This window comes from Salvelinus fontinalis, chromosome 24 (genome assembly GCF_029448725.1).
Source record: "Salvelinus fontinalis isolate EN_2023a chromosome 24, ASM2944872v1, whole genome shotgun sequence".
NCBI lineage: Eukaryota > Metazoa > Chordata > Actinopteri > Salmoniformes > Salmonidae > Salvelinus > Salvelinus fontinalis.
In genome coordinates this window covers 20,819,665-20,958,225 of record NC_074688.1, presented here as the reverse complement: position 1 = coordinate 20,958,225, position 138,561 = coordinate 20,819,665, and the positions used below count along the sequence as shown (strand labels likewise).

General features: G+C 43.5%; 1 protein-coding gene across 1 annotated transcript; it reads right to left on the bottom strand.

Moving 5' to 3' along the window:
• Positions 1–17,266: 17,266 nt before the first annotated feature.
• LOC129822121 (CXADR-like membrane protein) lies at positions 17,267–110,861 on the bottom strand. The gene is made up of 7 exons (XM_055880084.1): positions 110,318–110,861; positions 41,309–41,466; positions 37,523–37,724; positions 33,610–33,777; positions 25,241–25,363; positions 24,552–24,693; positions 17,267–23,713 (listed from the first exon to the last, which is right to left on the bottom strand). Exons 1-7 carry the CDS (start codon positions 110,421–110,423, stop codon positions 23,365–23,367), a joined length of 1,248 nt encoding a protein of 415 aa, XP_055736059.1. The 5' UTR covers positions 110,424–110,861; the 3' UTR covers positions 17,267–23,364.
• Positions 110,862–138,561: the final 27,700 nt, after the last annotated feature.

Sequence of the window (138,561 nt, the reverse complement as noted above, 5' to 3'; positions counted from 1 at the left end):
ATCCAATTACCAACACAGTGAATATTGCCTTCCTTCCATGCTGCAGTTTGTCAACTGGGCTGAGGTCAGCGATAACATTCTCACTAACACCAGGATGCTGTATATATCAGAGGGATTAGGGCTTTGTGATGAGGACCATTTGGATCTAATTACCTAGACCTAGCTTAACAGCAGCGTATGGGCCTGATTGCTCTGCTGCTGAACACATAGGATGCACTATGCAGAAATTCCACTGCAATTTCCTGTTTGCTAAAATTCTAATAGTTTGCACAATTTCAGTTCATGTGACAAAACAAGCATGTATAAAGTAGAGAATCTTTGTACCATCTAAAACTGTAACGTCTGGAGAGTGATGGGTGTGGAATCAGACGCAGAGAGCAGAAGGTTGACGGGGAAAAACGCTTTAATGTCCTTTAGCACAGTAACCAGTTACAAACATGGGTGAAGCCCAAAACACAGGTGCAACAAACCCAAAACCATAGTCACCAAAATACCGGACAGCGAAAACCCAAAAGAACACAAACACCACTAACGTCAAATAACAACAAGCCCGCACAAACACCAGCGGGCTAAACAAACTTAAATAACACCCATCCCAAAACCCCAACAAGGAACAGGTGAAAACAATTAGACAAAAACAAACAAAAAGGAAAAAGGGATCGGTGGCAGCTAGTAGACCGGCGACGACGACCGCCACCCGAACAGGAAGGGGAGCCACCTTCGGTGGTATTCGTGACAAAAACGCTGTAAAATATATTTTCCATAACCCAAAATATTGTATTTTCAACTGTTTGAAGCTGGTGTACAAAACTGAAAGTAAAAGCTTAAAACTAAGCTTAAGCATGCAAAGAATAGAAATAGCACACATAGGACATATCTACAGATTCTTAGACTTGCTTTCAATGAGTGACAGATCTATAACTCACATTTCTATGTGAATTTGGTCAGGTCGCCCAAAATGTTACATATTGCTGCTTCAAGACTCAATGGAGGGGTAGAACATCAGACGAGCTAAGCAGATCCATTATCATCAATATCATATTTTCTGGTGATTACATCAAATCAACTAGTTATAGAGTATAGGCTTAGCTACAACTGAATAAGTGTATCCATTGTGGGCAGACTGAAAATGCCTTAGGTGACAACGCTGTAAAAATGTGAAACTACTGATTTGGAAGAGCGTAGGGCTATCACAGTAAGCCTCAGGCCAGTAAGAAAGCACCATATCTAAGCACATTCCCGCTGAAGGCACTTCACTGGTGCTGTACAAGTGGGAGTTACATCCCCAAAGAACAAGACGAGAGCTGTGTGTGTGTGTCAATCTGTTGGTCTGTGGACCTGTATGGAGTAATGGAAACAGTCTGTGTTTCAGAGAGACTATCCTGTTACTTTGTATTGGCCCTTTGGGAGGACTCAGGGCCTGAGGGCCTGGGGATAAAACAGCAGGAGTGTGGCAGCCCTAGCCCCGAACAATGTCTGATAAGGAGCACTACACTACACCCTGCCTGGCCTGGTCTGCCCTGCCTGTGAAACCTTAACCGCAGTGTTCCAGGCAGGTGCTGTGGTTAAGGTTTCACAGGCAAGGGTGTAGTGATGTGATGTGTTCCAAGCACCTGGCTGGAACACTGCTTATGGCCCAGACATGGGAAGCTCAACGTGATGTTTAACCCAGTTGTGAAGACAAGGATGCACACAGGACACCCAAGTACGGGGTTGGGAGCTTGGTGATTTGTAATCTGGAAGATGTGCATGTCACGTTCCTGACCTGTTTTCTGTTAGTTTGTGTATGTGTTAGCTGGTCAGGACGTGAGTTTGGGTGGGCAGTCTATGTTTTCTGTTTCTATGTTGGTTTAAGGGTGACCTGATATGGCTCTCAATTAGAGGCAGGTGGTTTTCATTTCCTCTGATTGAGAGCCATATTAAGGTAGGTGTTTTCACACTGTTTGTTTGTGGGTGATTGTCTCCTGTGTCTGTGTGATGTTACGCCACATGGGACTGTTTCGGTTTTGTTTGTTCGGTTTATGTAGTTTGTTCCTGTTTTCATGCGTTCTTCGTTATACGTAAGTTCTTATGTTCAGGTGCGTCTACGTCGTTTGTTGTTTTGTAGTTATTCAAGTATAGTTCGTTTTCTGTCTATGTAAGAACGTTAGTAGCCTGTATGTTTGTGCACAACGTTTGTAGCTTCACGGTCGTTTTGTTATTTTGTTGTTTTGTTTGTTTGTAATAGTGTCTTTTCGTTTCATGTTCATCTTCGTTCGTTTAATTAAAAAAGAAGATGTATTCATATCCAGCTGCGCCTTGGTCCTCATTCTCTCCAGTACACGATCGTGACAGTGCAAGATGTGCCAGATCTTTGACTGAAATTACAGTGAGCACAGCACATGAGCAAAACTCTATATCTAAGTATAAGACTCAACCTTTTCCATTTGGTACAAAAAATTAAATGAAAAGCATCCAAAAAGCCCGCTCCGTCTCATCTCACTTCACTCTCACATAATGAAACATTTACATGAAAATATAGGCTAGGTCATTTTTCCCAGTAAGGAAAAATCCCCGTGCTCACTTGCCATGAGGGACTATGTGTCCGCTTGCTTTTGAAAATAGATGTAAAATATGCCAGGCTGCTTTGATCTAGGCGGTGGCTTGAGATAATCAGAGAGAACTGGTGCACTAGATCTCACAGGGATTTTTTAAAAATGTATCATTTTACCAAGGCTCCAATTTGCCTCATCTACTAGCACAGCTTTGATTGTCCTCATTAGGAGGCATGTCAACAGAGAGAAACTAGAGGTGGGAACTGTTCCTTGGGAGAAAGAAAGGCCATTGGCCTAGTCCTTAGCCAACTAAAGAAGACGTTGGGAAAACTTGCACTTTGCTGACCTTTTCATTGACGTACCACATTACGGTTGTTTGATAAGCGTGTGGTGTTTAAATCAAAAGCACCATACAGCTAAAATACAATGGAGGTCATCGCTGCCGGCTCACCTGACACGTACACGCCACCCGGTGCCTCCTGTGAGCCGGATGGCACTGCAATCGCTACTCCTTCAATGCACTCAGAATCACCTTAATTCACCAAATATATTTGCATGTACAGGAATTTGACACGGTAAAAAATGGTGCTGCCACAATAAACAGAATATACAGACATCCAATAAACAAGCAGAATATATAGACACATCCAGTAAACAAGCAGAATATATAGACACAGAGTACACGATCCACATGCAGTATGTACAAAATGAACATCAGGCTAACAAACTACAGACTACACAATAAATAACAGGCTAACAAACTACAGACTACGATATAAACACCAGTCTAACAAACAACAGACTGCGATATAAACACCAGGCTAATAAACTACCGGCTATGATATACATATCAGGCTAACAAACTACAGACTACGATATAAACACCAGGCTAACAAACTACAATACAAATATCAGTCTAACAAACTACGATATAAACATCAGGCTAACAAACTACAGACTACACTATAAACATAAGGCTAACAAACTACAGACTACACAAAAAAAATAACAGGCTAACAAACTACAGACTGCGATATATACACCAGGGTAACAAACTACAGACTACGATATAAACATCAGGCTAACAAACTACGATATAAACACCAGGCTAACAAACTACAGACTACGACAAACATTAGGCTAACAAACTACAGACTACGATTTAAACACCAGATGAACAAACTACAGACTACGATACAAATATCAGGCTAACAAACTACGATATAAACATCAGGCTAACAAACTACAGACTATGATACAAATATCAGGCTAACAAACTACACTATAAACATCAGGCTAACAAACTACAGACTACGATATAAACACCAGGCTAACAAACTACAGACTACACTATAAACATCAGGCTAACAAACTACAGACTACACTATAAACATCAGTCTAACAAACTACAGACTACACTATAAACATCAGTCTAACAAACTACAGACTACACTATAAACTGGGACAGAGCTGAGGACCATACAGTATATGCTAGAAATGATTGTTGGCATCCAGCATAATGAACAAGGGGCCTGAATGAGGGACGGAGAGTGAGGATGGATGGTCAAAGGGGAGATGGTGGGTATTTGTGAGAGATGATCATTTCTATCATTTCCGTTATTGTGTGCGCTTTGGGAACAAGATTTCATCTTTCCAATCAGCCTCCTGCTGTTTCAGAGGGAACTGAGCTGTCTGGAAACATATCAAACTGCCATGAATATAAATTGCTCTAGTCTAAATACAGTCATACCTTACACATCAGTCCACATCAGCAAGCTTGTTGGTAAATGTAAATAATGCACACAGTGTACTATCATTATATCTTCCATGACTATCTACAATAAGACAAAGCAGTAACAAATAGTAGAGGATAAGGCGAGAATAATATTAGCTAAAACTTATGAAGGCCTAAAACTTAATGGATCACAGCTCCAAAACGCTTTTAATTATACTGTACATCTTCAGCATCCATACCAGTCATTACATCAGCCTTGGCTGCAGTAACTCTTGATTCCACCCATTCTAAATGAGTGGCTGGAATAAAGAATGGATACATATTTGTCCATCTGGATGGGAGCCAGGAGTAGAGTAGTGTTAGATGGCAGAGCCATATGAGTTCTTTATTACTGCTTCCCTATAGCATATAAAATCAGCGAGCTGGAAAAGGCCAGTGAAAATGAAACTGCAAGACCAAGCAGAGCAGTGGAGAGATGGACACACCCACTGGATGGCCACAGTAATGGTGTATCAATGAGTGTATCAATCACACGGTTACATAATAAATTAATATATTAGTTTGATTAAAACTATTACATGCTTGCAAGAAGAACGATTTCCCTAACACATCTGAAATCAGACTACCTGATGGGACTTTGATAAATGCAGAAAATCGCAAATCAAAATAAACTTTCTACCACAGCGACCATGTTATTTTTTGGAAGCCTATTTGATTCTGGTTTCAAACATATAATGTTTGTATGTGAAAATGATTTCTAAGATGCATACTTTCAGTTGTCCTGAACTAACTTCACTCACGCTAAAGAGGGAGGCTCTCGGCTGGTGCTAGCACATGTGCAAATCAAATACTCCGCTGGAACGCCGATTAAGGTGTTTACATGTCCTAATAATTTGAAGGATTGCTCAGAAAACCAGGTGTTTTAATCGGCGAATGCTTACTTCGATTACGACCTTATGCCGATTAGATAAGCAGAGTAAGGTGTTTATTTGACTAATGCCATACTTGGCCTACTTCCATAATCAGTTTAATATCAAATTATTAGTGTGCTTATAAACATAGTCAATGTATGGGAAAGGATGATCCATTCTCTCACTGTTGTTATCACGTACTCCTTCTACCCCAACCTGCCTTCTTCTACCCCAACCTGCCTCGCATTTAACTAATCTCATCCAGTTATTTACATTTATTTGAACACTCTGTCTTATGGTCAACAGGTCTGTTAAACAAATAAAATAGAAGAAAAAAAACGTCAAAACTTGGAATGCCAAAAAAGCAGGCAGAAATCCGCTAGAACTGTAAGCCAAAAGGAGGGCAGGAGGACCACACCCTTTTCATTGAATTTTATAGCCAGAATAACTGCAGAAAGGTTTGCCATTTTTTGTCTGTGGCTACAGTTTAAATTGACATGAAACTCAAATCTTTCCTGTTAATACAGAGAGGAGAACAGAAGCCTGAAAACTGACAAGCACTTTCCTACTGTAGCTCTAGCAGTTGTGATGTCCGTCACTCTGCCATGACATGCACAGTCTTCTGTAGTAAAACAACCATCTCATCCTGGCAAGGCAGGTTCAACCTGGTGTTACGGGGACAATTAAACATCCATCTAGTAAATGGGTTATAGTGACAACAGAACTATAGCTCAAGAAGGTCCCCCATGAAACATCACACATCTGGTTACTCATACACTCTGTATCTGTGCAACACGAATGTCTACGCATGTCTGAGTGAGTATGAATGACAGCAGAAGCTTTTTCTTTAGTATTCCTATTAGGCTGATGCCTTTTAGCACAGTAACACAGGGCTGTGCAATTGGGCTGTGACACAGTTGTCATACATCATTTTTGCTCTGAGAGTCAGCAGACAGCCAGACAGACTGGTTGCAGTAGGCCTAGAGGTGTGATACGTGGCCACAGAGAGGGAGGGATTCTTAATAGCCAGGTTATCCAGAGACCACCACCTCTGCTAACCACCACTGCCACTCATTAGACACCATTTAGCAAGCACCCCGACTGCAATTCCAGAGACATACTGTATTACTTCTGATAAAGAAATCTTGCTATACCATGGTGTTATATTTTTTTAAAGTTAATTGTTCATCAAGTGCTAAATACGCTATAGTCTGGTACTTGGTGCAACTGGATAAGGAGAGGGACCTGAGCCAGTATGGAAATCCCATCCATCTCTGGCCTATCAATGACTCAACTGCACCTTGGCTTTAGCATGATTAATGTTTTAAAACATCTCCATCGTCTTTGCAACCCCTGTTTATGGCCGGCATTTACTTTGCAGTGTTATCAAACGTGTATCTAAAGCAGCAACTACATCATAGGTTCTGTGGTGTTTTATGCATATGAAAACATCTGCAAATAAATCCAGACTTAAAACCCCTCTCCCCACATAAAGTTTACTACGATAACATCCTACATTACAGACAGTGAGGAAGTAATCACAATCTGTATGAAGTAACTAGGGTTGCAAAGCTACTGGTAATTTACCAAAGTTACCAGAATCTTCAGTAATTTTGGTAATTAACAGAAAATCTATGGCAATCTATCGTAACTTTGGTAATTTATACTTGAATAACTTCTTTTTTTTTTATTCATATACAGTATTAATTTGTTATAATCTGTGTCAATATTGTCCATGAGTTTCTAATAGATAGACCATATGGTTCAAGAAAATAGCCTAAATAAATGAAGAAAAGAAAAAAGAAAATATCTAATCAACAATGGCATTATTTTCAATTATCTTTGCAACTTGTCCAACTATTGCCACCAGTTTGACAGCAAAACCCTGACAGCAAATACATATTGACATAGTAAAATAAATAAAAGTCTGTATAAAATATATAAAGGCTATTCATTCTGAAACTCTTATATTAAACACAGATGGTATTCACTAAGTTGATGATTTATGATAATGTTTTAGAGCTTTGTCAATTGTCACGGTTGTCTTGTGGTGAATGAGTGGACCAAGGCGCAGCGTGAGAGAAATACATCTTCCTTTTATTAGACGAAGACGTAACACGAAAACGAAACACTCTTACAAAACAATAAACGACGTGAAGCTATAAACAAAAGTGCACACACAAGCTACTAACGTTCAACATACACAATTACCCACGAAAGCCTACTGTCTATGGCTGCCTAAAATATGGCTCCCAATCAGAGACAATGAATGACAGCTGTCTCTGATTGAGAACCATTCAGGCAACCATAGACTTGCATGGACAACTATACTAAGCCCAACCCCATACACTCAACAAAACCCCTTATACAATACAAACACCCTAAACTAGACAAAACACACAAACATCCCCCATGTCACACCCTGACCTAACTATAATAATAAAGAAAATCAATATAACAGAGGCCAGGGTGTGACAGTCAATACACCTTTTGTCATCAGCTTATTTAATTATTTCATATATTTTACATGTGATAGGGCCAGAGAGAGGGCCAAAGAAAATTACACAAACCTGTGATAATCTGAAGTACCCAAAAGGTCACTAGATGTCTTGTGATTGATTACATAAAATCCTTGAAAGATACAAACATTCTGGTAGTTTACTGGTATACTTGAATGTTTCCAGTAATATACCCTCCCTTTGCAAACCTAGAAGTAAGTGGCCTGTTAAGCTTTATAGATGCACAGGTAGTCAAGCTGTAAGGTACCATTGGAATAACCTCTGCTACAGTACATATATGGTAATTTATTCTAGGAAAGAAGAGCATAGAGCAGGACATTTTAGAATGTTTTAGATAATTCTGTTTATTCCATGGATTTTAGAGACAGGAAGCGAGGGCTGTATAGTCAACTTCTGTCAAGATAACAACTTCTGTCAATGTAACGTCCTGACCAGAGTTCTTATGTGTTTTGCTTGTTTAGTGTTGGTCAGGACGTGAGCTGGGTGGGAATTCTATGTTGTGTGTCTAGTTCGTCTGTTTCTGTGTTCAGCCTAATATGGTTCTCAATCAGAGACAGCTGTAAATCGTTGTCCCTGATTGAGAATCATATATAGGTGGCTTGTTTTGTGTTGGGGATTGTTGGGTGGTTGTTTCCTGTCTCTGTGTTTGTGTTCTGCACCAGATAGGACTGTCTCGGTTTTCACGTTTGTTATTTTGTAGTTTGTATAGTGTTCACGTTATTGTCATTCTTTATTAAACATGTTGAACACTAACTGCGCTGCATTTTGGTCCTCTCCTTCATCCCAGGAAGAAAGCCATTACAGAACCACCCACCTAACCCGGACCAAGCAGCAGCAGCAGCAGCAGGAGAGGCTGCACTATTTGGAGAAATGGACATGGGAGGACGACCTAGACGGCAAAGGACCCTGGGCAGAGCCAGGGGAATATCTCCGCCCCAAAGAAGAGCTGGAGGCAGCGAAGGCGGAGAGGCGCTATTATGAGGCGCTAGCACGGCAGAGCGGCTGGAGGCCCGAGAGGCAGCCCCAAAAATTTCATGGGGGGGGGCACACTGGGGGTCAGGAGTCAGACCTGAGCCAACTCCCCCTGCTTACCGAAAGGAGCCGGTCAGGGCGGAATTGGAGGTGAGCGACGCAGAGACAGTGAAGGAGTTAATGGGGAAATTGGAGGAGAGAGTTATGAGGGAGGTGCTGGTTTGGTGCATAAGGCACGACATCCGCCCGACTGAACGTGTCGGGGAGTTGATGTCACCGGGAACAGCTCTCCATACTCGTCCTGAGGTGCGTGCTAGCCGTCTGGTTAAGACTGTGCCAGCCTCACGCACCAGGCCTCCTGTGCGCCTTCCTAGCCCTGCACGTCCTCTGCCAGCTCGCCGCTACAGCTCTCCCAGCCGTGCTTCCAGTGGAGAGAGAGGGCGTCGTCCCGGGCAGGCACCGTGTTATGCGGTGGAGCGCACGGTGTCCCCGGTGCGTGTGCTTAGCCCGGTGCGCAACATCTCAGCTCCCCACATCTGCCGGGCTAGGGTGAAGATCCAGCCAGGGCGGATGGTGCCAGCCCTGCTCTCAAGACCTCCAGTGCGTCTTCACGGTCCGGTCTGTCCAGTACCACCAGTGCCTACACCACGCACCATGTTTCCAGTGCGTCTCCAGAGCCCAGTTCCTCCTCCACACACTCTCCCTATGGCGCGTGTCTCCAGCCCAGTGCCTCCAGTTCCGGCACCAAGCACCAAGCCTCCTGTGCGTCTCCAGAGCCCTGTACGCACTGTTCCTTCTCTCCGCACTCGCCCTGAGGTGCGTGCCCTCAGTCCGGTACCACCAGTTCCGGCACCACGCACCAGGCCTATAGTGCGCTTGAGAAACCAGTGTGCCCTGTTCCTGCTCCCCGCACTAGCCTTGAGGTGCATGTCTCCAGTCCGGTACCACCAGTTCCGGCACCACGCACCAGGCCTACTGTGCGCCTCAGCAGGTCAGAGTCGGCCGTCTGCCCAACGCAGCCTGCACTGCTCATCTGCCCAACGCCGCCTGCACTGCTCATCTGCCCAGCGCCATCTGAGCCGTCCGTCTGCCCAGCGCCATCTGAGCCGTCCGTCTGCCCAGCGCCATCTGAGCCGTCCGTCTGCCCAGCGCCATCTGAGCCGTCCGTCTGCCCAGCGCCATCTGAGCCGTCCGTCTGCCCAGCGCCATCTGAGCCGTCCGTCTGCCCAGCGCCATCTGAGCCGTCCGTCTGCCCAGCGCCAGCCGCCAGCCAGTCAGGAGCCGCCAGCCAGTCAGGAGCCGCCAGCCAGTCAGGAGCCGCCAGAGCCGCCAGCCAGTCAGGAGCCGCCAGAGCCGCCAGCCAGTCAGGAGCCGCCAGAGCCGCCAGCCAGTCAGGAGCCGCCAGAGCCGCCAGCCAGTCAGGAGCCGCCAGAGCCGCCAGCCAGTCAGGAGCCGCCAGAGCCGCCAGCCAGTCAGGAGCCGCCAGAGCCGCCAGCCAGTCAGGAGCCGCCAGAGCCGCCAGCCAGTCAGGAGCCGCCTGAGCCGCCAGCCAGTCAGGAGCCGCCAGAGCCGCCAGCCAGTCAGGAGCTGCCAGAGCCGCCCTCCAGTCATGAGCCGCCCTCCAGTCATGAGCCGCCCTCCAGTCATGAGCCGCCCTCCAGTCATGAGCCGCCCTCCAGTCATGAGCCGCCCTCCAGTCATGAGCCGCCCTCCAGTCATGAGCCGCCCTCCAGTCATGAGCCGCCCTCCAGTCATGAGCCGCCCTCCAGTCATGAGCCGCCCTCCAGTCCGGAGCTGTCTCTCTGTCCGGAGCTGCCTCTCTGTCCGGAGTTGCCCCTCTGTCTTTATCCTCACATTGGATAAAAGTAGAGACTCAGCGCAAAAAAAAAATGGTGCATCATACACTGCAGTTGAGGAACAATGGGAAAGTAATTCTGCTTTGAAAGTTGATAAACTTGTAACCCCACTTTTGAGAAAATGGCCCTTGAATAATTTGGTACACCTACTGGGGAGCTTTTCTTTGTCTACACCCATTCAGCATCGTTCACACTATCTTAAGCCTTAGCCCCACTCATATTTTTAAGGATTCACATGTGAGGCAATGTGGTAAACACAAGCTATATCAAATAAAATCGATGTTTATTTGTCACATGCACATCATACAGAAGGTGTAAACGGTACAGTGAAGTGGTTACTTGCATAGTAGCAATATCAAAAACAGTGTCAAGATGAAAATATTTTATAAATATTTAATCATTATTAGATGATTCTTACCTGACACTCATGTCTAAATTCATGGGTCATGTGAAGGAAATAGTATAACCAACCCCCCAGCCACATCTAGCTAAGTGGATGGGCCACTATTGTGTACACATGTTCATGAAATACAATAGATGGCCGTAATCACATCCAGACACATCTGGCAAATTTGATGGGTCACGTAATAATCCGTCTGAAGTGGAGTCTTTTGCTTAGACATGTAGCTAGCTAGATATCTAGCTAGCTAAACAATGAACTGGCATAATCTCAACTCATACTACTACCAATACAAACATTTTCATAGCTGTAGAATGAATCTGCAGGTAGCTAAAGCAAACAAATCCGGTTCAATGTTAGCTAGCTAATATTAGGCAATAACTAGCAATGCAAATGGCTTTCTGATTAAACCAATATTACTACACAGATCATTCACGTAACGTTAGCTAGCGAAACAGCAAGCTAACGTTTGCTAACTAACTAACAGTACACTTTAACTTGCAATATAAACGACTTTCTGACAAAATTTGAAACTTATCTGAAAATGTAGCTAGACTCTTACCCATTTACATGGATGAACCCTTAACGGCAGACTGGAACTATTTAACTCTGTTTTGTCTGTAGCTACCTCTTGATTGGCCAGCGTTGTGTTAAGTCACTCCGGTTCACACTGACCGTGGTGTGTGCAGAAAGTAGCCCATCACTTTTTCCAACTGATCTGTTGATAACACCTGCTAAATTCAGGGCATCAATGTTGTCGAGAAAAGTAGCAAATCTTTGGTAGTTCTCGATGGCTAAAGTTTTATCTTTCAAAAATGGTGCGGTACTAAGCACTGTCAACACATACTTAACAGCTCACGTTATAGACAGAAGCACGCTACATGGCAGACCAATCCAAACTCATCTCCCGGCAAGTCCAGCCCATCGATTATCTTAGCAAATCATGGCTTGCGGGAAGGTTCCTTACTTTTTCCGTGGCTAAACCAACTAGGCTCGTAATTTAACAATTTTACTCATATTTATGTATGGAATAGAAGTTTGTTATCACGGCATATGAAAGTTAACATGCTCCAGAAGGCATTTCTGCCAAAAAACGCATTTTGATGTAAAGAAATGTTTACGTTCAAATGCTGCTCTTGTGAAGTAGCCCTCAAACATCATGGTCACCTAATAATCCCCAGTTTACAATTGGCCCATTCATTCCCCTCCTCTCCCCTGTAACTATTCCCCAGGTCGTTGCTGCAATGGAGAACGTGTTCTCAGTCAACTTACCTGGTAAAATAACGGTAAAAAAAAGAAAAAAAAGTAGTGTGTATGGTTTCCTACAAACAAGGGGTGGCTTAACCTTTACTTTGGCTATACTTACCCCACTCTTCCCTATATCCACAGTTTATCACCTAGTGCAATGTAGGCCAAATGCAGCACAATTATGCAACTCTTTCCAATAACTTAAACCACAAAGCCAACCTCAATCTAATATTTAGTTGGAGTGTATCACATGTTCGGCTCTTCACTCACAATACCATGCATGTTTGGAAACCTCAGGTTTTCAGTGTTCTACAGAATCAAAACTAGACTACCTGTGTTGTTTTCTGTCACTAGAGGGGGAGGTTGTTTTCCCACGTTGGTTTTGTCCCTGCTGAAAGAGAGGGAAGGAAGGAGATGCTCTTGAACAAACCCTCCTCAGCCGACTCCTCCAGCCTCAGTTGCGGGATGAGGTGTCCTAAGGCCATGATGTTTATCGCAACACATGCGCACTGTGTTTACGAACAGCCGACTGATGACGAGGGCGCAATTCGAGAGACAAGCCTACCGCACTATAAAGGACTAATAAAAACGTGTGTTGGTACTCCTGTCGCTTTTATATTGTGGTGTCCCTCCATCCAAGCTCCTTGTCACAGCATCCTATACGCTCTACTCCCCGCCGAAAAGTATAATTGGGACGCTGAGGCGCAGTTGGTGCCACGCGTCACACAACGCTTCACTGGAGTCGCGCAACCACTTATTCCAAATGATGAGACAGAATCATTATAGAGGACCGCGCGCCACTGTAGAGTGAGAATTCTTTGTTTGTTAATGGATCTGATGAGTCCCTGTTTACAAGTCAGTGAACAGTTTCAAATATGTTGATTTCGTTAGAACCTTTAAAATGTAAATGGATGTTTATTTAAACAATTCTTATTTGCTTGACCTGATGCTGTCTTTCACCCCAAACTTGACATAAGGTAGGCTACCACAGACTTTCCTTTATGTTTCGACCTGAGGTTCAGCCAATGACTCTAAATACATCTGAATCCCTTCAGGTCTAAATGATTCTCACCCATTATGTTTGCACCATGTTTATGAACGCGGGATTTGGCTAGAAAACGTACCTCAATCCAGGGATGGAAGATGTCCCTGTACTCCTAATTATCCCATTATCTGAAATGCAAAATCGAGAAGATTGAAACATTGCTAGTTTTTAATTAAACTTGCGTTTTCGTCCTCATGCTAGGCTAGCTAATTCTAAAGCAACCTATTGGATTTCACAACACTTCTGGTACTCACCCCAATCCTACTGTAGGTGTTGAATTTTCGTGGAATCCAATTGGCTGCTTTAGGAAATTTTTTCCAGTGTGTGCATTGATTGTTTGTCTAGCTCTCACCCATCCTCACCCCTTCTCCCCCTCAAGTAAGAGATTGCTATCACCTCCAACTCCTGGCCTTAGCCAATCTGACAGTCCCCATTCACCTCACCCCTGTATATGAGCTAGCCATGCTGTCTCTTCAGGCCCTGATTGGCTAGCCAGCATGACCCACAATCTCCAAGGGGTAGCTTTGTCCAGTTTGTGAGCATGGGTGGACCAACAGATGTAGGATTTTAATTTGAGACAGTTTGCAACAGCAGGAAAATAATCCTGCAACAACAGGAGATGTGAATTATTTTGTGGATTATAATAAATGGACTGAAATTTCAAAGTGGAAATTACAAACTTCAGAAGCCGTTTTAAACTTCAAATATACTACAAGTTTGCAGGAAAGCTCTCCTGCAACAGCGTGATCAAATAAAGATCATACATCTGTACATACACCCAGAATCAACCCATGCGGTACCCCACATGACAAACTGTATGTTGTCTGTCCATATGTCATAGACTAGCCTATGGTTAGAAAATAGAAGACTTCTCATACAGAATTCTGTAATCTGTCACTAATAGCGTAATCCTCACAGCTCTGCTGATTTTTGTAGTTTTCCTGAGGAGTCTCAGATCAATTACTTTACTGTGGGTGGATAGCCTGGTCATCACTTGTATTCAATTAGCTCTCCTCCATTGAACTGCATGGAGTCAGCTCAGCATCTGCCAAATACACGTTTTAAGGGCCCAGAATAATTTGATATGAATCCGCATGGCATGTCAATTTGGCCTAGGCCTACTCTTACGTTTCTGCACTCTGCCACATTAGGATATTTTATTAACTGCTTTAATGTATAATTAGGCCACACAAACAATGTTTTTTTAATGTAACAAGTGCTCTACTTTTTTGTTTAGCATCAATAAGGTTTTGTGAATAATTAGAATCTCACAGATGAAGCCTAACGCCAATGGCTTAATTAAAGCACATTTATGTTTGACCAATGGCTCCTAAAAGTCCATGGGCAATTCTTTCGCCCAAAAGAACATCTTGGGAAACACAACTTTTGTAGCTGGAAAAGATTCCCCAATATTGTGCCGTTCACACACAGGTCAAAATTAATGTTGGCCACCCAAAGAAGCCAAGAAGAAGGACGAATGAGGAAGAGATAAGGCAGGAACCACCTGGAATAACGTCATGAAAACTACCCAGAAGAAAGTTAGCTGGAGATGCACCATTGATGCCCATTGCTCCACTAAGAGCAAAAGGAAAAAGTAAAGTAATTATCTTCCTTTTAGCACTATGAGCAGGGCAGAATCAAGAAGAATAGTATTAAGGAGTAAATTGTGAGCAATTGAGTGTCTTCAGACTGGAATGTTGTCTGCACAGTTCATCTGGATGAAGGGGGAGTCGGGGACTCTTGATTTAAAAAGGGAATTATAATGCCAAGTGGATGTTAAAAATAGCATCCTATTAACCTCTCCATTTGACTTTATGGCAGCGCTGTAATTAGTGTAGTCGTCAGACAGTGAAATGTGCTTGAGATGCGGGTCACAGTACAATACCCATTATCCACTGAGAATCACTGAGAGAACTGAGAGGCAGACAGACATCGTTAAAAGTCTACGATGTGTGTGTTAAGTTTGACACAACCTTCAGACAAATGTATCAATTGCTCAATAGTCTTCTTTCACCACCTTTTTGGCTTTTATACAGAGCTATAACCCTGGTGAGCGAGGCTTTGGTTCCTATACAGCAGCAGTTACCATTTTAGATGGAAATCAATGGGCAGATGGCAGATGGTTACCAATTGTCCTTTAGGAAGAAGATATTCTGGTCCAGATAGATACATGACCGTGATAGTTGCATGTGGGTTGTCAAAGTATATGTGTGTGCCCAGTGGGTACATACTACATTACTGTAGGCCTATATCATCATGCTCTTATCAATGCCATTCTATTATAAAATTGTACAGGCATTTCATGTTTCGATAAGCCCGGTTGTGACTTTTTTCATGTGGCAGGTAATTAATCTGCATGAAATGGTTGGATGGAAACGTGGTTGGTGATAACCATGATACCTCTGGAGGTGGCCATATTATGGACTACTAGAGGGAGCCTCAACCAAAGCTATTCATGCCTTCACTGTTTCCATCCCAATTCCCACCACCACCGTACTGTAGTCTAGATAGTAATATGTGGTCACTAATCACCTTGAGGATTTGTGATAAACTGATCAAGTGGCTCATTTATTTTATTGGCTGATTTCTTGGTTTAAAATGTGCATGGCTGTTATCACATTAGGGTCCAGCAGCATCATCACAGATGGAGTAGTTTTCACTGAGATCTTCAATCAACACCAGGGGGCACAATTCTATAACTGATGAACAGAAACATATTTTCGTTGCTCCAATTATGCACTATGGCAATCTACATACATTAACTTTCAAGATTACCACAGGAATAGAAAACACAATGTTACTTTAATGGATTCTAACATAAATATGATAAGTATGAGTCATTGTGTCCTTATCTCGATGATGAATATCTTAATCAGATTTTTTTGCCATGAGAAAATGTAATCAAATCTTATTCAACAGCCAAATAAGGTTTGATAACATTTTCCCATGGCAAAATCGAGATAAGGACACAAGGACTCATCTTCTTCATAGTTATGTTAGAACCCATTAGAGTAATATTGTCTTTTCTATTCCCGTGGTAATCCATTACGGTACATTACAGTATCCATTACAGTACAGTACGACTAGAATCGCCTTTTTCATTTTCAATTACATTTTTATAAAATGATAGACATACATTGGCCAGTGCTTGTGTTATTGATTTTCACGCAAGATAATTTGATTTTGATGCTGAAGTGTGTATGTGTATGTATGTGTGCATGTGTTTACATAATGTGAACATATGTTTTTCTGTGTCTGATGGGGTGTGTGAGTGTCATCACACACTGTTAATCCTGTGGAATCAAAGAGCACAGATGCATGGAGCAGAGTAGAGAAATGTGATGTTGGCTTGAAAATCTGAATCAATGTTGTTGGATATGCATGAGGGGCTCTGGAATTATGCTAATGCTTAAACAAATAGGATCAGCAACAAGCAGATGTCAGTTAACACAGTGTAATATGTGGTATGTAGCCAAATCAATACCCATTTTATTGCTCTCATATCTACAGTACATTCACTTTTATATCTCTTACCATTTACTTGAGGAATATATTCCATAATCACTGTTTGTCGTGATTTGTTAACAGACATATTTTTGTATGATACCTGTGTTCCTTGAAAATTATAGAAAAGTCACCCTTTATCTATGGATCCGTTAGACATGTATACTTTATTTTGGCAGTTCAATAAATTATCAACATAGGAAGACATTTTCTGAGGGAAAATGATAAATGTCAGTCAATAAAAGGCTGACAGGTCAATATATATCTCTGATCTTCCTGCAATAGGCATAACTGTCACATCCATGGGCCTGGAGAGTAGCACTTAGGCTGAAGCCTCTGCTACTGCCGTCGATGACCATTCTGTCACTGGGAAACTGGAGATCATGAGCCCTATTAGCAACACAGAGAAAGGTGGTCCCTAGCTCTCTCACCTTGAGTCACCAGTATAATACCATTACAATGTCACACACATGAGAGGCAGCTGCTATCAAATGTCAGTTTCACTGCTAGCGTTTGCCTTGATTGAAGCAAAAAAAGCCATATAACTTGTCATTGTATATTTTATTTGCAAAGGAAATAGTAATAACTCAGAAGTCGTAAAAATATACATTTTTTACTTGTGATATTTACATGGATTGTTTTTGTCAAACAAACTGTACCGCTTTAAAAAAAACAAAGAGAAGCGACTGTGAAGAAGATGACAGATGAGTGAAAAGTAAAGAGAGGTTTATACTTCCTTTTATCATGCCGTGCTGAGCTGTCTGTCTGACATCCAGACAAGGTCGTTACAGACAAAGCCAAACCCCCCCAACCCCCAACCCTCACCCACGATGAGCACAGCACACAAAAGTGCAAAGTACATGGATTCAGAAGAACCAAAACAGAAAACAAAATAAAGCTTCATAAAACCTTCTGTGATATATATTTACAATAACATGATTTTAGCCAAATACAGGTATACGTTTACATCAAAGCAAAGCATTCCCCTCATCTGCTCGATGGCCTTTGACATGCAGCACCCTTAGCGTTCCTCCTTTCTGAGATGGACTTCCACCCCTCCACTTTCAGAATGTCACAACGCATCATGTTCCTGTACCAGAGGCTGGCCAAACACAGTCTGAGCTTCAATCTGTCATGCTGGACTGCTTATCCCAAAAACTGTTAAAGAACACAAACATGGTGGCTACATGAGATTCATATTCATATAATATAATGCAGGATAATCAGAATCATGAATCATTTCACTTACATTTGAATGCTGATAACATTAGTGGTGCCACTTTAAGAACCATTTTTGAGTGTGTTGCAAATCTGGGGTGGAGAGAAAGCCTAGTTTAAATTCCCGACTGCTCAGACAAAAGCCTATCAGGATTCATTTGGAGAAGTAGGTTTGACAGTCCACAAAGCTGGCACAGATGAAGAGAAGCAACGCGAGGGCTCGTAAACTGGGGAATTTGCCACCTGAGACCTCCAGTTGCTGGAAATCAAATCAAAAAGCCGGAGGAATTTAAGACAAAGTATCCTATCCTCCACCGGGCTGCTCCTATAGGCAGTGGAGGGAATTTAAATGGAGGAGCCTAGAGCTCTGGCTCGATTTTAATCTTGTTATACGTCCCCTCCTCTCCCACTACTCTCTCAAGTTCCCTTGAAAACTGTGTTAAGAGCATCTGTTTTTGAGAATGCTAAGACACATAGCACGGTTTGTGTGTGTGTGCTTGTGTGTGTGTGTATTGTCTCCTGGGCTATGCAATAGTTATTTTTGTGCTCCCTTTGATGGGCAGGACCATCAGTCAGTCATAATGCCCCCCGACATTCCCTCCATCAAACTTATTCTAAAGGAACAGAAATAACAAGTCTGACTATTTCGGCTTTCGGTTCACTGTGTACTATGTGGTGTGTGTGTGTATGATGGGAAGCTGTCAATACATAAATAGACCAGTGCATGCCTATATTAAAAGACAGCATTACCAGACAGATAGCATGCGAGCGGCTTCGAGAGGATTAGATGAGTATGAATTATGGACAGGCATTGTCTCGAGACACCACTAGCACTAGCGAAAACAAGATTGCTGCCTGTGAAACTGAATTTAATTCAATAATAGGCATATACTATACTGTCACAGAAACTAAAATAAACACTGTGTCTGCACTGATGCCTTAACCATTCAGATAGGATATGCCTGGCTGGTCCCCCTCTCCTTCTCCTTTGAATGAGTGGCTAACATGAGAATGTGTGGGTGTGGCCTTGAAGGCCTGTATCGAACTAAAACACTTCAGCTTCCCTGGCCCAATACAAACCATCTTGTTCTCTTTGAAAAGGCATTTCTTTCCTCATTGGACGTTTTAACACCACCAGCAACACCACCACCATCTTGTCTATTAAATTAAATGACATCATGTGCGTATATCTATTTGTATGTATAATATAAAACAACACTATGACTACATAATGTACATTACTCCATTGGCATAGATCGTTGTCTCGTTAAGGAGATGTACACTCTCTGCATTGTGATTGGGTTACATATAATCACACGTTTGGCTTACGCCCCTCTAGTTTGGCTGTAGATTCCCAAAGCTGGATCAACACAGATAACTCAAACCACTTGTGCATTCACGATAAGGACAGAGAAAGAAACCGTCAAAGGGGATAGGGATTGCAAAGGCACACTAAATTGCCTACTTGTTCTTTTTTTCTAAACTTTCATTCAAACTACACTGGGTCTGACAGCTGTACAACAAAGGGGATGGCTGATGCCAAAGCCTGGCCAACGTACTGAGCAGCCATAAACAAAATGAGACAGTAATTGAGTGCCACTCTGTTGTTGTGGATCCCAAGGAGAGTACCTACCATGGGTGGAACCATGCACACTGTACAATACAAGTCACTAAAGTCATACTCCTTCCTCCATTCCCTCATCCACAGTATTTGGGGGATTAACTTCAAGGTAATGTGTGCCTCTGTACCGATCTTTGACTTCCTTCCATTCAGTACCTTACAAAGCAAAGCAAATAATCGTAGTGACCATCTTTGTTCAACACACATTCATGGCATTTTTGACAGGCTTTGGTTTCAGTAACATTGCTAAACAGTGGAGGTAAATAAAATAGTAAAAAAAAGCAACGATGACCCATCCTGGGGATTGGTGGTGGTGGGGGGGGGGGGGGTGCATCACTTGAGTGGGTTGAGTCACTAACGTGATCAAGATGGTACGTTGGTGGTTGAAGATATCTCTCTAGTGGTGTGGGGGCTGTGCTTTGGCAAAGTGGGTGGGGTTATATCCTGCCAGTTTGGCCCTGTCCGGGGGTATCGTCGGATGGGACCACAGTGTCTCCCGACTCCTCCTGTCTCAGCCTCCAGTATTTATGCTGCAGTAGTTTATGTGTCGGGGGCTAGCTGTTATATCTGGAGTATTGCTCCTGTCTTATCCGGTGTCCTGTGTGAATTTAAGTATGCTCTCTCTAATTCTCTCTCTCTTTTTCTCTCTTTCTTTTTCTCTTTCTTTCTCTTCTCGGAGGACCTGGGCCCTAGGACCATGCCCCAGGACTACCTGGCCTGATGACTCATTGCTCCTGTCCCCAGTCCAACTGGTCGTGCTGCTGCTCCAGTTTCAACTGTTCTGCCTGCGGCTATGGAACCCTGACCTGTTCACCGGACGTGCTACCTGCCCCAGACCTGCTGTTCTCAACTCTCTAGAGACAGCAGGAGCGGTAGAGATGCTCTGAATGATCGGCTATGAAAAGCCAACTGACAATTACTCCTAAGGTGCTGACCTGTTGCACTCTCAACAACCACTGTGATTATTATTATTTGACCCTGCTGGTCATCTATGAACATTTGAACATCTTGGCCATGTTCTGTTATAATCTCCACCCGGCACAGCCAGAAGAGGATTGGCCACTCCTCATAGCCTGGTTCCTCTCTAGGTTTCTTCCTAGGTTCTGGCCTTTCTAGGGAGATTTTCCTAGCCACCGTGCTTCTACACCTGCATTGCTTGCTGTTTGGGGTTTTAGGCTGGGTTTCTGTACAACACTTTGTGACATCAGCTGATGTATGCAGGGCTTTATGAATCAATTTGATTGATTTATTTGAAACTGTGGGTCAGCCTTCACAACCTGTCCAGACATGCCCGGGTGGGGGGAGTAAAATAGAAATAGAAGAGATACTATACCCCCCTTGTCTTAAAGTTATTCTTATCCAGTATATTCAGTCATGTATCTCTATGTACTGTACTTTAACACCTAATTTACCCATATGTTAATTTGGGGAGGAGTTTACATACTATATGGGATGATAACTCCAGTCCTCACACTTTTGCCCCAGCCCCAGCCAACACACCTGTCTCCAATAATCAACTAATCATGATCTTCAGTTTAGAACGCAATTAGTTTAATCAGCTGTGTTTGCTAGGGATGGGGGGGAAAGTGTGACATAACTACAGACTCGGGAGGCCAGAATTGCCCATCCCTGATGTAGAATGTCCACAGAGCTAAGAGAGGGGATGTGGGGAGAAAAATACAAGTTTCAGCAGAACTCAGGCTACCATGTCAGTGATACATCCTATGAATGTGGCTAAAGTTTCTCCTGTTGAGAAAAGCAGATGAGCTGTTCTCTGAATGGGGTCAGGACCATGGAACATGTGTGTCTGCAGCACAGGAGGTGTGTCTTAGATGACGTCATAGATTCCGTAAAGCATCACTGAGTGTCTGCAGCACAGGAGGCTGCTGAGGGGAAGACGACTCCTAATAATTGCTGGAATGGAGTGAATTGAATAGTATCAAACACATGGAAAGCATTGGTGTTTCTCAAAATACATACTACCATGCTCCGAGCACGCAAATTGGAGAAGGGGAGGGTCAGAGTCCAAATCAAAGTATGCGAAATGGAGCACAGAGGGCACTTCTCGAATGAGTTTGTACATATTTGGAAGCATGCATCGATGCAAGCTTCAACAGAAATGATGTAAAGAAATATGACGCAACCACGTAAAAAATGACACAACATTTCTTGAAATCCATTATTTGAGCTGAATCGAGAGAAAATACACTCCGACTTCAGAATGAAATGTTGCCTATTCTCATCTCATATGTTGCATGACTACAATATTGTATTTTGACAGGTTAATAAATACATGCTGTGTTATTTTTGGCATGTTTACCAGCCTACGTATCGTAGAATGCAAGCCCATAATAAGTCAATAGGGCAAACTGGTTAGCTGCAACTGTTAGCTAGCCAGATAGCCACAAAGAATTGTTAGCTAGCGACCCACAAAGAATTGCCATCTACCTTGCATAACATTAGCTTTAGGTAATTTTTGCCTGTTAAACTATGTGGTTAGCTACATTATTACGATTCACATATAGCTAGCTGATAGTTATGAAGTAAAACGTTTGCTTTGTGTATATCTTGTTTAATCTCTATTGCCATTGTCTTGGCTGGAAGAAGGTTCAGTGAATGGGTAAATCCATTGTAATTTAATAGGGCTAGCTAGCCACGAAGAATAGGTAGCTAGCTACCCATGACAAATGAACATCTACCTTGCATAACATTAGTTTTACGTCATTTTTGCCTGTTAAACTATGTGGCTAACTAGAGTACTACGATTCACATATATCTAGTTGATAATTATTAGGTAAAACGTTTGTTTTATGTATATCTTGTTGCGTCTATTGTTGCCATTGTCCTGGCTGGAAAAGGTTCAGTGAATGGGGAGATGCAGTGTGAGGTAATACAGTAGGGGGAGTGCGAGTGCTTCTCAAATTAAATGTTTTATGAGTTCTGCACACTCTCGTCCTCACAAGAACGTACTCGAGAGAACATCACTCGGAGCATGAGAGTGTAGAGTACGGTTGTATGCAAATTGAGAAATACCCCATGTGTTCGATGTGTTCGATACCATTCCATTTATTCCATTCCAGCTATTTCTATGAGCCCGTCCTCCTCAAATAAGGTGCCACCAGCCGCCTGTGGTTTGGAGGGGTGATCTAACGGTTTCTCTCCTCACAGGGAAAACAGTCTGCTATCTGTCAGTGGGCCAGTGGTGTTTTTGGGTGTGTGGTTGGTAGCGGGAAGCTCCAATGTGTCTGCCTGCTTGGATCGGTGTGGTTGGATGAGTCAGAGACACCACAAGGCCAAAATAAAGAGGCTTGTTCTTTCTCAGTATTTCATGCCCTCATCCCTCCGTCGGCACCTGGCTCTGACTTTGGATCTCTCTTTTCTCATCCCATTCCTTCTTTCTTCCTTTTTCTCTGCACTCCTCCCGTCCTTTTGATTTGATAAATAAATAAAAGCTCCACTCTGGGTTTCCTTCCACCTCATCGCACACAGCGCTGTGCCCGCTCACTGCTTTCCATGCCTTCAAAGTTGAAAGACAAGTGTAAAAATAAGTTCTTTAGCCGAGAGACATAAACAGAAATGTTCTGTCTCGGGTTTTTAGTTTAGTTTAGTTGTTTTTTATTCAGTAGGGGGCAAGCATTTCTTATTTTCCCTTTTTAATTATGCAATCATTAAAAGTTTTGGGATTACTATTATTTATTATTTTAATTGTTGTTTAACGGAAGAGTTTGTGTCTTTGAAGGGGTGGGGGGAGGGGGTGGGTCTTATACTTCAACACAGCCAGGATGGACTCTCTTCTACTTCCTACACAGTTTGAAAGGCCTTGGTCTGGGCAGGGACCATGAGAGTTGGGGGAGTGGGCCCAGAGATCTGGTTCCTGGAGTTGATGTTGTATTTGGGGGTGCCGGGGGGCTCAGGGGTCTTGTTGGGTGGTACCACCGTGGTGTAGGCTGGGGGGGACTGTGGGAAGTCAGGGGGCTGTCCGTTCTCCTTAAGGGCAGCAATGGCTGGGAGGCGAGGGCGGTGCCCGCGGGGGGCGGTGTTGTGCACCATGGACTGTGTTGAGGAGGCCCCGGAGCGGGAGCTGCCAGAGCGGGATGAGGACAGGGAGTTGGGCTTCACCAGCTTGGCCTTGGGAGCCTCTGCATCCTCCCTGTATGGAGACACACAGCAAAAACAAACAAGAGCTACTTAGATTCGGCCAGTCGTCACTTCAAGCATGCACACAAAGACAAAGACAAACATAAACTTAGACAAACTCTACAGCCTTTCTGAGGAGAGCCAGTGGAGAAAACTGTCTTATACAATCAGGGAAAAGGGTTTGGTGATGCTCCACTGCACTTGCTGCATTATCATCTGGGTCTGACACAGTGTCTAAATAAATATAGTCTAATTCGTCTGGGTCTAAATCCACCACATTACATTGGCACCACCGTCACCGAACCCACTCCAGAAAACTACATCACCTAGCCTGCGAGCTCCATCCATTCCCGCCCGCTCAGTGGCTAAACATGGCATGTAAACAGGAAACACCTCCCCGTAGTCTGCATTATTTACTACACAGTCATCCCCAACCAAGCTGCATTATTCATCTGAACACCGGCAAATAAGCAGCTACACAGCCTCCAAGCTGTGACATTTGTTTTTTGCTGCTGTAACTAGCCATGCCATTAGCAGCCCGGGAGGCCCTAGTTTACTGTAGATCAACACAGACTCAATTCACACCTAGGCCCTGCCGCCTTCTAAGGCCTGCTCTGGAAAGGAGAGAAGCTCTGGGCACAGGAGCAGAGAGGTGTGAAAAGAAGTCTCTCAGAAACCAATCAATACTACGCTTGACAATGAGGGATTTATTACAGACACACACACACGCATGTGTACATACACATGCACATAAGTGGGTGCTTTTCTTTAGTACTTTAGTTAGACAGAAAAAGAGCAAAAGAAGAACAGAAGAAGAAGAAGAGAGAGGAACAAGAAGAAAAATAAATGACCTGATCTCGTTGGGAGTCTCCTCCTCCTCATACTTCTTCTTCTCCTTCTTGCGGAAGACGAGCCAGATGATTAGGATGATGAGGAGAACACCAAAGGAGACGCCCACCACGGCACCTGCCAGCACGCCCATCCCTCGAACATCTGTGGAACATCACACATCTGTGACATCAGAAGGGCAGAGAAAAACCACCACAAATGCACCTGCATACCGTACTGTGCACACATGCAAATATTGATGCTTTTCACACAAACAATCCCTTTGAGAATAATGGTTTAGTCCCGATAGGTAAATCCTGTAAATTTGTAGATCATAGATTTTGCTGGTGTTATGTGTATTATGTGTTCAGTCCCCTACAAAGCTATGAATCTAACAAAATGGTATCAAAACCATTTCTGTTGCTGTGTTAACTTATGAATCATGTCCCCAACAGCAATGACCTGTTGTGACCCTAAAATTCCTGTGCCTTTCTAGAAATCTATTACCATGACATTGAAACATGGCTGTTTGGGTGAAGCTGATGACCAATGGCCAATGTTTAAACGGTACCGTCCCCAGTGTTGGTTTACTGAGGCAGAGGGGAGTGGAGGGAGGGGAAACCAATTTTCAGGTGCTGTTGGAAACTACAGTCATTCATCACCATCGTAGCACGGTGTGGTGCGGAGCCGGAGAGCAGCTTTCGCTACTCACACTGCATGGTGACCTCGATGATGCAGTTCTCCTCGCCCACGTCATTGCTGGCGGTGCACTTGTAGAAACCTGTACTGTCCTTCGTCAGGTTCCGCAGGGTGACGATCTCTGGATTCTTCAGATCTGTAGGAGAGATAGATAGACTGTGATTTAACAACCTGCTCAACCAGGGAAATCTGAGAGGACCGGATAGCCTCAGACAACAACATTTATGTATATGCTGATTCAGTGAGCGAGTTTATTAGCAAGTGCATCGGTGATGTTGTACCCACGGTGACAATTAAAACCTTCCCCAATCAGAAACCGTGGATTGATGGCAGCACTCGCGCAAAACTGAAAGCGTGGACCACTGCTTTCAATCATGGCAAGGCGACCGGAAACATGACCAAATACAAACAGTGTAGCTATTCCCTCCACAATGCAATCAAACAAGCTAAGCGTCAGTATAGAGACAAAGTAGAGTCACAATTCAACAGTTCAGACATGAGACGTATGTGGCAGGGTCTACAGTCAATCACGGATTACAAAAAGAAAACCAGCCCCGTCGCGGACACCGACGACTTTCTCCCAGACAAATTAAACAACTTCTTTGCTTGCTTTGGAGACAATACAGTGCCACTTCCACGGCCCGCTACCAAAACCTGCAGGCTCTCCTTCAACGCGGCCAACGTGAGTAAAACATTTAAACGTGTTAACCCTCGCAAGGCTGCCGGCCCAGACGGCAACCCTAGCCGCGTCCTCAGAGCATGCGCAGACCAGCTGGCTGGTGTGTTTACTGACATATTCAATCAATTCCTATCCCAGTCTGCTGTCCCCACATGCTTCAAGAGGGCCACCATTGTTCCAGTTCCCAAGAAAGCTAAGGTAACTAACCTAAACGACTATCGCCCCGTAGCACTCACTTCCATCATCATGAAGTGCTTTGAGAGACTAGTCAAGGATCATATCACCTCCACCCTACTTGACACCCTAGACCCACTCCAATTTGCTTACCGCCCCAATAGGTCCACAGACGACGCAATCGCAATCACACTGCACACTGCCCTAACACATATGGACAAGAGGAATACCTATGTAAGAATGCTGTTCATCGATGACAGCTCAGCATTTAACACCATAGTACCTCCAAACTCGTCATTAAGCTCGAGACCCTGGGTCTTGACCCCGCCCTGTGCAACTGGGTCCTGGACTTTCCGACGGGCCGCCCCCAGGTGGTGAGGGCAGGAAACAACATTTCAAGGGTGCGTTCTCAGCCCTCTCCTATACACCCTGCTCACCCATGACTGCGTGGCCATGCACGCCTCCAACTCAATCATCAAGTTTGGTAGGCTTGATTACCAACAACGACAAGACGGCCTACAGGGAGGAGGTGATGGCCCTCGGAGTGTGGTGTCAGGAAAATAACCTTACACTCAACGTCAACAAAACAAAGGAGATGATCGTGGACTTCAGGAAACAGCAGAGGGAGCACACCCCTATCCACATCGACGGGACAGTAGTGGCGTACACATCACGGACAAACTGAAATGGTCCACCCACACAGACAGCGTGGTGAAGAAGGCGCAACAGCGCCTCTTCAACCTCAGGAGGCTGAAGAAATTTGGCTTGTCACCAAAAACACTCTCAAACTTTTACAGATGCACAATCGAGAGCATCCTGTCGGGCTATATCACGCCTGGTACGGCAACTGCTCCGCCCACAACCGTAAGGCTCTCCAGAGGGTAGTGAGGTCTGCACAACGCATCACCGGAGGCAAACTACCTGCCCTCCAGAACACCTACACCATCCGGTGTCACAGGATGGCCAAAAAGATCATCAAGGACAACAACCACCCGAGCCACTGCCTGTTCACCCCGCTATCATCCAGAAGGTGAGGTCAGTACAGGTGCATCAAAGCTGGGACCGAGAGACTGAAAAACAGTTTCTATCTCAAGGCCATCAGACTGTTAAACAGCCATCTCTAACAAGTGGCTGCTGCCAACATACTGACTCAATCTCTAGCCACTTTAATAATAAAAAATTGGATGTAATAAATGTATTAGTCACTTTAAACAATGCAATTTTATATAATGTTTACATACCCTACATTACTCATCTAATATGTATATACTGTACTCTATACCATCTACTGTATCTTGCCTATGCCGCACGGCCATCACTCATCCATATAATTTATATGTACATATTCTTATTCATTCCTTTACACTTGTGTATATAAGGTAGTTGTTGTGAAATTGTTAGATTACTTGTTAGATATTACTGCGCGGTCGGAACTGAAGTACAAGTATTTCGCTACACTCACATTAACATCTGCTAACCATGTGTATGTGACCAATACAATTTCATTTGATTTGTCTGTGGTGCAGGTGGTACATGTATTTACATTACAATGGTTTCATGCACTTCTACAGTTTGCATGACCTTGAAGAGTAATTTGATTAACAGCATGTAGTAAATCCTTGCAGTGATGTACTGCACTTCATGTCAAAGTCTACTTAGCTCTGATCCACTCCATTCTATGATAATCTAGTACAGACCAGCAGCAAGAAAATGATTGTGAGGCTGTATTGAGGTGAAATTGTATTGATCAGTGTTGAGCCTAGTTAGATCTGACCCAGGTCTGTTTTGGGCTAACCATTCCTGTCTGTAATAGTGTGTCAGCTCTGATGTATCACATTTTGTGGGACAGAGCAGGAGATGAACTCGCAAATGTTGATCTTGGCCTCTGAGAGAATGAGTAATCTCAGACTCAGAGTGGCTCTGGTGATTGAAGAGCGGGCCTGTAGACACTGAGGGAATTTAGGGGGAGTTGAAATAGTTTGTCTGAGAGAACGATTGAGCTTTACTGGGTTAAGAGTCGTTTAGTCATCCCCCTCACAACAGCCACGTAATATTACCGTTCACCACTACCAATAAAAAATGGCCCATGCCGATTTGTTTTATTGCCCACTGAAAACGAATTAGACTGTACAGGTGTTGTTTCATGGAGATCATTAACTTCTAGGCTTTTGGCATTGGCACATGCCATGGCTAATGCGAGTTGAGTGGGGAAAATAGGTGGGAAAAATGAAATGTAATGAAGGAGTGTTGTTGTTTTTTTTTTGTTTTTTTTTTATTTAACCTTTATTTAACCAGGTAGGCAAATTGAGAACACGTTCTCATTTACAATTGCGACCTGGCCAAGATAAAGCAAAGCAGTTCGACACATACAACAACACATAGTTACACATGGAGTAAAAACAAACATATAGTCAATAATACAGTGGGAAAAAAAATAAGTCTATATACAATGTGAGCAAGTGAGGTGAGATAAGGGAGGTGAAGGCAAACAGATATATGTATAAATAAATAAAAATATAAAAAGGCCATGGAGGCGAAGTGAGTACAACACAGCAAGTAAAATAAAAACTAAAAAAACACTGGAATGGTTGGTTTGCATTGGAAGAAAGTGCAAAGTATAGACAGAAATAATGGGGTGCAAAGGAGCAAAATAAATTAATAAATAAATACAGTAGGTAAAGAGGTAGTTGTTTGGGCTAAATTGTAGATGGGTTATGTACAGGTGCAGTAATCTATGAGCTGCTCTGACAGCTGGTGCTTGAAGCTAGTGAGGGAGATAGGTGTTTCCAGTTTCAGAGATTTTTGTAGTTCGTTCCAGTCATTGGCAGCAGAGAACTGTAAGGAGAGGCGTCCAAAGGAAGAATTGGTTTTGGGGGTGACTAGAGAGATATACCTGCTGGAGCGCGTGCTACAGGTAGGTGCTGCTATGGTGACCAGCGAGCTGAGATAAGGGGGGACTTTACCTAGCAGGGTCTTGTAGATGACCTGGAACCAGTGGGTTTGGCGACGAGTATGAAGCGAGGGCCAGCCAACGAGAGTGTACAGGTCGCAGTGGTGGGTAGTATATGGGGCTTTGGTGACAAAACGGATGGCACTGTGATAGACTGCATCCAATTTATTGAGTAGGGTTTTGGAGGCTATTTTGTAAATGACATCACCGAAGTCGAGGATTGGTAGGATGGTCAGTTTTACAAGGGTATCTTTGGCAGCATGAGTAAAGGATGCTTTGTTGCGGAATAGGAAGCCAATTCTAGATTTGACTTTGGATTGGAGATGTTTGATGTGGGTCTGGAAGGAGAGTTTACAGTCTAACCAGACACCTAGGTATTTGTAGTTGTCCACATATTCTAAGTCAGAGCCGTCCAAAGTAGTGATGTTGGACAGGCGGGCAGGAGCAGGCAGCGATCGGTTGAAGAGCATGCATTTGGTTTTACTTGTATTTAAGAGCAGTTGGAGGCCACGGAAGGAGAGTTGTATAGCATTGAAGCTCGCCTGGAGGGTTGTTAACAGTGTCAAAAGAAGGGCCAGAAGTATACAGAATAGTGTCGTCTGCGTAGAGGTGGATCAGAGAATCACCAGCAGCAAGAGCGACATCATTGATGTAAACAGAGAAGAGAGTCGGTCCAAGAATTGAACCCTGTGGCACCCCCATAGAGACTGCCAGAGGCCCGGACAACAGACCCTCCGATTTGACACACTGAACTCTATCAGAGAAGTAGTTGGTGAACCAGGCGAGGCAATCATTAGAGAAACCAAGGCTGTCGAGTCTGCCAATGAGGATGTGGTGATTGACAGAGTCAAAAGCCTTGGCCAGGTCAATGAATACGGCTGCACAGTATTGTTTCCTATCGATGGCGGTTACGATATCGTTTATGACCTTGAGCGTGGCTGAGGTGCACCCATGACCAGCTCTGAAACCACATTGCATAGCGGAGAAGGTGTGGTGTGATTCGAAATGGTCGGTAGTCTGTTTGTTGACTTGGCTTTCGAAGACCTTAGAAAGGCAGGGTAGGATAGATATAGGTCTGTAGCAGTTAGGGTCAAGGGTGTGTCCCCCTTTGAAGAGGGGGATAACCGCAGCTGCTTTCCAATCTTTGGGGATCTCAGACGACACGAAAGAGAGGTTGAAGAGGCTAGTAATAGGGGTGGCAACAATTTCAGCAGATAGTTTTAGAAAGAAAGGGTCCAGATTATCTAGCCCGGCTGATTTGTAAGGGTCCAGATTTTGCAGCTCATTAAGAACATCAGCTGACTGTATTTGGGAGAAAGAGAAATGGGGAAGGCTTGGGCGAGTAGCAGAGGGGAGGGCAGTGCTGTTGTCCGGGGTAGAGGTAGCCAGGTGGAAAGCATGGCCAGCCGTAGAAAAATGCTTATTGAAATTCTCAATTATAGTGGATTTGTCGGTGGTGACAGTGTTTCCTATCTTCAGAGCGGTTGGAAGCTGGGAGGAGGTGTTCTTATTCTCCATGGACTTTACGGTGTCCCAGAACTTTTTTGAATTTGTGTTGCAGGAAGCAAATTTCTGCTTGAAAAAGCTAGCCTTGGCTGTTCTAACTGCCTGTGTATATTGGTTTCTGGCTTCCCTGAAAAGTTGCATATCACGGGGGCTGTTCGATGCTAATGCAGAACGCCATAGGATGTTTTTCTGTTGGTTAAGGGCAGTCAGGTCAGGAGAGAACCAAGGGCTATATCTGTTCCTGGTTCTAAATTTCTTGAATGGGGCATGCTTATTCAAGATGGTGAGGAAGGCATTTTTAAAAAATGACCAGGCATCCTCTACTGACGGGATGAGATCAATATCCTTCCAGGATACCCCGGCCAGGTCGATTAGGAAGGCCTGCTCGCTGAAGTGTTTCAGGGAGCGTTTGACAGTGATGAGTGGAGGTCGTTTGACCGCTGACCCATTACGGAGGCTGGCAATGAGGCAGTGATCGCTGAGATCTTGGTTGAAAACAGCAGAGGTGTATTTGGAGGGCAAGTTTGTTAGGATGATATCTATGAGGGTACCCGTGTTTACGGAATTGGGGTGGTACCTGGTAGGTTCATTGATAATTTGTGTGAGATTGAGGGCATCAAGCTTAGATTGTAGGGTGGCTGGGGTGTTGAGCATGTTCAAATTTAGGTCGCCTAGCAGCACGAGCTCTGAAGATAGATGGGGGGCAATCAGTTCACATATAGTGTCCAGAGCACAGCTGGGGGCAGAGGGTGGTCTATAGCAAGCGGCAACGGTGAGAGACTTGTTTTTAGAGAGGTGGATTTTTAAAAGTAGAAGTTCAAATTGTTTGGGAACAGACCTGGATAGTATAACAGAACTCTGCAGGCAGTCTTTGCAGTAGATTGCAACACCGCCCCCTTTGGCCGTTCTATCTTGTCTGAAAATATTGTAATTGGGGATAAAAATGTCTGAATTTTTGGTGGTCTTTCTAAGCCAGGATTCAGACACGGCTAAAACATCCGGGTTGGTAGAGTGTGCTAAAGCAGTGAACAAAACAAACTTAGGGAGGAGGCTTCTAATGTTAACATGCATGAAGCCAAGGCTATTACGGTTACAGAAGTCATCAAAAGAGAGCGCCTGGGGAATAGGAGTGGAGCCAGGTACTGCAGGGCCTGGATTCACCTCTACATCACCAGAGGAACAGAGGAGAAGTAGGATAAGGGTACGGCTAAAAGCTATGAGAATTGGTCGCCTAGAGCTACTAGAGCAGAGAGTAAAAGGAAGTTTCTGGGGGCGATAAAATAGTTTAAAGGAATAATGTACAGACAAAGGTATGGTAGGATGTGAATACAGTGGAGGTAAACCTAGGTATTGAGTGATGATGAGAGAGATCTTGTCTCTAGAAACATCATTGAAACCAGGTGATGTCATCGCATATGTGGGTGGTGGAACTGAGAGGTTGGATATGGTATAGGGAGCAGGGCTAGAATCTCTACAGTGAAATAAGCCAATAAACACTAACCAGAACAGCAATGGACAAGGCATATTTACATTAAGGAGAGGCATGCTTAATCGAGTGATCAGTAAGGGTCCAGTGAGTAGAGGTTGGTTGGGGTCGTGGCGATCCAGACAGCTGGCCGGGTATATGGCTATCGGTAGCAGCATAGGATAGGATAGCATAGGTCAGTTTGTAGATACCTCGTGCGTTTCCGTCGGTAGGTTCCGTGTAGTGGGGTTTTGTTCAGATAGCAGCCGATAAGACAGCTAACGATTAGCGGGCCTCAGATGAGCGTTCAGGTAACGTCGGGACGGAGGTGCCGGTTGGATAAATCCCTCGGGCAGATAACGTCGGCAGTCAGTCGTGAAGGCCCGGTGGGGTTCCGTATCTGCAGCAGCAACAAAAGAAACGGGTCCGGATGGTGATGGAACTCCTCAGCTGGCTAGCTCCAGCATGATTTGAGTTTGCTCCGGGGTCGACGTAAGCCAATAGTCACACGGTATGCAGCTAGCTAGCTGCGAAATCAAGGTGCAAGTGTCCAGAGCCTGCGGTTGGAATCCGGGGAAACTGAGAGAAAAAAAAAGTCCCGGAATGCTCCGGTCCGAGTCGCGTTGCACAAAAGTGCCGGTAGATTATCGAGCTAAAGGAATAGCTGATGACCGCAAAACGTGGGCAGCTGAAACACCAACGCTAGCCAGCAAACCGGCTAATTTCGGGGCAGCTACAGATTAGCTTCTGGCTAGCTATCGGAGTAGCTTCTGGTTAGCTTTCAGGCTAGCTTCTGAATTAGCCCCTGGCTATCTTCCACGATGGATTTTCAGATTGAGGTAAATAATACTTAATGTAATTGGTGAAGCGGGTTGCAGGAAAGCTTTTGCAGGAAAGCTTTTGTAGTTGAGTTCTTGGATAATAAAATAAATAAAAGATATGTGAAGAAAAGGTGTAAATATATATATATACAGGACACGACACGACAATACGGAAAAAGACGTCTGAACTGCTAAGCCACCTTGGATGTTGTGTGCCTTGGGGATAGATGCATCAACTAGATTCAGCAGCTGGACAATTTTTGTTGTTGAACAAATGGTCACGGGTTTGGAACATAATTACTAATCATTTTTAGAATGCAAATTGACCGCAAGAAGCCCAAACAGATATAAAACCTTGCTTACATTTGTATACGATCACATATCTCCCTCTATTTTGTGTGGGAATACTTTTGGACAAATGTTCTAAATAAATATCACTTGGAGCTGATTTGCTGGTGTTTTTACAGTCTTTTATGTCCCTATTTTTGTATATATGTTTATTTTTAAAAATTTAACTTGGGGGGCCAAATAAAATCGCCTGCTGGCCAAATTCGGCCACCAGTTCCGGAACCCTGGTCTGGAAGTGGATGAAGAATGGAGAAAGTTTTCGTGCTGTATTGAATCTCCATTACATTTTGGTGTTTCGGAGGCAGACTGGAATTTAGGTGTTTGGGGATCAAATTTCTTCTGGGAAATACTAGCATCAAAATAACATATACTATGTAATATCCTCTTTAGGGGACCCGTGTTACACATACACATGTGTACTTGTGCACAATCTACTTACCTCTCAGTGCCAGTAGGGGGAGTTTCCCAACACTCTTTCCCTTATCCAGCACCCTCCCCCAATTGTATTTGATAGGATCTGAGCCGTCACTGGATTTGCAGCTCAGTTTAACGTCACTGCCCTCTAACAGCCTGCCGTCCATCCAGCATCGTGGCTTAGAGGGCTTCACTGTAGAAACAACAGAACAGTAGTTACATAACACTACAAATAACACTATTATACAAAAAAGAACACAGGATGGTACCTAATACGGATAATGATTCATTCATATAATATGCTGTTTAGCCCAGAGTATGACATACTGTAGCAGTATGTGTAAATGTGAATTAATACTAAAAGATTCTTGAGTGTAACAATAGCTTGTTCATTTCTCATGGAAGTCAATGCTGGGATTAAGAGTAGTATTAAAGGCCCAGGCCAAGATCAATAAGTGACTGTGAGTTGGTTTTGAAAGCCTGCAAACAGAGTCAGGAGAGAGTGCTGTGCTCCTGAGTTCCTGTGGCCTGGAGGTCACTAGATGGCCAGCCCTGCTCTAAGCTCTATGGCTGCTTCACAGCAGCTGCTCCAGTCCTCCCTATATCTCTCCCTCCATCCCTCAACCCATCCCTCTATCCCTCAACCCATTCCTCAATCTCTTCCTCCTTCCATCCGTCCATCCTTTCCCTCCATCCCTTCCCTTCTAGTCTAACCGGCCTGGTGAACATGCTGCTCACACACTCAGTAAGGGATATAATAAGGGGGCTGAGGAGAGTGCCGGGGATTCTGCAGTTCATCTCACAGCTCTGTCAGGGCCAGTTAGGCCGCTCTCTCTGCAACAGGAGCAGCCAGAGCGAGGACACACACTGACACAGAGGCCCAGGCCCAGACCCAGCCAGCAGCCAGCTCCTCTGCCAACCCATTATCTTAACATCGGGACTGCGAAAGAAAAATGCAAACGTTCGTCTCTCAAAATCGAAAGTGTCACTGCAAAGCTGATGGCAATTTGTAAAAATCTAAGCGTTAACTCAATGAAATGTCTTTATGGAAGAGAGAGAAAAGAGAGAAAGGATTAAGAGACTGTTCCATTAATAAAGAACCAATAACTGCCGGTTGAACTAATCTCCCATGATGTTTTAATAAATTACATAGTTTCTGACATTGAGAATGATCTCACTTCTCCCATTGGACTACTAGGCGGCTTTGTGGTATTGCTGCTCTCCATTTGCCTGTCTGTCCTTCAAAGCTGTTTGTCTATTCAATGATATGCAGAGACATGATTACCACAGAGACAGTTAAAACTAAACCATTTAAAACAGATCCGCCAAGCCTCTGTGTATTGGGGCAAAGAAGAAACTAAACCGAACAGAGAATAAAACAACAATGGCGTCTTTGCCTCTGCTAAAGCAGCCCAACTGGCTTTGCCATCATACCTATGAGAGCTGAATTTAGGCTCAGAACTCTGTCTGGTGTTTAATAATTAAAAACAGATATAACACATATTAAATAATCTTAAAGAGCTTGTCTGCCGTATAATGACAGAAAACGTATTTTCTTATCATGGTAGCAACATTTTCTCCTAATGTTTAAAGGGGAAGTTCACACATTTTCACTCTTTCTGTGCTTGTAGCTGACCCCCCCCAAACAGTTTTTAAAAGTGTGTGTTTTGTTACAGAGAAAATTGTTTGTCACAGTCATCACTTGCCATAGACTAGAATGCATTATGAAAATGTGTTTAAAACATGTTATAAAATGCTCGAAAACACTCCAAACCACTTCATATTACATCAGAATCTCATTCTGGATAATGTCTCTGCACTCAATATGGGATTGTCTTTCCACCATACAATAAATCCATGTTTGAATGATGCTGTTTACAACAACAAAAATATGCAAATATGGATTTATGAGACAGTTCAAAACGTTTTCTAAAATTGAGTACAGAGGTGTTATCCAGAATGAGATTCTGATGTAATATAAGGGGGTTTGGAGCATTTTATAACATGCTCAAACACATTTTCATAATGCATTGTAGTCTAAGGCAAATAATGACTCAGCAAAATGTGACAATCAATGTTTTCTGTAACGAAACAAAATATGAAAAATGGTTTGGGGTATCAACTACAAGCACAGAAAAAGTGAAAATAAGGCCACCTGTAAAAATGGGTGAACTTCCGCTTTAACATCTAAATTCTGCATCATCTGTTTCAAGCTGACCAGGTCAATCCCCAATGTCAGCCATTTCTAGACATAAACTGCCTCTCACTGTTAACTGCGTTTATTTTCAGCAAACTTAACGTGTAAATATTTGTATGAACATAACAAGATTCAACAACATATATAAACTGAACAAGTTCCATGTCACCAACAGAAATGTAATAATGTGTCCCTGAACAAAGGGGGGGGGGGGTCAAAATCAAAAGTAACAGTCAGTATCTGGTGTGGCCACCAGCTGAATTAAGTACTGCAGTGCATCTCCTCCTCATTGGACTGCACCAGATTTGCCAGTTCTTGCTGTGAGATGTTACCCCACTCTTCCACCAAGGCACCTGCAAGTTCCCAGACATTTCTGAGGGAATGGCCCTAGCCCTCACCCTCCGATCCAACAGGTCCCAGACGTGCTCAATGGGATTGAGATCCGGGCTCTTCGCTGGCCATGGCAGAACACTGACATTCCTGTCTTGCAGGAAATCACACACAGAACGAGGAGTATGGCTGGTGGCATTGTCATGCTGGAGGGTCATGTCAGGATGAGCCTGCAGGAAGGGTACCACATGAGGGAGGAGGATGTCTTCCCTGTAACGCACAGCGTTGAGATTGCCTGCAATGACAACAAGCTCAGTCCAATGATGCTGTGACACACCGCCCCAGAACATGACGGACCCTCCACCTCCAAATCGATCCTGCTCCAGAGTACAGGCTTCGGTGTAACGCTCATTCCTTCGACGATAAACGCGAACCATCGCCCCTGGTGAGACAAAACCGCAACTCGTCTGTGAAGAGCACTTTTTACCAGTCCTGTCTGGTCCAGCGACGGTGGGTTTGTGCCCATAGGCGACGTAGTTGTCTGGTGGGGACCTGCCTTACAACAGGCCTACAAGCCCTCAGTCCAGCCTCTCTCAGCCTATTGCGGACAGCCTGAGCACTGATGGAGGGATGGTGCATTCCTTGTGTAACTCGGGCAGTTGTTGTTGCCATCCTGTACCTGTCCCGCAGGTGTGATGTTCGAATGTACCGATCCTGTGCAGGTGTTGTTATACATCGTCTGCCGCTGCGAGGAAGATCAGCTGTCCGCTCTGTCTACCTGTAGCGCTGTCTTAGGCATCTCACAGTACGGACATTGCAATTTATTGCCCTGGCCACATCTGCAGTCCTCATGCCTCCTTACAGCATGCCTAAGGCACGTTCATGCAGATGAGCAGGGACCCTGGGCATCTTTCTTTTAGTGTGTTTCAGAGTCAGTAGAAAGGCCTCTTTAGTGTTCTAAGTTTTCATAACTGTGACCTTAATTGCCTACTGTCTGTAAGCTATTAGTGTCTTAAAGACCGTTCCGCAGGTGCATGTTCATTAATTATTTATGGTTCATTGCACAAGCATGGGAAACAGTGTTTAAACCCTTTACAATGAAGATCTGTGAAGTTATTTGGATTTTAATGAATTATCTTTGAAAGACAAGGTCCTGAAAAAGGGACGTTTCTTTTTTTTCTGAGTTTAGTATATTATATATGATATGTTACTTCTACTGTATATGCCTTAACAACCACACATCTCAGAGACCCTCGCAACAGAGAAACAAGGCCAAACAAAAAATCTAAATCGAATCACTCCGTCTAAATCAAATTGAATCATTAGATCAGTTAGCATGAGAGAGGAAATATGCCTGCTAATTCCCTATTGATTAGTGTGTGTGAGAGACAGAGCTGGAGAGCAGACTCACCCAGCACTATGAGGTTAACCTGGCTCCAGTGGTACTTTCCCCCCGTCTTGACCTTACAGTAGTACTCTCCAGAGTCCGTCAGCTGTAGGTCACTGAGGAGCAGGGAGGCGTCTCCCTTTAGGTAGTCGCCTGCGAAAGACAGACGACTGGCCTCGCTGGTCACCTCATTGGTGTACACCTGGCCCCCGAAAAACGTGATGATCTGGGTTGGGGAGAGAGACAATGAGACACACTGAGAGAGCTGTATGCAGAGACATATGTAAAGACATCAGATCTGTATCTGGATTTAAACATGCATTGGACACTGCTTGCTCATAAAGACACATACACATACAGTACAGACATGTACCCTCTCTTTGTCTTTTTTTCTCTCTCCCTTGTAAACACACACACACTACAACAACACCATCAAACACAGCTGTCACAGCAGCCTATTACTCAGGGCAACTGAGAGCCTGCAGATGGTGACTGCTAAATGCTGGTGCCACAGCACATCAGTGCCACAGGAGCTGGGTTTACCTGCTGTGTTTGCAGGTGACAACTGGCCATTTACAGTACACAAACACACACACACACAGTCTTGTACAAGTAAACTTGTGGGGACACAAAATTCTGTCCTATTCAAAATGATTTCCTCTAACCCTAACTCTAACCCTTACCCCAACCCTAACCCCAAAACCTAACCTTAACCCTAACCCTAAATCTAACCCTGAATCTAAACCTAATTCTAACTCTAACCTTAACCCTAAACCCCCTAGAAATAGCATTTGACCTTTTAGGGATCAAGGTTGGGTAGGTTACTTTCTAAATATAATTCGCTACAGTTACTAGATACCTGTCCACAATTTTTTATTTTATTTTTTTTCACAATTGTAATCAGTAATGTAACTTTTTGATTACCCAAACTCAGTAACATTATCTGATTACATTCTGTTACTTTCAGATTACTTTCCCTTTAAGAGGCATTAGAAAAAGACAAATATATATGTTTCCAATTGAACGACATCTATTGCAGGATAAATCAATGTTAAAGTTTACATAGCTGGCCCTATAAGATGTTACATTTTACTTTATGGGTTAGTTATGTTGGTTTCTTCTAACCCATCCCTTTCCACTACATGAAATGATATCTTTACATTAATAGACAGTACCAGTCAAAAGTTTGGACACACCTACTCATTCAAGGGTTTTTCCTTATTTTTTTTACTATTTTCTACACTGTAGAATAATAGTGAAGACATCAAAACTATGACATAACACATATGGTAACCAAAAAAGTGTGAAACAAATCAAAATATATTTTAGATTTGAGATTCTTCAACGTAGCCACCGTTTGCCTTGACGACAGCTTTGCACACTCTTGGCATTCCTTCAACGAGCTTCACCTGAAATGATTTTGCAAGGAGTTCCTGCATATGCTGTGCACCCGTTGGCTGTTTTTCTTTCACTCTGAACTGTGAACAGCCATCCATAACAACCACAATCTGTAAAGCTCAAATAGCTAAATCAGAGAGTAGCAGTGTGATTTACATCAATGCGCTATGTAGATATCAATAATAAGTGATAGCCGTATCGCCGTAGACTATACCACTGCTGTCATCCTTATCTCCATGTGTTTATTCAAGTTGGATAATCTTTGGATGCCGACAGCAGTTGCACCATTGGAAGACATAGCTTGGCTGTAGCCTACAAAAGCCTATCCCTGCTCTTTTCCCACAATCCATCAAACACATTTGGTGTGTCATCAGACTTGCTCAGGTGAACAAACATAAACTTGCACCTTTTTTCAATGCTGATTTGAATGTCATTGAGAAAACAGAATAGTGTCAAATATTTTTTCCGCAAATTTCTGAATTTAAAACTAATCCTCGAAGTAATCATCTAGTTTTTCAAAAGTATCTGTAATCCGATTACTATATTATTGCTGGTATTTTTGCGAGATTTTTGTAATCCGTTACTCCCCAATCCTGGTGGGGAGTAACAAAATGTCCAGTTGGTCAAATTTTTGTTTGTTTCCGTGTCTGTGGAAGACCTCAGTTTATGGGCCTATGGGTGGTTACCACCATTATCATTAGCATACGCATCCCCAGGTTAGCACAAGTGAACTCTGCCCTTGCTCAGGCTTTCTCTCCCCTCTGTGCTCCTGACACATTTAGCCTGTACGCTCGGCAACAGAGGATAAATGTTGACAAGTTGCTCTTTTCCATTTCAACACGGCCTTTCAGCGGAAATAAAATAATTAGTTATTCATTCCGCCACAGGCACAGTCTCATTCCTAATCAAATTATCAGACATTTGATTTTAATTAATGGTGCCTTCAATGTTATCTCCCCGTTAAATAGTCCCTCCTCCCTTCTCTCTCTCCTCCCTTCTCTCTCTCCTCCCTTCTCTCCCTCCTCCCTTCTCTCCCTTCTCCTCCCTTCTCTCCCTTCTCCTCCCTTCTCCTCCCTTCTCTCCTCCCTTCTCCCTTCTCTCTCTCCTCCCTTCTCTCCCTCCTCCCTTCTCCCCTTCTCTCCCTCCCCCTTCTTCCCTTCTCCCTTCTCTCCCTCCTCCCTTCCCTCCATACTCCCTTCTTCCCTTCTCTCCCACCTCCCTTCTCTCACTTCTCCCTTCTCTCTCTCATCCCTTCTCTCTTGCTTCCCTTCTCTCTCTCCTCCCTTCTCCCCTTCTCTCCCTCCCCCCTTCTTCCCCTTCTTCCCTTCTCCCTTCTCTCCCACCTCCCTTCTCTCCTTACTCCCTTCTTCCCTTCCCTCCATACTCCCTTCTTCCCTTCTCTCCCACCTCCCTTCTCTCACTCCTCCCTTCTCTCACTCCTCCCTTCTCTCTTGCCTCCCTTCTCTCTTGCCTCCCTTCTCTCTTGCCTCCCTTCTCTCTTGCCTCCCTTCTCTCTTGCCTCCCTTCTCTCTTGCCTCCCTTCTCTCTTGCCTCCCTTCTCTCTTGCCTCCCTTCTCTCTTGCCTCCCTTCTCTCCCTCGTCCCTTCTCTCCCTCCTCCCTTCTCTCCCTCCTCCCCTTTGTCCTGTCTCCATTTTCTTGTGGAACCAAATCTCTCACTGCTAATCAACAGATCAGTGTGTTAACGAATGACTTCCAAAGAGAGAAGAAATCTCTTTGTTCTGATGAGGCCTGTTGAGATTCCATGGTCTTACTGTTATCAGATACTGCATCCCATTAAAAAAAACAGGAACAAATCAAAACAGAAACTGATACTCTAACATCTTCTGAGAGCTACAACACAAGTAATTAGATTAGGGCTGTTTTTAGACTCGGGTAAATGATTCAAGGTAGGTGATAGGATGGATCCATTTTTATCCTATTAAGAGCTGGCAGTATTGATGTGGTCTAATTCAATTGTCAGGGACTGGAAGGTCTAGGTATTCTATTTTCACAGCTGGTAGGATGTATAGGCTTTATTTATTAACTGTGTCTCTGGTGGACTTTCAGCCACAGTCATTTGTTTACTACTGTATCTCTGTCGATATTGTAACACTTCAGGGAATCTGAAAAAGCCTATGACCAATACCGTGAGCAGATTAAATAAATAGAGGAATGAGGAATTGGGATAGAGTAAGAGTAAACTGTAGGAAGTAGAAAAGGGTTGAGATGGGAAGGAAACAAATAGGAGGAACATTGTGTTGTGTAAGTGTGCCTTTGAAAAAGCTATTCAAATTATATCATATTGGCTGCAACAAAGAGATTGGGGGTATAGAGAAAAGGAGAGAGAAGAAAGAGAGCAAGAAGGAAAGAGAGACAATGACAAAGAGAGAGAGCGAGAGAGGCTTCCTCACCACTCTCTGCTTGGAGTTGGGCTTCTGCAGTAGCCACTCGATGTCGAGCAACTGCGCGTTGGACTGCCAGAACTGATGGTGGCACGGCAGGGTGGCGTTGTCTCCGACAACTCTCTTCATTTCTGTCTGGGCGCCAGCCATCAGCAGGCTCAGCAGCACTGGAGAGAGAGAGAACAGAGGAACTGTCAGACAACTAGAACCAGATACACCACCAGACAGCAGCCACAGGCAGAATATAGCTGGAGTAAAAAACCTAGTGAGATAGGAAACAGAATCAGAATTACTAGGACATAATACGTAATTAACAGAATCAAACAATAAAAGCCATCCAAGCCACAATGAGACAAAGACTATAACTAGTCAATATCTCCCAAGCCGACCTAGCTGTCAGGTTCTTTGCTGTAGGACAGGGTATGGGTTACACTAGGCTCAGTCAGTAGCATACATGGAGCTTGTGACTCGGCCCCTGGCCAGAAGCCAGACTGTTAGGGCCTATTACGCAGCGGGGGCCGCTGGGCTAACTTATTGGAGGATGCTGGACAGCCCCACTGGCTGGAGGGGAATTAGGGAGAGGCGTCGGGGGGGGATTTACAGAGGGATGAAGCTTGGGGGGGGCGTAGGGGGGCCAAGGGGACATACGACTCCCTCCACCTGGTAGACCCGGCACAGGGAAAACAATGCACAGGCTCCACATCCCCCCTGGGCTTTCTCGCTCAAATGCGAGAGATATTTTTGGTGCCTCTGCATTAACCTAACTAGCACATTTAATTTAGTCACTGCAGAGAGCGGGCTAAGAGCCTGGCTTCAAAGAGCTTTAAATAAAGTTATCCAAACGCTTTTTCAGATGCATTATGTCCTGGTCATGTAAATATTATATTATCTCCTTTTCATTACTCAGTGGTATGTTGCTGATTAGGTGCTGAGTGTTTCAATAAATCACTAAATATACAGTGTGGTATACATACAGTACTTACACAAACACTGTATGGCCTGTTGCCTAGCCCTGAGTGTGTTATGTCTGGGCTTGAATGATTCAACAGACCCTCGATGACGTTGTCAATGTTCCATGGATCACCTAATGTGGTCAATGCATCAGTCATAGGCACCTTTCTTCTTATTTTGTGGCCACCCTCTCAGGAACAGCACACGTAAGAGCTGTCAGAGCCAATGAGAATGGTCGCTGGTCTGCCCTATAAAACATGTGACTTTGTGTAAGTTTGTGTTAAAGATGGTGATGGTTGGAGATGGGTGACATCTTACGAGTCTTAAGCTAGCATTTCATGGTAAAGTCTACACCAGTTGTATTCGGCACATGTGACAAATCAAATTTGATTTGATTTGGTACGGGGAGGAAGGTATCATAACTGTAAACCGCTTATTCAGAATTGGTTGACTGACTCACAGTGATGACATCATTACTCTGTGAACTTTGTGTGCAGCTCTTTAAGTTTCCTTCACTTCACATTTCCCTGCTGCAATACCCTGGGCTCCACGCCAATCACTCACATCCATCTGAGTCACCACTTAGACACAACCCCAGATGCGCTCACTGACTGGCACCCAGCAACACAGGAGAGGAAGCCATATTACAGTACAGCAGGGCCCTCAGTCCGCTCAATACAGCCCCGGTGACAGGACACATTACTGTCCTCCTACTGCTCTTGCGCTCCCCTGCTCTGCTCAGATCACTACTCAGCAGAAAAAAGGGCCACCTCTTCCCAGCACCCCTGAATGTGTCCCTGTTCATTACTTTTTAATGCAGCATTTGCAGAGCCATTCATCTTGTGGACTCCCCGCAGATATTACTTTGGATGGAAGTCATGGAGGGAAGCCTAGGAGAGAAGGATCCAGATCCAGCCAGCACAGAGGACACTGGGTATCCTCTCAGCATAGCTCCTAATCACTTTAAGGAGGAGGAGGAAGGAGGAGGTTGGCTGGAGTGTGTGTGTGCGAGAGAGTGTGAGTGTTGGGTCCCGGTGATGGTCCGTTGGGAGCCCAGTGCCCGCTGATAGACAAGGCCTGTTTAAGCCGTGCTGTCTAATCAGTGCCCCCACACTCGTCACCCCAGGGCTGAACTCTCTGCTCTGTGTGCTGGGCCTGATAACAGCTAGTAGGCTCACCTCTCCACCGCCAGCCCGCCCACGCCTCCCTGCTCCCTCTCTTTGACAGAGGACTCACAGGCAGGGGAGAGTATTGCATTTGAGCGATACAAGTAGGGCTAGTTATCAAAGGGGGTATATGGAAGTTTGTGTGTTGTATGTGCAATTAACTGTGCTGTATATCGCTCACTCCTTTTGCCAACTCTCAACGACCTTCCAACAAGCACAATGAGCCAATAAAGACTGTTTGGAAGTAGGCTTCACTTCATCACCTGTCAATAGATTTACCACATATGAAATTATCTAACTTTCAGTCATCAACATGACAAACATTTCAATGTCTTTATCGTGACTCCTCCTTCCTCCTCCTCCTTAAAGTGATTAGTCAGCTTTTACATCCACAGTTTATGGTCTTGGAGAGGGGATTTTGTGCTGTGGAATGGATAACATAGTGGTCCAAAATAAGCCTGCCTTGAAATCTATTTGCACTCAAATTTGGATTGGCCTCATTCACAGTGTGCACAGCTGTGGCAGTTTGGACCGATGGGAACCAGCATTTGTGAGATGCCCAGTATGCGGCATACCGGGGTGTCACAGCAGACTATGGTGACTCTGTATAGGAACATCAGGTAGTCTGTAGTTTTATGACATTGGCTTTCAATGGTTTTAATATAGTGGGATATTTCAGCATACTTTAATTTAGTTAATTATTCAACCATTTAAAAAAACAAGCACACATAAAACTTGAAGTCATACATGCACATCAGTAAAATCATCGAGGATAACACACAATACCGGAAGGAACTTATTTCCACTGTGGTCCTCTTGAAACAAGAGAGAGTATGGCAGCGAGATAATAAAGCTAATGAAGAACAACATCTATCTCATCATTGCAGTTACATCGTAGGGTACATTCATATGGGCACAGAAGACATCAAACTGTTTTTTACTTTATTTTTAAGGCATTCCACCCTGAGGCTCCAGGATACAAGAGAGCACCTTTCCCAGCATTACTCCTGAACTTGTATAAGCACAAATTAGCAACACCTGATCTGGTGCTGTGGTTTTATACATCCCTAACATGGGGAAAGTAATCAGTCAGATATCTGGGTGCAGAACCATAAATATACCTGGAAACCATACTCAGTCTAATCTGGGACACCCTAGCATCAATAGGCAGCCAGTTGAGTTCCTGAAAGCAGCTCCTGCCTATGTGAGTACGTGGACTCACCTTCAATACTACCCTGATCAGCTCATTCTGGGGAATCTGGAGCTTCCCCTTCAGAAGATTAGACAAGACCCCAAACCAGGAAGTATTTGCGTAGTCAAAATGGAATTGAATTAGGTCCGTGGCTAGCACTCTCATGGAGTCCTTATCAAGCTGCTTGGACTTTCTAGGCAAAAACTTGGTCCTGGAATAAACCTTCCCAAGCACTTTATTGGCCATGCTCCCCCCCAGGAGGAAGGAGTACCATTCCACAAAGATTTCTCTCATCAATCTCTTTCCTGATGAAGTCAGTCAAGTAAAGTATCAGTGGAGTATGTTTTTCTAAATCCCGACTGAAAATCATACATTAGACTTAGTTTGACATGTTCATACATTTGTTAGTGTACAACTCTCTCCGGGATCTTTGATGTAATAATGAGGATAGATACAGGCCTACAATTCCCAGGGTCAGACTTTATCCCCTTCTTATACAGAGGTATAACTTTAGCTTTTTTCATGTCCTTGGTAAAGATGCCTTGTAGAAGAGAGAGATTAACGATATGCGTGTTGCAAGGGGCAATTTGCTCAGCAGAATCTCTAAGAAACCTTGCTGGAATATTATCCATGCCTGTGGCTTTGGCGCATTTAAGCTCTGCTAGCATAATTGCTACTTTGGCAGTTGCTACCTTTGCATAATACTGTTTGACTTGGTCGTTTCCATACAAACTAGAACTAGTGGGCAGCTTGCTAACCAGCTTTCTGGCAACAGAAGCAAAGAAATTGTTGAATTACTATGCATACTTGTGACATAGTAAATAGTCTAAGACATTACCTACAGTCAGGCATGACAAAACTCGAAACATGTTCCATCACGAGCAGACCTTGGTTCAAATACTATTTCAAATATCTCAAATACTTTCACATACATTCAAAGTAAGTATTCAAATATATTTAAAAAGACAAGTCACACTGGGCACACACTGGTTGAATCAACGTTATTTCCACATATTCACAATGAAATTACGTTGAACCAATGTGGAATAGATGTTGAATTGATGTCTTTGCCCAGTGGGGTGGTTGAATATTTTAATGTATTTGAAAATCCACTTGGAAAGTATGTTACAGTATTTTCAAATGCTTATTTCAAATACTATATTCAAATTCCTGGGTTAATTGCATGGGAGTATATTTGAGTCAATGTATTTGAAATACAATACTATTTGGTTTTTACAAATAACCATTCAAGTACTCAAATACAAGTACTTGTTTTGGGCTGTGTATTTGAAAATAGTAAAATACACAAAAAAGTATTTTAAATACCAGATACTCTAATACACATGTACTTGAACCCATGTCAGATCACGAGGCCTCTATTCATTCACGTCTTCTTGACATTCCATAGGGCCCTGGGAAATGCCATGTTAAGGAGGCCATCTAAACTGAGAGCTGTAAGTCAAAGGGGTATTTCGCGATAAGGTAACTATGTTAATAACTTCTGGCTCCGACTAGACACCCCCCCCCCTCATTTCCTCTACTCTCTGGACTGTGATCAACGCGGCTGCACATTGTCATTTTTGATGGAGCTCGGTTTTAACCGAAGCAAAGAAAAGAGCTAAAGAAAGACAGAGAGAGAGACAGAGAGACAAAGCGACAGAAACAGAGAGAGAGACAGAGAAACAGAGAGCGACAGAGAGAGACAGAGAAACAGAGAGAGAGAGATAGAGAGTGAGAGAGAGAGACAGAAACAGAGAGAGACAGAGAAACAGAGAGACAGAGAGAAAGAGGGAGACAGAGAGAGTGAGAGACAGAGAGAGAAACAGTGAGACACAGAGACAGAGAAACAGAGAGAGACAGAGAGACAGAGAAACAGAGAGAGTGAGAGACAGAGCGAATGAGGGAGAGCTGGGGCGACTGTAGTGGAGGATCCAATTTCTATAAAAATGCCCTAGGGGGAGTTGTGCTCCAGTAAATCCACCTCCCCACAGAACGGTACAATCTTATTATAGAGCAGCCAGTGGGATGCAGGCAGGCAGCGGCCCCAGATCTTTCACATTTACCAAAGTCAAGCTCCACATCCCATCAGCACATTGGCTTGGTTGGGGCTAAAGCTCCTGACCTCTGGCTCTAAAGACTGAAGAGATCAGTGGAGGAAAAAGAAGAGGGAAAAGAGAGGAAAAGGCCACAATGAGCTTTAATCTCACCTTAGCTATAGGAACGAGCAGTGGGGAAAAGTGGAGGATGCAGAACTAACTCCTTTAGAGTCCTTTAGAGAATCTGTATTTGTCTTTGGAATAAGAGTGCATCTGTGTGTGCTGCATGCTTTATGTGAACATATGCTGTCTCAGAAATGCCCTTCCATACTCCTCTATCTGCATAATGGAAAAACAAGGCTATCTCATGTTGACGGTAAATCAATGCAGACATGTGAATTAGAGTATAGCAGTCGTGGGGCATATGGAGTTTCAAATTGCATAGGAGTTACCAGCTGCTCCACACAAGGTATGGCTCCAGACAGGGAGAGAGGTCTGCAGCATTCATCTCTCAGCACTGCCACTCTATACTAAACGTTTTAGCTTGCACCACTGACAGGCTCCTCTGGCAGGAGGAGAGAACAGAGGGAGCGGACGGGGAGAACTACTCAGAGAACACTGGGCTGGGACATAGAGAAAAGCCTCCTAGGTTACCAGGTGCACTGTATTTGGCTTTTCTCTTTGTTCTGACCAATATGTATGAAATGCATCAGAAGTGACTGCTGACATACAGCAGGTTTTAGTTGAGCTGGAGAAACATTCAGGTGATGGAAAACATTGAAATATTCAGAGGTCACAGCCAGAGGTGCAGCTTGGTGTTTTAGAAAGATCAATGAAAAGAACACTGCATCACAGTGGGTTTGTTGACCTCCTGTTGCTGTGGCTATACAAATGGTAAATACAGTATATCGGTGCTTTCTTCACAGGGAAACAGAGTTATCACAGAGATGGGCACAGAGGGAGGTAAAGCATATGCTCTCTTTTACTGCCATCTCTGAGGCTTTCCAGAGAGACGGAAGGCATGAAACACTGAAATCCTCTCACATCTCTGATGGCTCCCCAGACAAAAGCCATGCTCTGAGACGGTAGTACAAACTGACAGGCTACAAAAACAACCCCCGTCAGAGCTCTCAAAGAGACTCCTTTATTTATACTGCCTCTTATACAGGCTCTTTTTAATTAGTTCTTCTGAAGGGGGAAAATCTTTTTAAACGCTCCCAGAGATCACGCCCAAACATTAAATCGCACGTGTCGCGGGCACTCCCTAAATCTTGGCCCATGTCATGAATATTTTCCTCCTGTGGAATCAAAGAGGGCTGTGTTTTCTCTGACTGGATGCTGCTTTTTGGAGGGATAAAGTACCCATAATCCTTCCCTGCATTGCGCCCGGTGACCAACACCCCTTCTGCTGACATGGGACTTTTCTCCATGGCACTTGCAGCACTATTAAAGATCAGGGCCACTTCAAGCATGGAGAGAGAGAGCCGGGGCTTGAAGGGAAAAACGTTTAAAAAGAGGGCCCTGTCGTGTCCGCACTCGTCTGCAATGATGGATTCCTAAGAGCCTGGCTAGAGCAGGCGAGTGCAAAGAAGGAATGGAATCACATCCAGGATAATCCGTTGGACCTGGAAGAGAGAAACAGGTAAAGGGAGAGGGCCTATGGGAAATACGGAATGAATACGGAATGAAATTCCACTAAGGTCTGAAGAATGTGGTACGTTTTCACCTCAATCTCGCTTGTTGCCTTCATTAGCATCTATTTCAGGGGCTCGTCATCTATGTCACATCAAGCGAAAAACGGACGCCATCCCACTGACAGAATCCCAAAATAGATGCTAAATTGGTTTCATGCCGAGGGCTTTTAATTCCCCAAAAGTTTTCGATAAACTCTCTCAGCAAAAAAAAAGCTAATTACAACTGTTCCCAAAGGATCGGCAAGTCACTAAAACCTGCTTACATCTTCCAAACCCTACATCTGTTGGAATCATACTGTATGCACGGGTGTTATCCAAGATCCTATGGATGTTCCATCAGCCGCTTAGCCGTTAGCGTTAGCTTAAACGACCAGGGCTCCAGAGTGTACCACATGTGGTACTCGAGACGTTCCAGTAAGCAGCCACCGCTGCCCCACTTCCTCCTTCCTCCCTTTATCTTTATGTGGCTCAGTAAAACCACAGCTCCAACATATGATAGAGTGGAAAGAGAGGCACAGGACTTAAAAGGGCCCAAACACAAAGACACCACTGAAAGTCATTGGTAGAGTTTTAATTCAAACCCAATTCATCATTTGGAATGGATGTTCTCCATTTACATTTTAATTATGCCAATGCATTTTAAGAGACTCCAGGCTCCCTCGCAGGATAATCGCTGGAGTCTGTATGGTGTTAAACCATTTAAGGGGTTATTTTCAGGTTGAAATAACACCATGTAAAGGACCTCCCATTTCCATGAGGTGTTCTAAACAAACAAGCCTCCCAAACATGAAATGGTCTGGCTTGCGCAAGATAACATGCGTCAGCTGCATTGTGGGGCTTGGAGAAAGACCCTCTGCTCTGCTGTGGCAATATATCCTCCCCACATCTGGCCGCTCCAAAATGAACCAGCATGTGTGTGCATTTGCTTTGCTACACATGACCAGAGTGTCTACACATGACCAGAGTGTCTACACAGTATATGCTTAGCTCTCTCTTCCCAGTACAGAGAATGATAGAAAGAGAGAGAGGTGTAAACTTACTCCTCAAAAAATGTTGACTAATGTGCTGGTTTTCTCTCTCTCTCTTCAATGTTCTCTCTCTCTCTCTCTCTCTCTCTCTCTCTCTCTCTCTCTCTCTCTCTCTCTCTCTCTCTCTCTCTCTCTCTCTCTCTCTCTCTCTCTCTCTCTCTCTCTCTCTCTCTCTCTCTCTCTCTCTCTCTCTCTCTCTCTCTCTCTCTCTCTCTCTCTCTCTCTCTCTCTCTCTCTCTCTCTCTCTCTCTCTCTCTCTCTCTCTCTCTCTCTCTCTCTCTCTCTCTCTCTCTCTCTCTCTCTCTCTCTCTCTCTCTCTCTCTCTCTCTCTCTCTCTCTCTCTCTCTCTGCTTCACATGTGGTTGTGGTGTGGGCCTTTTACACATGTGGTTGTGGTGTGGGCCATCCCCCCGGAACACACACACACACACACACACACACACACACACACACACACACACACACACACACACACACACACACACACAGACACACAGAGATAGATAGATCAACACACATAGAGACACACACTAAGACAGCGAGACATGCACACACACACGCCCCTGCACAAACTTTACTAGCCTCCAATGCCCCACCCCCACCGAGTACAGTGCAGTATCCATATTTCATGGACAGGGGACTGAAATCCCTTGACACGGTAAGACATTTCCAGACAGGCTAGAATAGACCGCTTTTTGACGTTTCCATTGAAACATTAGAAAAATCTGTGTGTGTAAACAATATGTGAGGATGAAAAACAATGGCAATAATTGAAAGACTCAGCAATTCGTGATATTCAAAGAAAACAATTCTATATCCTGTTAAGAAATTACATTTATGTTCATTTACCTCTATTAGGAAAACATTTATTTTTATCAAGCACTTGGAAAGTTTCTCCAAGAATTCAGCAAAACTATTGTTTTCTGAGCCTGGCCTATGTTTCGTTTTGAGTGGCATTAAGTTATTTTTGTTGGCAAACAGAAAGGTTATTTTCCAGGATTGTGTAAAGAGAAAGGAAATATTAATATCAGAGGACTTATACTGTAACAGTTAGCTGGAGAAGAAACGATACCTAGAAAAAGAAAAACAGTCATACATTTGCCTCCATGGGGTTCAGGCTCGGCTTGACCCTGCCATCAAAACAGATGGTGCAGTCAACTTGGAAGCTGGCCTTATGAATTAAAGCACTGTTTAAGAATGCCTCGACAGCTCCTGTTTATCAGCAGCAGGCATGTTGGGTATTGGTGTGAGAGAAACTAAATTATGCTATGGACAGACAGATAGAGAAGCACTGAGACCAAACATAATTGCCACAGTACCCATATCAATAACCTTTTTGTATACTACTTCACCTGGCACAACAGGCACCTGTGTGCAAGTCTCTCCATTATCCAGAACACAAAATGGACAATGTTTATTTCCCTGTTATTTATGAATCTAATCTCCATTTGTGGCTGGCTGCTGGTGAACTCCGCTCACATTGTCGGTGCTGCCTGGACTTGTGCATTGACCTCCAAAGATCAATAATACGCTACGGTGCTGCCAAGTCCATTCAGCTGCAATCTGCAATTGTTTATGTCAATTAGGTGGAAAATAGAGCTGACTAGGTGGATGACCAAGAAGTGGAATGCATGGTGATTGCCTAGTCTCTGTGGTGATGGATGCTCTATATCAGCGTACTGTACGACCAATAAAAAACATCAAATGCTGTCTGCCTTAAGTATTGTGCCATTAACTTTTATTAAATGCAATGCAATACTTCGATGATGATGTTTTAAAGGAGTCTCTCGAACTCCTTTTACAAGTAAGACAATAAAACACATGAGTGTATACAAAGGATAGTGGTGGTACGTGAAAACGGCTGTTTGAAAACAACCTCAAAGCCTGGACTATATTTAGAGCTGTACTAAATTATGGCTTTAGATGGTCTAAACCGGCCTGGGTTTGGACATGCTAACGCTAAAACATGGCTTTAGATGGTGTAAAACGGCCTGGGTTTGGACATGCTAACGCTAAAGCATGGCTTTAGATGGTGTAAAACGGCCTGGGTTTGGACATGCTAACGCTAAAGCATGGCTTTAGATGGTGTAAAACGGCCTGGGTTTGGACATGCTAACGCTAAAGCATGGCTTTAGATGGTGTAAAACGGCCTGGGTTTGGACATGCTAACGCTAAAGCATGGCTTTAGATGGTGTAAAACGGCCTGGGTTTGGACATGCTAACGCTAAAGCATGGCTTTAGATGGTGTAAAACGGCCTGGGTTTGGATATGCTAACGCTAAAACATGGCTTTAGATGGTGTAAAACGGCCTGGGTTTGGACATGCTACATTTTGTGGCCTGAGCATGCTGCTGGGCCTCTGGATACTTTCCTGGTCCCTCTCCTCTCAACACACATTTAATTCCATTAGTTTGTCCACTGCCACTGTTTGTCACTGTCGAAGCCCTTGAGTTCACCCAGGGTTAGACGGTGCGTATCTGAGCAAAGGCACTGAAGAGCTGGGCTGTTGTCCATGGAAGAATAGGATCTGAACAACAACAGAGCAGAGTGAGTTCCATGTTGTACATTTAACAAGCTAATTGAAAACAGACGGGACACTAACTCCCTCCCCTTCATCCGAGTCTGCTAGCTCGCCAGCATCAGTAACATATTCGCGCTGTCTCCAGAATTATGGTATGCATCTGATTCATCCTTTTACTTGATCGACTAAGCAGAACATAACAAATACAGGACACATGAAACCAGGAGTGGATACAGGATGCTGCTCTTGCTGCATGGGAGTGGAGTCACCCTATCCATCCTGTCTGATGACTGGGAAGGGCACGTCGAGGAACCCATCTCCATTTTTCTAACTTGATGACTAATAATCAGAATAATTTTAGAGTGCTCTTCTCGACCATTGATGGCCTGATAAATCCTACCATGGCAAATCTATACGAGCTTTCCTCCACGTGATGAGTTTGCTACACAACTTGATATATTATTAGATTGTATTAGTGATTTAAATACTTGGATGGCTCACAACTTTCTCCAGCTAAATCAAGACAAGATCGAGGTACTTATTGTTTTAGCCAAAGCACAGAGAAATAATCTGCCCGCATATTTTACCTTCTTTTTAATTCATGGGCAATAAAGATAAAAGATATTTTAGATTTTGAACTCAATTTCGAATCACACATGTAACCAAAATAGCTTTTTACCGCCTTGAAGAACATTGCCAAGGTGCGGCCGTTTCTCTCTCAGGCTGATACAGAGAGACTCATTCAGGCTTTTATTACAAGCAGGCTTGAGTCACGCTTGACTACTGTAATGTTCTCCTGTCTGGTCTACCCAAGAAAGCCATTGGTCAACTGCAAAACATACAGAATACTGCAGCACGGCAGTGGAGGCTGGTGGGAGGAGCTATAGGAGGACGGGCTTATTGTAATGGCTGGAATGGTATTTGGAACAGAGTCAAATGTGGTTTCCATATCTTTGATGTGTATGATACCGTTCCATTTATTCCATTCCAGCCATTACAATGAGCCCATCCTCCTATAGCTCCTCCCACCAGTCTCCACTGTATCACGGGTACTGACCAAGACAGAGAGCACACATTACACTAGTTTTAAGGTCTCTGCGCTGGCTGCCTGTAAGTTTAAAATTAATTTTAAGAGTCTTCTATTGTTTTTTTAATTAATCCATGATTGTGCACCCCAATACATGTCAGACATGCTTTTAAGTTATGTACCCAGTAGGACCCTCAGGTCCTCTGGATGTCACGTTTGTCATCTGGAGAAGGAGAGGAGGACCAAGGTGCAGTGTGGTAAGTGTTCATTATTTGAATTAAAATATGAAACACTTGACAAAACAACAAAAACGATAAACGAACAGTCCTGTAAGGTGAACACACAAAACAGAAAACAACCACTCACCAACACAGGTGAGAAAAAGGCTACCTAAGTATGATTCTCAATCAGAGACAACGATAGACAAAGCCTCTGATTGAGAACCATACCAGGCCAAACACACAGAAATACAAAACAAGGACAACATAGAACACCAGACATAGAATGCCCACCCAAACTCACACCCTGACCAACCAAAATAGAGACATTAAAAGGATCTCTACAGTCAGGGCGTGACACTGGAACTTGCCTTTTAACTATCCCAAAGCCTAGGACCAAGAGGCATAGGGATGCAGATTTTAGTTACTATGCCCACAGCCTTTGGAATAGCCTGTCAGAGAACCTGAGGGGGGCCGAAACTGTGGACATATTTGAAAGAGATCTTAAAACACACCTTTTTAGCTTTGCTTTTCCTTAAGGTGCTTTTTAATCTTTTAGTTTTTATTGTTATTCTTAAATGTTTTATCTTCTTATGTTGGTTGTGTAGTAAATATACAAGTTTTTATTTTCATTGTTTTTTCCTGTGAAGCACATTGTGCTGCATTTCATGTCTGAAATATGCTGTAGAAATAAAGTTTGATTTGATTTGATCTCCCCTGAGGTTAAGAGGTGCCATGGCAGCTTTCACGGCTTGTGAAATGTGTTGATTTGTGAGGTATCTGACAAAGACAAAGTGCTCCTGTTGCTGTGGAGGGCAAACAGGAGCCAGAGCTTCCAGGAAAGGTCCGATTTATGCTCAGAGGATCACTAATGGCCCAGGTTACCATCTGTGCTGCTGGCTACTCAGGTCCAATGGAGCAGACTGACAGTGAGTGCCTGCTAGACACACATACACACACTCTGTCTCATGAGTACACAGAGCACACAATCACTCACATATAAAGTACAGGCATCTCTTTACTTACTAAATGCTGGCATAAGAAAACAATGCAGCATTTCAGTAGGCCTAATATAGCAGCCTATCAATAGTAAACTATTTAGAATCATTACTGTACTTTGTTCACTTGTAATGTGCCATATACTAGATATCCATTAAAATAATGCATGTGATGCAACCAGGCATCTTACAGCACCAGTTAACAACATGCCTAAAAAGCCCTTTAAAGATGGAGCACCAGGAAAGGCCAAAAACCTTCTCCCATCACTGGGGGTCAGCAGCAAAGCAGAGCAGAGGTTCCCATGCATCCACATGTGGCAAAAGCTTCACAGCTCTCACACACTCCCCCAATAAATAAGGCTGGCCTTTGGGCTGTTCAGCCCATTCAGTCTCAGTGCGGGGTGGCCCCTCCCGGCCCGTCAGCCAGATAAGGAATTCCCACGCGGCCACAACCGAGGGAGGAGAGGAGATTGAAACCAGATGAATGGGACTTTGGTGCAGACGGCTCGCCAGGCCCATATTTCACTCCCCAAAGCCTGATTAAACGAGATGCGGAGCTCGTTGGGCCAAGGCTGAGAGCTCAGTGCTCAGAGCAGGGCGTGGGCTCAATGCGACAACAGGGTAAAGGGCAGACCTACAGTCTCTCTGATTTGTCGCTGTAGTCTCAGGAGTTCTTTCCAGACACATCAAGAATGCACTCCGAATTTCCATCAGACAAAATAATTGATCAACCCTGATTCAGACTTCTCAGTTAAATGGGAGCGCTGATGAATGTAATGAAATTAGATTCTGCCTAAAAGGGGTTTGTCACCTTATGTTGTGTTTTTGTGTGAAATAAAGTCACGCAATACAGTAAAGTAAGCCATGGGGTGGAAAGTGACAACCGACGGTGCCAAAGAAAATGAGCACAAACTGCAACATTATGGGAGAAACCGAGGACTAGAAACATCCCTGTCTAATCCAGGAGTTTATATGGATCATGTGAAAAGAGTGAAAAAAACTGACACAGATCCACAATTGCTGGAGTTACTAATTATACCTTAGAGTTTATAATGACACATTAATACCCCTGTCTGCAACTGCTGTCTGTGTAACATGGATGTAAGACCTGTAAGTCCAATTAAATGCAATCAATATACGATAACTCAAGCCTTTCCCTCAAATTTGAATGTTTTACAGCAATGTGGTATAACGTTCATGTTCCAGTTGTCCAGGACATAAGATGTGCTCAGCACAGAGAATTTTAGCAACTTGGAGGGTGTTTGACTGTGGTTTAGGGGACTGGGGAAGAAAGAGACAAAACAAACATACTGCACAAGGCTTGTTTTTCCAGCTTGGAGGTGATTTTCTGTTGGCCAGTGTAGGACTCTGCTAAACATGCAACGTGTCCCTGTTTCTCTGTCTCACCCAGTTCATGTGTTCAGACTGTGTGTGTGCGTGAGTATGAGTGGGAGTGTGTGCGTGTTCAGGGCAGAGGTTGTGTGTGAGTGATTAAGGGTCTGCTTTCATTGGTTGTTCACAATGGCCCTCCTGAGCGAGGCAATGTAGCATACTATTTTCCAGATGCTGCTCCAGGATCCATCCCTGTTCCCTCTGACATGTAGCTGGTTGGCCACACTCACAACCCAACGCCAAACACACTCCATATCCCCATGACATTTCAGCTATGTTTCTGCTGAAAGAATTGTGGCTGCTTCGCTGGCTGCTGCGCTGCACTAGGCTCGAGTAAAGAAAGACCTAATTTAATTCATACGTAATGTTTAATCTGTGTTTGCTTGGCCAACAAGAGGTTAATCTCATTACCCTGGGCTAAATGGCATGCTTGGGCATCCTCTCTGACGAGACTAACATTTTACAGTTAGTTAATTAAGAGAGCCATTAAAAAGACACTGGACCTACTGGACATACGTAATACATTCCGGAGACAGTTCAACCAGTACAGAGCAAACCACTTAGATGACAAAATACCCAGCACTGCAAACACAAACAATAACAATAGCAGAACAATGGGGTAAACCTGGCACAGGACAGGCTGGTTCTGTGGTTGAACATGTGCTCCTAGTGATGCAGTGTGAGTTTAGTTAGTTGTGGTTTACCTGCTGTGAGTCCCCTATTAAACTCAGCCAGCCTTGACACAATACACATGCAGGCTAAGCTTATTATTCTCCTCCTCCTAATCAACTGGCTCCCTTCATGTGGCAGGGAGGGAGCTGCTGCTGCTATCCACTCCTCTCCTGTCCTCTGGGTCTTCCCCTGTCCCTATTGGCTTCCTCTATCTGTGCGAATCATCAGCAAGGCCCGAGCCTCCATGACTTGATCCCCTATGACATCACCACGGGAGACAGAGTGAGCAACACAAAGGAACACAGCCTCCCTACTCACTCTCTCTCTTTCTCCCTCTCTCCTTCTCCTCTATCTCTCTCTAATTTCAAATGGGTATCAATTATGATTAATGTGCAAGAAGGTACAGTATCTGAGGATATGTCAGAGGACTCTAGATATTAATTTAGCATTTGGTAAAAGCTTACATTTTTGCTTTTCAGAGACTGAAATTAGAGTCTTTCTCCCTCTTCTCTTTCGTCAAGCCTGGTCTTCCCCCTCTCCTCCCTCTCTTGGTATGTTATATAAATTCATACCTCCCATTCCTTCGTTTAAATACAGCCACACAGCCCTAGATGAGTGCTTAAGTAGTGTGGCAGCTAAACTAGAAATCAACACAGGACCCTTTTAGCCATGAAAAAGCGTACCCTGGAGGTCTGAATAAATTGATTTATTTTAGGCAACAGAATGTAGAATCTTATATAAGGCCAGACATGCTAAGTGTTTTGTCTCTTATGCATCAACCCTTAGGGTAATTTCTTCTTCTTAATTAAAAAGTGAGCAAGGAGCAGAGGAGGGATAGCTACTGTTGAGGCGGGTGGAGTGTGTTGTATTTCTTGTTGTATATCTTCTCAAAGTTTTCGGTATGATCCTCACTCTGCCGTGGAGTCTGCGGTTCTGCTGATGCAGGGACTTTGTCTCAAGATTAATGAAAGACGTTTGGCTCTTTGGCGTTTGGATCCTACACAGAGGTTAAGAACAGCCTCACTATGCGCCACACTATACAGAACATTCTGCTCGCTCAGTGAAGCAATTTTTTCTCTCCTCCTCTCCCATTTTTACCCTCCTAACAAATAAATAAAAAGTGGATCTCAAATTTATCTGAAAATGACTACTTTTTCTCTGTCCCCTGCTGACAAATCGGATTTCAAGCAGGAAAGTGAAAACCATTACCCCAAATAATACCGTTAACATGTTTTTGAAGGGCAGCAACCACGTTAGAATAGAATATTATCTGTTCTAAAAGGGAAAAACGACTGCTGATCTGGGACTGTATGTCCTTTATGTTTCTGTGAGCTGACTTGAGTTCAAGGGGCAGGAGTTGATTTATATGCCGCCCTGCGTCATGCAGCGTCACACACATATCTAGACTCAAGTACTCCATATTCGTAAAACATAAAAACAACATGGCATCCATTTGATATAATTCTGCATTTGACCATGTCCGTGCCAGATAAGCCCTATCCCACAGCAGCAGACTGTGGGCTTTGCTTTCTGGGTGTGATGAGTACATCATGGTGTCATTACTTTACAACACAGTGAACCGGTGAGAGCCTGATCCCATCATCATCTGGTCATATAAAACATCACAGAGAATAGGTACTAAAGCCTATAACACAAAGATTTGGCATTGTCCAACGTACCTTTCAAAGACGATTATGTCAAACAGTGAACTGCAGCATCCTCCTATTCAGACCTAGAGTGAATTCTGGAGGCAGACAAAGTGAGGCTGTATAAAAATACTTTGTCATGCTGTCTGTCTGACTGCCATCCACCCATCCCAGTCTAAGAGGCACTGTATCACTAGTGGTGGTACACTTCACTCTCAGACTACTCCCTTTTTGTGGAACATGACCATCTCAAACCAGATTCACCATCCCTGTCTGGCTTCTTTGCTGCATTGGGGGTGATGCGGGTAGGGTAGGGTGGAGGGTTCTGGGGGGGAAGAGGGGGAGGGAATGTTTTCAGGAGCCTGCAGTGAGACGTTCGTTCTTTCTTCAATTCATCCCAACCCACATCCTTCAACCCGTTTCTGCCTCCAAACCTTCTCCACCCACCCCTTTTGCCTTGATGTGGACAAGCCCACAGTGCACACACAGAACACACTATAACACAAACTGCAAGGCGACTGTTCGGTGGAGGGGAATAATGCACTTTCCATGCATGGATGGGCCAATGCCAGGGCAATAACAACATTCTCCCAGGCATCCAATAAACAAGAACTGATTCAATCAGCTTCGGTTCCGGCCCAGATGCCATGCAGTGGCCCGGTCCGTGTCTTCAGCTGGAGCAGCTAGCCAGCGTATCTGAGTAGAGGAGAGCCAGGCGGCGCTGGAGTTAGAAGGATCTATTTCAGACCGGCCTGCTCTGCTCCAGGCTTATTTATCCCACCATGGTCAATCACACAGGCTCTGGACGCAATTTATATTCCCAATCGTCGGGCGGATTAGTCCAGTCTAATCTGGTCAACTCATAGAAAAAAACCTTCACCATCTTTCTCACTCTAATATTTCTATTAGCCCCACCTGCATTCCAGTGATGTGCTGCGACACAAGTTGCTCTGCGTGAGAGACTCCTCTAATAGGGGGTGGAGGGGAGGTCAGGCAGGCGCAGGACTTAATTCTGTCTGAGATGTGTGCCTGGTTCTTAATGCAGACATACAGTAGGGGAGGTTCAGGGTGGGACTGCATGCTGATTATGGGTCTGGTGTAGATGAGAGGGAGAAATGCCCTGTATGATTTAATGAGCAGTGGATATTTACCTGGAGTAGGGTTTTAGGAGGGTGCACACACATGTACGCTCACACGCACGCATGCACAAACATACACACACATGAGTACGGAGGCAACTGGAGCTGTAAGGCTGCCCTTAGCGAAGTGCTACAGACTCCATAGCGTAACCTTCAAGCCACAATGTCCTTCCTCCCCCAGATGTCCTTGAGTGACAGCTAGGTCCCCTGTCACTCAAACAAAAAGTGGACGGATATCTAGATGAATGTGGATGAGCGGGAGAGAAAGCGAGAGAGAGAGAGAGAGAGAGAGAGACTCGCCTGCTCGGTATATCAAACCATACTGAATAATAATCGCTGCTGAGGTAAGCACAAGAGACCATCCCTCCCTTTCACTTTATGAAAAGCAGCTTAATTGTCTAATGACATTTGAAAGGCTTCATATTGAGAACGGGTCCCCAGCAGCGGATTTGTATGCTGTAGTAGTGCTCCTGGCCAGTAGGTACAAGCGTGCCTGTGTGCTCGCCGGCTGATCAGCAGAGTAATGTCACTGGGTTTTTACCAGAAATTAATCTTAATGTCACTCCGTCTCCCACGCTTGAATGTCACTGCCTTTTAATTGGCCCAGTAAAATGGCAGTGTTGTTTGTGACTGGGAGCGACGGATGGGAAGGGACAAATGAGGTGACGGTGGTTTCAGAGACTTGTTCCATGATGGGGGAATCAGAGCCAAAACCTGACAGGTTTTGACCACGAGCCATTTTGCAATTGGGCTGATTCTCTGGTGCATTGTTTCACTGCTTCCAAAGCAACATTAGGTTATACTGTGTGGATGAATAAACAAAAATAAATCTGAATATTCTACTCCAAAGTACATATCAGGGTTGGGTATCAGAAAGTAAACTGAAATTCAAATTTTCCTCAATGCATTTCAATGATTTGAAATGATTGAATGAAATGAAATTGACCCCAATGATATCATTATCAGGGATTGAAACCGGTTCAGGGAACAGAACCAAAAAACTGAAAATAACGGCATTTTCAAGGAACAGAATCAGAACCGCGAACGAAAGGGATCTATACTGTTCTGGATCAGAACCGTTATTTTAAAAGCATATTTTAAAAGCACCAGTTAAAAAGGTTCATTACATTCCGGGCATTTTTTTCCAGTCCCCCCCAAAATTATACAAAGTGCCAATGCAAAGCCCTCACTCTCACTCAGAAACGTATTCCAGTGTCTGCCTGCCTGCCATGGAAAATCTTTGCCTGTGCGTGTGTAGGCAACCCGCCCCTCTCCTTCCGAAGCATAGTCTAGTAGCCTAATGACGTTATAAGCGCGATTCAGAAATTAGGGAGTGAGATTTTGCTTTAGAGAAGAATGGATTAACCTTTTTGATGCTAGTTAAGGACACTATAGTTATCACATTTCACATTGGATTTATTAAAATGTATATTTTAATTCTGGTGCTGGTATGCCCACACAAGCTTGTTAGCTAGCTAGCTGGTCCAACGCACATTCTGAAGTTCAAAGACATTCAAAGTTCCTTCATAGAAACTGCTCTTCAGTAGGTATAATTCCGTGGGCCTAATTCAGATAATGCAAACAACAAGTTGCCCAACACTTCAAGCCAAGCCTTGTCCTCTACCCTCTCTTGCTCTCTCCCACCCACAACATTTCAGTCGCATCTCGCGTCCTACACTCGTCTGTCCAATGCATGTAAGTAGCTAGCCGCTCCATAACAAGCTGTTCTTTCTGAAATAATTTAATGTTAAGCTAATTGTAAACAAAATGTCAATTTCAGAGGTTTAAAAAGGACCGGAAAGGAACGATATAATCCATCACTTGTTTTTTGTTAGAACTGGTTCAGAATTTTATTTTGCTGGTCGGAATAGTGGAACGGAACAAAAAAATAATGGTTCTGTTCAGAACTAAATGATTGGAAAATAATTCCGGTTCCAACCGGGTTTTCTAATGATCAATTAGCCTTTTAAAATTATAATCTTGGATTAGATAACACAACGTGCCATTGGAACACAGGAGTGATGGTTGCTGATAATGGGCCTCTGTACGCCTATGTAGATATTCCATGAAAAATCTGCCGTTTCCAGCTACAATAGTCATTTACAACATTAACAATGTCTACACTGTATTTCTGATAAATTTGATGTTATTTTAATTGACAAAAATGTGTTTTTCTTTCAAAAATAAGGACATTTCGAAGTGACCCCAAACTTTTGAATGGTAGTGTACATCAAGTATGGTACAACACTATTCCTTGCTATGATTAGGCCTTATCTACTGTATATGCTCTGCATACATTCTGACACTTCACTGGCTACACTGTCCAACAGGAGGTTCCAGTTCAGCGCACAATAAGACTCCAGTCTCCACTGTGGCTCCAGGGAGTCATAACAGGCTCATTTTAAATGAATGAAGAGAGCTATATCTACTGCTACATACAGTTACGTTATGCACATCACAACTGACATACTTTAATGGCGGGCGTTTAGATTTCTTTTTAACTAGTCATGGGAATTATGGTCAAGCCTATTGATTTATGCACAAAGTAAAATGCTATGAAAGCATTGGGAATTGACGTGTGACCAGCTTGAGGGTTTTGTCCATTAATGACTATGTAAATTAAGCTGTTAAACAAACCACACATAACATGAGGAAAATTAAATGGAAATGGTGGATTGTGGCTGGAGTTCCATATGCATACTGTATGTAAATGAATGACAGCAGGGGCTGCGCTTGTGTAATGATGTCACAGGGCTGATGAGTCATATATCAACATTATGGCAGCCAAACTGTGTTTCTACCATGGAGACTGACCTTATGTACATGTTGAAGCCTAAATCTGGGATATAGTCCTGTAAACAATGTCAATTTTATGCACATGTTGAAGCCTAAATCTGGGATATAGTCCTGTAAACAATGTCAGTTTTATGCACATGTTGAAGCCTAAATCTGGGATATAGTCCTGTAAACAATGTCTGTTTTATGTACATGTTGAAGCCTAAATCTGGGATATAGTCCTGTAAACAATGTCTGTTTTATGCACATGTTGAAGCCTAAATCTGGGATATAGTCCTGTAAACAATGTCTGTTTTATGTACATGTTGAAGCCTAAATCTGGGATATAGTCCTGTAAACAATGTCTGTTTTATGCACATGTTGAAGCCTAAATCTGGGATATAGTCCTGTAAACAATGTCTGTTTTATGTGCATGTTGAAGCCTAAATCTGGGATATAGTCCTGTAAACAATGTCAATTTTATGTGCATGTTGAAGCCTAAATCTGGGATATAGTCCTGTAAACAATGTCAATTTTATGCACATGTTGAAGCCTAAATCTGGGATATAGTCCTGTAAACAATGTCAATTTTATGCACATGTTGAAGCCTAAATCTGGGATATAGTCCTGTAAACAATGTCAGTTTTATGCACATGTTGAAGCCTAAATCTGGGATATAGTCCTGTAAACAATGTCTGTTTTATGCACATGTTGAAGCCTAAATCTGGGATATAGTCCTGTAAACAATGTCTGTTTTATGCACATGTTGAAGCCTAAATCTGGGATATAGTCCTGTAAACAATGTCTGTTTTATGCACATGTTGAAGCCTAAATCTGGGATATAGTCCTGTAAACAATGTCTGTTTTATGTACATGTTGAAGCCTAAATCTGGGATATAGTCCTGTAAACAATGTCTGTTTCATGCACATGTTGAAGCCTAAATCTGGGATATAGTCCTGTAAACAATGTCTGTTTTATGCACATGTTGAAGCCTAAATCTGGGATATAGTCCTGTAAACAATGTCTGTTTTATGCACATGTTGAAGCCTAAATCTGGGATATAGTCCTGTAAACAATGTCAATTTTATGCACATGTTGAAGCATAAATCTGGGATATAGTCCTGTAAACAATGTCTGTTTTATGTACATGTTGAAGCCTAAATCTGCCTGGTCTGTGTGTGCTAACTGAGTTAGCACACTCAGACCAGATTTCTAAAACAGTTTCTTTATCCAAACCTCCTGCCTATCTACCAACCGTCTATGGCTGTGTAAACTGTTGTCTGTCTGCCAACCTCTTTCTTGCTGCCCCTGACATGGCGTAATTCATACTGTATGAATTGCTGGTTGTGATTCAGTGGTAAAAAACAACCACTAAAAGAGCCCTCATCCTACAGACTGGAGGCTTTTTCCATACTGTGCTCGCGGTATACATTTTAGCCCAAGCCAAACCCACCGGGAAAATAATGCATGTTCCATCTGTCATATCCACTGCAGTGCAACCCCCCCCCCCCCGCCCATCCCACCCCAATCCATCATTCCTGACGATGTCTGGGAGCTCTTTCTCTCTCCCTGCTATAGGAGTGTGCAGTGAGAGAGCAGCAGGCTTGGTGTGATAGGAACAGTGCTGTGAGCCATGCTAGGTGAGACTGCAGGAGGCCTCTCCCACTGTGCCTTAGATAGGCCTTCACTCTGCAACCACACTCCATATGACTCCCAAATTTCTGCACCCACTCTTCTCTCCATCTTCTTGTTTGTTGCAGTAATCTCTACCGCGCCCCTGACTACTTCTTCCCTTCCCAATCTCCCCCTCCTACCTCTCTCTCCCCTGTCTCATTAGCTGACATGCACAGAGGTGTCCCTCAGAGAGGGCCAGTTGAAAGCCACAGAGTACGGTGACCTTCACTTCACAGCAGGGCCACTATCAGTGACAAGCCTTCAGCTGCAGTGACACAGTGTGTACACACACACACACACACACACACACACACACACACACACACACACACACACACACACACACACACAAACTAGTGCACACACAGACAGACACACAAACCATACATCAAATTCTCACTATACAAAAACACTCACCATAGCCAATCCTAGACGCCACTCTGCCAGGGGTGACACCAAGTCCTAACAGTCAGTATCTGGATGACGTATCAACAGAGAGGTGCATTTTCTGGGTGATTTAAATATTGACTGGCTTTCATCAAGCTGCCCACTCAAGAAAAATCTTTCAACTGTTACCAGTGCCTGCAACCTGGTTGAGGTTATCAGTCAACCTACCAGGGTAGTTACAGTACAAACAGCACAGGAATGAAGTCATCAACATGTATTGATCACAACTCTACTAATGCTGCAGAAATATACTTTAAAGCCAAATCTATCGGATGCAGTGATCACAATATAGTAGCCATATCTAGGAAAACCAAAGTTCCAAAGGCTGGGCCTAATATAGTGTTTAAGAGGTCATACAATAAGTTTTGTAGTGATTCCTATGTTGTTGATGTAAAGAATATTTGTTGGTCTGTGGTGTGTAATGAGGAGCAACCAAACGTCGCACTTGACACATTTATGAAATTGCTAATTTCAATTACAAATACGCATGCAACCATTAAGAAAATTACTGTAAAACTGTTAAATCCCCTTGGATTGATGAGGAATTAAAACATTTCCAAAACCAGATGGCTCATTCATCACAAAACCCACTGATATTGCAAATTACTTTAATGATTTTTCATTGGCAAGATTAGCAAACTTAAGCATGACATGCCAGCAATAAACGCTGACACTACACATCCACGTATAACTGATCAAATTATGAAAGACAATCATTGTAATTTAGAATTCCATAAAGTGAGTGTGGAAGAAATGAAAAAAGTATTGTTGTCTATCAACAATGACAAGCCACCAGGGTCTGACAACTTGGATGGAAAATTACTGAGGATAATAGCGGATGATATTGCCACTCCTATTTGCCACATCTTCAATCTAAGCCTACTAGAGAGCGTGTGCCCTCAGGCCTGGAGGAAAGCAAAAGTAATTCCGCTACCCAAGAATGGTAAAGCCCCATTTACTGGCTCAAATAGCTGACAAATCAGCCTGTTACCAACCCTCAGTAAACCTTTGGGAAGAATTGTGTTTGACCAGATACAGTGCTATTTTACTGTAAACAGACTTTCAGCACGCTTATAGGGAAGGACATTCAACAAGCACAGCACTTACACAAATTATTGATTGGCTGAGAGAAATTGATGATAAAAAGATTGTGGGATCTGTTTTGTTAGATTTCAGTGCGGCTTTTGACATTTTAGTGCAGCTGTCTAGGCCCCTTACTTTTCTCAGTCTTTACTAAGTAAAGCCAGTGTGAGTAAAGCCAGTGTCACGATCGTCGTTGGGAGAAAAAGAGGAGGACCAAGATGCAGCATGGGGTGAGTATTCATTTTAATCAAATACTTGAACAAAAAAACAAAACAACAACAAACAAACGACAACGAAACAGTCTCGTAATGTGAACACAGAAACACAGTAACAATCACCCACAACCCCACAATACAAAACAGGCTACCTAAATATGGTTCCCAATCAGAGACAATGACTAACACCTGCCTCTGATTGAGAACCATATCAGGCCAACACATAGAAATAGACAAACTAGACATACAACATAGAATGCCCACTCAGATCACACCCTGACCAAACAAAACATAGAAACATACAAAGCAAACTATAGTCAGGGCGTGACAGTACCCCCCCCCCCCCCAAGGTGCGGACTCCGGCTGCAAAACCTAAACCTATAGGGGACGGTCTGGGTGGGCATCTGTCCACGGTGGCGGCTCTGGCGCGGGACGTGGACCCCACTCCACCATAGTCATTCCCCGCTTCAGTGGCCTCTTAGGAGCGGCTACCCTCGCCGCCGACCTTGGACCGGCAACCCTACTAAAGGGCACCACTGGACTGAGGAGCGCCTCTGGACTGAGGGGCAGCTCCTGACTGAGGGGCGGCTCCGGACTGGCGTGCAGCTCTGGCGGCTCCGGACTGGCGGGCGGCTCTGGCGGCTCCGGACTGGCGGGCGGCTCCGGACTGGCGGGCGGCTCTGGCGGCTCAGGACTGGCGGGCGGTTCTGGCGGCTCCGGACTGGCGGGTGGCTCTGGCGGCTCCGGACTGGCGGGTGGCTCTGGCGGCTCCGGACTGGCGGGCGGCTCTGGCGACGCTGGCCTGGAGGAAGACTCGGAGAGACAGCCTGGTGCGGGGGGCTTCCAGGTGGCACCGGATAGACCGGACCATGGAGGCGCACTACAGGTCTCGAGCACCGAGCCTGCCCAACCCTACCTGGCTGAATGCTCCCCGTAGCGGGGCCAGTGCGGCGAGGTGGAATAGCCCGCACTGGGCTGTGCTGGCGAACCGGGGACACCATGCGTAGGCCTGTTGCCATGTACCCCGGCCCGAGGAGACACACTGGAGACCAGATGCGCTGAGCCGGCTTCATGGCACCTGGCTCGATGCCCACTCTAGCCCGGCTGATACGATGCGCTGCTATGTACCGCACCGGGCTATGCCTGCTCAAAGGGGACACCGTGCGCCTCACGGCATAACACGGTGCCTGCCCGGTACCTCTCTCTCCACGGTAAGCACGGGTAGTTGGCTCAGGTCTCCTACCTGACTTAGCCACACTCCTCGTGTGCCCCCGCCCAATACATTTTTGGGGCTGCCTCTCTGGCTTCCTGCCGCGCTTACGTGCAGCCTCCTCATACCACCGCCTCTCCACTTTCGTTGCCTCCAGCTCAGCCTTGGGGCGGCGATACTCTCCAGCTTGTGCCCAGGGTCCCTTACCGTCCAGAATCTCCTCCCAGGTCCAGGAGTTCTGCGATCGCTGCTGCTGCCCGTTTACCACGCTGCTTGGTCCTTAGGTGGTGGGTGATTCTGTCACGATCTTCGTTGGGAGAGAGGAGGACCAAGATGCAGCATGGGGTGAGTATTCATTTTAATTGAATACTTGACCAAAACAAAAACAAAAAACAACAAAAACGAAACAGTCCCGTAACGTGAACACAGTAACAGGAACAATCACCCACAACCCCACAATACAAAACAGGCTACCTAAATATGGTTCCCAATCAGAGACAACGACTAACACCTGCCTCTGATTGAGAACCATATCAGGCCAACACATAGAAATAGACAAACTAGACATACAACATAGAATGCCCACGCAGATCACACCCTGACACTTAATAAAGAGTTGCAATTAGTTTCAGAATGGGTGGCAAGGAATAAATTAGTCCTAAATATTTTAAAAACTAAAAGCATTGTATTTGGGACAAATCATCCACTAAACCCTAAACCTCAACTAAATCTTGTAATAAATAATGTGTAAACTGAGCAAGTTGAGGTGACTAAACTGCTTGGAGTAACCCTGGATTGTAAACTGTCATGGTCAAAACATGTTGATACAACAGTAGCTAAGATGGGGAGAAGTCTGTCCATAATAAAGCGCTGCTCTGCCTTTTTAACAACACTATCAACAAGGCAGGTTTTGTCACCCTAGTTTTGTCGCACCTTGACTACTTTTCAGCCATGTGGTCAGGTGCCACAAAGAGGGACCTTGTAAAATGACAATTGGCTCTGAAACGGGCAGCATGTCTGGCCCTTGGGTGTACACAGAGAGCTAACATTAATAATATGCATGTCAATCTCTCCTGGCTCAAAGTGGAGGAGAGATTGACTTCATCATTACTTGTTTTTGTAAGAAGTGTTGACATGCTGAATGCACCGAGGTCTCTGTTTAAACTACTAGCACACAGCTCGGACACCCATGCATACCCCACAAGACATGCCACCAAAGGTCTCTTCACAATCCCCAAGTCAATAAAAGATTATGGGAGGCACACGGTAGTACATAGAGCCATGGCTACAGTACATGGACTCTATTCCACATCAGGTAACTGATACAAGCAGTAGAATCAGATTTTTTTTAAACATAAAAATACACCTTATGGAACAGCGGGGACTGTGAAGAGACACACACACACAGGCACAGACACAGATACACATGATAAGACACGCAGTCTACACACATGTACACATGGATTTTGTATTGCAGATATGTGGTAATAGAGTGGTAGCCTGAGGGAACACACTTAATGTGGTGTGAAAAGTGTCATATAGTATTTTAAATTGTATATAACTGCCTTAATGTTGCTGGACCCCAGGAATAGTAGCTGCTGCCTTTTTAGAAATGAATGGGGTTCCTTAATAAATAGAAATACACCTCCAGAGGTGGAGAGCAGCAGCAGCCATCTTGGTCCTTGGCTCAACCCCCCACAAGGCAGTAATGCGATGGGGTGGGGGAGTTTAGAGCCTCCTGTGTTGCGCATCCTTGGCCTGTGGCAGTAAATACAGAGCATTGTGTTTTAATCAGCCTGAGGGACACATGGGTGCTCCCCGTCACGCTAACAGGCCCTCCTTCATTATTTCAGCAGGGGGCTTGGTCACATGGGTCCATAGGGTCAGGTGGAGAGACCATCCGGTTGACCCCTTCAGAGGGTTATCAGGATGATATTTCCTTAGCCAGGCCGAGAGACTCAGTAATCTTGGGATATGGGGGTGTGATGGATGGAGACAGTAGACATTGGCCCTGTTCCCTCATTGATCAGGGATTCTCAATCACATGATGATCTGTGAGGCCTCAGCTCATCCATGGTCTGCTCTCCAAATGAAATGGGACCAAGGCAATCAGGACCACTGGAAAACACACTTGGGGTGATAATTATAATCACAGAGCAACTGAATGTCATTATAATAAATTATCAGGAAGAGACGTAATCAAAACAATGATTGATAATTGGCGTAATTAGATAGCTAACATCTTTGCTGTCATTACATTCAGCAAAGGTTGTTTACTGTACTAAACATGTAGAAAAAAGCACCATTTAGACAAACTGGTGTTGCTTTCTTTTCAGACGACTGCTTTATTTTTAAGAGTGCTCTGTTGTAGAGCTGTGGTGAGAAAGAGAGGAGGAGTGAAAGAGTTCAGTAATGTAATCAGTGTTCGGTCGCTCTGGCATCTTGCTGCTGACTGCACTGCTGGGGCTGAGAGTACTGTAGGACTGAGGCTGAGGATGGTGAGGCGTCCACACTGTATCATACCAAGGAGAAAACAGTCTGTGTCGTACCAAGATTTTTCACATCTGGGAGCAGGGACCCGCCTATGCCTTGCACATCCGTGGACATCTGGCATCCAACCCGCACTATGAAACCAGATCCCAAGAACCCAGGCCTCCCGTTTACTGTAACCACAGTCACCGGGATTGGTGGATGCAGACTCACAAACTAACTCCCCACCCTATAATACCAGAACAGGGTGGCTCTGTGAAGGCTTTATTCCTAACCCTGTCCATGGAACAGACCAAAGAATGTGAAAAAAATATATCATGGGTAGAAAATAGAAATGTTCACTGGAGCCAAATGTTATACTGAATGAGTCTTTTATGAGGTTAATTTGAATAATAACAAATAAAGATCCATCCATTTATGACTGCAAGTGGCGTATTACGCTGAACAAAAATATAAACGCGACATATATAGTGTTGGTCCCATGTTTAATGAGCTGGGGGAAAAAATCCCAGAAATATTCCGTAAACACAAAAAGCGTATTTCACTCTAATTTTGTGCACAAATCTGTTTACATCCCTGTTAGTGAGCATTTCTCAGTTGCCAAGATAATCCATCCACCTGACAGTTGTGGCATATCAAGAAGCTGATTAATCAGCATGATCATAACACAGGTGCACCTTGTGCTAGGGACAATAAAAGGCCACTTTAAAATATGCAGTTTTGTCACACAACACAATGCCACAGATGTCTCATGTTTTGAGGGAGCGTTTCCAGATATTCTAATGTTAATTTCTCTACGTCAGTAGAGATGTAGAGATGTCACTCTTGCTGCTGGTGATTCTATGATCCACCTCTACGCAGACGACACCATTCTGTACAAATCGGGCCCTTCCTTGGACACTGTGTTTACAAACCTACAAACGAGCTTCAATGCCATACAACACTCCTTCCGTGGTCTCCAACTGCTCTTAAATGCTAGTAAAACTAAATGCATGCTCTACAACCGATCGGTGCCCGTACCCGCCGGCCCGCCTAGCATCACTACTCTGGATGGTTCTGACCTAGAATATGTGGACAACTACAAATACCTAGGTGTCTGGTTAGACTGTAAACTCTCCTTCCAGACTCACATTAAGCATCTCCAATCCAAAATTACATCTAGAATCGGCTTCCTATTTCGCAACAAAGCCTCCTTCACTCATGCTGCCAAACATACCCTCGTAAAACTGACTATCCTATCGATCCTTGACTTCGGCTATGTCATTTACAAAATATCTTCCAACACTCTAGTCAGCAAATTGGATGTAGTCTATCACAGTGCTATCCGTTTTGTCACCAAAGCCCCATATACTACCCACCACTGCGATCTTTGGCTGGTCCTCCCTACATATTTGTCACCAAACCCACTGGCTCAAGGTCATCTATAACTCTTTGCTAGGTAAAGCCCCGCCTTATCTCAGCTCACTGGTCACCATAGCAACACCCACCGTAGCACGCGCTCCAGCAGGTATATTTCACTGGTCATCCCCAAAGCCAACACTTCCTTTGGCTGCCTTTCCTTACAGTTCTCTGCTGCCAATGACTGGATTGAATTGCAAAAATCACTGAAGCTGGAGTCTTATATCTCCCTCACTAACTTTAAGCATCAGCTGTCAGAGCAGCTTACCGATCACTGTACCTGTACACAGCCCATCTGTAAATAGCACAACTACCTCATCCCCATATTGTTATTTATTTTTTTGCTCTTTTGCACCCCAGTATCTCTATTTGCACATCATCATCTGCACATCTATCACTCCAGTGTTAATGCTAAATTGTAATTATTTCGCCACTATGGCCTATTTATTGCCTTACCTCCCTAACCTTACTACATTTGCACACACTGTACATATATTTTTCTATTGTATTATTGACTGTACGTTTGCTTATCCCATGTGTAACTCTGTGTTGTTGTTTTTTTCGCACTGCTTTGTTTTATCTTTGCCAGGTCACAGTTGTAAATAAGAACTTGTCCTCAACTAGGGTACCTGGTTAAATAAAGGTGAAAAAAACGTTGTTTTAGAGAACTCCGCAGTACGTCCAACTGGGCTCACAACCGCAGACCACGTGTAACCACGCCAGCCCAGGTCCTCCACACCCAGCTTCTTCACCTGCGGGATCGTCTAAGGCGGTGCTGAGAAGTATTTATGTCTGTAATGAAGCCCTTTGTGGGGAAAAAATCATTTTATAAGCCTACCCACTGGCTCCTCAGTGGGTAAGCTTATGCCCTCCCTGGCCCACCCTGAACCGTAACTCAGTAAAATCTTTGTAAGTGTTGCATGTAAAATGTATATTCTTGTTCAGTTTAGTTGTAATTGTCACAATTGTGTCAAAGTAACTCCAGTATTTGGAGCTCATATGGATTCACATTGAATTTCAGCTGTCACAGAGGATAGACAAAAATATTTTGAGCTCCGACCGACCGACCGACCGACCGACCGACCGACCGACCGACCGACCTGTTATGGAAAGCACTGGGAACATCCAGCATTGTGAACTGTTGATTACCAGCCAGAGGATTCACACTGGGAGAGACACTGTAGATTGTCTGGAGACACTCATTTACTTCATGTTCAGTGATTCCAACAGTTTTGTTGCGATTAGCAAATAGCAGCTAGACAAGCATTTCGCTACACTCGCATTAACATCTGCTAACCATGTGTATGTGACAAATACAATTTGATTTGCAGATGAACTGGAGCATAGGTGTCAGAATATGAGGCCTCAAGAAGACTAAATGTAAACTGTCATTTCCAACTGCACAACACTTTATTTAGTACACTTCTTGCATCTCACGTGCTCTCTTGTCGACTATGTCTTCATTATATTATTTATGACATTAGTTTCATAATAACAGGAATTGAACTTAGCTGACTTCTTGGTACACTATAATAATACGTCCTACTAGAGAAAGAGCTACAGAGAGCTAGAGAGAAAGATATCAACTAAGATAGAGAGATAAAAAGACAGAGAGATAGAGAGAGAGGGAAAGAGAAAGAGATAGAGAAGGTGTATGGTCTTCAAACTAGTGACCTTTCAAAACCTGCGCTCTAACCACTAGGATACTTGCCACTCTACACCATAGCATTGAAAAACAATCATGTCAGCCATTAAGAGACTGAAGACTGTCAGGTTTTTAGATGTCTAATATTTAGACAGAGAGAGATCATTTAAGTCTGGTCACACATAAATTGACAATTGACAGTTTTTCTCCCTCCCTCCCTCCCTCCCTCTAATGGGTCTTCCTCATGTACCAAGCCGTCGTTACAATGACCAGAAACAGAGAGCAACTCATCAGAATGTGCCAGAGAGAAGCTATTCCGAGTTGATTCACAAACATATAAACTCAGCAAAAAAAGAAACGTCCCTTTTTCAGGACCCTGTCTTTCAAAGATCATTTGTAAAAATCCATTGTAAAAGGTTTAAACACTGTTTCCCATGCTTGTTCATTGAACCATAAACAATTAATGAACATACATGCACCTGTGGAATGGTCGTTAAGACACTAACAGCCTACAGACGGTAGGCAATTAAGGTCACTGTTATGAAAACTTAGGACACTAAAGAGGCCTTTCTACTGACTCTGAAACACACTAAAAGAAAGATGCCCAGGGTCCCTGCTCATCTGTATGAACGTGCCTTAGGCATGCTGCATGGAGGCATGAGCACTGCAGATGTGGCCAGGGAAATAAATTGCAATGTCCATACTGTGAGACGCCTAAGACAGCGCTATAGGGAGACAGGACGGACAGCTGATCGTCCTCACAGTGGCAGACCACCTGCAACAACACCGCCACAGGATCGGTACATCCGAACATCACACCTGCGGGACAGGTACAGGATGGCAACAACAACTGCCTGAGTTACACCAGGAATGCACAATCCCTCCATCAGTGCTCAGACTGTCCGTAATAGGCTGAGAGAGGCTGGACTGAGGGCTTGTAGGCTTGGTGTAAGGCAGGTCCTCACCTGACATCACCGCCAACAACGTCGCCTATGGGCACAAACCCACCATCGCTGGACCAGACAGGACTCGGTGTAACGCTCATTCCTTCGACGATAAATGCGAATCCGCCATCACCCCTGGTGAGACAAAACCACGACAGTGAAGAGCACTTTTTGCCAGTCCTGTACTATGGAGCGGGATCGATTTGGAGGTGGAGGGTCTGTCATGTTCTGGGGCGGTGTGTCACAGCATCATCGGACTGCGCTTGTTGTCATTGCAGGCAATCTCAACGCTGTGCGTTACAGGGAAGACATCCTCCTCCCTCATGTGGTACCCTTCCTGCAGGCTCATCCTGACATGACCCTCCAGCATGACAATGCCACCAGCCATACTGCTCGTTCTGTGCGTGATTTCCTGCAAGACAGCAATGTCAGTGTTCTGCCATGGCCAGCGAAAAGCCCGGATCTCAATCCCATTGAGCACGTCTGGGACCTGTTGGATTGGAGGGTGAGGGCTAGGGTCATTCTCCCCAGAAATGACCGGGAACTTGCAGGTGCCTTGGTGGAAGAGTTGGGTAACATCTCACAGCAAGAACTGGCACATCTGGTGCAGTCCATGAGGAGGAGAAGCACTGCAGTACTTCATTCAGATACTGACCTTTACTTTTGATTTTGACCCCACTCTTTGTTCAGGGACACATTATTCCATTTCTGTTAGTCACATGTCTGTGGAACTTGTTCAGTTTATGTCTCAGTTGTTGAATCTTGTTATGTTCATACAAATATTTACACATGTTAAGTTTGCTGAAAATAAACGCAGTTGACAGTGAGAGGACGTTTCTTTTTTTGCTGAGTTTATGTAAATATGCAAACGCATATCTCCATTATATTATTTATGACATTGGTTTCACAATAAAGGGAATTACACTTACAGGAATAATAACAGTATTTCTCGGTACACTATAATGATACTTCCTATTAGAGAAAGAGCTAGAGAGAGATAGAGCTAGAAAGACAGAGATGGAGAGATAAAAAGAGAGGGAAAGAGGGAACGAGAGAGAGATGGAGGAGGTGTATGGTCCTCTCTGATGAGAGTGAAGAAACTAACTCTGTTTGGAGCCTCAGCTGATCTCCTCCTGTCCTCATGAAACAGTGACAGAGCACTTAGCACACATCTCAGGCTGAGCCAGCTTCAATCCCTCTCCCTCCCGTTCCTCCAGAGAACAGGATAGGATGAAACATCATAAAAGAGTGTGGGAGCCTTTCTCTATTAGTTATTGGGCTCCCGAGTGCCGTAGCGGTCTAAGGCAATGCATCTCTGTGCTAGAGGTGTCACTACAGACCCTGGTTTGATCCCGGGCTGTATCACAACCGGCTGTGATTGGCAGTCACATAGGGCGGTGCACAATTGGCCCAGCGTTGTCCGGGTTAGGGGTTTGGCCAAGGTCATTGTAAAATAAGAATTTGTTCTTAACTGACTTACCTAGTTAAAAAAAGGTTAAATAAAAAAAAGTTTCCTATAGACTATCAATGGTTCTCTCAGTCCCTGAAATCCTGATGCTCTGATGCAGAGTATTTTTCTTATTAGCCTGAATCAGGAGAAATGCTACTTTATCTATTAGTCTGGCTCCTTGAATTTTCCCTGGCAAACCTTACAACACTTTGTGACAATCTCTTTTGTAAATAGACCAAATAGGGGGCTGTAAATGATTGGAAAGCAGGTGAAACAGCTCAAGTGCCCAGATAGACTCATTTAGCGCGGATTAACACTCTTAGAAGCAATTTACTGTACCAATGAGAGGAGGCCTGCCCTGCCTGTGGCCATCAGGACTGGCTGAGGTGTGCCAAGTTCAATTTCAGAGTAATAGGGGAGTGTCTCCTACTCAAATGGATCATTGCGCCCAAGCTCCAAGGACATAATTTGAATGGGCAGGTAGGTCTCCAAGCAAACACTGATCATGCAGTCTAGAGGAGAACTGAGACAGTCTGGCTGCTTGGTGAGTTATTGGAAGTTAAAGAAAAAGGAATATAAAATGGTGTGACCAGACCTATAGCTTAACAGCTCTGGAATTCATCATCAGAAAAAAAGCTACTTTTAAATAATCCCTCAGGGGTTGGAATTTCTCACTATCTCACTAATTGTGTACTTTAGGAACTCTAACTCCCAGCCATCCCTGATGTACCTGCGATGGTTAGTACGAGTGAGGATCAAAGGGAATTTGAATAAGACAGACTGAATGAGGTCACACAGGCTGTTAACAGTGAAGTAACACAAAGTAATGGGCAGGCAGACAATGCATTTTAACAGTTAATCCATTAAGGGCTGTTAAGTACAGATGTAGGATCTTCATTTTGATCACTCTTGTTAATGAGAATTTTCCTGGAAAGCAGGAAATGCAAACTTGGAGTGTATTTGAGTTTTAAAAAGACTTCTAAAGTTTGTAATTTCAGACTTTATTTTTTCTTACGCAAAATGTATCAACCCCTGGGGCGGCAGGTAGCCTAGTGGTTAGAGTGTTGGGCCTGTAAGCAAAAGGTTTCTGGATTGAATCCTGGAGCTGACTAGGTAAAAATCTGTTGTTCTACCCCTGAACAAGGCAGTTAACCTACTTTCCCTGGTAGGCTGTCATCATAAATAAGAATTTGTTCTTAACTAACTTGCCTAAAAAAACAAAAAACATCTATTAATTATAATCCACATAATAATTCAGATGTCCTGTTTCTGCAGGATTATTTTCCTGCTGTAGCAAATTGGCTCAAATTAAGATTCTACATCTGTAGCATTTCATTAGCACGTACATCCCAGTATAGCACACAGAGATCACCCAGAGTCTACGAGAGGGTGCTCTGAACTACGTCTCCCCAAAAGGCAACATTTGGCTGGTGCCGTGAGAACTAAAGTGATAAGCATCATCTCTCTCTCCCTCACTAGACAGTTCCCTCTCTATCTCTTCATCATTACAAATGGTCCTTCAGAAAATAATAAAGTGAGGGAATGGCATGTAATTAAGTTGTTGCTGGCGTCCACCTTTTCCTAATGAAATGCTAGGCAATAACTCATTTAGGACTTAATTATGACGGATGCGACCGTGGGATTTGTTAAACCCCAGCGAGAGAGCAAGAGTGTTAATGAGTGCGGGAAAATAACTTCCCCGCTAAAGAGTCATCTAAAGGATGTGGATCATGAAGTATTTAGATTGGGTATGCTGAGGGTTGCAAAATTCCGGGAACAATCAATCAATTCCCTGGTTTTCACAAAATCCCAATTGGAGGATTCCCGGAATCAGGAGGGAATAAGCAAGAAATCAGAAATCCACCAACCAGGATTTCTGGAAGACCAAGGAATTCACTTTCTTTATTTCTTCTTTTCCCCCCAAATGAGCTGGAGTCAACTAGAGTTCAGAGGATTGAACTTGTTTAGTGAGTTCCATTCTGCGGTTGAAACTGACAGGAGGAAACCCTGGGTGGTGGAGAAGAAGAGAGAAAGAAATACATGGAGAAAGGGAATGAACTTCTGCAGTCTACGTGATACCCCCAGTGCGTTGACTGTGCTTTACACAATCTCCAGAGGCAGGGCAGAAAACAAAGCATCTCGGCAGTCAGTCGAGGATATGTGAGATTAGGAACAACAGAGAAGAAAGAAAGAGAAAGGGCTTTTAATGGTGAACTCTAGTGGAGGCTGCTGAGGGTAGGACGGCTCAAAATAATAGCTGGAATGGAGTCAATGACATGGCATCAAACACATCAAAGACGTGGCAAGAGAAGAACCATAACATAGCAAAACAACCATGTCATCGAGAGAAGACTGACTGACATGGTTTTTAGATGTCTACTGTTAAGAGCACCTTCAGCAGGTCAGTAGAATCCAGAAACATCAGGTTGTCAGGCAATTTACACAGAACCAGACATTAGGTGTTGCCCCCCTGATGATTATGAGCTTGACTTCATTTTTTAAATTTAACTAGGCAAGTCAGTTAAGAACAAATTCTTATTTACAATAACAGCCTAGGAACAGTGGGTTCAGGGGCAGAACGACAGATTTTTACCTTGTCAGCTCAGGAATTTGATCTAGCAGCCTTTCGGTTACTGGCCCAACGCTCTAACCACTAGGCTACCTGCCTCCCCAAAAGTCTCTCTTTCTCTCTCTGCTTTCTCTCTCAGTTTCTGTCTGTCTGTCTGTCTGTCTGTCTGTCTGTCTGTCTGTCTGTCTGTCTGTCTGTCTGTCTGTCTGTCTGTCTGTCTGTCTGTCTCTCTGTCTGTCTCTCTGTCTGTCTCTCTGTCTGTCTCTCTGTCTGTCTCTCTGTCTGTCTCTCTGTCTGTCTCTCTCTCTCTCTCTCTCTCCCTGCATGCATGCATGACACAGATAGCTTTGAATATATTCATTTAAAATTCAATGGGTTGCTATAACTAGGAAACACAGGAGAAGGGATATAGATAATGCAGACAGATCAAATCAAGTTTATTTTATATAGCCCTTCGTACATCAGCTAATATCTCGAAGTGCTGTACAGAAACCCAGCCTAAAACCCCAAACAGCAAGCAATGCAGGTGTAGAAGCATGGTGGCTGGGAAAAACTCCCTAGAAAGGCCAAAACCTAGGAAGAAACCTAGAGAGGAACCAAGCTATGAGGTGTGGCCAGTCCTCTTCTGGCTGTGCCGGGTAGCAGATACCCGATACCCAGATAGATTCTAGCCTGGTCTCCTTTATGCACCACTATCATTTTGATGTCTTTGTACTGGAACATTGTTTCCTAGATTTGAAAATGAGGTAAATCGGATTCACTAAACAAGTGGATTAACTTAATCACTCCTCCGCTTTGACAATGACCTTCGCTTCTTAACCATAATAGGGATTAGGGGAAGTCGAGGACATATGCCATGCAGCAGAGAAAGACTCGAGTTTTCCAGTGACAGAATTATTGAAATGTGCTATTCAACATTCCTTCATGGTGACGGGCTACAGTAGGATAAGATGCAATACAATACAGTACAAACCCTCTCAGTTATGTCAGGAAAACGAGCAAGATACTTGTACACATCAAAAGCCTCTGGTGCAGCTTGCACTGAATTTAAAGGAATCCACTTTCACTGAAAACAAAAGTATGCAGCATCCACAACAGCTACAGAAGTGGGAACGGCAACATTTTTATCTGCAGTGGGATGTCCATTATGGCTACGGTTGGTGTATTCAAGAACTCATATCTTTGTAAAATGAATCGCATAATATTTCTTAGGGCCCATACTATTGATTCATACGAAGGAAGGAAGTCAATTGAAGTTATTCCTGGGGCCGTATGAAAGACAATACTGCCATGGGTTCTGTTCAATAGTACATCCAACTGAGAGGGGTCACACAATTAATAACATGCGTACACATTTATCTTCACTTCAATGAAACCTGAGGTCACTGGACCGGGAGCTCAATGCAAATGGAGGAATGAGATCAGTGATAAAGACGATGAATGACCATGGATTTCTGGTGACAAGGGAACAATCAATCGCCATGCACAAGCATCTTCTAAATGAACCGTGCTGTTGGAAATAGATCTGTCCGTTTCAAAACAAAAGAGCAGAACAGAGAGGAACATGCTGACTTGGGACAGTGAAGGACATTGTTTCTCTCTGTTGACGCGTGTGTCACTTCAGTAGGGACAGGGATTGGTGTGCTGTTATTTCATGTCAGCTGGATGGGGATAGGGTATGGAGGGGGATAGGGTATGGATGGGGATAGGGATAGGGTATGGATGGGGATAGGGATAGGGTATGGATGGGGATAGGGTATGGGTTACTGTAAAATAGGCTGATTGGGGACTGGTTACTGTGTGTCAATGTATTTGTGTCCGTCAGTATGTGTGTGTGTGCGTCAGTATGTATGTGTGTATGCGTCTGTGTACGTGTGTGCATGTGTGTGAGTCGGGATGGGGGTAGGGACGATGAGGGACTGTAAATAACTACAGCCACAGGGCAGTGGCAGGGCATACAAGCTGCTAATTCATCCCCGCTTCCCTTCCCTTGTCCACCGACCAACACCGTACCCCCATATACGTCCCATCCAGAAATGCAGGAGATGGATGATAGGAGTGTGATGTGCTGTTTCTGTAGGAATGACCTTAAAATGTGGTGACTGGCATTCCATAATGGCTGAGGGGGAGCTGAGGAGGGGGGTTGTTAATCCTAGCAGTGCCCACTTCAAAGGTTGTCCATGGAGTGGTACAAGGACCGGAGATACTGTATATGACAGGCCCAGTGACGTAGAAGAGTAACAGTCACAGAGAGGGTTAACACTGTAACAGACCCAACATCACTCCATAAAGCCTGAGACCAGGCAGTGTTCACTCCCTTCCTCCTATACACACACATCGCTCCAGCTTCCTCGTATCTCCTTTCCCTCTCTCCCGGGGACGAGTGAATTGTATATTCATTACCCAGCATGTCACCTGACCTTGACAACTATCTTTCTCTCTCTCTCTCGGTACAGCAGCTTTTGATGGAAGTCATGTTCTCTCCCACACACACACAGAGACACACCCAGAATGCAAACGTACAAACACGCACACATGTATGCACGCAAGCACACGCACACACACGTAAACACACACACATACTGAGGTTGGGGAGGGACTGGCAAGCTACTGAGTCACGAAGCAGCAGTCAGTCGGCAGGCAGCACGGCGCTCACATTGTCCCCTCAGAGGCGAGCATAAACAGATTGATTGGATAGCTCATGCTGACTCACCCGTTACATTTGCAAGCAGAGGGGCAAGGGGGAGACAAGGAGGGAATGTGCCGTGTTCATAAACAACCCTAATCCTGTCCTCCCTCCTCAGCCTTTCCCAGTCAGGCCCAAGGTTATCTGAGGGAGTAGCTCACCTGAAGCAGTGTCTAAACGGCGGACAGCCCACCTGAAGCGGTATCTAAATGGAGGACAAAGGAGACCCTCACACATCTCTGATTAGCAATCTGTCCCGGCGGACATGCAGCCACAAAGAAGAGACTGAGAACCAGACCCACTGAGACTGAGGGATTATTAATGTGGTGTCTGAGGCGGTTCTGGTGGTGCTGGAGCCAGGGTGTGTGGGCTGCTGCGTTTGTTGTGTACTCTACATTTTTCTGGTCGAAAATGAGCCCAATGTCACCGTGACAGCGCCGCACTCCTCTGAGGGCACCATAGGCCAAGGGGAAACATGATGGATGAGTCGTGCTGCCTCCCTCCACTGTGGCCCAGCGTGCGCACACACACACACACACACACACACACACACACACACACACACACACACACACACACACACACACACACACACACACACACACACACACACACACACACACACACACACACACACACACACACACACCTCATTATGACAGCCCTGGCTAATGCCACTAGATCAATGACGGATCCTCCCTGCCTCTCTCTGTCGTTCTCTCCCTTCCTCCCCCTCTCTTGCTCTCTTTTTTTCTCTCTCAAGTGCTGTTTCTCCCTCTCCATCTCGCTTACTATCCCAGACTCCCTCCTTCTGTTTCTGTCTCTCTATATTTCTCTCAATGGTTCTCTCTCTCTTCCTATAGCACTTTTACTCTGTCCTCCAGTGTCTTCCTACAGAGCATTCCTTTACCAAGCAAGAGCCTCCAATATGTTCCTGCAGCCAACCCAACCCAACCCAACTCAACCCCTCTTCCACCCCAGACCCAACCCCACTTCAGAGCATAATTTATAAGCTGCCTCTGGTGAGCAGGATGCACATGGTTGAGTGGTCATCCATCACACCCTGCAGTGGTTACATGTCCATGATGCTCTACCCGTACATAGCCCGTACCCTTAACCATCACACCCTGCAGTGGCTACATGTCCATCATGCTCTACCCGTACATAGCCTGTACCCTTAACCATCACACCCTGCAGTGGTTACATGTCCATGATGCTCTACCCGTACATAGCCCGTACCCTTAACCATCACACCCTGCAGTGGTTACATGTCCATGATGCTCTACCCGTACATAGCCCGTACCCTTAACCATCACACCCTGCAGTGGTTACATGTCCATGATGCTCTACCCGTACATAGCCCGTACCCTTAACCATCACACCCTGCAGTGGTTACATGTCCATGATGCTCTACCCGTACATAGCCTGTACCCTTAACCATCACACCCTGCAGTGGTTACATGTCCATGATGCTCTACCCGTACATAGCCCGTACCCTTAACCATCACACCCTGCAGTGGTTACATGTCCATGATGCTGTACCCGTACATAGCCTGTACCCTTAACCATCACACCCTGCAGTGGTTACATGTCCATGATGCTCTACCCGTACATAGCCTGTACCCTTAACCATCACACCCTGCAGTGGTTACATGTCCATGATGCTCTACCCGTACATAGCCCGTACCCTTAACCATCACACCCTGCAGTGGTTACATGTCCATGATGCTCTACCCGTACATAGCCTGTACCCTTAACCATCACACCCTGCAGTGGTTACATGTCCATGATGCTCTACCCGTACATAGCCCGTACCCTTAACCATCACACCCTGCAGTGGTTACATGTCCATGATGCTGTACCCGTACATAGCCTGTACCCTTAACCATCACACCCTGCAGTGGTTACATGTCCATGATGCTCTACCCGTACATAGCCTGTACCCTTAACCATCACACCCTGCAGTGGTTACATGTCCATGATGCTGTACCCGTACATAGCCTGTACCCTTAACCATCACACCCTGCAGTGGTTACATGTCCATGATGCTCTACCCGTACATAGCCTGTACCCTTAACCATCACACCCTGCAGTGGTTACATGTCCATGATGCTGTACCCGTACATAGCCTGTACCCTTAACCATCACACCCTGCAGTGGTTACATGTCCATGATGCTCTACCCGTACATAGCCCGTACCCTTAACCATCACACCCTGCAGTGGTTACATGTCCATGATGCTCTACCCGTACATAGCCCGTACCCTTAACCATCACACCCTGCAGTGGTTACATGTCCATGATGCTCTACCCGTACATAGCCCGTACCCTTAACCATCACACCCTGCAGTGGTTACATGTCCATGATGCTCTACCCGTACATAGCCTGTACCCTTAACCATCACACCCTGCAGTGGTTACATGTCCATGATGCTCTACCCGTACATAGCCCGTACCCTTAACCATCACACCCTGCAGTGGTTACATGTCCATGATGCTCTACCCGTACATAGCCCGTACCCTTAACCATCACACCCTGCAGTGGTTACATGTCCATGATGCTCTACCCGTACATAGCCTGTACCCTTAACCATCACACCCTGCAGTTGTTACATGTCCATGATGCTCTACCCGTACATAGCCCGTACCCTTAACCATCACACCCTGCAGTGGTTACATGTCCATGATTCTCTACCCGTACATAGCCGGTTCCATTACTCAGAGGGTGGTAAAGGACAGTAAAAACAGGTCGTTAAAAGATGAGGGAAGGGTGAGGCGTGAAACAAAAACAATACAAGTGGAAAGAAATGGCAGTGTCCCATAGATTGATGGACTATGGCTCTGAGGGTGTAGTGTTTCTGTTGCTGCACAACACACAGAGATACTGGCTATGATGACTTGTAGTCAAACCAAGGCTGAGAGTATGTGGTGGCTACACTCTAAACATTAAGATGAATGGCCTGGTAGGGTCAGCTGAGTGAAACATCATTCATCCTTCAGTTCCATTCAAACAACACACAGGGAGACTATAACACAAAAGACATTTGGGATCTATAAAAATGCATCATTGCTTATTTGGTCCTTATTCAATTAGAATAGGTCAGTGAAAAGAATGATACATGTAGGGAAGATATACTGTCTTACTTTAACAGATCTCAATACCGTTCTGCTGAAAGATCTAAGGTGAATTAATGGTGGCTTTCAAAACCCATGTAGCCTCGCCATTGGCCAGGCATGCTAATGCATTCCAATGATAATGCATGGCGTGATACATCAAAATGTCCGCCCCCAAGACAGGATGTGTTAACTGCCCCACCACCTCCTGCACAAATGTTAACTGCCTTCCCCCTCCCTCCTGCACAAATGTTCTGTGAAATCAATTGCAGGAAGTGTTTAGCTTGGTGGGAGGATGGTCTGAAGGAGAGGATGGGAGATAGAAGGAGAGCGACATACCAGTGAGGTAACTGGGTCATACTGATAGAACAGCGCTAGAATAAACCCTCTTCATTAAGCACTGATGCACCCGCATACTGTATGACTTCTCCTCAGAGGTAACGGAGACCAGACAAAAACCTCATTACAAAATGCCGCTAACCAGTCAGTCGATGAATAGGATGGGGTATATCGGAGCTATTGACATGCCTTCAGATAAAGCGTGCCCAAGACAATCCAATCACCAGTGCAGTTACCATGGGCTACTGGTGAGCACTCGTTAGCTAGCCTCCTGAAACACACAACACAGCGCAGCTCCAGCCATAAGCAGAGTGCCACTGCCTGCAACATCAGACAGAATTACATAGGGATGTGAGTCCTCAGGGTGCACACTCAATACATTTCCTCTAACAAGGGAAGTAAGAGTCTCATCCTGCCATGCTATGTGGGTTGAATATTGAATACGGAGTCATTTCTCCAGTCTAATGTCTTTATAAAGGTCCTGTAAGCAGTGCATTTGGAGGAAAGGATTACGTCTGCAAGGGAGGGAATTATTTATCCTTCAGCATGCTGCTGTGCTGTCAAGCACGTCTCCTTCTGGATCTGGTGTCACTCCGCTCGGCCAATGACAGAGCAGACGCGTTCGGCTATTGCTCACAGGGCACTTTCGTAAGGTCTTGTCAGTTTACCCTCCAAGTGACCTGTAACTGATACCCCCCAATCCAGCTGCCTCACAGGCGCCAATCGCTCGCAGGAGTGATTTCTGGATATTGATCCGCTCACGTGATCTGCAGATGGATCATGACACACAATATGTCACCCTTTAGTGGGTTTGTTCTCAAAACTGGAGAGGATGTGGAAACCCTAAACAAAGGGACTGCCACTTGATTTACTTGTTATACTTTCCTCTACAAAACGGAATGAACTGAACATGTTGTTTTATACATGTATATCAATCTACTTTCTACAACGGGTTGGTCAAAACAAGCATTGTGATTGGTTGAGATGCATCGTAAGCCATACTAAAAAATACGTTAAGCACGGATAAGCCCATGACGTGAAAATGGGTATCTTGTTTTCTGTTCCATCTGAGAAATACATGCGCATCCAGTGTCCCATCAGCTCAGTCAGCCAATGAATTAACTTGATCTCCACTGTAAAAACCATCTAGACATTATTTCCCCTTGCCTCTAGCCTAACATTTGGTTTGCAACAACAGAGGTTTGTACAAACGTTGTCTGTCTCTCGACATTTGCAACATTGCTTCAATATTGAAATTCGAAAACCACTGTCATATTGAGAATTATAGTGTCAGGACGAGACGGACATCTTTTCTCAGCCCGTCGAAACCATGAATCAGCATAATCAGCATTTTTATGGCTACTGTATATACAATGAAAAATCTATTGAAAAACAAGTCAAATGAAATGCAGCTACTTTGCTATTATTCTAGCTGCACGGTTTGACATGACTGTGTTAGCCGTAGTTGGATAGCTAGCAAGCAAGGGATAAGAGTGTTGCCAGACAGCATGGCAACGGAACATTTAGAATGAACGACTGGGTTGCATCCATAGATATAGAACAAAAAGACTTAACGACTGGGTCACGTCTCTGGCAACCTAACCTATAGAATGTGTCGGGACTAGGCCTATATTTTCATTGAGAGATAAAATAGTAGCCTATGAATACATTGATCAAAATAATGTTTTTTATTTCATTGGTAACCATTTGGAGAAAAGCAATTTTACACTCGAGGTTGTGCAAACCTACTTTTTTAGCACGGCTGTGCTGAGCTACTGTACTCCGCTCTGCCTCGTACCTATATCCGCAGCACAGCCATGCTAAAAAAAAGTCATTTAGCACACCCTCTCATGTACAATTGCTTTAGTATATGCATGAGGACATTCCTGTACGTCCACACAAACACTTTCATTACAAATCACATATGGATCGCTTCTCAAATGTTTCTGATCAATCATTAGCCAACTGGCCGTGAAAGAGGAGACTTCAGAGACTTCAAGCAAATCTGCCAGGACGTCTCCTGTCTCTCTCTCTCTGCACTGTGCGGTGCTGTATACCTTTCCAGCGCTAATGAGCAGCAGTCTTCCTTCTCCGCAGAGTGAGACGTTTTCTTTCATGCCGTCTGTCAGGCAACACCAGTGATTCATTACCAGAGAAGATGAAAGTAATCTGACGGTTAAGCCAGCTATTTGAAGACAGAAAACGATGTCCAGTAATCCCTTTCTGAGCAGCCGTAAGCCTTGCCATTATCACTGCCTTTAAACACATTAACTTAGGCTCTAATTCTGTACATGACACAGCAGCAGTAAGCATGCTAACTGATGTCACTATAATTTAATTGGGCAAGAGGAGGAATGCGGAGTATCAATTTTAAACAATCAACATTAGCCTGGAATAAGCAAAACAGCCTTGAGGTGAATGAATTTACATGTTTTAACAGAAATCCCCATAACACACTAGGAAGATGCAATCTAACGAAACACATGATGCACACGTATGCATGCACACACACACACACACACATACTGTACACATACACACACACACACACACATACTGTACACATACACACACGCACACACACATACAACACACTAACACGCAGGCTTATCTAGCAATGAGTGAGCAGGTGAAGGAGAGGTGGGCCTTGGTTTATTTATGAGCGTCATGTGGGAGGGAGGTAAAGTAGAAACAAGCACCCTCGCACCACGCTACCTCCAGCTGCAGTAGGATCCCTCCATCCACACTGCTGCAGCCCAAGGTCCCCTCCCTGAGGAGGAGCTTTTGGTGGCATGAATAACTCATGGACTAAAGGAAACATGGTAAATACTCCACTAACGGCCGAGGCGCCAGGACAGGAAAATGCTGCTGCTGCACCATGTTATAATCAGGTCAGGTCAGCAGTAGCAGTCAACACTCTGAAGCAACACTATAACACCATGTACTGTTTCATATCACATCGTCAAAAAGGAAGCGCACAAGCATCAATCATGGATAACTTGATTCTATGAAGCTACTAGCTAGACACCAAAGGCTTCAATGCAGCCTAACCCTGCTTGTGATCTGAAGCGATGAGTGAGGGTCACATTGGAGAGGGATGGCCACGGAAGAAGGGAGGAGGAGAAAGGGGGTGGATGGGGAGTGAATCCCACCAAACAGGCCTGCATGTGCCTTCTGTTTGCAGCCAGGGGGCATGAGACGCTTGGTGTTTGCTGAGACTGCAGATGACTTCTCGGCCCTACACTCAGCCCAGTGCCGCACCACGGCAGGTTAGACTTAATTGCCTTATTAGCAAAGGGGCTAGTGACGAGTCGGCTCTTCCACATTGTTCAATGCCAAGAGTGCATCCAAGAGGAAAGGCTAATAGGGTACATAGTGTCTTCTCCTCTACACTTTTAGAAAAAAGGGTTCCAAAAGGGTTATTCAGCTATCCCCATAGGGGAACCCTTTTGGGTTTCATGTAGAATAGGGCAGTTGCGGTGACAATATTACTGCCACGAGTCATGAAGGCAGTCAAATTCCACGTGACCGATTAGTCACGGTAATTACGCTTCTCCAAGCTCTGATGCTGCTGCTGGTAATTAGTAGCCTATCAAACTTGCTAACTGCCTGGTACTCAGCACTCTATTGTCCCTCTAATCACTCTGACATCAATGCAAATGCATTCAAAAATCTAATCAAACACTTCATGAGAGCCCATGAGCTCATGTTGCGCAACATTTCTATGCAAAGGCTATGCAATTGCGGGAGAAAACAGAGTGATGGCCTCTGATAAAAATAGGAGGATCCTATCAGCTTTCTATAGGCTAGGCATACTATATTTATTTCTCAACTTTCCAAATATTAAGCACATGGCTTTATTTACAACAGGAGTATAGCCTACCTGGCTGGCATGAAAATAAACCACAGGAAAAGCGTTCTCCATTCCCTATTTAAGTGAATAGATGACATGTTTTTTTCCTGCTGCCCCTGTTTCGATACAGGTGCATGATAATGGTCCATTCTAAATCAAAACAAATGTCACACAAATATTATTTAGTATTTGTAAAGTCAAGATTAAAATCAAGAATAGTCTGATGGGTGACAATATTAGCCTATCACTTGTGGATTATATATTATCACTTGTGAATGATGCCGAGCATAAGAAACAATGACTTTTTTAAAAACTTTTTCGAATCATAGTCGCACACCTCATGTAACCTAGCCCATAGGCCTATATATTTTAATAAGGTTTGTATCACAACTAAAGTGGCCAAATAGCTTCTTAAAATGAAGCACATTAATCTGCTTTACAAACAGCGTAGAGCCTATCTGGCATATATAAGCAGCGCATGAGTTTGGAGAAGATAATTTTCACAATAAAAATGCACCTTTATAAAAAAGCATTATATGCATAATTGCATTTGTGGTCGCTAATGTAACATTCACGCTTATAGCCTACTACCATGTACGCATTGCTGCGCTTCTAATGTGAAGAAATAGCCTAATAGTTTATCAACATTTTAAGCTAAACGTTCTGATCTGCTGCGTCAGCCACATTGCATAAAAAAGGTTATTTGATGCTAATGGTTGTATTAATTTGGGATCTATCGCATCCCACAACTGTCCCAGACTATGTTTGGAATATTTATTTATTGCACAGAATAGAATAGGTCAACTTTTGTACTATTGGTGATAGTAGATTGACATAGGCTTGTGATTTTGCTGTTCGTTACTCATCTTGTTTGCTGACGAAAAGTAAATGTGGACAGTTCTTCCAATATCTTCAATATGCACCTTGGAATTGTATAAGGACGTCCGCAGTTGCATCCCTGATGTGTTCGTCTTCACTTGTAGCCTGTGAGAAAGACCTGATCATGTGACGGAGAGCCATGTGAGTGAGAGGCGCTTCGGATTGCGCAGCACACTCAGAGAGAAGAGCACAAGGCAGCACTCTGGGCCGCAAAAGGCATGGATTTTTTTAGGGTGCATTACGGCCACGGATGCCGCCGTGAAATTCTAGGCATTATCAGGTGCTTGTCAAATTGTGAATGAGAGGCTATTGAAGTGTGTACAGCCTACGCAAAAAACAAAGCAGAGCTCATGCAACTTTTTTCAAATCATCATTAGAGTCTCATCATGCAGCCTTACAATGTGTTAAAAATAAAATAAATCTAAACATATAGCCCAACGTTTGTAGAACAACTAAAGTTACATTCGTAACTCTAAATTAATGATATTTGAGTACCTATTTCTTTGTTAACCGCTCAACACAGAATAGCGGCATATGCGCATTTCCTCAAATCGTTTGGAGAAAATATTTATATTATTTTTCAGATTTGTTCAATTGTATTCTTCATACTATAAAATAATGCAACGGAATTATATGCAAATGTTGTCTTCTAAATTAAGTAGTGTAGCCCACAGCCATTTTGGCATAGCCACATCTGTACCTAACATAAGGACAACTCAGAGTACACCATTGTTTTCTTCTGAAATAGATTGCATTTTCTTCATATCATGCTTCTTTAGACCTGTCTAAAATAAATAATGGACTTATTGTGAAGGTGTAGGCTACATTACATGGATTTATTTTACTTTTTAAAATGGCTTGTAGGCTATGTGTGGAAGCCAGGAGATGCTAAATGTGTTAATGTTAATTAACGGTCACTTACCGTGAGACCGACAGTTATTTGCTTGACAATCACCGGCGAAATTTCGTGACCACCACAGCCTTATGTAGAGCCTTCAGTGGAAAGGGTTTGACATGGAACCCAAAAGAGTTCTACCTGGAACCAAAAATCGTTCTTCAATGGGGACAGCCGAAGAACCCTTTTAGGTTCTAGATAGCACCTTTTTTCCCCCAAGAGTGTAGATAGGAAAAATGTTTTTAACATTTTTAATTGTGTCCAGTAACCAAGGAGATGAGGCATGTCCTTATTCTCTATTTGCAATTAATTTAATCACATCTTCGTATTCCATATTCTAACCCAATGCCATTAAAAAAAACTTATAACATAGCATACATTTGATGGTACAGTACTTCCCATCGCTGTTCTTTTTGAGCTTGGACTAGTCTAGAATACACAGTCATCATTGCCAACTTTAATTATTTTAAGAGCATTATTTTGCAAACGTTGCTATTCCTCCTCCACAGCAACTCTGGAACCCAGACGGCAAATCATGCCAAATGCTAACACCCCAGATTTCCCTTTCAGAAATGACACAGACAATAAAATGATGTGCACTGCTAAAAACCTCACATTTAATATAAAAAAGACAAGCCGTGCCCGTCATGTTCTATTTGCTCCCAACTGAACCTTCGCTCCGAAATGAACAAATATTTGAAAAGGAACATCTCATTCAGAAGCAAACTGTCCAGCACCAGCATGGGATACATTAAATGTGACAGTTTTGACAAAACACAAAACTATGACAAGCATTTTAAACACAGTCCTAAGCCCAGTGTCTTCTCTGGTGGCGTAGTGAGCTACAGTTAGGCTGGATGAGGACCAAGGTAAAGAATCAAGGAGAGACACAGGAGGGGCAGAAGATGACTAAACAATGGAGTGAAAATGGTAGCATCTGCAGGAAATGTAAGTAGCAGCTTGGTCCATCCGGGAACAGGGAAGTAGATGGCATTAATTTGCCACTCCCCAGTGTACTGGAAGCCTCCTAGGAAGCAGGAGCACAACCGTACCATGAGCCCCACGATCCCAGGTTAGGAGTGTGTGTGGGTGTGTGTGTGTGTGTGAGAGAAAGAGTGTGAATGTGTGTGTATTTCAGGCATGCAGGATAACAACCCTGCATTACACTTTTATCAGAGCACAGGTCGTGGTGCTGCTGCCATCTCAGTCATTGGAAAACATAATGTGCCCTCTTTGGAAATGCAATATCTGAAGCCCTGTAAATGTAATGCTCGTAGTTGTTTGGGCTGTATATTACATCGCTATTGCTGCACGGCACTATGCTACATGGTGGATAACATCAAACCATAGAGCTACACATCTGCATGGGCAGTATAGCGGAAAGGCTCCATTTCATCAACAAGTCAAGTCTAACGACTCGTAAAAGTAAAGGTGGTGATGCCATCTGTTCTGGAACAGTTTCACAGGAAGGGAGAAAAAATTGCTTTTTCAGCAGGGAGGGCAATCTACTGTACACTCACCATGGTCTAACTCTGAACCATGGGTGCCAAACACACATTCCATTATTTGTAGCTTGTTAATATTCACCGAAATGTTCACCGAAATGAAAGCTAGACAGTCAGTGAGCATCGAAAATTCCAAAAACGATGGATAGAGGACAATTTTCTACTAATTCTGGCGGCGAAGAAATATAACCAATTTTAATCGCGCCCCTCCGGACCTCGTTAAAGACCGAATGAGGCCCCCGGGGCAAAATGAGTTTGACATCCCTGGCCTAAGCACCTGAATAAGTGACTTAATCTCCTATGCAAACATAAACTTCTTCAATTGAGTGCATCTCGCCTCTCAGTGTCTAAAGGTTGAGCCACTGTTAGTGTGACACACTGCAGGCTAGTGTAATCAGCAGCATTACACACTTAATTGCAGGCAGCCTAGCGATTGATCAGCGATATCCAGTTTACAATGTTTTTGCTGTGGTATGAACAGCCAAATGCCTGGCATTGTCGCTTGATAATTATACCATCCATCATGACGCCTCTAGTACAAGATAAAAGCAAGCCACTACCGTGGGACCTAAATATTGCATTCTACAGTTAGTTGTACTGAATAGCAATAAAAGATCTGCGGTCATGATGACCAATGCATTTATCCTTAGTTATAAATTAATCAGCATCAGTGTATGTGTTTATCATATAAAGCCAGTTTCATGATTCTAATAAAATAATTACAACCTATCTGAATTACAGGACGTTATGTATTGATCAATTAATTACAGACATAAAACAAAAGTATTGAACCATGAACAAACTTCAGATTTTAAAACCCCTCCAAATCAAATAGGGACATGGACTCGGGTAAGAAGACAAATGGTGCTCAAGTTGTTGTTGCTACATGCAGGTTACCCATTCCTTCTTCCTTACTTTTAAATGCACTAATAAATGGTCACCAAATTCCCCCTGCAAACACCATCCATCTTTGGATCTTTTCCGGATGTAGTGGTGATGACCAATGGGGGTGAAGATGAATGCAAGAAGAACAGGAGGCTGATTACTGGCACTAACGCTTGGGGGAGAGCAGCAAGAGGGAAATGGAGTGAGACAATGGAGCACGCGGGTTCAGAACACCTAATGGAGTGGTCTGCTAGCAGAGCTAATAGACTGTTTCAAATTGAAAGGAACAGCAGGCGTCTAAATAGTCAGATGTGGAACATTTCCCCCTTCACTCAGTTCACTCAGTTGGCTCCCATTCCACAAAATGAGAGAGAGAAAAAACAACAGGGTTGCCATTGCCTTGTGAAATATGCTTTTGCATCATGGGTTGATATTTAAAATAAATCTGTAATCAATTTCTGTAATTAAATTACTTCTTAACGTCACATGTGGGAGAAGAAGTCAAACCTTAGTTAGGGCTGTTACGGTGATCGTATTACCGCCACACCGGCGTTCACGGGTCATAACGGCAGTCAAATTCCACGTGACCCATTAGTCAGGGTAATTAGGCATCTCCAAGCTCTGATGCTGCTGATGGTCGTTAGTAACCTACCAAACTTGCTAACTGTCTGGTATTCAGCACTATTGTCCCTCTAATCACTCTGACATCAATGCAAATGTAATCCAAAATTGAATCAAACCCTTCATGAGAGCCTATGAGCTCATGTTGCGCAACATTAGGCTGCGCAATTGCGTGAGTGATGGCCTCTATTAAAAAGAGAATGATCCCATCAGCATTCTATAGGCTAAGACTACTATATTTATTTCTCAACTTTCCTAATATTAAGCACATTGCTTCTCGTTACAACAGACTGGAAAGAAAATGAACCACTGGAATAGCGCCCTCCGTTCGCTATTTAAGTGCATAGATGACATGTCTTTCCCCTGCCTCTGTTTCGATACAGGTGCTTGATAATGGTCCATTCTAAATCAAAAGAAATTTCACACATATATTATTTAGTATATGCAAAGACAAGATTAAATCAAGAATAGTCTGATGGGTGACAATATTAGCACTTAAATAGCGAAGAAAAACTTGTCCCGCGGCTGAATCTATCTGATAATCCCTATCATAGAGTGCTTTAATGTGAGAACCTATTCCTCTGAGAGCAATATTCCAAAATGATTCAGATCTTCAGTCATATCAAGCATTTTGAACATCAAAGCCTCTATTTGGGCATAATAATCAATTAGTCCCTACAGAATTTCTTGGGCAAAATCAACAATTCCCTGCATATTTTGCAAGGGCTTGCACATTTGACGAATAACATAAAACAGTCAAATCACAACTCATCATCTCAGCCTTGCAGCGTGATAACCTCAGCTCAAGCTAATGGTCATTCAGGTGACAGGAGGCTAGAGCATTTGACACAGAGGAAACGGTCACTACAGCCTCTGAGAAAAAGAAGGTTTGGCCAATTTTAGCCATGAAACGAACGTACAGAATGACAATTCCATTCTTTTCAATGGAGGCAAACCACACCTAAAATACATTGTTAAGCACTTGCTATTCTTTTCGTGTCACTGATGTAAGCAGTATGCTAAGCTGCTTGAAATTGAAAGATACCTTTGGTACAGGGATTTTTTGGGGGGTTTGAAGCTATTTATTTTCCTGTACTTGCGTCGGATCACTCAGCCTCTCTGAAAACAGATATACCTAGTTTCCAAAGAGAGAACACAGATCAAAAGCATGTTCTGCTCAGAGTAGACAAGCGTGCCAGCCTTATTCTGGGCTGCCAGTTTTCACTTAGGCAGAGCATGCTTGAGAGAAGCAAAACAGAGCAGTGAGCTTGGAATGATAGCATCCATACAATGAATGATTATAATGGAATCATTTTAAATGGTATTCAAAAGAAGTGTTGATTTTGATCAATCTCTATTCACTTGACCCATACACTAGGTATCAATTGACCCATACACTAGGTATCAATTGAAAGATGTGGTTAAAGTTCAACAGTGTCAAGCACTGATGTGCAACAATATCATACCAGGGGATCTGAAAAACCACAATCAGTCAATGGGAAATATCATTATACTCTTGGGTAATGTATATATATATTTTTACAATATTGGTAAACATTTTACAAATAGGGAGGTTCAGGATCCCCGTAAGACATAATAGTAAAATGGAGGGATGTATTGCAAAAGGAAAGAGCAAAATGGCATTATCTCTGGACATCAGAGGCTTGGAGTTAAGATCAGAATTAATGATGGATTGGCCACTGTGGGTGAATTTACAGAAAGATGAAATTAGAAATATATGTAAAATTATTTAAGTACATGTACCGTACATGTAAGAGAAAATAACTACAAGTAGCAGTAGAAGTATTGTTGTCCATTAGTTTATTCCAATCAGGGTAGGGATGGTAGGGTAGACAAAAAAAATATTGAAAAAATAACAGGGATTAGAAATTATGCAAACAATTAAATTGATAGAACCCACAATCTATCTGCAATTTAAAAAATATCATACCAGGACATTAGTGAGGTGAATCACCGCAAGGCAGCACCATGCCCTTTGTAGTTCAGGGCAGAAAACATCAGTATTTCAAATCAAATCAAATTGTATTTGTCACATACACATGGTTAGCAGATGTTAATGCGAGTGTAGCGGAATGCTTGTATTTGTCTTGTTCACCCTCAGATCTCTGTGTCCAATCAAAGAGACCCTCATCAAACTGTTTATGTTCACTAGCGGCAAAGCTTTACTGAAAAGAAGCAATAATTGTCCTTGCTCCATTGAGTTTCATGGTTATTTACTGCAGCAAATAGTGCAGAAATCCAAACCTTTGCTCGTAAATGACCATGAGATTAGAGAAAGCCGCAGGGCACTCTTATGTTTGAACCCCATTTATGGGGAAGGTCTGCAATGCATGATAGATAACGTAGAAAGAAGAGCTTGGTATTCAAGAATGAACATAGCCTACTGTACTATACAGGTGGCTTGAGTTAACTTGAATCTGACCCTCTCCAGAACATCTGTCAAAAGTTAGCCATAAAGTGAAATAGGCAGTTCCTGTTCATGTGTTCCAAAATAATCTGGAAGTCATTTTGTCAGTGAAGGTTAAAAAGCGTCAGATTTATAGGTCAGAAAACAACACAAACCCAGTACTGTTTTTTATTTAACCTTTATTTAACTAGGCAAGTCAGTTAAGAACAAATTCTAGGAACAGTGGGTTAACTGCCTTGTTCAGGGGCAGAACAACAGATTTTTACCTTGTAAGCTCAGGGATTTGATCTAGTAAACTTTTGGTTACTAGCCCAATGCTCTAACCACTAGGCTACCTGCCACCCTCTAACCACAAAGCTACCTGTCCATACGTTTGTGGCCCATGTCAATGCTACATCATATTTCAAACGAAGACATACTGTATTTTGAGTCAGACCTTTTGAAAAAACATTGATCAATGGTGAAATCGATGTCCAATATCAATGTAGTGTATTGATGCAAATTAGATGGTGAGAGACACTGGGAGTTAAAATAGGCAGGATTTGGAAAAAGAGAGAGGAAATCTGTCATGCTGAAATGTACAATTTCATCCCACCAGAATGACCTTTACTTGTACAGAGGATGTCTTTGACTCTAAAAAAAATACACACAGTGGATATGTTCCACAGAGAGAGCAAGAACAGGTATAAAACAGGCACTATTTCACCTAAAGTCACTCTCATTCAAAACACAGAAGTAGGACCTGGATTCAATCAGATCAAGCACTAACCAACGTTAACCAGAGTTGGCAGGATCTACATAGCTGATGTTTTGATGGTGTTGGAGGTGTAACTGGGGTATGAGCTGACAAATCTTGTGTGTCACAAACCACTCCCTTCCTTATTATCCCTACTGCATTAGAAGTTCAAAATGGCGCTAGAAAGTGTAGGCTCTATCGATGGTAGAAATAATGACTGATAAAAATGTCAAACCATTGATGTTAGACTAATGCATGTTTTTATGTTCATTTGGATGTGGGGATTTTTGCCTATAAGTTAATTTGAGTGTTTGAACTTGTAAAGCGAACTTCTAGTCGGGTGTGGTTTCATTGCATCCAATGGCAGTGATCCGCAATAGCCTTAACTGGCCTTAATCCACAGAGCTGCTTGTGGATTTGACAGCTCTAACAAAGTTCCACCTCTGACACTGCCAAAACAAACCCTATGCGGATGTCGGCTAAAGTGGATCTGATTGAATCGGGCCCTAGGCTTGCTCTGGACGGAAAAACCTTCCTAAAAGCACCTCAATTAATGAAACAATGTTCTTTCAGCAGAAAAAATGGAAAAGAGTATTAGCCAGCAAAAAAGGCCATAGGAATCACGTAACACATAACTCATCTAGAAAAACTGCAAGAAAAGCTAATCAGTGTTTGTTAGCGATATGGTTGTATAGTTCTAATAGTGACAGACCTTTGTGCTCGAACATCTTCTCATTAGGCTGATCATTAGATGTGTGCTCACATGTCTTCTAAAAGGTTCTTCCATCCTTTGTGTATCTCTGCAGCCAAGAGCTTGAAATATCTGGATTCACTATTATATAATGTTTTGCCAAAGCCTTGGAGGTAAATCATATCTGTTCTCTCTTTGCTCTTGATGACAAAGGTGCAAGTCCTTCATAGTGTGCTTTCTGTTTGTATTACGGCGACTTCCAACAGGATTAATAACTCAAACAATCAAGATCATTTCCTCCCTCAAACACCACAAGAATGTCCAAAGAACTGTCCAGCCAAAAGTTCAGGCCAAGCGTGTTAAATACCATGTGATTTTTGTCCCACAAATTCAAAACTGCCAAGTGAAACCCAACCCTAAAAACCAAAACAACCTCCAAGTAGAAAATGTAGTCTTTATGGAAAATGAATGTCGAGTCATGTTGATGAAAATCAGTATCTAGGGCTGAAGCATTACAGATTGTGCAATGTAAAGAAATGTAAAGGTAATTTCTGATTGAGCCGACATATGCAGCGTTTAAGTGAATGCAGTCTCTGCTAATGCGGGAACATTATCTTTAAATTTCAATCATGCTGTAACGCTGAACTTCTGCGATACGGATTAGATGGAGGCGGAGAAGAAGGCTGACGTTTTACGTGTTCCTATCCAATTGTGTTTTTTTGTTTGTTTCTTTGCGTTGCTTATAACTTATTTTTACTTATTTTGTACATAATGTTGCTGCTACCGTCTCTTATGACAGAAAATAACTTCTGGACATCAGAACTGCGATTACTCATCACGAACTGGCAGAATCATTTTTTTCCTTTAACAAGTCCGACGCGCCCGACGTGAATGACATACTGCTTTCCAGGGAACAGGCCCAGATCCCCGTCATTTGCGTGAAGACGCAGGATATGGGGCCGGAGGGCGGGCTGCCTCCTGAGAATTCATAGGCAATCGAATAAACCCCCACTGCCTTCCATTCTGCTAGCAAACGTGCAATCTTTGAAAAATAAAATCAATGACCTACGCGGAAGATTAAACTACCAACCGGGCATTCAAAACTGAAATATCTTATGCTTCACGAAGTCGTGGCTGAATGATGACATTATAAACATACAGCTGGCTGGTTATACGCTGTATCGGCAGGATAGAACAGTGGCGTCTGGTAAGACAAGGGGCGGCGGACTACGTATTTTTGTAAATAACAGCTTGTGCACGATATCTCAGAAAGTCTATAGGTTTTGCTCGCCCGAGTTACAGTATCTCATGATAAGCTGTAGACCACACTTTCTACCTCTAGTTTCATCTGTATTTTTCGTAGCTGTCTACATACCACCACAGACTGATGATGGTACTAAGACCATACTCATTGAGCTGTATTGGGCCATAAGCAAACAGGAAAACGCTCACCCAGAGGTGGTGCTCCTAGTGGCCGGGGACTTGAATGCAGGGAAACTAAAATCGGTCTTACCAAGATATCTATCAGCATGTTAAATGTGCAACCAGAGGGAAAAAAACTCTGGACCACCTTTACTCCACACACAGAGATGTGTACAAAGCTCTCCCTCGCCTTGCATTTGGCAAATCTGACCATCATTCTATCCTCCTGATTCCTGCTTACAAGCAAAAATTAAAGCAGGAAGCACCAGTGACTCGATCAATAAAAAAGTGGTTAGATGAAGCAGATGCTAAGCTACAGGACTGTTTTGTTAGCACAGACTGGAATATGTTTTCTGGAATTTCTCTGATTGCATTGAGGAGTACATCAAATCAGTCATTGGCTTCATCAATAAGTGCATCGATGACATCCCCACAGTGACCGTACAGTGGTTCCTCCTTTAAAAATTGTGAGTTTATGCCACGGGACTTGGAGGTAATTTGTGGTTTAGTACGGTACCCTGCGTCACCACTTCATTGCTCCAGACCAGCACAAGGAGCAGTTAGAGCACTGATTATGCTCTTGGGTCCTACTGTGTCTCTAACTGACAATGAATGGGCGACATGAACCTAAATAGAAACTGATAATTGTGCACGACTTCAGTATTACTTACTAAAACTGTTACACTAATGTCTTATTTTTCTCTTACTGTAGTACTGTAGCCCACTCCCGACCAGTCACATTGTACAGTGTCTGAGTGGCGCAATGGTTTAAGACACTGCATAGCAGTGCAAGCTGTGTTGCTGCAGATGCTGGTTCAATAGCCTTGACTGGGAGACCCATGAGATAACTAGGTTTTTGGTTTTTCTCCATCTAAAAACAGAAATAAATAACAAACAGGCTTTATTTACAAATTAGCAACATTGTCTCACCCCATGTTCAAGAATGGCCTTTTTCTCGCTCATTTTACGTTATTGGAAAACAAAATAATCTCCAAAATATTGTTATTTTTTAAACAAAGCGATTATTTTATTATTATTAATTTAGAATGATATAAAAGCCCATTGGATATTCTCACAGATATATTATTAACCCTGTTATTAGCAGGACAATATATATTGGTCATAGCTCCGGAGTGTTGCACAATGGGACTGCCTTGCAGTTCTTCAGCTGTATCCACTGAAAGCGCGCAAGGTTCAAGGCACGAGGGCAGGGGGCACGGGATGGGCCGCAAAGCCGCTCACAGAAGACCGACCTAGACATGGGGAAGGGAGGAGGAGGAAGGGGTTCTGTTCTTAGTGCCAGTCTGCATGTTCAAACTCAAACAATGTAACTAATAATGGCATCTTTATGCTTTCATTAATAAAATAATGACAAAAATACTCTATCAAATTTACGATGTTTATTTAGTTATGGATCCATAACAAATTACTATGGGAATAAATATCACTGAATTACAGAAATTTCCTCCAATCTTCCAATCCTTTACATGTAATTATTGGCGGAGTCACGTCATTTTTTTCGATATACTGTAGGCCTACCGTAGGCGACATGAGTCTCACTAATGTTGAGTAATGTGCTGTTAAGTGGCGCAGGTCTTATTTATTTCAAGAGCATATTGAAGTTAGAGGCAATAAGATTTGAAGCAAAAACCTACAACTATTTTAGCACCGTTTCGCACTGCTCTGAGACAAGCATGGTGACCGGTCTTGATAAATCATTGAGATTTTTATTTTCACTTAATCTCCGCTTGGGTATTGGTTAGACTAGAATTAGAGTACAGAAATGTTATGCTCTAAGTATAACCTTTATTTAACGATGCAAGTCAGTTCAGAACAAATTCTTATTTACAAGGACAGCCTATTCCTTCCTCCATATCAGGGAATTGAACCCCAGTCTCCCGCGTGCCCTTTGGTGCGCTATGTGGTGATTCAGTACTGTACTTCCGACATCACGTTGTACAACGCCCTATTTTCCGTTCCTTCCTAACAGAAACCCAGAGGGTATTCTTGGAATAGAAACACCATTATATTAATCAAATTAATTAAGCAAGTACCAGTCAAAAGTTTGGACACACCTACTCATTCCAGGGTTTTTCTTTATTTTCACTATTTTCTACATTGTACCACAACTATGAAATAACACATATGGAATCAATTAAGAACAAATTCTTAAGTTACAAGGACAGTCTATTCCTTCCTCCCTGTCAGGAAATTGAACCCCGGTCTCCTGCTTGCCCGCATTCTCTAGTACAGCCAATATTGAAGGCTATCAAATGCTTCTCAAAGATGCTCTTTGGTGGTCAAACAAGAACTACCTAGCATTAATGGTACCAGTGGTTCACACTTAAATAACGTGCCATAGAATTCTGCCGCACCATGCAAGCTGCGCCGCTGTACGCTGCAACTTTTAAAGGAGAAACCACTGTACGTACATACCCAAACCAGAAGCCATGGATTACAGGCAACATCCGCACTGAGCTAAAGGCTAGAGCTGAGGCTTATAAGAAATGCCGCTATGCCCTCCGACGAACCATCAAACATGCAAAGCGTCAATACATGACTAAGATTGAAGTGTACTACACCGGCTCTGATGCTCGTCATTACAGACTACAAAGGGAAGCACAGCCGAGAGCTTCCCAGTGACACGAGCCTACCAGATGAGCTAAACTACTTCTATCCTCGCTTCAAGGAAGATAACACTGAAACATGCATGAGAGCACCAGCTTTTCTGGAAGATTGTGTGATCACGCTCTCCGCAGCCGATGTGAGTAAGACCATAAAACAGGTCAACATTCACAAGGCCGCAGTGCCAGACGGATTACCAAGACGTGTACTGCGAGCATGCGCTGACCAACTGGCAAGCGTCTTCACTAACATTTTCAACCTCTCCCTGTCCGAGTCTGTAATACCAACATGTTTTTATAAGCAGACCACCAAAGTCCCTGTGCCCAAGAACACTAAGGTAACCTGCCTAAATTACTACCGACCCGCAGCACTCATGTCTGTAGCCATGAAGTGCTTTGAAAGTTTGGTCATGGCTCACATCAACACCATTATCCCAGAAACCCTAGACCCACTCTGATTTGCATACCACCCTAACAGATCCACAGATGATGCAATCTCTATTGCACTCCACACTGCCCTTTCCCACCTGGACAAAAGGAGCATCTATGTGAGAATGCTATTCATTCAACACCATAGTGCCCTCAAAGCTCATCAATAAGCTAAGGACGCTGGGACTAAAGACCTCCCTCTGAAACTGGATCCTGGACTTCCTGATGGGCCACCCCCAGGTGGTAACAACACATCCGCCACACTGATCCTCAACACAGGGGCCCATCAGGGATGCGTGTTCAATCACCTCCTGCAAGGCCAAGTACGACTCCAACACCATCATTAAGGTTGTCGATGACACAACAGTGGTAGGCCTGATCACTAACAACGACGAGACAGCCTATAGGGAGGAGGTCAGAGACCTGGCCATGTGGTACCAGGACAAAAACCTCTCCCTCAACGTGATCAAGACAAAGGAGATGATTGGGGACTACAGCAAAAAGAGGACAGAGCAAGCCCCCATTCTCATCAACAGGGCTGTAGTGGAGCAGGTTGAGAGCTTCAAGTTCCTTGGTATCCACATCACCAACAAACTAACACGGTGCAAGCACATCAAGGCAGTCATGAAGAGGGCATGACAAAGCCTATTCCCCCTTTAGGAGACTGAAAACATTTGGCATGGGTCCTCAGATTCTCAAAAGATTCTACAGCTGCACCATTGAGAGCATCCTGACTGGATGCATCACTCACTGCCTGGTATGGCAACTGCTCGGCCTCCGACCACAAGGCACTACAGAGGGTAGTGCGTACAGTCCAGTACATCACTGGGGCAAAGCTTCCAGCCATCCAGGACCTCTATACCAGGTGGTGTCAGAGGAAGGCCCTAAAAATTGTCAAAGACTCCAGCCACCCTAGTCATAGACTGTTCTCTCTGCTACCGCAAGGCAAGTGGTACTGGAGCGCCAAGCCCAAGACTCCTGAACATCTAATCAAATGGCTACCCAGACTATTTGCATTTCCTCCCCCTCTTTTACTCCACTGCTACTCTCTGTTGTTATCATCTATGCATAGACACTTTAATGATCTACCTACATGTACATATTACCTCAGTTACCTGGGAGGATAAGTTGACTTGTTTTTTGGCGTCATTTCCAGTCACAACTTGTAGACTTGTTTACGTGCTGCTGTGCGGTTTGTTGCTAATCTTACTTTGCTACCTGCCAACTTTACGGTTTTTACTTTTTAATTAACATTTATATTAAATTTTACATCGCTCAAATTTTTTCATTCAACTTTTTCACCCCGGATGCTTTAACTGGACGTGGTTCGTCAGGACCTCCACCAGCCGAAGCTAAGTAGTAACATTAACATGATGCCTTCTAATTGCAGTCGCTGTACACATAATATACAGGAGAACGATCACCTTATGGCGAGGATAGCTGTGTTGCAAGCCCAGCTTCAGACGCAATCGTTAGGCAAGGGTAATTTGTGTGTAAGAAAGGATGAAACAGCATCTGTGCCACCAATAAGTACAGATAGTAGTATAAATCCCCTCACACAGTCCCCGCAGCCGGATACTTTTCTCAGGGCTTCTGGAAGGAAATTCTAAAGGAATGCTCAACCGGTGACGCTCATTCAGCCGACAGAAACTTTCAACCGGTTCTCCCCATTAAGCAACGGGTCGGAGTCAGAGGTCAAGCCTTCTCTGGTCTCTCCTCCTCCCGTTACGGGGTCTGAGACGCCGAAGCCTCCCACCATTAGCTCTGACAAATTGAAACCCCAAGTCATTGGCGACTCCATTACCCGCAGTATTAGACTTAAGACGAATCATCCAGCGATCATACACTGTTTACCAGGGGGCAGGGCTACCGACGTTAAGGCTAATCTGAAGATGGTGCTGGCTTAGGCTAAAACTGGCGAGTGTAGAGAGTATAGGGATATTGTTATCCACGTCAGCACCAACGATGTTAGGATGAAACAGTCAGAGGTCACCAAGCGCAACATAGCTTCAGCGTGTAAATCAGCTAGATAGATGTGTCTGCATCGAGTAATTGTCTCTGGCCCCCTCCCAGTTAGGGGGAGTGATGAGCTCTACAGCAGTCTCACAACTCAATCGCTGGTTGAAAACTGTTTTTTTCTGCCTCTCCCAAAATATATAATTTGTAGATAATTGGCCCTCTTTCTGGGACTCACCCACAAACAGGACCAAGCCTGGCCTGCTGAGGACTGAGGGACTCCATCCTAGCTGGAGGGGTGCTCTCATCTCATCTACGAACATAGACAGGGCTCTAACTCCCCTAGCTCCACGATGAGATAGGGTGCAGGCCAGGCAGCAGGCTGTTAATCAGCCTGCCAGCTTAGTGGTATCTGCCACTAGCACAGTCAGTGTAGTCAGCTCAGCTATCCCCATTGAGACCGTGTCTGTGCCTCGATCTAGGTTGGGCAAAACTAAACATGGTGGTGTTCGCCTTAGCAATCTCACTGGAATAAAGACCTCCATTCGTGTCATTATTGAAAGAGATTGTGATATCTCACGTCTCAAAATAGGGCTACTTAATGTTAGATCCCTCACGTCCAAGGCAGTTATAGTCAATGAACTAATCACTGATCATAATCTTGATGTGATTGGTCTGACTGAAACATTGCTTAAGCCTGATGAATTTACTGTGTTAAATGAGGCCTCACCTCCTGGTTACACTAGTGACCATATCCCCTGCGCATCCCGCAAAGGTGGAGGTGTTGCTATCATTTATGATAGCAAATTTCAATTGACAAAAAAAACGACTGCGTTTTCATCTTTTGAGCTTCAAGTTATGAAATTCTATGCAGCCTACTAAATCACTTTTAATAGCTACTGTTTACAGGCCTCCTGGGCCATATACAGCGTTCCTCACTGAGGTCCCTGAATTCCTATCGGACCTTGTAATCATGGCAGATAATATTCACATTATTGGTGACTTTAATATTCACATGGAAAAGTCCACAGACCCAGTCCAAAAGGCTTTCGGAGTCATCATCGACTCAGTGGGTTTTGTCCAACATGTCTCTGGACCTACTCACTGCCACAGTCATACTCTGGACCTAGTTATGTCCTGTGGAATAAATGTTGTGGATCTTAATGTTTTCCCTCATAATCCTGGACTATCGGACCACCATTTTATTATGTTTGCAATCGCAGCAAATAATCTGCTTAGACCCCAACCAAGGATCATCAAAAGCCTTGCAATAAATTCTCGGACAAACTAAACTTCCAGACTCCCTCCACCTCCCCAAGGACGTCAGAGTACAAAAATCAGTTAACCACCTAACTGAGGAACTCAATTTAACCTTGCGTAATACCCTAGATGCAGTCGCACCCCTAAAAACATTTGTCATAAGAAAGCTTTATACTAGCTCCCTGGTATAAAGAAAGTACCCGAGCTCTGAAGCAAGCTTCCAGAAAATTGGAACGTAAATGGCGCTACACCAAACTGGAAGTCTTCTGACAAGGTTGAAAAGACAGTACGGTGCAATGTCGAAGAGCCCTGCTGCGCGATTATCCTATTTTTACAACTTAATTGAGGAAAATAAGAACAATCCAAAATGTATTTTTGATACTGGAATCTGAAAATTCCTCCAAAGCACAGTTTTCCTGAGTCTGCACAACACTGCCAGGACCTACGATCAAGGGAGACACAAGTTTTTTAATACTATATCTCTTGACACATTGATGAAAATAATCATGGCCTCTAAACCTTTAAGCTGCATACTGAACCCTATTCCAACTAAACTACTGAAAGAGCTGCTTCCTGTGCTTGGCCCTCCTATGGTGAACATAATAGATGGCTCTCTATCCACAGGATGTGTACCGAACTCACTAAAAGTGGCTGTCATAAAGCTTCTCTTGAAAAAGCCAAAACATGAACCAGAAAATATAAAAAACTATTGTCCTATATCGAATCTCCCATTCCTCTCAGAATGTTTGAAAAGCTGTTGCGCAGCAACTCACTGCCTTCCTGAAGACAAACAATGTATATGAAACACTGGTTTTAGACCCCATCATAGCACTGAGACTGCACTTGTGAAGGTGCTAAATGACCTTTCAATGGTGTCATACCGAGGCTCTGCATCTGTCCTCGTGCTTCTAGACCTTAGTGCTGTTTTTGATACTATTGATCACCACATTCTTTTGGAGAGATTAGAACCCAAATTGGTCTACACGGACAAGCTCTGGCCTGGTTTAGATCTTATCTGTCGGAAAGATATCAGTTTGTCTCTGTGGATGGTTTGTCCTCTGACAAATCAACTGTACTTTTCTGTGTTCCTCAAGGCTCCGTTTTAGGACCACTATTGTTTTCACTATATATTTTACCTATTGGTGATGTCATTCGGAAACATAATGTTAACTTTCACTGCTATGCGGACGATACACAGCTGTACATTTCGTTGAAACATGGTGAAGCCCCAAAATTTCCCTCCCTGGAAGCCTGTGTTTCAGACATAAGGAAGTGGATGGCGGCAAATGTTCTACTTTAAGAACATCTCAAAACAGAGATGCTAGTTCTAGGTGCCAAGAAACAAAGAGATCTTCTGTTGAATCTGACAATTAATCTTGATGGTTGTACAGTTGTCTCAAATAAAACTGTGAAGGACCTCGGCGTTACTCTGGACCCTGATCTCGCTTTTGATGAACATATCAAGAATATTTCAAGGATAGCTTTTTTCCATCTCCGTAAAATTGCAAAAATCTGAAACTTTCTGTCTAAAAATGATACAGAAAAATGTATCCATGCTTATCTCACTTCTAGGTTAGACTACTGCAATGCTCTACTTTCCGGCTACCTGGATAAAGCACTAAATAAACTTCAGTTAGTGCTAAACACGGCTGCTAGAATCTTGTCTAGAACCAAAAAAATGTATCATATTACCCCAATGCTAACCTCTCTACACTGGCTTCTTGTTAAGGCTAGGGCTGATTTCAATATTTTACTGTTAACCTACAAAGCATTACATGGGCTTGCTCCTACATATCTTTACGATTTGGTCCTGCGGTACATACCTACACGTACGCTACGGTCACAAGACGCAGGCCTCCTTACTGTACCTAGAATTTCTAAGCAAACAGTTGGAGGCAGAGCTTTCTCCTATAGAGCTCCATTTTTATGAAATGGTCTGCCTATCCATGTGAGAGATGCAGACTCGGTCTCGACCTTTAAGTCTTTATTGAAGACTCATCTCTTCAGTAGGTCCTATGATTGAGTGTAGTCTGGCCCAGGAATGTGAAGGTGAACGGAAAGGCACTGGAGCAACGAACCACCCTTGCTGTCTCTGCCTGGCCGGTTCCCCTCTCTCCACTGGGATTCTCTGCCTCAAACCCTATTACAGGGGCTGAGTCACTGGCTTACTGGTGCTATTCCATGCTGTGCCTAGGAGGGGTGCGTCATTTGAGTGGATTGAGTCACTGATGTGATCTTCCTGTCTGGGTTGCCCCCCCCCCCCCCCCCTTGGGCTCGTGCCCTGGGGGAGATCTTCGTGGGCTATACTCGGCCTTGTCTCAGGATAGTAAGTTGGTGGTTGAAGATATCCCTCTAGTGGTGTGGGGGATGTGCTTTGGTAAAGTGGGTGGGGTTATATACTGCCTGTTTGGCCCTGTCTGGGGGTATCGTCGGACGGGGCCACAGTGTCTCCCGACTCCTCCTGCCTCAGGCTTCAGTATTTATGCTGCAATAGTTTATGTGTCGGGGGCTAGGGTCAGTCTGTTATAACTGGAGTATTTCTCCTGTCTTATCCGTCCTGTGTCCTGTGTGAATTTAAGTATGCTCTTTCTAATTCTCTCCCTCTCTTTTTCTCTCTCTCTCTCTTTCTCTCTTTTTTTCTTTCTGAGGACCTGAGCCCTAGGACCATGCCTCAGGACTACCTGGCCTGATGACTCCTTGCTGTCCCCAGTCCACCCGGTCATGCTGCTGCTCCAGTTTCAACTGTTCTGCCTGGGGCTATGGAACCCTGACCTGTTCACTGGACGTGCTACCGTGTCCCAGACCTGCTGTTTTCAACTCTCTAGAGACAGCAAGAGTGGTAGAGATACTCTGAATAATCGGCTATAAAAAGCCAACTACATTTACTCCTAAGGTGCTGACCTGTTACTGTGATTATTATTATTTGACCGTGCTGGTCATCTATGAACATTTGAACATTTTGGCCATGTTATGTTATAATCTCCACCCGGCCCAGCCAGAAGAGGACTGGCCACCCCTCATAGCCTGGTTCCTCTCTAGGTTTCTTCCTAGGTTCCGGCCTTTCTAGGGAGTTTTTCCTAGCTACAGTGTTTCTACACCTGCATTGCTTGCTGTTTGGGGTTTGAGGCTGGGTTTCTGTACAGCACTTTGTGACATCAGCTGATGTAAGAAGGGCTTCATAAATAAATGTGATAGATTGACTAACCGGTGCCCCTGCACATTGACTCTGTACCGGTACAGTATCACTATTGTTATTTTACTGCTGCTCTTCAACTACTTGTTATTTTTTATTTCTTCTTCTTCTTAATATCATTATTATTTTATTTTTTTACCTGCATTGTTGGTTAGGGGCTCGTAAGTAAGCATTTCACTGTAAGGTCTACACCTGTTGTATTCGGCGCATGTGACTAATAACATCTGATTTGATTGAATACAGCTCCTAGTCGATGAATACTGACTAAATATGCAATAACTAGAACTATAGCTTTAATGCTTTCTATGGTCATCTGATTTTTTTTAAATTGCTGTGTGTTTGTATTAGTGTGAGATAGGGGGGGTTAGTATGTGTGGGAGTGTGATTCAGGAGCAAACACATCGAGATGTCACTTCATAACCTCTGGCTCTGGAGGCTCCTGTCATCTCCACATTTCAGAGATCCTTTGTCCACCCCTGGAGATTTGCTAAATATAGAACGGGAACAGAAACCCGTTTTAAACCTAGTATCTATCTCCATACATAGTGGATCAGATGAACAATGATTAGACTTGAGGATGTAACTCAAATAGTGCAGCATAGATGCAAGACTGCTAAATATCATAGCGGATAAGCTCCATTTGAAATGAGGGCGTTTGGGGGTTGGAAATGAATAACTCCAACGGAAAGGCTACTCATTTTTTCTCATTACATTTCTGTCAAGTGAATTACAATCTGTTATTACTTCCTGGACAGTCATTTAACATTTTCCATTCAATACCATATTTTGCTGAGGGAAAGACAGGCAGGCACTCCATCATTAAGCTCCACTACTCTGGTTTGGTTACTCAGGTTCTACTTCCAGCAGTTTTAAGGGCTTTACCACATCATTTGACCTTCTACTATTCTGTTCATTTTGTGATGTAAGCCTTGATAAAGCCAGTTGAGGTTTTCTGTGGTGTTTAATTGTGGTACTTATCTATAAAGGGAACACTGGATATTACATCTCCCACAGATATTAAATTAAAAATGTCTCAGGACTTCCAAGGCCATAGACAAATTAAAAGGAAATGAGCTCTATTAATGAGTATTGATCATTCCATAATAGAATAAGCTCTTCTCTCTTAGCTCAGCCTCTGTGTTGATCTGTTCATAATTATAAGGGAAATGTCCTTCAATCTGGTTTGCCATTATGAAAGACCGCACAGAGGGATATGTAACCACTACATGTATGCCATGTGACGATCACATCAGCACTACACTAATCTGCCAAATACAAACGATAATACACTACATGAACAAAAGTATGTGGACACCTGCTTGTCGAACATCTCATTCCAAAATAATGGAGTTGGTCCCTCTTTCCTGCTATAACAGAAGGCTTTCCATTAGATTTTGGAACATTGTTGCGGGGACTTGCTTCCATTTAGCCACAAGAGCATTAGTGAGGTCGGGCACTGATTTGGGGTGTTCCAATTCCAATTCATCCCAAAGGTGTTTGATGGGGTTGAGGTTAGTGCTCTGTACAGGCCAGTTAAGTTCTTCCACACTGATCTCGACAAACCATTTCTGTATGCACCTCGCTTTGTGCGCAGGGGCATTGTCATGCTGAAACAGGAAAATGGCCTTCCACAAACTGTTGCCACAAAGTTGGAAGCACAGAATCATCTAGAAATTCATTGTATGCTGTAGCGTTAAGATGTCCCTTCCCTGGAACTAAGGGGCCTGAACTATGAAAAATAGCTTTCCACTGCTTTCCACTGCTCCAATGGCAGCAAGCTTTACACCACTCCAGCCGATGCATGGCATTGAGCATGGTGATCTTAGGCTTGTGTGAGGCTGCTCAGCCATGGAAACCCATTTCATGAAGCTTCCCGACGGACAGTTATTGTGCCGACGTTGCTTCCAGACGCAGTTTGGAACTCGGTAGTGAGTGTTGCAAATGGGGACAGATTATTTTTACGCGCTACGTGCTTCAGCATTCGGCAGTCCCATTCTGTGAGCTTGTGTGGCCTACCTCTTTGCAGCTGAGCCGTTGTTGCTCCTAGATGTTTTCATTTCACAATAACAGCACTTACAGTTGACCGGGGAAGCTCTAGCATGGCAGAAATGTTACGAACTGAATTGTTGGAAAGCTGGCATCTGGTGACGGTGCCATGTTGAAAGTCACTGAGCTCTTCAGTAAGGCCATTCTACTGCCAATGTCCGTCTATTGAGATTACATGGTTGTGTGCTCGATTTTATACACCTGTCAGCAACGGGTGTGGCTGAAATAGCCGAATCCATTAATATGAAGGAGTGTCCACATACTTTTGTATATATATATAGTGTACCAATTCCATCATACTCAACATCACCACCACACCATCATCATAATCATCATCCTCACCATCATCACCACCACCACAATCATCATCACCACCATCATCATCACCATAACCATCATCAACACCATCGTTATCATCATCACTATCATCACCACCACCACCATCATCACCACCAGCTAACAAAATTAATAGCTGATAATACAGTTCACTAAAGCTATTATTGCATGTCTAGACTGTCAACCCAGTGATCCCCAGCCTATAGGCTATAGAAAATGAACACAGTGGTTATATGATTATCCTCATTATCCCAGTGACAGAGGGGCTTAAAGTGCTAAGGCGTGTCCCATCCTCAGTCCAACTATTTAAGTCGGTCAATGGACAGCAACCCACATCATTTGTCTGCCTCACTCATACACCTATCCTTGCAGGGCAGGCTACCCACGACCTCATTCAGGCATAGCTACTGTACTTTGAACATGTAAAGCTCTAGCTATGGTATTTCCTGAATTTTTAGAAACCTCACAGTGCAATTTAGACATTGTGAGGTTACTGCAAGAATTGTGGACGTTGCATTGAATTTGGACAAAAGAAGACTTTAGGGCCCAATTTAATATCCAAATACATTACCAGAGGTCATGCATTTAATGTACTGTTGCAAATAAAATACACAGTATATTACAGGTCTAAGTTTGCTGGACACATTAGGCTACACACAGAAGGCTATAGCCAACAAACTGTCAATAGACATAACAATTGTTCTGGAATGCACCATCACAACGATGGACGAAATTGTTGGAATTTAACCAAAGGAGACCACCCCGAGAATATTCAACGTTTGTTTTGCACCACTCTTACGAGCTCTGACCCGGCACACGCGGGCATGCGATATCCAGCTTCCTCATTCCTCTTAAGGGCACCAGCTGAGCCGCTCGCTCACCACCGGCCGTGATCTATTAGAAATATCTGTTTGCCAATCGGTGTCACAGCACATTAGTTTGTGATTCGGATTATATGTGGCGTGCCCTGTTTTTGTGCTTTCTGATAAGAAGCAGGTGTGTTTAATCTGTCATTAACAGACAATGAATAGCCTAGAATACACTCAGACTACAGTCTTTGTCCAGGACCAGTCAAGTGAATGCCTGAAGTGTAGCCTTTGTACAGTGAACATTAACACAGCTTTCAATTCACATTGTAAGGGTTTATTTTTTTAAACGAAGTTAACTTTTTTTCTCTTAACACTAATTCTTCACTTGAATTAGCCTACTTATCGCAATTAAGTCTCGTCTCATTCACTTTTATTTTACATAACAAAATGGCTATTTGTCAAAGTGATCTAGGCTATTCAAAAAGAACGTGAGATAAAAATTATGAATAGTTTGTTACATCATTTGTAGGCTAATTTCGATATAATTCTGGATAAAATTACGCACAATAGAGCGCTGTTAGCTATGGTACATTTTTGTGAACAATACAAATGTATATAACGTCTCGATATAAATCATAATAATTCATAACAAAAACACGATTAAATACTTTTTCGTCACATTAATATTCTCCTATTAAATAACTAAATATTTGCGATTGGGAACTCACTTACCCAGAAACAAAGAGCGAAATGTTGCAGACATCACCGCACCCGACACGACTGGAAATCCCATGAAACGAGGCTGGAAACAATGCGCTCCGGCTGCCTTAAAATTCATGCGTGTAACCCAAGTGTACAGTCACAATGAAGTAGCACATCAGAAATAGGAGAGATACATTAAATATAATCTACAATGAGCAGGGAACCAGGGACATCATATTTGAACACACGAAATGTCAATGCATCCCTTCACTAAGGAATGCAGCTCTATATTATCGTAATTTTATCAGCCTCGCGTCAAATCAAAGTTCCCGTTCTTTCTGTCTCTTTCGGGAAGCGTGCGTCCCTCAGGTTCCCTCTGTCTCGGTGGCTCTGAGCGGTCTTCTCCTATACCGTTGTCCGCTGCACTAGAACGTGAGGGGCAGAATCTGGATAGGGGAATGTTGCTGCATGCTGGACGGAGACCTCTGGAGTCTGAAGTGCTCACATCGCCTCGTATGACCACAAAGGCATCTTGGGCTGGTCTGACTGTGAGGTAGGCTACTTGATGGCCACTTCCTTAGCAGTGCAAAAAAAGGTTAACAATGTTTCCCTGTACAGATGTCTGCATGAAAATGTTTATGTAATAGGTTACTATTTTTCAGTGCTTTAAAGAAAATGTTAATGTTCTTGCATTATTTTTTACAATAGTGTATAATGTATCTTATCTGGAAAAACAATGGAATAAGTTGGGAGACAGCGCAGTGAAAAGTAACACATGTTGGGAAAGATTGAAATCGAAAACAAATGACTGGAATTCCTTATTTTTTTCAATATATACAGTACCAGTAAAACGTTTTGACACACCTACTCATTCAGGGGTTTTTCTTTATTTTTACTATTTTCTACATTGTAGAATAATAGTGAAGACATCAAAACTAATAAATAACACATATGAAATCATGTAGTAACCAAAAAAGTGTTAAACAAATCAAAATATATGTTTAATTTTATATTCTTCAAAGTAGCCACCCTTTGCCTTGATGACAACTTTGAACACTTTTGGCATTCTCTCAACCAGCTTCATGAGGTAGTCACCTGGAATGCATTTCAATTAACAGGTGTGCATTATTAATTTCTTTCCTTCTTATTGCATTTGAGTCAATCAGTTGTGTTGTGACAAGATAGGGGTAGTATACAGATAGCCCTATTTGGTAAAAGACCAAGTCCATATTAAGGCAAGAACAGCTCAATTAAGCAAAGAGAAACGACAGTCCGTCATTACTTTAAGACATGAAGGTCAGTAAATCCATAACATTTCAAGAACTTTGAAAGTTTCTTCAAGAGCAGTCACAAAAACCATCAGGCGTTATGATGAAACTGGTTCTCATGAGGACCGTCACAGGAAAGGAAGACCCAGAGTTACCTTTGCTGCAGAGGATAAACTCATTACAGTTAACTGCACCTTAGATTGTAGCCCAAATAAATGCTTCACAGAGTTCAAGTAACAGACACATCTCAACATCAACTGTTCAGAGGAGACTGCATGAATCAGGCCTTCATGGTCGAATTGCTGCAAGGAAACCACTACCAAAGAACACCAATAATAAGAAGAGACTTGCTTGGGCCAAGAAACACGAGCAATGGACATTAGACCAGTGAAAATCTGTCCTTTGGTCTGATGAGTCCAAATTTGCGATTTTTTGTTCCAACCGCTGTGTCTTTGTGAGATGCAGATAAGGTGAATGGATGATCTCTACATGTGCGAGTCCCACCGTGAAGCATGGAGGAGGAGGTGTGATGGTGTGGGGGTGCTCTGCTGGTGACACTGTCAGTGATTTATTTAGAATTCAAGGCACACTTAACAAGCATGGCTACCACAGCATTCTGCAGCGTTATGCCATCCCATCTGGTTTGTGCTTAGTGGGACTATCATTTGTTTTTCAACAGGACAAAGACCCAAAACACACCTCCAGGCTGTGTTAAGGCTATTTGACCAAGAAGGAGAGCGATGGAGTGCTGCATCAGATGACCTGGCCTCCACAATCACCCAACCTCAACCCAATTGAGATGGTTTGGGATGAGTTGGACTGCAGAGTGAAGGAAAAGCAGCCAACAAGTGCTCAGAATATGTGGGAACTCCTTCAAGACTGTTGGAAAAGTGTTCCAGGTGAAGCTGGTTTGAGAGAATGCCAAGAGTGTGCCAAGCTGTCATCAAGGCAAAGGGTGGCTACTTTGAAAATCTAAAATATATTTTGATTTGTTTAGAAAAAAATTGGTTAATACATGATTCCATATGTGTTATTTCATATTTTTGATGTCTTCACTATTATTCTACAATGTTGAAAATAGTAAAAATAAAGAAAAACCCTTGAATGAGTAGGCATGTCCAAATGTTTGACTGGTACTGTATATTCAATATACTGTATATTTGCATTTATAAACAATTGCAACACATGTCACTACTCAACACAACTTTCTAACGTTTTTCTGTCTGCATATCTATTGGCTTGTAGCGTCCATTATCCCTGAGGCATAGTTCGCATCCAGATAATATTTATGTAACCATTCATGGTTTCCCTGGATGTAGAATGTATGACTGTGCATCCAGTGAGGTAAATAAACAAAGGAGCAAAGTGTCCCATTGAGATTAATCTCCTCTTCTGTCTCTGAACAATCTATTTAAATAACACACATGTCTGGGGTCTCCAGTGGCCACCAGGCCAGCCCTCCACTCCACTCCCCTCACTGCTGATTTTCTCTGAAGTGGCTCTCTGAGCACAAGACCTCCATTCATTTCCATCACAATATCTAGATAGCTTGAAACAATGCCTTCCCTTCCCCTTCATCTACATCAAGCCAATGTGCCAGGAGAGGTATGAAGAAGTGCTTCTCTTTGTCTCACTCTGTCTATGTGCTATAGCATGTGCAGTTTTGTCAGTTTTGTCATATTTTAAACAAACTAATACGGTTTTTGTATTCATAACTGTGTCCTATTTAGACATAATTCGAATCCCTGAGAGAACTAGGTGAAAAATCTGCCAATGTGCCCTTAAGCAAGGCAGTTAACCCTAATTGCTCCTGTAATAGTAAAATGTAATGCAGTTAGATAACACATTGCGAGGTAGATACTAATGGTCATGCAGCAGGTCATCCATCACAAATGGGGAGCAGACCTCGCCATGGAAGCAAACTTGTCTATGTTTGGTGGCTTAGCCTTAGTGCATGATATAGCACCCTAATGCAGATGGTCTCGCAGATGGCTGATATTTATACAGGCCCTGAAAACTCACTAGTGTGGAAACAGGTCCTTGTCAACACTGATTGGTGAGCTAGCATTACAATGTGCCACATTCTGTCCTTGCGTTCATTCCCCCAGAGCCGGTATTGTATGAGGCATAACTTTTGGCATTAGGATTCCATTTGTGGGAACAGACCCCCTTTGAAAATGATGATGGTGATGTGTTGGGACTCTTTTTATTTTACCACATGAAAATGTCATCTCCATAAGTGCTAGGTCCATGATTTTTTAAAAAGCATCAGACACAACATGGCTTCCGTTTTAGTTCCGAGCACTCCTAACTTATGTACTGCAGTGGGTTTTCAATTCGAATATAACAAGCAATGAGCTGCGGCTCGGACCTCAGGAATGTACCTGTCGAGTGTTCCCTGGTCGCTCTTACACCGTATTTCCGTGGTCGTGACATCACACAGAAGTGTAAGCATTTTCTTGACAAGCTGACGCACCACAGATGTACATGAGCTCTGTAGACAAACTTAAAAGGATTCTTGAGTAACAATATGGACTGAACATCTCTTTTGTTGGTCTCTATTTTTAGGCACCGCTGGGATCCTTCACCGTCAGTGTTTCACGGCTCATATATCTTTTATAATTTAATGAGGGAGAGGGTGGCCCTGGGAGATTTATGGTCAGCATCCCGAGTCAGCATTGGCCACTCGGCCTATTGATCCATGTTGAATGTTCGTTTATACCTCAGTAAAGCGCATTCCCTCCTGTGTACTAGAACACAGCCAGGCCTTTAGTGATGCTCACATCCATATGCAGGCAGCATATTTTAATCCAATCACATGAATGTATTCTCTTCCAAAAGGTCCTTTGTTTCTGCCTCTCTCACCATGATGTAGTCATGGCAAGAGGAAAAGTGATTGTTCAGATGCATGTGCATTGCTCCACAATTACTGCTATTTAGGGTTAGTAAATGTTTGGCACTCTTTCTCTCTCTCTGTCTCTCTCTCTCTGTCTCTCTCTCTCTTTCTCGTTCTCTCTCTGTCTCTCTCTCTCTCTTTCTCATTTTCTCTCTCTGTCTCTCTGTCATTTGTTATTCCCATATCTTATTTGGGGAGCAGTGCACACTCCTTGCAGTTAAAGGACCAATGACTTCAAAAGCAGATGTTACTCTGAGTCTGCTTTTCAATTTATTCATGAAGCTTTCATCATGGTAGAGAATCAGAGAGGGAGCGAAAAATCGGAAAATGTTTATCATGCACTGATTAAAGACAAGGGAAATGACTGAATCAGAATCAAGAGCCAAACGTGGAACCAATGTTTTGTTTTGCATTCGTAAGCTGCTTGAATGGATCAAAAGGGGTCAGTCAGAAGATTATTGTCAAAAAGGCTGAATTTGATCACTGTTTATGATGAATCTCATGGTTGTATCTTTGAGAGGTAAAATATACCACTGTGTCAGAGGAGGCTGGTGGTAGGAGCTATAGGTGGACAGGCTCATTGTAATGGCTGGAATGGAATAAATGGAACAGTATCAAGCACATCAAACATATAATGGAAACCAAGTTTGACTCCATTCTATTAATTCCATTCCAGCCATTACAATGAGCCTGTCTTCCTAAAGCTCCTCCCACCAGCCTCCTCTGCACTGGGTGGTATAATGCCTGGTGCATTCAAGGTAAACAGATCAATCTCTTTTCAACATAATTTCCACTACATGGCACACAACATTATGTTTTGTTTTCCCCAGCATTGCTTGGTATTTTCAGCACCACTAGGCGCAGGAAAATGCAATCTCTTATAGCCAGAAAGCATAACTTAATCAAAAATATTCATAATTACTCAAATAAATACATTTAGCCTAATTTGATTGTTTTTTGTTTTTACCTTTGTGTGGATGTTTGTGTGCAAAAAGACCTCTCAAAGGTATTGTGTGATATTGCTTATACTAATGCTGCATTTTTTTTTTAAATTTTACACTTAACTTTTATTTAACTAGGCAAGTCAGTTAAGAACAAATTCTTATTTACAATGACAGCCTACCTGGGGAACGGATGGTTTGGATATACACTGAGTGTATGAAACATTAAGGACTCCTGCTCTTTCCATGAATCCAGGTAAACGCTAAGATCCTTTATTGATGTCACTTGTTAAATCCACTTCAATCAGTGTACAGTAGATGAAGGGGAGGACACAGGTTAAAGAATGATTTTTTAAGCCGTGAGAGAATTGAGTCATGGATTGTGTATCTGTGCCATTTAGAGGGTGAATTGGCAAGATCTAAGTGCCTTTGAACGGGGTATGGTAGTATGTGCCAGGCACACCGGTTTGTGTCAAGAACTGCAAAGCTGCTGGGGTTTTCATGCTCAGCAGTTTCCCGTATGTATCAAGAATTGTATACCACCCAAAGGACATCCAGCCAACTTGACACAACTGTGGGAGTCATTGGAGTCAACATAGGCCAGCATCCCTGTGGAACGCTTTCGACACCTTGTAGAGTCCCTTGCCCTGATGAATTGAGGCTGTTGTGATGGCAAAACCTGGGGTTGCAACTCAATATTTGGAAGTTGTCCTTCATTTTTTGTGAAACATTCATTCAGAGATATCGACTGATATACTACAAACTATGTTACTATGTTAGCATAGCTCGTTTACGACACTAAGAGATGCAAATGGGTGCTTATGAATTCTCGCCTGGCTCAGTATCTCCTCTCCACTCCCCAAAGAGCCACTGTTGTTTTTTGTTCTTTTTAATTTAATCTCTATTCCACAGGGGCAGCCTCTTTTGACAGAAGGAAGTTTATCCCAAAGAGAAACTGTACCAGATTGCAACCCCGTCCCATACCCTTCCCCCTGCAAAAGTGGTTAATGGGAAAAGAGAAAACAATCTTTATGTATCTATTAAGACATTTAAGGATCCTCAGACACTGATTGGGATACTTTCTTGAACCCCATGAATTAGCTGATTAGCCTGGGATTGAAACCCATTTTGAATCCATTCCTTGGCATTGATTCCATTGCATTTTCAGGCCTATTCATGTGAATGCTGGTCATGGATGATGATGTGGATCCCAGGAAGAGTAGCTGATGTCATGCCACCTCCCCTCTTCTTCTCCAATTCCACCATCCCTCCCTTGATGAAGTGTTCCCTATCTAGGGAATGGGGAGTGAGGAATGTGAGGGTTTCTGAGGCGCACGCCACAGCTAGGAGAGCCATTGTAAATATACAGGCGCTTTATCCAAGATGGCGTAGCAGTGCAGACGTGTTTGTCGTTGTCCCGTGTGGATTGAGTTTTTTTTGTATATATTTCAATCTCTTTTTCCATTTTTAAATTAAATATACCTTCCGGCAACCCGCCTCACCCAATGTGGTACGGATCTGTTTTTTTTTTACCTTATAGCTAGAACCGCCATCAGAGCTAGCCATCAGATGCTTACCAGCTAATTAGATACTAGCTATTTAGTAATTGTTAGCCACTGCTAGCGGCCTTTACCTTTAGCTCAGACACCAGACACTTTTAGCCTGGATAATACCAGTCTGCACAGCGCGCAATCAACCCTGAGCATACCGGACTGCTTTTCTCCACTACATCACCAGATTCCTGCTGTAAGATCTGGACCATTACTCCAGATCATTGCACCTAGCTAGCTGCTACTGAGTGGCCTAGCCCCGCTAGCCATAAGCCAGGCCCATCTTCCGGCCTATTCAGTGATCACTCGGCTACACAACTAATGCCTCCCGGACTCTTTACTAACACGACTAGAAGCCACTACATCACCGCATTCTTGCCGTAAGCTCTGGACCTTTGCATCAGATCATCGCAGCTAGCTAGCTGCTACCGAGTGGCTATAGTGGTTAACACCCTTGTCCCGAAACTAGCTCCAGTTAGCCTCGAGCCAGGCGCATCTCCCAGCTAGCAAACAAAATGACTCTAGCTTCAACACCTCTTTTGCCAATTGGCCTGGACTCTTTGTCGACACGGAGCCCCGCCGATCCATCACGACTGGTCTGCCGACGTAATTCCGTCCGATGTGCCCTCAACCGGCCTTTGCCGGACGTCGGTGAAGACGCTTCTGCTATCCCCTGCCTGCTGACTTTATGAACGCCGTGTCTCCTGCTTGCTAGTGGTGTAACAACTACCCAACGGCTTCCCAGTTTCATCTATTGCTGTTCATTGGACCCTATGATCACCTGGTTACGTAGCTGATGCCTGCTGGACTGGTCAATAATCATGGTACTCCATTTTGTTTATTTTGTTTATCTGTCGGCCCCAGCCTCGAACTCAGGCCCTGTAGTTAAATGACCTTCTCTGCCCATTCATCGCCATTTTATCTGTTGTTGTTGTTTGAGCTGATTAACTGTTGTTGTCTTACCCGTTGTTGTCTGAGCTAGCTCTCCCAATCAACACCTGTGATTGTTTATGCCTCGCTTTATGTCTCTCTCTAATGTCAATACGCCTTGTATACTGTTGTTTAGGGTAGTTATCATTGTTTTATTTTACTGCGGAGCCCCTAGCACCACTCAAAATGCCTCAGATACCTCTCTTATCATCACTCAATGCCTAGGTCTACCTCAACTGTACCCGCACCCTACCATACCCCTGTTTGTACATTATGCCCTGAATCTATTCTACCACACCCAGAAATCTGCTCCTTTTATTCTCTGTCCCCAATGCACTAGACGACCAGTTTTGATAGCCTTTAGTGTTACCCTCATCCTACTCCTCCTCTGTTCCTCGGGTGATGTAGAGGTTAACCCAGGCCCTGTGTGTCACCAGGCGCTCTCATTTGTTGACTGCTGTAACCGTAAAAGCCTTGGTTTCATGCATGTTAACATCAGAAGCCTCCTCCCTAAGTTTGTTTTACTCATTGCGTTAGCACACTCCGCCAACCCTGATGTCCTTGCCGTGTCTGAATCCTGGCTTAGGAAGGCCACCAAAAATGTTGAGATGTCCATCCCCAACTACAACATTTTCCGTCAAGATAGAACTGCCAAAGGGGGAGGAGTTGCAATCTACTGCAGAGAAAGTTCTGTCATACTTTCCAGGTCAATGCCCAAACAATTCGAGCTTCTAATTTAAAAAATGAATCTCTCCAGAAATAAGCCTCTCACTGTTGCCGCCTGTCATAGACCCCTCTCAGCTCCCAGCTGTGCCCTGGAGACCATATGTGAATTGATTGTCCCCCATCTATCTTCAGAGTTCGTTTGGTTAGGTGACCTAAACTGGGATATGCTTAACACCCCAGCCGTCCTACAATCTAAGCTAGATGCCCTCAATCTCACCCAAATTATCAAGGAACCCACCAGGTGCAACCCTAAATCTGTAAACATGGGCACCCTCATAGATATTATCCTGACCAACTTGCCCTCCAAATACACCTCTGCTGTTTTCAGTCAGGATCTCATTGATCACTGCCTCATTGCCTACGTCCTTTATGGGTCCGCGGTCAAACAATCACCTCTCATCACTGTCAAACGCTCCCTAAAACACTTCTGCGAGCAGGCCTTTCTAATCGACCTGGCCTGGGTATTCTGGAAGGGAGGATGCCTGGTTGTTCTTTAAAAGTAATTTCCTCACCATCTTAAATCTGCATGCCCCTTTCAAAAAATGTAGAACTAAGAACATATATAGCCCTTGGTTCACTCCAGACCTGACTGCCCTCGACCAGCACAAAAACATAATGTGGCGTACTGCACTAGCATCGAATAGTCCCCGCGATATGCAACTTTTTAGGGAAGTCAGGAACCAATACACACAGTCAGTTAGGAAAGCAAAGGCTAGCTTTTTCAAACAGAAATTTGCATCATGTAGCTCTAACTCCAAAACGTTCTGGGACACTGTAAAGCCCATGGAGAATAAGAGCACCTCCTCCCATCTGCCCACTGCACTGAGGCGAAGAAACACTGTCACCACTGATAAATCCACGATAATCGAGAATTTCAATAAGCATTTCTCTACGGCTGGCCATGCTTTCCTCCTGGCTACCCCAACCCTGGCCAACAGCTCCGCCCCCCCGCAGATACTTGCCCAAGCCTCCCCAGCTTCTCCTTCACCCAAATCCAGATAGCAGATGTTCTGAAAGAGCTGCAAAACCTGGACCCGTACAAATCAGCTGTGCTAGACAATCTGGACCCTCTCTTTCTAAAATTATCCGCCGCCATTGCTGCAACCCCTATTGCTAGTCTCTTCAACATTTCTTTCGTATTGTCCGGGATTCCTAAAGATTGGAAAACTGCCGCGGTCATCCCCCTTTTCAAAGGGGATGACACTCTAGACCCAAACTGTTACAGACCTGTATTCATCCTGCCCTGCCTTTCTAAAGTCTTCAAAAGCCAAGTTAACAAACAGATCACTGACCATTTCGAATCCCACCATACCTTCTCCGCTGTGATATCCGGTTTCTGAGCTGGTCACGGGTGCACCTCAGCAACGCGCAAGGTACTAAACGATATCATAACCACCATCGATAAAAGACAGTACTTTGCAGCCGTCTTCATGGACCTGGCCAAGGCCTTCGACTCTGTCAATCACCGTATTCTTATCGGCAGACTCAACAGCCTTGGTTTCTCAAATGACTGCCTCGCCTGGTTCACCAACTACTTCTCAGATAGAGTTCAGTGTGTCAAATCGGAGGGCCTGTTGTCCGGACCTCTGGCAGTCTCTATGGGGGTACCACAGGGTTCAATTCTCGAGCTGACTCTTTTCTCTGTACATATAAATGATGTTGCTCTTACTGCTGGTGATTCTCTGATCCACCTCTACGCAGACAACACCATTCTGTATACATCTGGCCCTTCTTTGGAAACTATGTTAACAAACCTCCAAACGAGATTCAATGCCATCCTTCAGTGGCCTCCAACTGCTCCTAAAATGAGATCTTGTTTTCAACTGACCTACCTGGTTAAATAATTTTTTTTAAATTAAATTGCATCATATGTCAGGTGGGGGAGAACACATCAGTTCTCCACAGGTCTACATCAATCATGCTGCTAAATGAGGGGACCTAACTCTGCTGATGATAAATAGAACTGGTTTGTTCACCATAGCACTAAGCCTGGTAAAGGTGGAAAGTCCCTTTGATGTCTGTTATGTGACTCCCCTACCCCTATATTGTAGGTCTATAGGCTAACAGTGTCCATTGGGTCATGGTGGGTGAGATGACATTTTTTACAGAATTACTTCTACAGTGCATTCGGAAAGTATTTAGACCTCTTCCCTTTTTCCACATTTTGTTACGTTACAGTCTTATTCTAAAATGGATTGAACAAAAAAATCATCATCAGTCTACATAGAATACCCCATAATGACAAAAAAAACTGATTAAAAAAATAGAAAAACGGAAATATCTTATTTACACAAGTATTCAGATTTGCTATGAGGCTCGAAATGGACCTCAGATTCTTCATGTTTCCATTGAACATCCTTGAGATGTTTCTGCAAGTTGATTGGAGTCCACCTGTGGTAAATTCAATTGATTGGACATGATTTGGAAAGGCACACACCTGTATATGTAAGGTCCCACAGTTGACAGTGCATGTCAGAACAAAAACCAAGCCATGAGGTCGAAGGAATTGTCCGTAGAGTTCTAAGACAGGAATGTGTCGAAGCACAGATCTGGGGAATGGTATAAAAACATTTCTGCAGCATTGAAGGTCCCCAAGAATACAGTGCCTCCATCATTCTTTAATGGACAAAGTTTGGAACCACCAAGACTCTTCCTATCGCTGGCCGCCCGGCCAAACTGAGCAATTGGTGGAGAAGGGCCTTGGTCAGAGAGGTGACCAAGAACCCGATGGTCACTCTGACAGAGCTCCACAGTACCTCTGTGGAGATGGGATAATCTTCCAGAAGGACAACCATCTCTGCAGCACTCCACCAATCAGGCCTTTATGGCCACAATGAAGACACCCCTCAGTAAAAGACACAACAGTCCAGTTGGAGTTTGCCAAAGGGCACCTAAAGGACTCTCAGACCATGAGAAACAAGATTCTGGTCTGATGGAACCAAGATTGAGCTCTTTTGCCTGAATGTCAAGCATCACGCCTGGAAGAAACCTGGCACCATCCCCACGGGGAAGCATGGTGGTGGCAGCATCATGCTGTGGGGATGTTTTTCAGTGGCAGGGACTTGAAGACTAGTCAGGATTGCGGGAAAGATGAACGGTGCAAAGTACAGAGAAAACCTGTTCCAGAACTCTCAGGACCTCAGACTGTGGCGAACTCAGACTGGAGAGACCTGAAAATAGCTGTGCAGCGACGCTCCCCATCCAACCTGACAGAGCTTGAGAGGATCTGCAGAGGAAATGGGAGAAACTCCCCAAATACAAGTGTGCCAAGCTTGTAGCGTCATATGCAAGAAGACTCAAGGCTGTAATCGCTACCAAAGGTGATTCAACAAAGTGCTGAGTAAAGGGTCTGAATACTTATGTTAATGCAATATTTCAGTTTTTTATATTTAATCAATTAGCAAAATTTTTACAACCTGTTTTTGCTTTGCCATTATTAGGGAATGTTTGTAGATTGATGAGGGAAAACAACTATTTAATACATTTTAGAGACTAAGGCTGTAACGTAACAAAATTTGGAAAAAGTCAAGGGGTCTGAGTACTTTCCGAATGTACTGTATATATGCTCCAGATGCTCTTGTTTAAATGTATGGGTATACAGTAGATGGAGACGAGGAGAGCAGTTTGATGTTCATGGGAAATCCTTCTTAAGGCTCATACACTGTCACTTGATTAAGGCAGAGTTTGGAGATAACACAAGGCATCACCTAAGGTCAACTCAATAATTGCAAGAGCGGAACAAGTTATGTTATCATCTGTCCCTTGCTAAATTGACAAAACCACTGCATTTGTTATTGGAAGGGACTAAGAGGTGTTTTCATCATTAAAAGCGAACATAATCTACCATGTGAAGGACATTTATGGTTATTACTCATAAGAGTCAATGCCTCTCACAGTATAAAAAAGGAGGGACACAGAGCCGAAGGATAAATGTACCGTACATTTTTGGAACGATCAAAAAAAAGAAAAGATATGGGATTACGATGGTAATGCTTTGGGGCCGAATAACCTTCCAAATCAGGAAATAAAAAAATGATTTTCAACGAGGGAGAATTTATTGGTCAGAGAAAATTCCTTGCCTCTAGCCGCAAACTAATCTAAAGTCCCGGCTATTTTCCAGAGCAACTATGGACTGAGGCGTAATTGACGCAGTGTCCGGCCAAGCAAGATCATTTCTTTGACAAGCCCCTACCAAAGAAGAATGACAAGACATGAAAAATGTAGCACAAAGATGATACCCTTTATCCTGACAATGTAACGCTGTAACCTAGAAAATACTGCATGCAGGGATTCTTTTTTTATCAGGATGATCATATGCCTTCCTTCACATGTTCCTTAATGCACTCTAATACAAAGGCTATACCTCCATGCCTCAGTGAGCCTGGTTTACTCTAAAATATCAGCAGAGCTCTAAAAATAGACTCCGTTCTCATCAGAGGTTAAAGGAGCCATGGATTTCTCTGTGCTGTGACATTGTCTCTTGGAATGAAGGTCCCCAAGAATACAGTGCCTCCATCATTCTTAAATGGACAAAGTTTGGAACCACCAAGACTCTTCCTAGTGCTGGCCGCCCGGCCAAACTGAGCAATTGGGGGAGACAATTATTGGACAATTATACGCATTGGCTTTTAGATAAATACCAAAGGTTACTTGGCTCTAGTTTCCTCCCCCCAGTCAAAGCTGTGAGGCGTATGTGTTAGCACTGTTTAACATTGTCGACGGGTGTCTGTAAATCATGCTGGGGGCACAGCAGACATCCACATGCATCTACCATCCAGGCATTTCATCAAATCAATCAATTGATCCTTTCATTCATGAAGTCACCAAACCTCCAGGTTTTGTACCCCTCTCTCCGCTGTATCCCCAAGGCCCAGCAGACCTAACATTACACAAACTGTTTAAGGGGGGTCTTATTCAAAGACATACAGGCAATGGATTACAGTATTTGTTTTATTTTGGTCTCCACTTATACGAAACAAAAATAGTTATTGTTTTTTTAGCTGTGTAATAAATAATGTCATATTAATTATCTGATTGTGTGTGTCGTTGATTATGGGTATAACGGTGTCCTGTTTCAGATTTCCAATAGAGAGCAGCCGACTTTAACTGCATATGGATTATAAAATTGATCTCAGATTATCATCGTTTTGATTTACAGTCCATGGCCAGAGACACAAATCTCCCTCCATCTCAGCTAGCTCTGACCTTTGGGCTGTGTACAGGTTTCATTTATAACTAAAGTAAAAATAGAAATCTCTATAGCTTTTCCACCCTGAAGAAATCAGGACGTTTAGCAGCAATGCCCTGGTGATATCTTGCTGGAGTAAATCAAATAACTTCAGTCCAAGGCATTTGAGGTGTCAGTCTAGTGCCATCCTGATTTTCGACCTCCTTTTTCACAACCCAGTTTATTCATGAGGTTCCTGATCTTTCCTGATGGAATTTCTCCATGTAGGCTGCACGTACCATGAAAGCTGCTATTCTACCATTCATAATGATTTGATGTCTGTTCTTGGGAAGAATAGCCAGGCAGAAGGAGTGAGGCTAACCTCTTGCCTCTGCGGAATTGATTGCTGTCTTGGAGATGGAGAAGTAAACTTGGTATGCATGTATTCAAATTCCACAAGTAATAAATATGATAATGGCAGCTTGGTCCTTCCATAAGTCAATCACGTTTATTTCAGGAAGAGCAGGAAAGTGCTTTCGGAACTAGCTACCACTAATCTAATTGAGGAAAGGAATCTTGAGACCCGGATTGAAGGACAAGTAGATAAAGTGGCAAAAAATCAGAATCAATAGGGGTGATGCCAGTCTTGTTCATCTTTGTTACAACTGAGAGAAGTAAAGGTGTGATAATATGGAATATGGAATTCTATTTTTATGCAGAACCATTGAATGCACTGCGCACATACATAATACAGCTAATACATTGTAATCATGTTGTAATGCCTTGAACTGGCTTGTCCATTGATAAAGGACATGTGAACTAGACAGCATTGCTATTTGTCGCAGAGGTGATTCATGCTGCACACTGTATACAGCACAAGGTGGGATGTACGCATTCGCTAAAACACATTACATTTACTACCAAATTAATTATGGTACATGATATATTCAAACATCTAATTTGGGTAGACATTGAACTCGAGTTTCATAAGAAGGAAATTACAACGTAGCATGCAACCTGTCACAAAGCTTTAGTCAGGAGGGCCACCCACCAAATATCACACAGCTCATTATTGTGCCTTGAGCCAGAGTTGCTGCACACTGCCTTGATGAACATAGCAGCTCAACATCACACAGGGAGACAGGTAACAAGCATACTTCATGACATACCTTGAATACGTCCTGTACTCTACCCACTGAATGAATCCCACATCACACTAGATCCACAGGATGAGAAATAATGGTACATTCATTTTGTATTGACGAACTCTTGACGTGGTAATGATTGTCATTGATGTATGATTGAACTGTATCTCAGTATCATGTCATGGATAAGCTGTTGATACTCACTGTTAAGTATTTATTAGACAAACTTTACATTATCTAATAGCAACCAGTTGATTACGTTCCTCAGTCGGGTGTGTTCAATTTCCCTTTAATCTTTGGGTTCCAACCTTATGACTATTGCTGTTTATAATAAAACAGCAAATAAAATTTGATTTGATTTGATTTTGTTTTATTTCAAGGCAGGTTCTGGAATTTGACTCAGCTGGTACAAACTGATTTGTGGACCCACAAGACGGATTCCTTGGCACGATGCCAGCTCTGCAGTCTCTCTCCCTCTTTCTCTCTTTCTCTCTCTCTTTCCATCCTCCCCTCTGTGGAGACATCCTCTGTTACCGTCTAGATAATATCTGCCTGCCACTCCTCATGCCACCAGGCTTGGGAGAGTGTTTGGCAAACGGCACTGCAGAAGTTACTGCCATGGGAGATCGGAGAATACTTATTTTGATCACTTGGCAATGCAGTATGGAGGAGCCACCGAATAAATTATATTAAGTTGAAAAGATTAGTCAAGTTACAACTGCTTGCTCCTATATTGCTTTTCGTAGGGTGATTGTGAGTTCACAGCCATAAACAATGCTTTACCATGTCGAGGGGAATGGTCCACATTAAGGCCCAGGCAATGGCTGGCAAAACAACAAACATATAAAATGATGTGTAATGCGCCAAGCTCACAGTCTTCATGTGGTAGCCTTGACAGCACAGTTAACTTGAACCACTGAACATATTTAGCGCAATGACCTCTCTGCTCCCGTCAAAACACAGATAAGAAAATAGCATATGGGTGGCATAATTATACCTGTCACATCCAACACTAAAAATAATACACTGTTTGAAGAACAAGCTCAGTCATATCATTCCCAAGTCTTTGTTTATTTCAGAAACACCCCCAAAACAGTTTGATCAATGTAATCATGACATTACGTTATTAGCAGATTTATAAGATGATAACTTTAAGTCTCAAGGAGAGGGCTGAAATGTGATAGAAGAGAGATCAGGGCTTTAGATCAGGGCTTTAGAACAAGATTTTAGAACAGGGTTTTTGCCTCTTCTCTGGGCTGCAAGAAAGGACATGGTTGGTAGAGAGAGAAAGAGGAGAGCAAATAAAGACATCAAGCAAGAGGGAGAAAGGAGGCAAAGTATAGATAAACCTAAGTAAAGCAAATGAAAGAATGAGGGAGAGGGAGAGAAAAAAAGAGAGCAAGAGAGACGGAGTGAGAGAGAGACAGAGAGAGAGAGAGAGAGAGTGAGAGAGAGATAAAGAGAGATAAAGAGAGAGAGAGAGGAGAAATAGAGAGGGGAAGGAGATCTTTCTGGAGCTAAGCTCAAGTTCTCAGTCAACCACACTACCTCTTGCAGAGGGGAGAAATGTCTCTCCCCTGCATTAGCACTGCAATGTCAATGAGGACTATTTATCACTGACTGTATGAATGGATTTTTGCATATTCTGTGCAAGAAGCTATTTAAAAGCCAAGCAACAGCGTCCATTTGCTGAACAGTGTTACAGCCTGAGCTGAATTAAAGGACATGATAAATAGCTTCTATCTCAAGGCCATCAGACTGTTAAACAGCAACCACTAACACAGAGAGGCTGGCTGCTGCCTACATACAGACTTGAAATCATTGGCCACTTTAATAAAATGATCACTAGTCACTTTATTAATGCCACTTTAATAATGTTTACATATCTTGCATTTCTCATCTCATATGTACATTTGAAGTCGGAAGTTTCCATACACTTTAGCCAAATACATTTAAACTCAGTTTTTCACAATTTCTGACATTTAATCCAAGTAAAAATTCCCTGACTTATGTTAGTTAGGATCACCACTTTATTTTAAGGAAGTGAAATGTCAGAATAATTGTAGAGAGACTGATTTATTTCAGCTTTTATTTCTTTCATCACATTCCCAGCGGGTCAGAAGTTTACATACACTCAATTAGTATTTGGAAGCATTGCCTTTAACTAGCGTCAAACGTTTCAGGTAGCCTTCCACAAGCTTCCCACAATAAGTTGGGTGAATTTTGGCCCACTCCTCCTGACAGAACTGGTGTAACTCAGGTTTGTAGTCCTCCTTGCTTGCACGTGCTTTTTCAGTTCTGCCCAGTTCTATGGGATTGAGGTCAGGGCTTTGCGATGGCCACTTCAATACCTTGACTTTGTTGTCCTTAAGCCATTTTGCCACAACTTTGGAAGTATGCTTAGGGTCATTGTCCATTTGGAAGACCCATTTGCAACCAAACTTTAATTTGACTTTAACTTGACTGATGTCTGAGATGTTGCTTCAATATATCCACATCATTTTCCTACCTCATGATGCCATCTAATTTTTGAAGTGCACCAGTCCCTCCTGCAGCAAAGCACCCCCACAACATGATGCTGCCACCCCAGTGCTTCACGATTGGGATGGTGTTCTTCGGCTTGCAAGCTTCCCCCTTTTCCTCCAAACATAACGATGGTCATTATGACCAAACAGTTCTATTTTTGTTTCATCAGACCAGAGGACATTTCTCCAAAAAGTACAATCTTTGTCCCCATGTTCAGTTGCAAACCGTAGTCTGGCTTTTTTTATGACGGTTTTGGAGCAGTGGCTTCTTCCTTGCTGAGTGGCCTTTCAGGTTATGTCGATATAGGACTGTGGATATAGATACTTTTGTACCTGTTTCTTCCAGTATCTTCACAAGGTCCTTTGCTGTTGTTCTGGGATTGATTTGCACTTTTCGCACCAAAGTACGTTCATTTCTAGGATACAGAACGCGTCTCCTTCCTGAGCGCTATGCAGGCTGCGTGGTCTCATGGTGTTTATACTTGCGTACTATTGTTTGTACAGATGAACGTGGTACCTTCAGGCGTTTGGAAATTGCTCCCAAGGATGAACCAGACTTCTGGAGGTCGACAATTTTTTTATGAGGTCTTGGCTGATTTCTTTTGATTTTCCCATGATGTCAAGCAAAGAGGCACTGAGTTTGAAGGTAGGACATCCACAGGTACACCTCCAATTGACTCAAATGATGTCAATTACCCTATCAGAAGTTTCTAAAGCCATGCCATCATTTTTTGGAATTTTCCAAGCACAGTCAACTTAGTGTATGTAAACTTCTGACCCACTGGAATTGGGATACAGTGAATTATAAGTGAAATTATCTGTCTGTAAACAATTGTAAACAATTACAAAAGTAGATGTCCTAACCGACTTGCCAAAACTATAGTTTGTTAACAAGAAATTTGTGGAGTGGTTGAAAAACTAGTTTTAATGACTCCAACCTAATTGTATGTAAACTTCCTACTTCAACTGTATATACTATATTTTATACCATCTATTGCGTGGCCCGCTACCAAGGACTGTGGGCTCTCTTTCTCCGTGGCCAACGTGTGTAAGACATTTAAACGTGTTAACCCTCGCAAGGCTGCCGGCCCATACGGCATCCCTAGCCACGTCCTCAGAGCATGCGCAGACCAGCTGGCTGGTGTGTTTACGGACATATTCAATCTCTCCCTATCCCAGTCTGCTGTCCCCACATGCTTCAAGATGGCCACCATTGTTCCTTTACCCAAAAGGTAAAGGTAACTGAACTAAATGACTATCGCCCCGTAGCACTCACTTCTGTCATCATGAAGTGCTTTGAGAGACTAGTCAAGGATCATATCACCTCCACCTTACTTGTCACCCTAGACCCACTTCAATTTGCGTACTGCCCCAATAGGTCCACAGACGATGCCATCACCATCACACTGTCCTATCCCATCTGGACAAGAAGAATACCTATGTAAGAATGCTGTTCATTGACTAAAGCTCAGCATTCAACACCATAGTACCCTCCAAACTCATCATTAAGCTTGAGGCCCTGGGTCTCAACCCCGGCCTGTGCAATTGGGTCCTGGACTTCCTAACGGGCCACCCAGAGGTGGTGAAGGAAGGAAACAACATCTCCACTTCGCTGATCTTCAACACTGGGGCCCCACAAGGGTGCATGCTCAACCCCATCTTGTACTCCCTGTTCATCCATGACTGCGTGGACATGCACACCTCCAACTCCATCATCAAGTTTGCAGACGACACAACAGTAGTAGGCTTGATTACCAACAACGATGAGACAGCCTATAGGGAGGAGCTGAGGGCACTCGGAGTGTGGTGTCAGGAAAACAACCTCTCACTCAACATCAACAAAACAAAGAAGATGATCGTGGACTTCAGGAAACAGCAGAGGGAGCAACCCCCTATCCACATCGACAGGACAGCAGTGGAGAAGGTGGAAAGTTTTAAGTTCCTCAGCGTACACATCACGGACAAACTGAAATGGTCCATCTACACAGACAGTGTGGTGAAGAAGGCGCAACAGCGCCTCTTCAATCTCAGGAGGCTGAAGAAATTTGGCTTGTCACCTAAAACAATTGAGAGCATCCTGTCGGACTGTATCACCGCCTGATACGGCAACTGCATCGCCAACAACCGCAGGGCTCTTCAGAGGGTGGTGCAGTCTGCACAACGCATCACCGGGGGAAAACTACCTGCCCTCCAGGACATCTACAGCACCCGATGTCACAGGAAGGCTAAATAGATCATCAAGGACAACAACCACCTGAGCCACTGCCTGTTCACCCCGCTATCATCCAGAAGGTGAGGTCAGTACAGGTGCATCAAAGCTGGGACCGAGAGACTGAAATATAGCTTCTATCTGAAGGCCATCAGACTGTTAAACAGCCATCACTAACACAGAGAGGCTGCTGAGGCCATTTTAGTAAATGTATCACTAGTCACTTTAATAATGTTTACATATTTTGCATTACTCATCTCGTTATGTATAAACTGTATTTTATACCGTCTATTGTATCTTGCCAATGCCGCTCGGTTATTGCTCATGCATATATTTATTTGTGTATGTTCCATTCCTTTACTTAGATTTGTGTGTATTAGGTACAGTGAGGGAAAAAAGTATTTGATCCCCTGCTGATTTTGTACGTTTGCCCACTGACAAAGAAATGATCAGTCTATATTTTTAATGGTAGGTTTATTTGAACAGTGAGAGACAGAATAACAACAAAAAAATCCAGAAAAACGCATGTCAAAAATGTTATGAATTGATTTGCATTTTAATGAGGCAAATAAGTATTTGAACCCCTCTCAATCAGAAAGATTTCTGGCTCCCAGGTGTCTTTTATACAGGTAACAAGCTGAGATTAGGAGCACACTCTTAATGGGAGTGCTCCTAATCTCAGTTTGTTACCTGTATAAAAGACACCTGTCCACAGAAGCAATCAATCAATCAGATTCCAAACTCTCCACCATGGCTAAGACCAAAGAGCTCTCCAAGGATGTCAGGGACAAGATTGTAGGCCTAGACAAGGCTGGAATGGGCTACAAGACCATCTCCAAGCAGTTTGGTGAGAAGGTGACAACAGTTGGTGCGATTATTCGCAAATGGAATAAACACAAAAGAACTGTCAATCTCCCTCGGCCTGGGGTTCCATGCAAGATCTCACCTCGTGGAGTTGCAATGACTTTGAGAATGGTGAGGAATCAGCCCAGAACTACACGGGAGGATCTTGTCAATGATCTCAAGGCAGCTGGGACCATAGTCACCAAGAAAACAATTGGTAACACACTACGCCGTGAAGGACTGAAATCCTGCAGCGCCCGCAAGGTCCCCCTGCTCAAGAAAGCACATATACATGCCCGTCTGAAGTTTGCCAATGAACATCTGAATGATTCAGAGGACAACTGGATGAAAGTGTTGTGGTCAGATGAGACCAAAATGGAGCTCTTTGGCATCAACTCAACTCGCCATGTTTGGAGGAGGAGGAATGCTGCCTATGACCCCAAGAACAACATCCCCACCGTCAAACATGGAGGTGGAAACATTATGCTTTGGCGGTGTTTTTCTGCTAAGGGGACAGGACAACTTCACCGCATCAAAGGGACGATGGATGGGGCTATGTACCGTCAAATCTTGGGTGAGAACCTCCTTCCCTCAGCCAGGGCATTGAAAATGGGTCGTGGATGGGTATTCCAGCATGGCAATGACCCAAAACACCAGGCAAGAAAGGAGTGGCTCAAGAAGAAGCACATTAAGGTCCTGGAGTGGCCTAGCCAGTCTCCAGACCTTAATCCCAAAGAAATTCTGTGGAGGGAGCTGAAGGTTCGAGTTGCCAAACGTCAGCCTCGAAACCTTAATGACTTGGAGTTCTGCAAAGAGGAGTGGGACAAAATACCTCCTGAGATGTGTGCAAACCTGGTGGTTAACTACAAGAAACGTCTTACCTCTGTGATTGCCAACAAGGGTTTTGCCACCAAGTACTAAGTCATGTTTTGCAGAGGGGTCAAATACTTATTTCCCTCATTAAAATGTAAATCAATTTATAACATTTTTGACTTGCGTTTTTCTGGATTGTTTTGTTGTTATTCTGTCTCTCACTGTTCAAATAAACCTACCATTAAAATTATAGACTGATCATTTCTTTGTCAGTGGGCAAACGTACAAAATCAGCAGGGGATCAAATACTTTCTTCCCTCACTGTAGTTGTTGTGGAATTGTTAGATTACTTGTTAGATATTGCTGCACTGTCGGAACTAGAAGCACAAGCATTTCGCTACACTCGCAATAACATCTGCTAACCATGTGTATGTGACCAATAAAATTTGATATGATTAAAAGTATTCTCCTAAAATAGCTCGTATCGCGTAGAACAATGATTCCCCTAGCCTTTTATGTTCTCGTCCATGCTGGCTGATGAGGAGAATGAAAGAGGAAGGGCAGGGACGCTGCCACCTGGTGCTTTAGCATTACATTGAACCTGGAGTGGACATGGCTGCAGACACAACAGGAGGTAGAGAGAGAGGTGTTGCAGTGATGCCTGGCCAGCACATGGCACCACAGGGCACGGGCACACCTTGCTTCAAAACGGAGGAGGAGGAGGTGTCGGAGGGAGGAGGTGGAGAAGGAGGAGAGGAGGAAGGGAGGAGTGAGGAACAAGGCAGAGCACGAGCTGGTAAAAATAGCTGCCCTCCCTGCCTTTCTCCTGTTCCTTTGGGCAGTTTCCCATAATAATAGTAAATACATACACGGACACACTCACACACACACACACACACACACACACACACACACACACACACACACACACACACACACACACACACACACACACACACACACACACACACACACACACACACACACACACCACACACACACACACACACACACACACACACACACACACACACACACACACACACACACACACACACACACACACACACACACACACACACACACACACACACACACACACACACACACACACACACACAGCTCATGGCCACAGCAAACAGGCCAATGTGCCCTGAGGATGTGCCTCCTCAGCTACAGTGATGCCTTTGGAACACAACACACGCTGCTCCTGCAGGACGTATGCAGTCTGTACGGTTCCCGAGCCGACGGGGAAAACAGTGATGTTTAATGAGCTTCAACAGACAGGGATGGAGTGGGAGGAGGGCACAGTGAAATACTGCTTGTCCAGAGCAAACATGAATCACTTTCAACTGCACCATGAAACACTACTGGGAGTGAGATTCACCTTGAGCTTGTTTGACTATAAGGAGCACACTCCTGCCTTAGGGAAAGAATCACATGCATGGCCAACAAAACGCTTCGCCTTCCAATGAGATTATTCTAATTGCATCCATTTCAGACAACACTATAGCAGCATCATGGTCAAACAGACAAGACCATCAGGAATAGTCCGCTGAATGATGGATGCTCCCATCCAAACGCTTTAGTACTAAATGGGTTCTTTAAATTTATTAAATTGTTCCCTGCTTTGGATAGACATGAACCATTATACTTGCAGATCACTCTGCTTGGCATTGAGGAGCCAGCAATTCATTTCCAGATTTTCTACATATCTGGCCATTGTGCGTGAATATCCACTGTCACATGCTGTTTGTGATTGGTGAATTCACAAATCGTTGTTTCTCCAGCTTGCAAAATAAAAAAATAAAACAAGGAAATATTGGAACATTGTGAACTTGAAAGTCTTGCTCCAAGGAGCACATTTTTCTCACTGAACCTAAGGGATGCTCATTGAACTGAGAGTGGCTATGTGTGATTCGGTGAGCAAATTATTGAACGTGTGACGCAAAAGAAAGGTGAGACATCCATGCACATCAGAAATGGGACTCCAAAAAAGGCTGCTGTTAATGCTCATGAATATATAATTCAAATGCCACAAATGAAATCTACTATAGCATGAAAACAAATATTGGCGGTCCTTGCCAATATGGTTTCTAATTTGATATTTTTCTTGGCAATAGGAAAGCAATACTGTTTATAAATATTTGATCTAGGTGTAAAGGGAATTTACAATTTACCAATCGAGTTTGGACTGCGATTGGATGACATTTTTCACTCTAACAGTGTTACCATGGTAAAGTCTGACAGCATCTAGAAACATAAAATATTAGGATAGAAAGATGTGGTGTATGAGGCCAATAAACAGTGAGAATCGAATGGCAGACTTGGATAGGGGTGTCAGAACAGGTTGAGCTGAATTGTTAAATGTGTCACGTTCGTTATAGCGATGAGACCAAAGCGCAGCGTGATTTGAATGCATCTTCTTTTAATAAAGAAAGAACACGGAATGAACTATACAAAAACAACAAAACGAACGTGAAGCCATATAATCATAGTGCTGACACAAGCAACTAAACATAGACATAGATAATCACCCACGGAATACTCAAGGAATATGGCTGCCTAAATATGGTTCCCAATCAGAGACAACGATAAACAGCTGCCTCTAATTGAGAACCAATCTAGGCAACCACAGACATACAACACCCCTAGACTGGTGACAACCCCATAAACATACAAAAACCCTAGACAGGGAAAACATATAATCACACATGTCACACCCTGACCTAACCAAAATAATAAAGAAAACAAAGAATACTAAGGTCAAGGAGTGACAATATGTCAGTTTTCAGTTAGAATTTTGTGAAGTAAATTATAATGTAAGCCCAACAAATACTACATTTCGTTTTGTGCTTTCCTCATTATTAATCACTATAATGTATGACAGACACAATTTTGTTTAGTTCTCTCACAAATATCTGTGATAATTCCTCCAAAAGGATTGAGAATGGCATGCTTTTTAAATCCCAAAAATGCGGTCTCATAATCCAATAAAAGGCAGTAATTGGACTCTGTAACTCTGTAATGAAACCGAAACCCAGACATGAGACGTCCAAGCCTTGGTTGGGAGTATTTTCTCCACCAATGTGTCACCAGTGCTAGACAATATGTCCAAATGAAATGCAATAAGCAATAAGGTACGAGGAGGTGTGGTATATGGCCAACATACCACGGCTAAGGGCTCTTCTTAGGCACGACGCATCGACGCACGATGCATTGACACATCGAGATGCCTTATTGCTATTATATATTGGTTACCAATGTAATTAGAGCAGTAAAAAAAAAAAAAATCATACCAGTGGTATACGGTCTGATATACCACGGCTGTCAACCAATCAGCATTTAGAGCTCGAACCACCCAGTTTATAACATGGAATACAGCTGCCTTCTCCTTAAGTGTGGTGCGCCAGACAATGGTGTTAGCATGAGAGTGAGTATCGACATTAAGCAGACAACAGGAGGTGCACCAGGGAGCATAGAAATCAATAACAACATGATGGTGTGAAGCACAATGCAATAGAAACATCCAGTCAACCAATCTAGTTCAGTCTGCAGGCCAGGGAGAGAGAGGGTTAGTACAGAGGTACAGAATAGCTTTTAAGACTGTATGCTTCACAGAGAGAAACTAGCCGAGACTGGAGATGTCTGGCTTGCTCCAGCCGCTGTCCTAAAAATGAGGAGCATTTCAGTGAAACATGAGAAGGAAAGATAAGAGCAACAGAGCACATTGATTCTCCCTCCTCTGCTTTCCTTTATACATGCACATCATGCAAAGCACGGTTACATTTATTGTAGCTCGCAGACGTTAGCTAAACGGGACGATACTTAAAAATAACACCTTGCAAGTCGTGACCCAAATTTGCTTCAAAAATAACTTCCTGGAAGACCCAACCCACAGCGATATGTGGCAGGCAGCGGGAACCCAAATCTAATTTCCATTTCTGTCACACTCGCTGATATCGCTGGCATTATTTATTGATATAATTTTGCAACAAGAAAAATAAACCAGTGTGGGAGAGTTGTGGGGCATCTAGAACTGATGCTTGTAACTTACTTACCGTGGAATTTTAGACTAGTAACAAAGCTGTTTCAGGATAAATGTAAGAAAAATATTCACAAAGGACAGTGAGAGATTTATTCACATCAAACCTCGACACATCATGTTATGCCATATTTCGGGGGTGACTGGGGCTGTCAAGGCCTACTGTATTATTTCATGTCATACCCATGAGAATCATTTATAGGTTTCTGACTGGACCTTTAAATTCACTATATTTCCACTATCATGTGGTTGCCATGACAGCTGATTCACTGTGGACATGTTCCTTTAATTAGAGGGGTTAACCATCCAGAGCCTCCACCTTCCCCATATGCATATTTCACCCACATCAATGGGAGATAGCTCAAGGGACCAGGTGATTATCTCTGAACCATTTATTTAATTGCACAAAATGCTATTTCCTTCTAATGGCCTTCATAATCAGAGGACTGAAATCAAAGGTGTATGCGAGATGGACCAATCATTTCCCTTCTTCTCTTGATAAACACTTCCGTGTGTGAAGGTGAGGTTATTATAGGGTCCATGTGTAACAATCATTGTGGTGTGTGTACGCTAATGAACCCAGAGCCAGATCCGTTTCTCAATACCCTGGTCTAATGAGAAGCAGCAGAGGCCTTCTCCACAGCATCGCTTCCTAAGCCTGTTAAGTCATGTTCTCATCACACGGCTTGCAGGCGTCCCCTGCAGTCTCAAGATTGGATTTGCCAAATAAATGATTCAATAATCTCTATATACAGATATTGCCCCCTAAACATGCCTCTGTTTGGATGCCTCCATGATACTTGCATTTTAATGGTAGTATTTCTCAGGGTCGGTATAATATGGGAAGTCTGCCAGAGAGGTTAGAGAGATGAAAGAGGTTTGACACAGGTTTTAGGTTTTAGGTGACAAAACAAATATCTCCCAATGCCTGATTATACTAACTACAAATAACATTGAAAATGAAACTGAACGAGTTGCAGGACAAGCCTCATGTGTCTATAACCTTAGGAATCATATTAAATCATATAAAATCCACTAGGGAGTTTTAAGATAAACTTTAAGGAAAGGTTTAAAGAAGGTATAATTGCTTTCAATTAACGTAATCTATTGTATTCCTCTTACGGTTTCCTCCCTATAGATGAGATGAATTTGAGATGTATTTTGTTTTCATGTTATAATCTTGTGTAGATTTTGTTGAAATACATTTTTCAAACTTTTTTTGTGTAATCCTCTATGATGTTAAAGGCATTGTACTGTATCCAGGTGTGGTTGTGTTTCAAAATAGTCTAATTAATGAAATTAAAACTATAAAATCGGAATTGCAATTTGACTTCTTTGCACTCAATGAAATGTATTAAATGACCTGAATCCAACACTAATTTTGTTCATAACGTGATGTTATGCCTCTATTTCTTTCCAGTTAAACTGTAAACAGCAAACTGTAACAATTCACAGAGGTGCACATTTTCCATGCTAGTGAGCTCCACAGAACCGCTATCCCAGACTTTCTACTTTTAAGATAGAAGGGCTGACCTACATAGTAAATCTCATTGAATCCCCTGTCTCCTCTCCCCTTGCCTTAGACATCGGGAGGCATATAGGGCACTCTCACTGGCTCAGGGCTAAGGAAATGTTTTGGACTTTAACACTGAGAGACCCCTTTCTCCCTCTATTTCCCTCTCTCTCATAACACTCTTTCTGGCCGTTCCTCTTGCTCTGTTTACACTCTACTGAGCCTGTGTCTTCACTCCTGCACATCTTGCCAGGTAGAATTGGCCCAATTTTAACTTCCTGTTGTTTGACGTCTAGAAATAAAGCTTCTCATGAAGCTGCCACGAGGCTGGAGTCTGGGGCTCTGCAGGTCTCAACACTTTGTTGAAGAGAACAGAGGAATGCATGTTTCCATCGTCGAAGAGACGAAACAGGTTATTGTCTACTGTGAACATTAGCGTGTGCAGCAAAGGACGTTATATTTCTAAACACACTTTTGCCTGATTTGGGGAGAAGTGTTAGCACAATGCGATAAATCAAATCAAATGTATTTATAAAGCCCCTTTAACACCAGCAGATGTCACAAAGTGCTTTTACAGAAACCTAGCCTAAAACCCCAAACAGCAAGCAATGCAGAATCCCACATGTAATGGGATTCTCAGAACTGAATTGAAATGCGATGTCCTCTCCTCCAGGATGACTTATTTTCCATTGCATGAGAATATACATAAACAACTATAGTACTCTTATTTTTATTGCAAAAGGAGACAATGTCTTTGGTAGCATGGGATTGATTGTATAGTAACCTATATTATGTACTGTACATGATCATTGAATCTGCAATGTTACTGTATAACAGAGTCTCCTGTTGCCAACTTTGTTGAACTTCTTAAGACTCCCTCTATCATAGACATAAGTATTACTCTGAGATTGCTGCTGGAAGAAACAGAACTGGCAACAAAGGGAAGAGAGCTCTCTCCAGACTTGAAAGTTACAAAAGCTAAAAACAGAAATGAGAGCACACAGGGATATAGAACATGATGCATATGAACACAAATGTATTTGTTTATTTGATCTCAGTAGACAAAACAGGCAAATAAAGACTGAGGGAAATCTGCAATAGCATTGTTAGCCAAGATTGTCTGTACATTAGAAGTCCTGAGGAGCGCTATTCATCGGTTTCCGACATGAGGGAACAAGACATGAGTCTGAATGGCTTTGACTAGTTAATGGGTTAGTATGGTTGTTTAATAGTCTACAAGACAGATCCTCTGGAGTCAAGCAATGCTGTGGTAAGTACTTTCTCTATAATGTTTTGATGTACTGGTTGGAATAAGATGTCCATACGGCATATTGATGTTTTACTCCAGCAGGACCTAATGGATGTGATGTGAAGAAACTGCTGAATGATCCAACAGCATGATTGAATTAGTTGATTAAATGAAGGAACAAGGTAATCCTACTTACTGTATGGAAATATGATCACTGTGCGGAAACATAGTCAAATTCTGCCAAGTTTACAAAAATGTAATTGCCGACAGCGGAATATCACACAGCAATGCTTATTGTTAGCTGCAGGTTATGGAAATTATGTTTAAGTTTTCGATTATATGATTATATTACAGCAATAATTTGAGGCTAGGATCTAAGTACTGTGTTAGGAGTATGATAGCTAACATTATGTTGTTGTTTGATCAGTAGCGTGCCGTGGGCCTGGGGCCTGGG

Excerpts from the sequence above, each read along its gene's own strand:
- LOC129822121 (XM_055880084.1), bottom strand. The coding sequence starts at position 110,423 with ATGAATTTTAAGGCAGCCGGAGCGCATTGTTTCCAGCCTCGTTTCATG. Across the intron at positions 37,725-41,308 it reads CCAACTCCAAGCAGAGAGTG|ATCATCACGTTTTTCGGGGG; the intron begins GTGAGGAAGCCT and ends TCCCCAACCCAG. Across the intron at positions 25,364-33,609 it reads CCCCCTACTGGCACTGAGAG|ATCTGAAGAATCCAGAGATC; the intron begins GTAAGTAGATTG and ends TCTCTCCTACAG.